General features: G+C 39.6%; 1 protein-coding gene and 2 long non-coding RNA genes across 4 annotated transcripts; 2 read left to right on the top strand and 1 right to left on the bottom strand.

Moving 5' to 3' along the window:
- The first annotated feature begins 22,936 nt into the window (after positions 1-22,936).
- Positions 22,937-48,990, top strand: LOC113596138 (uncharacterized). The gene is made up of 6 exons (XR_008291225.1): positions 22,937-23,274; positions 37,749-37,848; positions 42,374-42,445; positions 43,342-43,465; positions 45,653-45,704; positions 46,153-48,990. It is a non-coding gene; the product is annotated as an uncharacterized LOC113596138 (long non-coding RNA).
- LOC128312218 (uncharacterized) lies at positions 47,155-110,396 on the bottom strand. Of its 2 annotated transcripts, none has more exons than XM_053205219.1 (4): positions 109,908-110,396; positions 100,259-102,463; positions 98,949-99,063; positions 47,155-48,282 (listed from the first exon to the last, which is right to left on the bottom strand). In XM_053205219.1, the coding sequence occupies exons 2-4, from the start codon at positions 101,799-101,801 to the stop codon at positions 48,240-48,242; spliced, it is 1,701 nt and encodes a 566-aa protein (XP_053061194.1). In that variant the 5' UTR covers positions 101,802-102,463; positions 109,908-110,396; the 3' UTR covers positions 47,155-48,239. The 2 variants fall into 2 exon arrangements, with proteins under 2 accessions (XP_053061194.1, XP_053061193.1); XM_053205218.1 differs by lacking the exon at positions 47,155-48,282 and adding an exon at positions 91,915-92,197.
- Positions 110,063-143,121, top strand: LOC128312219 (uncharacterized). The gene is made up of 3 exons (XR_008291226.1): positions 110,063-110,361; positions 113,789-113,895; positions 142,728-143,121. It is a non-coding gene; the product is annotated as an uncharacterized LOC128312219 (long non-coding RNA).
- Positions 143,122-144,179: the final 1,058 nt, after the last annotated feature.

Raw genomic sequence — 144,179 nt, 5'->3', positions numbered from 1 at the left:
GAATTATTTTCAAGCATAGGGCTCTCTGCACAGAAAAGACAGGACGATGAATTGTGTGTGTTAACGATAAAAATGTGCATTTTTTCCCAGATGCATTATCATTATTATCATTATCATCATGTTAGTAATTCTCTTTTGAGGAGTGCTTAAGGTGTGTCAAATCTTGAGCTAGTCACTTCATATACACCAGCTCTAATCCTTGCAATGGTCCTACAAAATAGACATCAATACCCCCACTTTATAAGAAGGAAATTGTGCGCCTGGGAGTTAAATTGCTGAGGCTGCCCCTGAGTAAATGGAAAGCATACAGTCAAATCTAGAACTGATGGTCCCAAAGCCAGTATTTTTCCAAGGTACTTTCAGTGAAGAACTAAACTAGTAAGAGTCAGTCATCTGATGCAAGCACTGAGGCTCATTATTAATATAATTGGTAACTAAGAGAGACCTTGATAAATTAATGATATAAAACGGAATTAGTTGTAAGATTCTAAAATGAATGTCAAATTTAGGCTTAGTAGGTTCTGTTTTAGGTTATTATTAAAATAAAATGAGTTATGAAACACTAAGAAACTGAGGTGTTATGAAGGATCTGAATGCACCAGACAAGAAAATCAGATCTAACTTGTGATTAACTGCATTGTTTTCTGATTTTTCTGCTTATTTTAATCACTGTTCACTATGGTTTTTTCACCATAATGTTAATAGCTACTGAGCACTGTCTTAGTAGGAAGATTTTATTCATCTACCTAAAATTATTATCGTAAAAAGTAACTAATAATCACCTAATTGCAACTAGGATGGTGCTAGGCACTGAATGAACACAGACTCAGATTTTCCGTCTTATAATTTATAATAGGACAGGATCTTAGAAGCCCTGTCCCTTTATATACATATAGGTGTAGGCACCTACAGAGAAGGGGAAATCAACTCCTCAAGCCCTCATCCACCTTACATCTTTATCTGTCCATCTCTATGTCTTTACATAGATTTATATCTATCCATGTTCTGTCATCCATCCATTTATTTTTTATGTTTTATAATTATGCTATAAGAATTATTGCCTTTACCCCATATAGTCTGATTTAAGTGCACATTTACATTTATGCTCTCTTACATGAGTGAGTCTGAGCCCACTTTTCAAACCTTGAGCTCTGTCTGGACCACAAAGCCTATGGTTTCAAGAGCAAAGAGACCTGTCCTTCTTCCATGGTGACTCTCAAGTCCTTGCTGAAAAGCTTGGCATTTAGAGATCATAAAGGGTCTTTGACTTTCTGGGACATAAGAAGATAGAAAATCACAAGAGAGATCCTGTCTAGGATATCATGCTGTACTAAGTGATTTTCTCATACACTCAGGTGACCCACACTTTAAGAAAACCTTAAGTAAGAGAAAGTCAAACTTAAACAGTAGGCAAATTAGGCAGTACCTATTCATTTAAAAATAATTCCAGGCAAAGTTATTAAATAGAACAAGCCTTCCCTATGCATTCAAAATAAGACCTGACTCACAATATTTCAATCAACACATAATTTACTGTGATATAGCCTTCACAGCCTGGTCTCAGCCCAATCATTAAGTTAACACAAATTTACGTAGCACTGACTGTATTATAGCAACTGTGCCTTGTTCGTGATCAACACTCAGGGCCCCAAGACCTTTTGGGGCTGGGCTCCAAATCTGTGATCTTATATGGCTGTTTTAGTGCCAGAATCTATAGAATTCCCATTTGGTTATATAAATCAGAATGTCATAGAGGTGCTTTGTCCCATATTGTACTTAGATTAACTAAGGAGCCTCAAATACTATAGTGATACAGCATTTCTTAAACTAGGCTCACAATTTAAGTAATGGGCTCTGCCTATCTTATTCAGGATATCAAGTAATCCAACATGGCATACATAATGCTAATTTGGGAGCTCTTCATGTTAGAAGCGAATGCCAAACATGAAGTAAGATTAAGCTATTGTTACTGTGCGAGTTTGCTGTTTTGAGTAAAAAGAGACGAAGAATTTTGAGTTTGTGAAAAGACTTTCCCAAACATATCTAAATACATCATCAAGCAAGCTAAGAGCAGACTGTCGACTTTTCAGTGGAGAATGCTTTTCAAGGACATGACATTTTGATTAAAAGAAAAAGAAATGCAGTATTGTTCTTCTCTCATTACTTCATTCAGAGTGGTGTTCAAGGCAAGAACACTTCAGAGCTCAAGATGAGACTATAAAAGAGAAAACTGAGCACAAAAAAAAAATTTTAATTCAACTGCTTACAGCAGCTGACCCTTTCACTGGCTTCCAGTCAACCAGTACCAAAAAACACGAGGATGTTCTGAGCCAGAAGTACCATCCACTCAAAGTTCACAGAATTGCAGTTCATATTCAGTTTGTGAAGATCAGCCTGCCCCATGGTCATGTCACCTTTTGGCTCATCTGGTGTGGAGGGAAAAGTCAGCCTGCCTTGTCCTTCCACATACGGGTGGAAACCGGTGGATATGGGGTGGGGGGTGGGGGGGACAGCACACCTGGGTCCAGGCTTACTAGCTTTGTGACCTGAACCATATCTCTTTCAACCCTCAGAACTTCAATGACTCCATCTGATAATTGGGGGATAATGTTGCTTCTCCCACAGGGAGGATGGGATGCAAATGAAATAATACGTGTAACAAGTGCCTTGTACAGTTCCTGGAATATGGGAGGGGCTCAATAAATGATAGCTATTATCATTATCTCTTATTTGTTCAATAGTTTTATTGAATTACGGTAAATATTAGTTCAGTTGCAAAAGTGGTAAAAGATCCAGTTAATGGGTCGACTTTTAAATCTATCACCTGATCCATAACTATATAGCATTGTTTCCTTAGGGAGATCGTATTTGCTCCTCTAGTTTAAAGTATTTTGAGTGGAAAAATAATCCAATGTCCAAACCCTTTCTATCCAGGTACTATGGGATTCTTTGCCTTCTGTAAATGCACATTACTTCATGATGAGGCTGGAAAGCAACAGAAACATTATTAGTTTTGGGTTCTGGAAATGTAGGAATGTGGAGACCTCGTTAAAAGTCTGCAGACCAAGAAGTCTCACCATTTTGAGGCCAGCGACATTAAGTGCAGTTACTTCTCGTAAGTTCTCCAGGATCCTGACCAGGCAGGCCTCAGAAACCTTGGGGACTCTCCCGATGTTCAGGGTCCGCAGGTGTGGACATTGCACAGCCAGGGAACCTACACTCTTGGCAGTGAGAGCAAGGCAGCCAAATACTTCTATTTTGTGGAGACTAAGGAAGGAAAAAAAAATTAGCAAAATATATGGTGCTTCCTGATCCGCTGCACATGAGAAGATCCCTAAAGTCACCTGAGTGACATTTTTACTTTTTCATGGTGGAAGGAAGGCCTGTATTTTAATGTCATACTTGAGGCATAAACATATAGTGCTGATAACATGAAATGAGTTGGTAAATTTCATCAACAGACAAATAAAATTCACTAAGTGTGGTATTCTCAGCAAAGACAAGTCTTGATTCTCCTTATTCCTGATAGCTATGTTCTATAAAGCTGCTGCAAATACTGGATGAGTGAATACGTAACCATTGTTTCTAAGGGAAATACAAGGTTAGGTTCCCACAAGCCTTTGGTCTTAACATTTTTGTCAACTGATCGATACATAACCTTGTTTTATGTGTGTTCTTGCTTAAAGACACTTATTTTAATATATATTATTGATTCATTAGCATTGAACATGGCCAACACTGTAATTCCTGCCTAAATAAATTAAGGTGACACATGTAGACACTTTACAACCTTCTTGCCCTTAGGAATACTACACAGCACTTCAGTACAATGCTTGGGGGCCATTTTAAGCAGCAAAATCACCAACAAAAAAGCACAAAAATGTGAAAAACACAGCATTCAATAGACTGCATAAAAAATACTTTACACTATGAGAACTGAAACAAGAAGACAGAGCCTCGCCCTGTTGGATCTCAGCTAAGAATACGCACTTTGGGCAACTCAAATTTGTTACCGCTCTATGCATGTCCACAAATGGCCAGGAAAGCTCCTCGAGTGTTGATTTGGGGGTTACAGATAAATTTTAGTAAGTAGGCAAGTTCACAAATATGGAATCCACAAATAATGCGCATCTTCAATATCAGTACACTAAATTCAGCAATAGTATATACGATTAAAGGCAGCTTCTAAGAGGAAGAACAACCTTAGCTTATATTAGCGGCACCTGAATTACAGGGTAGCTGTGCTCACTGGCAGTGCAGGTTTATCAAAAATATTTTCACATTTCTTACAAATTGATATTACACGGGAAGATGGAACCATCCCTCACCTCAAACTAATTACAGGACTTGTAAAACCTGTCTGCTTTAAAGCACTGATAAGGCTTGCAAATCTGAAGTATCCTTTTTTTTTTTTAACTATTTTAATTTATTTATTGAGAGAGAAAGAGCAGGAGAGGGGCAGAGGAAGAGAGAGAGAATCCCAAGCAGGCTCCACTCTCAGCACAGAGCCTGACACAGGGCTTGATCCCACAACCGTGGGATCATGACCTGAGGCAAAATCAAAAGTTGGACGCCAGACCGACTGAGGCACCCAGGTGTCCCTGAGGTACCTATTCTTGTAGCTGGTGCCGTAGTGTATTTTTCACACATATTTGCCTGATCTGGGTTACTTCTTGCTGTGTTTTAGGAGCCTCCTCTTAGAGAATCTCCATTCAGAGTAGAAGCATGGGGAAGGATTAACGGTGTCTCCGTGGTATGAGGCTACAAGTTCAAGAGTCAGCTCTGAAGGAATCAGGAAGTTCCCACCAGCTCCTCCTGGTAGCAGCTCTCCAAATGTGCTTCCTGAACCAGTAGAACCTTGTTAGAAATGCAGATGGCTGGGGCCTCCCCAGATCTATGGTATCAGAAGCTCTGAGAGTGGAGCCCAACAATCTGTGGCTGAGCTGGCCTCAGGAATTTTCTTCATCCTATCCAGGTCACTTTAGTACTTAGCACAGGCACATGGGTCCTGGATCCATGTTTACATCTCGGATATGTAAGTTCACTAGTGCATAATGAAGCTTTAATTATTTCCCAGAACCAGTACAAAATAATAAGCTACCTTAAGTGATAGCCTGCTTTTAGGGCATGATTTCAAAATCAATCCATATGATAATTAATGAGTTATTGTTAAGTATTTTAACAGATAGCCTGTTAATTTATTGCCCCATCCATCTAGACAGGTTAATTTGAGTCAAGGAACTTCTTTAAAAGAGCAAAAGGAGAGTGAGTTTTCAGGTGTGGGGGTGTTTATGTTGTGTGTTAGTGGATGTTTGTGAGTACTTGTGCATACATAAGCAACAGTCAGAAAGAAAAATCTGGCATATTACAATAACAGAATTATAATGAAATATGACATAAATTGTTATTAGAACATTTTTTCACAAGAAAGTAATTTCCTGGGGTGCCTGTGTGGCTCGGTCAGTTGGGTTTCCGACTCTTGGTTTCAGTTCAGGTCATGATCTCACGGTTTATGGGGTTGAGCCCCACTTTCATTGTGGAGGCTGCTTCGGATTCTCTCTCTCCCTCTATCCTTCCCCTGCTTGCTTGTGTGTGCGTGCCCACATGTGCGTGTACTCTCTCTCTCTCTATCAATAACAAACTTAAAAAAAAAGGTCATTTCCCAGTTGTCTAAATAAATATTTATTATACTGATTGTGCTACGGCCAACTATAGTAGTCCACTAGAACTTGTGATTGTGAAACATGATCTATATTGAATAAAAGTCAGATTTTACTGAAAATTATCAGTGTAGTAAGAGAATATGTCCTTTAGTGTCAAAGACCTCTGCCTTTTTTGCAGCCTGTGTTCTTAGGACCAGTCCTTTACCTCTCTGAGGCTCGGTTTCCTCATCTGTAAAATGAGAATATTAGATTTAGAGAAGTCTATGGTGCCTGATCTGAGATTCTACCTAAGGTGGACACTGAACTGGATATGCAAGCATTAGCTTGAGAACTAGAGTCTCAGAGAAGAGGAAACACTTGAGGTAGAGTCAGGTACTGAAAGCCTCAGTTTCAGTCCTTCTCTGTTGACTATTATAAGATTGCATGGGATATGCAGCACCAACAGGAATGGTAGCCTGAGGGAAGAAATACGGGGGAGGCATCAACATCAAGTCCAAGGGAATGCTGCTTCCTAGTCTTCAGGGAATGTATCTGAGACAACATTCATACCTAAGAAAAATTATAATTGCCCCTGGAATTCAACCCACCTCGGGAAGCCAGCAAGGTAATGATTGCCTATTGCCACTCAATTATGATGTTGTTCACGTGCTATTTACCTCATTTTCTTTGTCCCCATTGCTCTTCTTTTATAGAGTTTGATCTCCAACCTGATTACCTGACCCTGGACCCTCAACCAGCTTCCAACTAAGCTTGTCTCACCTTAGAAAGGCCTTGATATTAGTCTCAAGAGATTTTACTCAGCTTTTACCATCTTGTTTTATTGTTTAATTTTTTTAATGTTTATTCATTTTTGAGAGAGACAGAGCATGAGCGGGGGGAGGGTCAGAGAGAGAGAGGAAGACACAGAATCCGAAGCAGGCTCCAGGCTCTGAGCTGTCAGCACAGGGCCTGACACGAGGCTCGAACCCACAAACTGTGAGATCATGACCGGAGCCGAAGTCAGACACTCAACTGACCAAGCCACCCAGGTGCCTCACCATCTTGTTTTTAAATGTAGGTTTTATTATTATCCAAGTATAGTGAGACCAACAGATCAACAGTTCCTAAGAGAAGGGGCATGCAACACAACAGTGTGCCACATGGGGAAGCAACAGAGGGAAGTGAAGGGAAAATATGGGCAAGAGTCTTTATTGTGCTTCCCATGGGAAGGAATGAGTGAGGCAGGGTAAGCAGGTTTAGGATTACTTGGTTTGAATAATTTTGATGGGCTTTAGGGCACAGGGGCTGTCGCTGGTTGTCTGGTACCTGGCCCTGTGGTGATTAGGACAGATAGATAGTGGCCTGGGGTATAACAGCTAGGTAAAGAAGGTGGTTAGGGGATATGGGCTTTGGATTGGTTGGCTTGCATATGAAAACCATACTTGCAAGTGAGTCCTTTACTCTCTCTAGGAACTGGAGCCCTGGGAACAGCAGTGTCTCCGACGTCAGCAAGGCCCCAGATGTCAAAACATCAGAATAAAAATGCTTAATACACATCTCCAATGACCACTTTCCTCTGGCTACCCTCAGCATCCTTTAGTTCATTCTCAGGTATCACAAGACTGAAAGAAGGGAGCCTCTGCACAAAACAGATGAAGTCAAATACTCAAAGAATAGCCTTTTATTTGATATGGTCATATATACTGCAAGTGCAAAACTTAGCTAAGTATTTGTAGGGGACCCAAGTTCAAAACCCACTGTCACTATTCAGTAGCCCCTGAAAATGTCATTAACAATCAAAACCTCTGGGTTTGTTTTTTTTTTTATATGCTAAATAGTAATAGAGTAATATATAACAAATGATTGTGATAACCTCATGAGATAAGGCACTTTAAAACTGTAAATCGCTATGTAGGTTTTAACATTTAGAATGATTTTAACATAAAATAGATTGACAGAGGCAAATACTGAAGTGTTTATGGGTAAAATAATATATCTGGGATTTGCTTTAAACACCTCCTTCCCCCCAAAACAAACAGAAAAGTAGAGGGGATTGATGACACAAGATTGACAAAATACTGGTACTTATTGAGACTGAATGATGGGTACATGGGAATTCTTCACACAATTTTGTGTATTTCTGAATATCTTCATAACAAAAATTAAAATTTTTTTTAATGTTTATTTATTTTGAGAGACAGAGCGTGAGCGGGGGAGGGGCAGAGAGAGGGGGAGACACAGAATCTGAAGCAGGCTGCCAGCACAGATCTGTCAGCACAGAGCCCGAGGCGGGGCTCCAACTCTGAAAGGTGAGATCATGATCTAAGCGGAAGTCAGATGCTCAACCGACTAAGCCACCCAGGAGCCCCTCATAACAAAAATTTTAAATACAAGTTGAGAGACATAGAGAAAAGAAGCATTAGACTTTACAATCTTTGGAAGTTTGCTATTCTATAAAAACGCAAACTCTACCATACAATATTTATTTTTGCCTACATGAATCAGAGGCCCTTCCTCTTTCCTTGGACTTCTGTATTGCTAAGGCGACTGGATCTTATCAATGGTTCCAAGTACCTCTAGGCTAAAATTGACGGAGGTTAATCAAATTCTTGTTATAATCCATTTGTGTTAAGCAACGGAATTCCTAATGGTAAAACTATAATCAACATGTTATGACTGGTTTATGATGAGAGGTCCTATCCAATTAGAAAATTTCCCTAATCAAAGGCTCTTCACTCTCAAGAGAGCTTCACTGAATAGTGGTGGAGGTTGCTTAATTAGTAAGGTTAAAACATCCTTCAGAAACAAGGTCAAGATGACATTTCTATCTGTGCCAAGTTGATGAAAGAATCCTCCAAAGACAGCACTGAGAAATCTTGATGTGAAAATTCCTAGAAGACTTAGCAAGAGAAGGAAACGTAAAATACATTGATATTAATAATATCAATGGACTTTTCTCTAAGCACATTCTAGGCAATGGATTTACATAAGCATTTCCTTAAGCTTTCCATAAAAGTGACCAACTTTTTGGCTTCAGAAAACTCTTTCCCCAAATGTATTATTATTGTTTTAAAAAATAAAAATCCTTAAAATAACAATAAGCCCTCAAAACCAGAAAACCATAAACCACAACTCTAACCCAATCAACAGAGGAAATTAAAAAAGAGGCAATTCTCAGAGAGTCTTCTTTTCATGATATCTATAAGGCCACTGAAAGAGATTGCAAGAATCACTGAGTCAGTCTGTGCAATAAAAGGAGAAGAATAACATAAGACTCTTTAATCAAAATGCTGTATGCAATGACAAAGAAGTTGATAATCAATGTCAACTAAACAAAAGCTCAGTGACAAATCCTGATTTTTTTTTTCTTCATCTGACCAGACAATTCTGCTTCCCAAACAATTACATTTTTGGTAGATGGCATCAGCTTTCAAACCCTCATTTAACTCCGTGTACTTTAATATAGCCTACAATGATATTAAAATGTTATCTGCTCTCTAAAAACATTTAGCTATTCAAATTAGTAACAGAACACCCAGATAGTATAAAATAAAACAGGTCCCATTATGTAACACTTGCTCACTATCAGGGCTGGCTTGCCTCAGACAGAAGACACCCTTTCTACACTTTCAAACTTCACTTTAGTGCCAAGTGTAGACACTAGTTCAGCTAAAAGGAAGAAATGAAAGTCTCACCTTTATGGAACAGTCTACCTTGTTCCAGGTAAATGAGTTTTATAACTTTCATTGTATTGGAAGGAAAATGGGGTTCGGGAGCAATTATGTAGCTGACTCAAGCTTGAGCATTTGTAAGAAGGTAAGTTTCTACACTTCATGCTTGTTTGTTTTTTTTGTTTGTTTGTTTGTTTGTTTTTGCTACTTCTGAGGCCAAACTGAGCTTTATATTACCAACCAAATATTCACAGTATCAGCTACTTCCCTCCCGATCGTGAAGAGTCACAAAGCTAAATGAAAGAATACAGACTCCTGCCCTGAGGACCATTATTTAAAAAGTGAAAAGGGGCGTCTGGGTGGCTCAGTCGGTTAATCCTTAATCGTCTGACTTTGGCTCAGGTCATGATCTCGTGGTTCATGAGTTCGAGCCCTGCGTCAGGCTCTGTGCTGACAGCTCAGAGCCTGCAGCCTGCTTCAGATTCTGTGTCTCCTCCTCTCTCTGCCCCTCCCATGCTCATGCTGTGTCTCTCTCTGCTCTCAATAATAAATAAATGTTAAAAAAAAAAAAAGAGTGAAAAAGAGTGGAAGCCATCATCAAGTCTGGGGAACAACCTGAAGACTCACCTGCTAAAATTAACTTCAATTTGACCATTCAGGGTCTCTGAAAACTGACAAGAGATATACCTCGTCTTTCACTCCTCAAGCTTATTTTTCAAATCTTAATCCCCTCAATGTGTTTTTTCATTTCCACATGAGAAAACAATTCATTTAACTGAAATTATTAACCCAATATAAAATTTTCTTTTCTCAGCCTGAGTTTTCCCATAATTGTGGATAAACCACAAGAGAAAAGCTTTGTGTTTATAAAAAGAAAATGCAAGGCATTATTTGGGATCATGTGCTTGAAAGTACCTTGAAAACTGGTTCCAAAGCCTGGAAATACTATGAAAGTATATGACTGCATGATTATAGATCCCAGCCAATTTATGGCAAACAAGTATGATGCCAGGATATAGCAGCTAACCTCATCATAGCCAGGAATTTTGATTACAAGACTGAATAACAGTAAAGGTTTTATACCATCTCATGCCTTAGCTGTAGGGTTGCAAGTGACTTGACCGAAGGCCAAGTGACTGCAGAAATTGCAGCTGCTGGGACCAGTATCATCTAAGAGAAATCATCTGGACATGGGCCCATTGCCCACTGTCCTCAAAAAGATTAGCTGAAAACCCACTATGCATTTTCACCAGGAATACCCAAAGTATGAGGCTCTGGCCATCCATTCTCTCCTCCACCCTCACCCCCTCTGTCATACTTCTGGGCCCTTGACCCAGCCCACCCCTCCCCTACCCCATCTAAACCCTTGAGCTCAGCTCTACGGAAATACCATTCCATACACTAAAATCTTATGAAGTTATCGGTTTCTTTGCTTAATCTCTCTACCTTTCCTTAAGGGAGTCCCCTCCTCCTCCATGCAGTTACTTTCCCACATCCCTCACAGTATCAACTGTTCATTCTCTCACTGTTATGTAGCTCAAAATCTTGATGGAGAGATTTTGTCCTCTGTGTTCCCCACCATCACTTGCCAGCAATTATCACCTCCTCTCACATCATGTGTGACCGACTGACCACCTCTCCCCTTCCTCTTAGCTGTCACCTGCCACCCTTGCGTACACATCAACTTCCCATACCCCTCAATCACTACCATTTCTAAAAGACTTGCCACGGGCACAGTCTTCCTTCCCACCCAACTCCTGCCAGTATCGTGGGCAACTTTAGTAGCCAAGTGGATGACCTGTCTGACACCTTGACCTTGGGTTCTTGACCTCCTTATCTCTTACAGTCTTCTCCTCTGCACACCATCAGCCACCCATTCCATCAGTATGGCCTTAGACGTCATCATACTGTGAAGTTACTAACTAGGGCATCCCTTATTTAGATCTTGACTTCTTTTCCTTCCAGCTAACAACTACTTTTCAAGCTACTATGGCCATTCTTCCACTTCATCAGGGTCTCCAAATAACTGTCCAGATGCAAGGGATTTTTCAAACATACACACTTTTCTTAAAAAGATAAAAGTAAGAAAGACTTTGTAATGGAAATGCTGTTTATGCGAGCATCTAAAAACAGAGTTCTGGAATTAGGGAGAAGGGTAGGAAGGGTATCATAGGAAAAAGTACAGTACAACCTGCTGCTACTAATTTAGTCTGTGCTCGTTACAAAATATGGGGTAATCAAACTCATTGTGTAAATGAAGTCCTTAAATGAACAATATGTGTGTGTTTGGGGGCTCAGTGGAGAGAGGTAACTCATGCACAAACATGAGCTGATGTGAACAGTAGTTCCTGAAGATGATCATGAGTCAGCTGAAGCAAAAGACTAAAATCAACAAAACCAGAAAACATCTGCCTGTTGTAGGAGGGTCTAAAAATGTTTCTGTAATAAAGTAAAACTTAACAAAGACAGCAGTGGAAGATGTGATGGACATGAGTCCATTTGAAGTTTATAAGCCCTAAATGTGTTAACAATCTAAAAGCATATGTTATGTCAATATTTAATACATAAAAGCAGAGATGGTCGGGTAGCCTCAAGAGAACAAATTAGGCAAATACCATGATATGGAGAACACAGGACTTCCTGGAGAAAAAATCCACAATAAAACCAATAGAGGAAGACAAAGCCACGTTCCCACCTTTAAAGTTTAAACATAGAAATAATGGAAAATAGATGTTGTTCCACCAGGAACCCAAATTCCTAAGTTCCTATGGCTGCAAAAGACTCAGGGTCAGAAGCAGTCCAGAGATGGACTACAATCTGGAGAGTTACCCAGAGCTAGCGCTGTTTGTCTAATTTCATAAAGTAGACCCCTGGGAATCACCCTTGGTATCTTCCATTCCTCCTGTACTATCCTAGTTTCTCAGCAACTTCTCTCCATTTTAACTTGTAAATATCCTACTTCTCTCTGAGTCTTCACTGCCACTGCCCTTGGATACCATTGTCTTTGGTCTAAACCACACCAATAATTGTTACTAGAGGAGAGCCCTGCTACTCAAACATGATTCTCATGCAGGTGGCATCAGCACTATGTGGGAACTTGCCAGATATGCAGATTCCCAGGCCATACCCCCTGAATTATAACCTGAATTATAATCTGCATTTTAACAAGACTTCCAGGTAATTCATATGCACATAAAAGTCTGAGAAGCACTGAACCAAAGGACATGAAACTTCCTCGCAATTTCATGAGCCAATGGTAGTATAACACCAATCTGGTTTCTACGTGGTCTTAATATGAGCCCTCACTTGTTAAGAACACACTTACGGGTGCCTGTGTGGCTTAGTCGGTTAAGTGTCTGACTTTGGCTTAGGTCATGATTTCAGGGTTCGTGGGTTCGAGCCCCCAGTCAAGCTCTGTGCTGACAGCTCAGAGCCTGGAACCTGCTTCGGATTCTGTGTCCCTCTCTCTCTCTGCCCTCCACACTCACTCTCTTTCTCTCTCTCTCTCTCAAAAATAAACATTAAATTTTTTTTTAAAGAATACATTTAAACCTTTAAATTCTTCAATGAGTAAAAAGCACTCAGTTCATGTTTCAATTTGTTGATGTTATTTGTAACTAAGAGTTCCTGAATTGCAATTTCTGTGTTTGTGATTTAACTCCAGGTGGTGGGAGGGTACAGACAGCAATTCTCCTGCATCGCCTTGTGGCCCCTAGTATAGCACTATAAACACCAAAAGGACCAACAAATTCCTGCAGGTTAAGCAACTGGGGTCTTCAGTAACAACAATATAAAGAACCAGGATATCTATAATAAAAATGTGTGTGTTCAAAAACACAGGTGAGCCTCAAAAACAAACATGCTGAGGGAAAGAAGTCATATACCCAAAAAATACACACTGCTCTATAATCTCATTTAAATGAAGTTCCCCCGGGTGGATTGGTGTCTCAGTTGGTTAAGCATCAACATCAGCTCAGGTCATGATCTCACAGTTCGTGGGTTCGAGCCCCACGTTGGGCTCTGTGCTGACAGCTCAGAGCTTGGAGCCTGCTTCAGATTCTGTCTCCATCTCTCTCTGTCCCTACCCTGCTTGTGTTCGTGCTCTTTCCCTCTCTCTCTCTCTCTCTCTCTCTCAAAAATGAATAAACATTTTAAAAATATTTTAAATGAAGTTCAAGAAAAGGTAAAACTAAGTAAACTAAGCTACAGTGATAGAAGAGTGAAGAATGATTACTTTCAGGGAGAGGGAGATTACAACTACAGAGGAACAATAGGGAACTTTCTGGAGTGATGAAAATAGTCTATATCTTGATGTGGGTGGTGGTTATACGGATGTATACACATGCAAAAATGCGTTAAGTTGTACTAAGATTTGATCATTTTACCCCACATAAATTATACTTCATGAAGACACAAAAAACAAAATAAATAAAATTCATATATTAAACATGATTTTCATAAAAGGGAAAACGTGGATATACTTACTTCAGCACAGTATTTTGAACATGAGTTCTTTTTGATTTTGTTAAATTTGTTTATTTTGAGAGTGCGAGCAGGGTAGGGGCAGAGAGAGAGCAAGAGAGAGAGAGAATCCCAAGCAGGTCCAGCACTGTCAGAGCAGAGCCAGATGCAGGGTTCGAACTCATGAACCCTGAGATCATGACTTGAGCCGAAATCAAGAGTTGGATGCTTAACTAACTAAGCAACCCAGGTGTCCCTCAGCATAGTATTTTGAAAGTTCATGCTACCAAATCATAGCCTAAGCCGGCCCACCATGTTTTTGTTTAAAAAAAAAAAATGTATTGGAACACAGCCACACCTATTTGTTTACAGAGACTATATGTTCTTCTAAACCTAAAATATTTACTATCTGGTAAATACTATCTGGTCTCAGTTTTAGCCAGTCCTGTATCAATCCATTTATTTTGTTCTCCTTCTAGGTGACAGTCTATATACTAATTAGCTTTAGAAGTTTTTCTGAAAATGTCTAGAGTTGGTACTGGGGTAGACCAAGAACACCAGAAGTGACGAGCTGGTGTCCTTAGCCTCAATACTAGAGAAGAGCACAAAGCAATAGCTTACAGAGAAGTGAGCGGTCTCACATCACATATGAAGAATACTGACATGTTTATTTAATAGACCAAGAAAATAGAGGAAGCAAAAGCACGGGGACCAAACAGTGGAGTATATGTGGATACTGTGAGCTCTTTCACAGCAGGGCTAGGCCCACGCATCTATTAGCCCCTGCAGCACCTTGCACGTTGTAAGAAACTAATAAGCAATAAAGAAATGGATAAATTAAACCAATTTATAAAAACAAAAGTCATTATTTTATTTAAGTGGTTCAGGCTTCCTGGGAGCAACATGATAGTTTGATTTATTTTGCATTACATAAAAAGACAATTATGAGTGGGGAACACTCCCTGTGTTTCTGTAATTCTGATTTCATATTAACGTGCTCACACAACATATATCAAAGGTCTAGTTGGTGGGAGGCCTGCCAACTTATTAGCACCATTTATTGTCCTGAAAGAAAGCACTCACAGAGTCATTTGAGGAGGACACGGCATGTTTGACCAATTCCTAAATAATTTAAAAAAAAGTTCACACAAAATAAAGACACCTCAGTCAGCATGATCTCTGATCTAATGCTAGTTGTACAATTTTCCATTACTGCCTTCCTAGCTGCTTTACAAACAGTGGGTGGCATTTTACAAAAGCTGATTAATGCTGGGATCTTAAATTGCCGAAAATTGAAGGAATGTGCCCATGCTGACAATTTGTTAACCAAAAAACTGTCATTTCTGTCATTGTGCAAGGCTTTAGCCCATCTTATTTTTTCTCAAATGCCATGTTACATATTCTCCCCTCGGTGAAACTGAATGCTTTTTTCCCCAACAGTAAAAAGGTTTTATGGGTTCATCAAAAGGTTAAATCTTTCTATTTCCAATGAATCAACTACCAAAGTGGAAGGAATATATTTCTGAGTATATTTGCAATTTTTTGTATCAGTTTGATAACAATTCACAGATCTGTGGTGACACTGACCTCTTATACGTTTATCAAAACAGCATTGTATTACTGATACAATTATATTTTTAAAGAAAGTGAAATGTGCATATTCAGTTGTAGTAGGTAGCATTGTTAAGTCCTCAGAGCAACTGGCCTACATCAGCCTATGCAAAGTGGCCATCTCAATGTAGACAAATGATGACCATCAGAAAAACCATATTTAGGAGCCAGAGTGAACTCAAAATAATATAAGCCACTAGTCCCTGTGGCTCCTGACCCACACTGTCCTAGTGGCTCTCACCATCCCTTCCCACTTGGCTTAAAGTCAAGGGGCACGTCCCTCTCTCATTAGAGTGTACTAATAACTTATTCCTCAAAATCCCTTTTCCAGCGCTTTAACCTTTACTTCTCATACAGGCTGAGACTAAGCATTTGCCAATCCTGCAGAACTAACAATACGTTCCGTTAGCATATCCTGTATGGGTGGTCTAGCATCTTGATTTACAATGAAAATGGGAATATTGTCTCAAACCTTGTATTTTAAGGGCACCACAGAAGACAGGATGTAAACACCCTAGGGTATGTAGGAAGAGGGGAGTCAGAAGAGAAATGTGCACACAGAGCCAGGATTCTTAAATGTCTCTACCTTCAGGAAATAATAAATTGTCCTCACCCTAGAAAAGGAGACACCGCAGAAATTGCCCATCTCCCTGAATATTTATAATCATATTTATATTTATGTTTATACTCACACTGCTTTGTGGCCTAAATTTGTACCACCTGTTTGGTCTGAAAAGCCCTAAGTCCAGAATTTCTTCTAAGGTGATTCTGATTTAGCAGGGTTGCAGAACCAGGAAGAAGAAAAGGCAAATGCTTACCAGAGAAATGTACATTTACCCTGTTCTTCTGCTGTTTCCAAAGGAGCTTGAAACACGAGCTGACATTAAAATCACAAGCCACAAGAGGAAACAAGGCACCATGAGCAACAATTGCCAGAAACAGGGGCGCCTGGGTGGCTCAATAGGTTAAGTGTCCAACTTGAGCTCAGGTCTTGATCTCGCAATCTGTGAGTTCAAGCCCCGTGTCGGGTTCTATGCTGTCAGCCTGGAGCCTGCTTTGGATTCTGTATCTCCCACTCTCTCTGCCCCTCTCCCACTCGCAGTCTGTCTCTCTCAAAAATGAACATTAAAAAAGTTTTAAAAAAAACGAATTGCCAGAAACAATAAGTGGCAAAGTCAGATGCACAGAACCTGAAGATATTGTAATTTTTAGATGCAGAATATAAAATAAGAATATGTACCATATCTAAAGAAATAACAGAAAGTATTGAAAGTACTGTATGTGCAATAACGAAAAACTATCAACTTCGTTAGGCTGATAAGAAGAAAGGAAGGAAGGATGGAAGGAAGGAAAAGAAAAGAAATCCACCAGTAAATATGTAATAATTAAAATTTAGAACTCAATTGATGGATTAAATGGCAAATTGCATGCAATGCAGGAATTAATGAGGTAGAAATCAAGCTAAAGATTCTATGCAGAATGCAAGTGTTTACAAACTTGACAAGATATCGATTCTTCCAAGATAACTTAAAGTTTAAAAAAAATTAATAAGAAAATTTTAGAGAGAATTTTTGAAGGAAATTGATAAAACATTTCTAAATATAGTCCAGAAAATGGAACAGGAGAGAATGGAGAATAAAATGTTTAAAAATAAAATGAAGAGCTTCTTTTATATATCAGAATATTTGATAAAAATATAATAGAAAAATGTGCTGTTAGCACAAGAATTGACAGACAAATTAATGTAATAGAATGGGTTGCCATTCTATATGTTCTGATGAGGAGGAAAGCTTACTATCTGTTAAAGAAAGCATTCTAAACCAATAAGATACTATTTAGAAATATTTCTATCTAGCAAATAGTATTAGGAGATTGGCCCAGCTTTCAGAACTTATGCCAAATCCTTACTTGACACTAAAATGAGTGAGAAGGGATCTTCAGGGTTGGAACTTTAACATTGACTCTCTTTTCCTAGTAGCCAATGGAATGAATGACCAAAACCTGAGAGAAGTGAAAACATTGCAAATTCTTCAATAACAACCCAGAAAAGACAAAGATCATTGAATGTGATAAACTTTAAAAAAACTTTTGAAAGGAAATAAATGGATTCTGAAGCTGAGAGGGATCAGTGTGAGTTGGCTCCCAGCCCCACGCACCCCAGAATTCATGCTAACAACAAAATACTGAGAATTCTCAGCAGTTCCTACAAATATGTAGAGCAAAATGATTTTGTGCACAATGAGTTTATAAATCATAAGTATATGACTTTTTCCTTGAAGAGATAAGAAAAAGGAAGACTGAAAAATATTTAAATATTAATAGCAGATAATGTGTTAAGAATACATATAATTACATTTTCTTGGTAACATTTTTAGTTTCCAAAGAATAACATCTTAAGAGTTAACTGAGGGGCACCTGGGTGGCTCAGTTGGTTAAGTATCCAACTTCAGCTTGGGTCATGATCTCACGGTTAGTGAGTCGAGCCCCGCATTGGGCTCTGTGCTGACAGCTCAGAGCCTGAAGCCTGCTTCAGATTCTGTATCCCCCTCTCTCTCTGCCCCTCCCCTGCTCGCTCTGTCTCTCTCACTTTCTCTCAAAAATAAATAAAACATTAAAAAAAATTTAAGAGTTAATTGAGAAAACATATTTTAAAATAGAAAAAGCAAATAATTAATTTCACAGGTTTCAAAGCCTTTTTTTAAACTAAACACAATGGAAGAAAACATAAAGGAGATTAATATAACTAAATAGTTCTTATAATTCTGAACATAGAAGTGTTTTTAAAATTTTTTTAAAATTTACATCCAAGTTAGTTAGCATATAGTGCAATAATGATTTCAGGAATAGAATCCAGTGATTCATCCCCTACATATAACACCCAATGCTCATCCCAAGTGTTCTCCTTAATGCCCCTTGCCCATTTAGCCCATTCCCCCACCTACAACCCCTCCAGCAACCCTCACTTTGTTCTCTGTATTTAAGAGTCTCTTATGTTTTGTCCCCCTCATTTTTATATTATTTTTGCTTCCCTTCCCTTATGTTCATCTGTTTTGCATCTTAAATTCCACATATGAGTGAAGTCATATGATATTTGCCTTTCTCTGACTGACTAATTTTGCTTAGCACAATACACTCTAATTCCCTCCACGTTGTTGCAAATGGCAAGATTTCATTATTTTTGATTGCCAAGTAATACTCCATCGTGTGTGTGTGTGTGTGTGTGTGTGTGTGTGTGTGTGTGTACCACATCTTCTTTATCCATTCATCAGTCAGTGGACATTTGGGCTCTTTTCATACTTTGGCTCTTGTAGATAGTGCTGCTATAAACATTGGGGGTGCATGTGTCCCTTTGAAACAGCATACCTGTATCCCTTGGAATACCTAGTAGTGCAATTAATTGCTGGGTCATAGGGTAGTTCTATTTTTAATTTTTTGAGGAAACTCCATACTGTTTTCCAGAGTGGCTATACCAGTTTGCATTCCCACCAGCAGTGTAAAAGGGCTCCTCTTTCTCTGCATCCTTGCCAACATATGTCATTGCCTGAATTGTCAATTTTAGCCATTCTGAAAGGTGTGAGATGGTATCTCATTGTGCTTTTGATTTGTATTTCCCTGATGATGAGTGATGTTGAGCATTTTTCATGTGTCTGTTAGCCATCTGGATGTCTTCTTTGGAGAAGTATCTATTCATGTCTTTTGCCCATTTCTTCACTGGGTTATTTGTTTTTTGAGTGTTGGGTTTGATAAATTCTTTATAGATTTTGGATACTAACCCTTTATCTAATATGTCATTTGTAGATATCTTCTCCCATTCCGTCAGTTGCCTTTTAGTTTTGCTGATTGTTTCCTTCACTGTCTTCATGAAGTCCCAGTAGTTCATTTTTGCTTTTGTTTCCCTTGCCTCTGGAGACGTGTTGAGTAAGAAGTTGCTGTGGCTGAGGTCAAAGAGGTTTTTGCCTGCTTTCTCCTCGAGGATTTTTGTGGCTTCCTGTGTTATGTTTAGGTCTTTCATCCATTTCCAGTTTATTTTTGGGTATGGGTAAGAAAGTGGCCCAGGTTCATTCTTCTGCATGTCACTGTCCAGTTTTCCCAGCACCATTTGCTGAAGAGACTGTCTTTATTCCATTGGATATTCTTTCCTGCTTTGTCAAAGATTAGTTGGTCATATGTTTGTGGGTCCATTTCTGGGTTCTCTATTCTGAACATAGAAGTTTTTAAATGTAAATGGAAAAATGCTTGCAATAGCTATGATAGAAGGTTAATATCCTCTATATTGAGAGTTCTTAAAAAAGAAATAAAACCTCTGGAATATAAACATATATTTCACAGAAGAATAGAAACAAATAATAAACTTCTGATAAATGTTCTTTTTTTGGGAAACAAATGTTCTATTAAATGTTCAACTCTGCTATCACAGAACAACAAAGTAAAATGATAAAGCATGACTTAATTATATAAAAGAAGCAAATATTTGTATTTAAAATTATAATAATGCTCAATGCCAGCAAAACAAGGTTAGAGCAACACTTCTACATTCTGCTGGAATATATACTATTACCACTTTCTGGAAAGCTATTTTGCAATACTTATGTTCAGTAATTTCATCTCTAAGTCTCCATCCTAAGATTTTTCATCATATCATATATAATAGCAAACATTCAGAAACCATTCAAATATGTTAGTGAATTTGTACATTAATTTTATGCAACCATCAAAAATTATTCTTTCAAAGGATATTTAATGAATTGAGAGTATTCTTTCAATGTAGTCAATGAAAATAAATAGTACAAAACTCTATCCTTGTGATCATGGTTTTGTGTAATTACTTTTTTAACAAACAGAAAAAAAGACTGAAAGAAATTGATCAGATGTGAACACCTCACTTGGTAGTAAAATTAAGGGCAATTTTTATTTTCTTCAATTCTGTATGTTTCAATTTAAGAAAAATGCTTTGTTTTTATATTTAAAAAACAACCATTGCATTTAAAATTCCCTATGGGTTTAAGAGTCAATTTTCAACAAATATATAAGAAATAAAAGAAAATATAGATATAATTAATATCTAGAGAGAAAAGAGCTCTGTTATCTTAAAAGAAATGGATATAATGTCTTTGTTACAAAAATCACTATGCTTTCCATAAAACTTGAATGGAAAATTTACAATTGAAGAAATGCATATAGCTAACATATGAATACAAAACCAAGCAAAGACAGGAGTATTAAAGTAAGCATGCAACATCTTTTTTTCCTTATTAAATCAGTGATGTTCACTTTGTCCCTGCCCCTCAATTCTACCCCACTCCAAGGAACAGTGACTGACAGGAGTATGATGAACAGGCATTCTATTCCACTGTTGATGGAGCATAAATTCAATCCTTGAAATCATCTGGATATGTGAATCAAGAATTTTTAAAAAATTTTTTAAGTTTATTTATTTTGAGAGAGAGAGAGAGAGAGAGAGCATGAGCAGAGGAGGGGGCAGTGAGAGGGGGAGAGAGAGAGGGAATCCCAAGCAGGCTCCATGACGTCAGCACAGAGGCAGATGTGGGGCTTGATCTCATGAACTGTGAGACCATGACCTGAGCCGAGATGAAGAGTGGGAAGAAGCTTAACTGACTGAGCTACCCAGGTGCCCTGTGAATCAAGACTTTAAGGTATTTTCATGCAGTTAGACCTAGAAATCTCCCTGTACATATTCTAGCCTAAATTCATAGTCATAAAAGAGCTGTAGGAATCTCCATGCAGAAAGATGTATCGTTAGAGCAGTATTTACTTTCAAATATTAGAAACCTTTAACTGCTCAACACTTCAGAGATGGCTAATAAATTTTGCAAACATTAAACTGATGTTAATCGCAAGTTTTCAATAATGTAAGAAAGTATTTGCTAAAATGTTAAAGACAAAAAAAGCTACAACTATTAAAAAACAATGTATTATGGGCGCCTGGGTGGTTCAGCTGGTTAGGCACCAACTTCAGCTCAGGCCATGATCTCACGGTTCGTGAATTCGAGCCCCGTGTCAGGCTCTGTGCTGACAGCTCAGAGCCTGGAGCTTGCTTCAGATTCTGTGTCTCCCTCTCTCTCTGCCCTTCCCCCCACTCATGCTCTCTCTCTCTCTCTCTCTCTCTCTCTCTCAAAAATAAATAAACATTAAAAAAAATTTAAAACAACTTATTAATAACACTTAAAAGCAAACGTATCCAAACAGTAATAGCTATAACAATGAAACAAGGACAATATACTGGAATTTTTCGAAACCAAATGATTAATATTCCAGAAGGAGCAAAGGTGCAATTTGAAACAACAGGGACCATTTTGGAATTCTCTGCCAAGACTTCATTTCTAGTTTTATCTTTCCATTTAATGTTGACTTCTGTCAAAATTGTACAAGGACAAGGATTCAAGAAACTTGAGATAATTCAGAGAAACCAGAGCCGGCTGCCAACTTATGTAAGAAATGCTGACCTTCTTAATTTACTCATACACTTTGCCAATCAGAATTCAATTTGATGAGGCTTTTTATTGGCCAGCTGCACTTTTTTTTTTTCAATCACAGGGGTCACGCTCCTTGGTGTGTTTTTCTACCAAATGAACTATTACACAATTCACAGGCTATTGACCTTGGGAGGATTCATGGTGTTTTCCCAAATTATTTGTGTAGTGTGTCAGATCCCACAGGTGCAAAATGTAGTCTTGCTTTAAAAGTTGCTTAAGGAGACAAGGTTATCATAGAAATATTGGGGAATAAACAGTCTATGATACAGGCATTCAGAGAAGTGGACAATCAATGTAGGCTGGAATAAAACAAAGTGGCATTTACGAAGGACATACTAAATACCAGTCACTGCGAGGTGGGTGTTTTTGTTTTGTTTTGTTTTTGTTTAGTAAACATTTCCTTAATTTTCATAGGAGCTCTCTCTGATAATCATTTGACCCATACTTTATAAATAAGGTAACTGGGACTCAGAAAGTGTATAACTTTCCTAAATTCACATAACTAATGAGCAGGCTTATATGATTCCATTTTTTCCCCTCCTACTCAAAGAATGATTCACAGAGAAGGTTTGAGAAAACAGTAAATAACATGTCAACAGGTTAAAGGATAGATATTCTGTAAACAAATTATAATCCATCCAATACTTTCTCTTCATAAAAAGTTGATCAGTGATTTGAAGCAGTTTCATAGAATATTTTTCTTCTTATAAAGTAGAAAGTCTAAGGTATCAAAAATAACCACAGTCTTAAGCAAATATCTAGAGCCTCTCAGTCTTTCCAAAAGCACAATATTAAACATATTCCTATGCCTCATGGTTTATAAAATTATGAAGAAGAGAGTTAAGCAGAGTGAGGATGTTTCAAACAGATTCTTGACAAAATATCAAACTCCCAATTCACATCAGATTCATCATTTGCCATGTTTTTAAAACATCATCACATCTAATGTACTACTTCATTAGACTTTCCAAGGCTGGTAACATTGGGAATTTTATTTAAAAAAAAAAACAAAAGTTGAAGAGAAGGTAGTAGCCTCTCTCCCCGGGGAGTGGCCGAGATAAAAGTTCTGTTTGTCCAGGAGCTGTTTATGCAGAGAGTCCCGTGCACCTTGGTCTCACACTGGGCTGGACTCCCCGGACTACTTTGGAATGTCCACAAATCAGAAGCAGACTCAAACCAGAGGAATAAAAATGTGTCATCCTCTGAATCATCTCACCCCAGAAATATGAAGAAGCCAGCCCTGCTATTCATGAAGCTTCTTTCTCAATGTTTCCTGTAGGTGTGGAAGCAGCAGCTGCCGCCCTGAGAGACCAGACACCTTATCTGAGGACTCCATGCACCCCTGCTTGGTGAGCCTTCATGTTACAGAAAGCAAACCTCATCCAGCCCTATCCTGTGAGTCTGCAGTGCCTTCGCACAATGCCATCTGCTCCTGGTCATCTTACTATAGTGGGTGGGCAACTCCTCCCCCAAAGTGTGGGGAAATGACAGCTGCTAAATTATAGTCATGTGATCTTTCCACAATGGTGGGGTAAATGCATGGTATTAACTCTTACAGTTCATCATTAAATCATGATGGGGAAAGTCTCTAGTTATTTGTGATTAGCCTTGAGGTTCTGAACAAGAGGAGAAGAAAATGTTTTCCAGATCTTTCCTTCAGTTGTTCCAGAACACAAAGAACACTCTGCTTGAAACTGGAAAGTCTAGCTTCTGTATCTTACTGTGTGCCAGTTAGCATGTCACTTAGTGGCCCTGGGCCTCAGTTTATTCAACTGACAAATAGGGAAAATGAGTGCTTGATGAAACACCAAATAACATAATACAAATAAGACAATAGAATGCTCTCTGTGTAATGATAGGTGATACATAAATGTAAGGTATATGTAAATGAGAAGCTTATCACTATTACCTGTTTCCATGTTTTTTCACTAAAGCTCTAATGGCTTTATCTGTAATCTGGCATCCATTAATGGACAGTTCTTGAAGGCTGGAAGTTTACAAAAAAAAAATTATGTCTCAATAATGCCTCTATTTAAAAAGAAGAATTTCATAGCAAAAGCTTGCAGTTGCACTTCTTTATTTATTCAAATAGCATCAAAATATCTGAAGAGGAAGGGCACCTGGTCGGTTAAGCCTCTAACTTCAGCACAGATCATGATGTCGTGGCTCATGGGTTCAAGCGCTGCTTTGGGCTCTGTGCTGACAGCTCAGAGCCTGGAGCCTGCTTCAGATTCTGTGTTTCCCTCTCTCTCTGCCCCTCCCCTACTTGTTCTTTCTTTCTCTCTCTCTCTCTCTCTCTCTCACACACACACACACACACACACACACACACACACACACACACATTTTCTCTCTCAAAAATAAACATTGAAAAAATAATTTTAAAAAATCTAAAGAGGAATTTTGCTTTGGTAAACAATGCACTTTAATTTTGGTTTATCAACTTGGGGAGGGCTCGATAAATCAGGCACAAATATTTATCTTTATTTCTTGGATTTCTTTTCTGTAACTTTGATTTTGCCTTTTTAGAAAATATATTTTCATTTCAAATTATTTTATCCAGCCTTTGGTTGTGTCCAAGGAACCTGGTTGTGGAAGGGCTATGGTATATTCCTGGGTGTAGTCATTTTAAGTATACTTTCCATCATCACCATCATGTTATTAAGTCAAGAATGGCTTTCTATAAATTAAAGAAAGCATACAATGACATCATGACCCTTATAAAGATTCTCTATGCTCAACAGCAGTCCAGGCTTCAACTAGAAATTAACAAAGAAATAAAATACACTGAGTCTTACATAGCCTTTAATTTTAGATTTACCACCATATATAATGGGACATAAAAGCAACCATGTTTTTTACATGACACATTCCTTCCCATTGGATGCACAAAATCAAAAAAGCTACAAAAGCATCTTACCTGACACCAGATTAGTTTAGCAGTATGGATTCTTTCTAAAAGCAAGGCTCAATATAAAATTCTTATCTTAGAACATCCTATAAGGAAAGTTTTCATGTTGAGAAGCCTGATGGAAGGAATATTAGTAAAGTCATATGTTACAGAAATGTGTATCTTACATTATGGCTGGAGCAAAGGAAGAATGCTAAGACAATAGCTCTGGAGATAGAGATTTCCCTCCCCATCAGGCATGCCATCCGCAATTTTGAAGCAGGCCATGAAGCAGTTGCAAGTTGGTCTATTCTCCTTACATAGGCAACTGGATGAAATTATTGATATTTCTCAGTGCAGCCATTTCCTGGTTTTCATCTGTTATATACTTGGGGACATCATCAACAGTGGATTCCTGTCTCACTTTCTCCTTTTGGGAAACCAGTAAAGACATTGATATCTTCAAAATGATACTAAAATACATTTCTTAAACTGTTCTTATGGACCCTGTGTGTAGAAATTACATTTGTGATGATTGACAATACATCTGGTTTTGCTACTTGGGGTGGAAAAGCCATTATGACTTCTGCATCTGACATATTGACATCAAAGATTCTATTAAAAATTCTGAAAGAAGCCTTGCGTACTGCTGGAAGAGTTATCAACTTCATCAGAGCTAGGGACTGGGTGGTTAAAGAGGCAGGTGGAAAACTAAAAACTACTTTGGCCATAATTCTACTCTAGAAGAATGGATTAGAAAAGGTCAATTATCATATCAGGATGGCTGTTCAAAATTGTCTGGCTTTCTCTTTCCTTCTAGAAATGTGCTCAGATTGCAATTCTACATTAGGTGGGGCTCACTGCTTTGACTATGAAATATAACCAGTGGCATTAGGATCTGGTGCACGCTTCACCACATTCTCTTTTCCTTCTTCTGTGACGTTTGCCAGGATTCCAGACAGTGCTTACTCTTCTAGCCTGGGCCCTGGTCTTAGCCGAGGGTAGCTGTGGACTGGAGCCTCCAACCCATCCAGGATGGACATGAGCAAGAAATAAACCTTTGTTGTTTTAAGCTCCTGATATCTGGAGGTTCTTGGTTACAACATAATCTAGCTTCTCCTGACTGATTCAAGGACTATGACAACTTTCGATCACCAGAGTACTTCTGCAAGTAGAACTCTGCAGATAATCAGAAACACTGCAGAACTCTTTTATGTGTTTCTTAAACTCAGGTGACCCTTAAAATGTAAATGTATATCTGTAATCCTTTTCTTGCTGCCATAAACAGCACCAATGATGAAAACCTTGCCACAGTGACCTCTTCCTTTAGGAACAAAGGAAGTAATGCAATATCATTTCAACTTAAGAGCCTCTGGGAAACCCAGAATGCCTTGATATCCATCAACCATTATCTGATAAAGAGACCTTCTAGAGTTCTGATTCTATTTATGTGCCTCTGCAAGTCAGGGCTGTCAGCTCTCAGCTTCTGTTACCATCAAAACAAAAAGTCACAACCATTAGGATGTTAAAGATGATATTTGCATTCAGGAACAGCCTTTATAGAGTTTCACTGGAGCAGATTTAATTTTTGCTTTATGCTTTAATTATGCAATTTGAACTTTTTCAGGTTGTCAGGGATGGAATTAACTTTTGCATGAAAGATATTTATGAGATAAGTTATTTGAAAAGATTATGTTCTGATTTTTCTGAAAAGAATCAATGTTCAAGGCAATATATTAGTAAGTGTAAATATATCATACCAATTAATATACACATATGTGTATCAGGTGACATATACCTACATATACTACAGACATACACATATTTATATATATTAATATACTTATCAACATATGTAAAAGGTTTTATGCACGTGTTTATGTGGCTCATTATGGGTAAGGAATCCATTACTTTCATCTGATTCTCAAAAAAGTCATACTCATAACACTGTAACTACTTCTCTCAACTAGGGGTCAACAAACTATGGCCCATGGCCCAAATGTCACCTGCCACCTGATTTTGAAAACAAAGTTTTACTGGAACATGACCAGGTTAATTTGCTTACATATTGTGTATGACTCCTACCAAGGCAGAGTTGAGTAGTTATGACAGACCGTATGGCCTGCAAAACCTAAAAATAAACTACCTGCTCTTTAGAGGTAAAGTGTTCTGATCCCTGCTCTGGACTCTGCTCCATCTAGAAATCTGACACTCCTGGCTGTGAACTTATATTAACAGGGCTGACTTTACAAAAATCATGGCTTGAGTACAGCCAAACATTAAATCCGTCCTCACTGTTTCTTTCTGCAGGAAACAGATATAAGGCAGAGGGTGATGAGACTCTAGGTTCCAATACAGACTCTACTACCTAACTCGATGTGTGAAGTTAGACTAGTTACTTGATCTCATTTGCCTAAGTTTTCTCCTCAGCAAATTGAAGAAAATAGCAAGAACCCCTACATCATAGGGGTTAATATAATTCATAAATAGAACTTAGAACAGTGGCTTGCAGGGAGCCTGGGTGGCTCAGTCAGTTAAGCGCCAACTCTTGATTTCGGCTGAGGTCATGATCTCAGGTCATGAGATTGAACCCCACATTGGGTTCTGAGCTGACAGTTCAAAGTCTGCTTAGGATTCTCTCTCTCTCTACGTCTCTCTCTGCCTCTCTTTCTCTCTATCTCTCAAAATAAATAAGTAGAACATTAAAAAAACACAGTGGCTTGGGGTGCCTACGTGGCTCAGTCAGTTGGGCATCCGACTTTGGCTCAGGTCATGATCTCACGGTTGACGAGTTCGAGCCCCACGTTGGGCTCTGTGCTGACCACTCAGAGCCTGGAGCCTGCTTCGGACTCTGTCTCTCCCTCTCTCTGCCCCTCTCAGCTCATGCTCTGTCTCTCTCTGTCTCAAAAATAAATCAACATTAAAAAATTAAAAAAAAACAAAACAGTGGCTTACATATAACAAGAGCAAGAAGTGTTATTTCCAAAAATGTGTTATCAGTGAATTAATTGGAGGCATGGCAGGGTAACTCTTGGTGCATTACCTTGAAGCTCCTTGTATGAGAGCCATCACACCCACATCTGTGGCTCCAGACCAACTCATGTCCACTGCTGTCAATCTGGTGCAAAGGGCCCCAGCATGGAGCAGGACCTTGTCTCCTGTAAGTCCAGGACCACTGCAGCTTGTCACATTCAGTTCCTGGGTGATTAAAACCAAGTGAGCATTCATTAGAAATGCTTCAGAATGCCTTCAGAACAGGGCATGAACAGAAGGAGATTTTAGTAACTAAGAAAGAGGATTAGAGAGTAAGAGAAATCACCATAGAAGCCAACAGCTGAGGTATAAACAGCTCAGCAAAGGGGGAAGAAGAACATGACTAGAGCAATCGAAATAGAATGTTCCTTTCTCAGCTGGCCTGTCTTCCAGCAGGCCTGTTTACTTCCTTCTGATGGCTGAAGATTACACTAGCGGAAAGAAGGAACTCAAGGGCCATTATAGGATTACAGGAGCTCATTCAAAGTGTCAACATTATGTAGCCATTCAAAGTTATTTTTATGAAGAGCTTTTAATGAGAAAATGTTTAAGTGAAAATGAAGACTACAGAATGTTTTATATATTTTATAATCCCCATTATGTTCTCTTTTTTTTTTGAAAGAGAGAAAGAGAGAGAGAGAGAGGGAGAGAGAGGGAGAGAGAGGGAGAGAGAGCACATGTGGGGGAGGGGCAGAGGAACAGAATCTTAAGCAGGCTCCATGCCCAGCGAAGAGCCAGACACTGGGGCTCAATGTCACAACTGTGAGATCATGACCTCAGCTGAAATCAACAGGCAATTGCTTAACCAACTGAGCTACCCAGGTGCCCCTCTATTATGTTCTTTATTATTATTATTATTTTTTTTTTTAGAGTGAAGAAAGAGTGTGAATGGGAAAGGGGAACAGAGGATCTAAAGCCAGTTCTGCAGGGACAGCAGACAGCTGGATGCAGGGCTCAAAATCACAAATCAAAAGATCATGATCTGAGCTGAAGTCAGACACTTAACCAACTGAGCCACCCAGCCACTGCCTCCCCCCATTATGTTCTTTACATGCTGTTTTAAGATGATCTTTAATTAATATGTATTAATTTTGTAGCCTAAAACATGTTATTGCAGCAAGGTAAAACTAATAGCTAGTGCACAACTCAGAACAGTGATTAGCTGTGGGGGCGGTGGCATGGGGACTAAGTGGGAAGGGGCTTGAGCCGGTGAGGTGGGGTGGAGTAATTCTATATCGGGATGGGGTAGGTTACACAGGTGTATGCCTTTGTCAAAACTCCAGAAATGGTACACTTAAAATATATGCCTTTCATCATATACAGATTTTACCTCAAAAAGAAAAACAAAAAGGAACTATAATGATATGCTTGCTGAAGTGTACCAGATGTCTATAACTCACTTTGAAATTAACTTTTTAAAAAATAAGGTGGGTTGATGGACAGGTAGAGGAATGGATATGTTTATAATAAAGTGAATATAAATATCAACTAATGGTAAGACCAAGGTGGTGAGCATAGGTGCTAACCATGCAATTCCTTCTAAGTATATTTTAAACTTTCATTTAAAAATGAGGGGTAGGGGCACCTGGGTGACTCAGCCGGTTACGCGTTCAAGTTCACCCCAGGTCATGCATGATCTTGCCGTTTGTGGGTTCGAGCCCCACATCACTTTCTATGCTGATAGCTCAGAGCCTGGAGCCTGCTTCAGATTCGGTGTCTCCTTTTTTCTCTGCCCCTCCCCTGCTTGTGCTCTCTCTTTCTCTCAAAAATAAGTAAACATGTAAAAAATTTTAAAAACTAAAATAAAAATGAGGGGTAAATCCAGCCAGAGCATACATCTGGTCTGGCCTTCAGTCCACATCAGAGCTTTATACCCTACACTTTAGAGCAGCATTAATGATACGGACTGGTTTGGTGGGAGAAGCTGGTTTGCCCATCTTTGGCAAACCCAATTTGTGAAAACTAAGAATTCTAAAACAGCTTATTGGATATAAGTGCAATTTATCTGGTCTGGGATGATAAAAGATACAAGATAAATTGTCTACTAGTAGAACCTAAAAGTTTTGAGAGGCTAAATTAAAAATGAATGATCTGAAATCATAATGACCTTGAAGAACCTTCCCATTCCTCAGATTCGGCTCTTGATTTCCCCCCATTCCTGCTTCCATAACGCTAAAGGCTGAAGCTGGTGCATTATACCTTTGGCTTCACACCTTCACACTTTCCCCAGGAGGATACCCAGCGGCTGCCTACTGCCCTTAGCTCTCCAGAATTCAAATAACCAACATCACCAAACATTTCCTGTTCATCATTAACACCAAAAGTGTCATGTGCAACATTATTCTAATTAAAGATTATAAAAATTAATTTTTAATGCCTCACGCCTTTTAAAAACCTGATAACTTGGTCTATCCTGGGACACCAAAGAAACAGGCTTGGATTTCCAGCCCTGACTATTTGTTTACAGAACAGTTTTAGCTCTTTTTGTGCCCTGCACTCCATTGACAGACTGATGGAGCCTATGAACCTGTGTCAGAATAATGGTTGTAAATGAATGAGACACAATATAGAAGATTGCAAAGAAAACCAATTGTATTGAAAAACAGTTACCACATTTTTTTAAATCTGTGAGATAGGTAATAATTTTGCCTCTTTATGAACATAATATATCATATGATCTAGCTGCTGGTCTAATTTTGAAGTAGTGACAGACATAAACCTCATTTGAGATTTTGCAGCAACCTTAATGTAAAATGAAAAGAAGTGTGTTTTCTGCTGACGCGCGGTGGATGATTAGTCACCAGTAGTCATACTAGAAGGAGAGGCTGAATTTCTACAGGGTAGAAGTGAAAATCCTTTTTCCAAGTTCACAAGCCCCTTGAATTTTACCCAAGGGCCCCAGGTTAAGAGCCCCTAGCTGAGACTTTCCCTAACCCTTTGTTAGGACAAGCTGGGAAAGAAAAAGTGGGAGGAGGGCGTGGGAGAAAGAAAAGAAACAGAGAGAGAGAGTAGAGATGGAGGGATTGATATTCCGAGTGGAACAATTCCAGCAAAGTGAATGAAAGTGCAGTGTGTGTCGGCAGTAACAGGGGAGAAACAAAAGGCAGGAACAAAAACGAAATGAGAGCCTGGAAGGAGAAAGTGAGCTTCATTTCCGAGACACCACAGGTGGCAGTTAGTTACAGGGGTGTCCAGATCCAGGAATGTCACCGCTTTCACAGGTGATCCTTTGTGAGCTGCCCTGAAACCAGATACCAGCAGCAAGGATGTGGCAAACCTGGCAAGTCACCAAAACGCACCCTCCCAGAGCCCGCGGTAGCCACTGACTCATGAAAACAAATTCAGAGATGATGGGTCTAATTTTTTGTGCATTTCAACAAGAATCGAACCTGCTGGTGATGGCAATATTTCCCACGATATTCCTTGGATGAGTTCATATTTGCTCCCATTTATTGATCTGACACCCAAGGAATGGAGTGCCTACTACCACAGAGAGGATTTTTCGCGAAAGCTAATGGAATTATTTCTGACACTTCCACTTCTCCTACTCTGTAATTTGTATAAAGACAATGTTTTCATTATGGAGCATCTCAGCAATTCTGAAACTCTAAAAATAATGATGGTGGCTTCAGTATAATAGTTTTTATTCCATATTACTTTGTTCTTTTAAGTCCATACTTCTAGTATCTGTCAATCACTCTTTCAGCAAAGAGTGTATTTCATGTTTATGACTATTCGGAGAAAATAGTTCAAATCAATGGATTTTCTCCCTGTACAGGTCAGTTATCTTTAAACAAAATCAAAGAGACAAAATCCAGTTATGTTCTATCTCACAGACTATATACTATTAACTCTTGTTGGATGACTTTCAAATAGTGCCTCTGAGACAAAGACATCTCTGTGATAAAATCAATAAAAATTCATCATTAGTGTGGGAATGAATTTTAAGTACCTTGATTTAAAGTCAATTAAAATTTAACAGCTAGTGCTTTAAATTCAAATATTTTGTTATTACTCTGGAGTATTTATTTCAAAGAGAAGAGGTGCCCTCTTCCCGTTTAAGCCAACAATTCACATAAGAGTGAGATATTAAGTGGAAGATCGTTCCTTATTTTTTAAATATGTGGCTCCTCCTTAGGCCAGGCTTAGCTTTACTGTCAGGAAGCCATCCAGTTTGATAAGGGCCCATCTTACTTGGAGAAGTAAGGCCCTTCCTTACGAGGGCCATCCTGGACTGCAATGGATCACTTCTGAACCTGCTCCAGTCTACATACGTGAATGCCAAGAGATTCTACACACTCTGATTCAGCTGTTGGCACTAATGTGGAAGGTTACAGCATTAGCCCTTTCTGAACCATAAAAATTAAACATCTAAGTGGGTACACCCTGGACTACAGAATTTAAAATAATAGTGCCTTTTAGTATCATTGTGCTAAATAATCTCTTTGTGAATTCCATATCTGGACATCTCCAGAATTTGCGAAGACACCTTTTTTGGCCAAGTCTGCCTGTTTACGTAGAAGCAACTCCGGTGATAACTGCCTAAAGCAACATTCACGAAGTATGTTTCGTGGAACCGACATTGAAGAGATTCCACGGAGAAAAGAGAGTCCTGTGGTAGAATGTATTTTCCAAAGATGGTAGCACAATATCTCCTCCTTGTCTCCATGCTCTTATGGAGCTCTGCCACTTTCTCATCAAGATGTAGAATTGAACTTCCCTGTTTTTGTAGTCCTGTGACTCACTTGCATGTAACAGGAGGCAGTGAAAATAATGCTGCCTTACTTCCAAGGTTATAAATCACTGTAGCTTTCACTTGTGGATTGAAATACTTTCATTTGAGGGGTGCCTGGGGGGCTCAGTTGGTTAAGCATCTGACTCTTGATTTCGGCTCAGGTCATGATCTCGCAGTCCGTGAGTTCGAGCCCCATGTCAGGCTCTGCGCTGATGGTGTGGGACCAGCTTGGGATTCTCTGCCTCTCTCTGTCTGTCTCTCTCTCTGTGTCTCTTTCTGTCTCTCTCTCTGTCTCTTTTTCTCTCTCTCTCAAAAGTAAATAAACATTAAGTAAAAAAAAAAAAATACTTTCATTGGAACCCTGAGCTACCATGTAACAGTCCTATTAGCCTGAGGCAGCCATGCTGTGAGGAAGGCCAATGTAGCCGACATGAGAGACCTCAAGGAGATACTCCAAGGTGACATAAAGAGAGAAAGATGCCCCAGCTGCTCCTGCCACCTGCTCTTCTAGCATCAGTCACCACCTGACTACACTGCATGAAAGACCCCAAGTCAGAGCCATCCTGGTGTGAGTCCTTCCCAAATTCCTGATCCACAGAAACTAGGAGATAATAAAATGTTTATTGTTTTAAGTCTCTAAGCTCTGGGGCAACTTGTTTCACAGTAATATGAGGAGGTTCCATAACAAAATTTGGTCAAAAGTGAGTTAAACAAAACTCCATAGATTTTTGTTTTCCCTGCAGGATTTTTCAGAGCTTCTGTATGCTAATGAGCATATGCATCTCCCAGACTGGCATTTAGTATGCAGCACTTCCCAACTTATTTCCCCAAGAAACCATTTCTATAGCTACTGTCAAGGGATAACTTTGGGAAATGCCAGGCTAAATGATGCTCTCTTCTCATGTGCGGGTTGCCCTCTTCCCCAGTGATCTGAACTACAGACAGTGAGCTTACTTCACTGTGATAATAAATTGAAGAACAAATGGTTATTGGCCAGCCCAGAAAGAGTCACCTCTTGGTGACTCCTGCGTGTGATGTAACTCATTCCAACAGTATCACAGAGCAAACAGCATAAACTCTGAATGTCACTCACTATTTGCTGTGCCAATAATAGCTCCAGGATGTGCTACTCTTCCAATGGGTTTGACAAACATTTCCATGCACTGAAATTTTCATTAACCCTCTGGCTCTTCCAGTATCTCACTTTCAAACTGAAAATCTCTAAAAAGTTGGTTAGAGAAAAAGGGGGATGGGATTTGGTCCCTAATGTCTTCAAGAGGAATAAAGGAATTGGGCAGAAAATTCTACTTTGTGGTATCAGTTCCCCACACGGCTCTAAAAACAGAGTGCTTCCCCTGTCCAGAAAAATTTAAAAGGCCAGGAATGAGGATTAAACTGCTACAGATTGTTGGGAAACTTTTGCCCACTTTGTTGAGTGTTAAATAATTAGAGGGACAATATTCAAAAAGTTAGAAAGAATGCGTTTTTCTAATCAAATATGTGAAATGGGAATTAAGGTTTACAAACCTTAGTAAATATATAACAAGGGAGTACCACTTTCTGATTTGATAAAAGGATAGGAGTTACTCCTATGATTCCCAATTAGTCACTAGATGACTATCAATGTATGACATCAAATGCTCTAATCCATGACTCAGTTTCTCCATGACTAAATTGCCACTCAGTTTTTAAGCCCTTTTACCTAAAAACTCTAAACATATTCAAAGTCAGAGCTGGGACAAGGATGAAGCCAAGGAGGCACTTCCCTTGGATGTAAAATTTAAGGGGGTGCCCTAAATCTCAGTTATCAAGATACATAATATTTAGTGTAGTTTTTTGAAAATCTGTATTAATGCAAATAAAATCTATAATGAACAAATGTCAAATTTTTCAATGAAAGCAGCATCAATATTACCAATTTTTCCTTTTGCCTCAAGCTCCACTATGGCAAAGTGTGGTACTATTACCAAGCTCTAAAAGTAAGATAAATTGAACTCCACCAATACATCACACATGATAATTATTACAGACAAGTAATCAATACCTACATTGTTTTGGGTTCCCTCAAGCAACTCAGAAACACTATCTTACATACCAATCATATTATTTACTTAAGCAAATTACTTTAGGACCCTGCACTAGTCAAAATTCTAATAGCCAATTTTAACAGATATAGTGATAGATACAGATATGGGTATAGAGATAGACTCACAGATACAGATATAGATATACAGCTCTATATGCCTGATGTACTGAAGTGGACTTTTCCCATCACACACAGGCTTCCTCATCCCTTTTCTCCCCTCCCTATTCTCGGCCCCGCAGCAGTACAGGTGGCTTTCCTGTACTTTCACAGTTGAGTGCAACAAGTTACACAGAGAAATCCTGCTCCTCTTCCAAACAGGTCTATCATTTTGGCCAAACTGATTGGGAGCAGATTCTTTATTCCAACAAATAATTGGTTTCTCTTTGATCCTAATAGCTTCTCTCTCTCTCTCTCTCTCTCTCTCTCTCTCTCTCTCTCAATAGACAGACCACAGTCTTTGTTAAATTTAAAGACAGAGATGGTACCCAAGGGGACTAAAAGCCCATTGCAAAGTGCCTATGGCCCACAGATTGGCAGTCACAGATTTTTTTAATAATTCTTTTTTTCTTATTATTAAAGTAATATATGCCCATTTTAGAAGAATAAGTGAGTGAAAGGAGAAAGTAAAAGCCGCCCTGCTGTGGGATTGTGAAACAGTCTAACTATTCTATTTCTAACTGCTTTAGAAAACAACTTTGGCAGCACCTCAAAATGTCCAATATATAGTTACCATGTGAACCAGCAATTTCCCTCCTAGGTGTGTAGACAAGAGAACTGAAAATAAATCTATGTTCACACAAAAGCTTGTACATGAATGCTCATGGCTGCATTGTTCATAGTAGCAAAAAAGTGGAAACAACCCAAATGTCCATGGATAAGCAAAGTGTGATATATCAATAAAATGAAAATTTTCAGCCACAAAACATGAAATAATGATGCATGCTATAATGTAGACGAACCTTGAAAACATGCCAAGTGAAAGAAGCCAGACACAAAAGGCACCTATAATTCCATTTATATGAAATATCCTGAATAGGGAAATCCATAGACAAAGAAAGTAGATTAGTGATTGCTTGAGCCTGGAGGAGGGGGAATGGGGATTGATTGCTAATAGGTATAGGATTTCTTTTGGGGGCAATGAGAGCATTCTAAAATTTCATAGTGATGGTTGTATAACTCAGTGAATATAGTAAAAATCACTGAACTGTACACTTTAAAAGTAGGAATTTTATGGTTTGGAAATCATATCTCAATAAACCAGTTATTCCTTTAAAAGTCAGTTGTAAGTCTAAGACCTAAAAATAAGTACAATTAATATTTTCAGTGTTGCTACTTATCCCCTGATGGGTATCCACCAGTCAGTTCGCTCCAAAATAATCCCATTTCTCAATGATGCAGACACAACCCAAATGCCTGGAAGCCGTGTTCTCCATAGGCAGGAAATATTACCTGCTTTGTATTTCACAGACATGTTAAGGTAGACAGTGTTAAGAATATTTCTTGCGAGCTTCCCCTCACCCCTTAGTTGAAACTGCATGGCCTATACTTTGCTCATTAGTGAGTATGTCAATGTCAGTAGAGAGTCTGTTGGTCAATAAGTAAATAGTACAGTTTCCCTGGGAGACCAACAGCTTCACTAGGTTCATGAGAATGTAAATTATATGTATGTATGTATTACAAATAGTAGCAATCACTTTATGCATTTTAATTAAAGCTACAGTATTAAAAATATGTAAAAGCAATAACAGGAAGACCATAAGTTCATTACCCTCATGAAATTGCTTTTATTTCTACCTGTATATATTTTGTCTAGTATGTGCTAACAGAACTTTTTATAGTTGCAATCATAATATAATAATAACATGCCTTATGTTTTTACTTAAACGTCTCCATACATCTTTAGAATTAATATTATTTGCATGGTTTCATAACATACCTTTGTGCAAAGTGTATATGCATAACCATATCCCTAATATTAATTGTGGTAAAGTTAGATTGAGTACCTTTAATGTAGAAATATACATGAATATGGAAATACTAAGTAGTTATATCTATTTAATATGCACATGTGACTCATTTAACCTTGGCTACTTCATTAAAATAAATTTCTGCATTGGTGGGTGGTTAGCTCTTATTACAAACTATCACATTTCCTTCCAAAAGGTAACCAATTTATAGAGCCGCTACTAGGAATGGGTACTGATTCTACTATAACATTGCTGATATTATATGGTATCATTTTAAAAAATATTTCAGTTGACATATTTTAGTTATCCAGGGTTGTTTATTTCATATATTTATTCCTGGAATGATGAGCTTTTAGAAATTGCTTTCTATTTGTTCTCCCTTACTCAATTATTCCTTCAATGTTTAATACACACGTATTAGGTGTGAAATATAAGGAAATATCCCTTTCCTTACAGAGTTTACAGTCTAGTGAAATATATTTGTATCCTCTTTATCCTTTAAAGTTTGGATGTCTCCTTTATAAATATGAATTGTTAAAAATATTATATATATGAGTGCCTTTGGGGTTTTTTAATAGTGTAGAAATTTTAAATACTGCAGAAGCTATTAATCATACCTTTATAATTTATTTTATTTCTTCAAAAATGAAGTTGTCCTCCTGTATATTGAATAAATGTTCTAGTCTTTGTTAATTTTTCTTATAAATTGATTTGATTTTTATATTTTTATTCCATATTGATTGATTTTGAAACATGATAAAGCAGGGACTCACCTTAATTTTACTGTAATGTTATCCTGTTTCTATAATACTCTCTATTAAACAATCCTTCCTTGGCCTTTAAAAAAATTTTTTTTCAACGTTTATTTATTTTTGGACAGAGAGAGACAGAGCATGAACGGGCGAGGGGCAGAGAGAGAGGGAGACACAGAATCGGAAACAAGCTCCAGGCTCTGAGCCATCAGCCCAGAGCCCGACGCGGGGCTCGAACTCACGGACCGCGAGATTGTGACCTGGCTGAAGTCGGACGCTTAACCGACTGCGCCACCCAGGCGCCCCAGCCTTTTTAAACACACACACAGTTTTGCATACATATATTAATATCTTATGTTGGTACTCTCTTAGTCTGTATTAATTGATATTCCTATTTTCATTGTAGCAAAATACTGTCTGGGGAATTGCGTGTTTATGGACTAAACCTGGATAGTACACATGATAAAAGAACATAGTCCCTGGATGCAAAATGAATAAGTAAGATAGTAAATATATAATGAAGATAATAATCATAAAATTGGAGCCAGTTGGAGTAGGGAGTTAAGTGTGGCAAAATATTTGTATTTAAAGGTTAATCTTGAAAAATGTTACTGCTAGGTCTATCTTAAAGTGACATTTCCTGTAACAGTGGGACATCATTCAGTAGACAGAAAACAGGACAATGGAGAATGTTGAGGAGGAAGGATTAAAGTGCTACAGGCAGCAAGACAGTACCGGACGGGTTCACGCTGGGAAGAAGAAAAACGGAGTGGTCCAGAGTTACTGAAAAGCTTGCTGACTGAAGTCAGAAGCTAGATCAGCTGGGGCAGGGGGCCAGTGCATGTCACTTGATTGGAACGATATGGAAAGGCATGAAAAGATTATTTAAGCACAGTTTGGAGCCAGGCAGAGTTAGAAGGCTGGAAATTCAGGAGGCAGCAGTGGAGCAGTCGCAAGAGATTTTTATGTATGAAGAGGCTGAAAAGGACAGGATGTAGAGCAGTAAATGCTAAGCAGCAGGGAGGGAGGGGCGGAGGGCGGGAGGAAGGGCCAGATGGATGGATGCAGGTTAAGCTGGCAACACGCTGTTACATTTCTTAAAAAGATAAAAGATACTTGAAAGACTGACTTTGGTGGAGGATAGACAAAACTTGAACATTAGCCTCAGAAGGAGCTGACCTATTTTAAGATATAAATGCAATTTAATTTTTTGTTACTTTACAAAGACTAAAATAGTATAAGGAATTAAATAATAACAGCAATGATTTGTCCAAAGCTACAGAACCTGTTTCAGTGGTACTTGTGTTAATCTGCTTTTCCAAACATCTAAGGCCCTGAAAACCTCCCCCCAGGGGAAAATTGTTTTCCTACCTGCATCCGTTGGCCAAATACTCCCAGTGGGCTAGTTTCAGATGGCACTATCAGTGAAAATGCCACCACTATCTGTCCTTTACGAAAGGTCTCAAGCTTACTTGCTATGCACTTACAGTTCTTAGCGACAGCGTAACCCATTAACCACCAATCACAAAGATAGTCCTCTAAGGAATTAATGTTTAGGTTTGACACCATGTACATGCCCAAATGGGCAAAGGATCTTCCAGATTGATGGGAGCTTTTGTTGTTATTAAATGTTAAAACATCAACAACTCAGCCCTTCTAGAGCAGAGCAAATCTTCACCCTGGCTCTCCTTCCCATAGTTCCACACACACCCTTGGCTATTTTACTAGGAAGACTGCATTCCTCCCCAAATCCCCTGTGGAGTAATGTGACCTCTTGCTCTAAACGTGACTCAAAGGACTGTCTGAATTGACCTGCCGTACAAGAAACCCTACTTGAAACTCTTAGAAGCTTTTTTTTTTTTTTTAAATAAAAATGTATTACTGGTGTCATGAAAATGATAAGACTTATCTCTGGTCGCCACCTCCCTCCTCCAATAGTCTCCACCCAGATAAAAAGGCCCTGAGTATTTAAATGTGAAATGGCACACAATTATTGACATAGCAATCACTTGGTGACAGTCTCTGTTTTGGGGGCAGGTCAGGGACACCAGGCCCTCGGTGGGTATGGAAATGGTGACATGTCAGAATTTTCCCTGTTTGCATCTTCCTGAATGGTCATCAAAATACAAGTGATTTGGGCTCCAAATCATGAGCATACCAGCTGCTCTAGCACCTTCCTGCTCATAACAGCAAAATTAACATCATTGGGGAGCTCATTAGAAAGGCAGAATCTGCATTTTACCAGGATCCCCAGGGGATTCAGATGCACATTAAAGTTTTAGAAGCACCATATATTAAAGATTCGCTGCCCCAGTGCACACTCCTCCAAGATATTTCTTTGTATATAAACTAGAGCAGAAAACATATAAACTAGAGCAGCAAATGTAGAGCATATGAATGGATTTGGGCTAAAAATCTTAAGGATCAGAGAAAAAAAAATTCCTCTTAACATGAAGACATCTCCTTACTTTAGCCAATATTAGGATATTTTTAGCATATGGTAGCAGGCTACTGGTTTCCTCTTCCTACTTTAAAATAACAACATATTGGGGAAATGACAACAGCAGTGGAAACTAGGGGTATAAATCAATAATATTTATGATGTTTTTCAATCACCAGGAGGAATTCATCCTACTGCAATGTAGGTTGGTCACACTGAGACATAATGGCCAGTGATTTCATATATGGGTTTCTTAAGAAAGCAAGACAGTTATAAAAATTCATCATTAGTGACAGACCTAACTCTTCAGAAGCTCTTCCTCCCTAAGGGAATTACTTCCTGGGAATTCTTCAGTGCATCATTGCTAGATTGACTATGGAGTCTATAACACCCAGTAATTTAACCTGGCCATGAGCTCATGGGTCCAACAATAGTGAGTTGCACCCTGTGTTGTCAACTCAGGAGTAAGTGGGGGTATAAAAGGAAGCAGTCCATCTTGGAGACCGGACTTACCCATGCTGTACCTCTCACAAAGCACGAGCTACATGCTGATTCGAATTTTTCGGTAGTAAATACACTAGCTCATAGTAGAAAACTAGGTAATATGAACAAAAGTGGACCTGCCTCAACAAAGTAATATTGAGCAGGATAAATGTCTTCTGGACACTAAAAACTTAAATGCTAGGGGTATGTGCCTGTTTGGCCTCCCAGCTTACCTCCTGAAAGATCTGACTGTATGTTGGTAGACAGTGAGAGAATCCATATGGAATATGTGGACAACTATCAGATGGCAAACATCAGGCTGGGATCCATCTTCCTTGTTCAAAATTCAGTAATCAGAAAAAAATTTATATATAATATGAAATTTTTGAAGATCAAAGAAAGATATAATTGCCCCACATAGGGAAAATTATTCTTTTTTTTAACAGAAGAATTTAATTCTTTTAATGTTTATTTATTTATTTTGAGAGAGATATAGAGCATGAGGGGGGGAGGGGCACTGAGAGAGAGAGAGAGAGAGAGAGAGAGAGAGAGAGAGAGAATCCCAAGCAGGCTCCACACTGTCAGCACAGAGGCCAATGCAGGGCTTGAACCCATGAACTGTGAGAATCATGACTGGGGCCAAAATCAAGAGTTGGATGCCTAACCAACTGAGCCACCCAGGCACCCCAGGGAAAATTATTATTATTAGCAATGAGGAGTCAGATAAAAATTTTAGAAAGCATTTCTATTTTCAAAAACACAGAATAACTTAAAAAAAAAAAAAGAAAGAAAGAAATGACGGAGAAAGAACTCATTGAGGCACAAGGGCTGATATAAAAAGGTAAACAGCAAGGACACGTAAGAAATGTACAGAAACAAATGTGGCCAGAGCCAGCTAAAGGGCATCTCAACGGCAGTGCAGAGCAGAAGGTGCCTTGCAGAAAACAGAACAAGTGTGATGAGGTGAACTAGAAACCAGAATCAGTGTGATCAAAGACCAACTAGTAAACCCAGAAGGAAAAAGATGAAGATAAGATAAAAAGCGAGCAACAGATCACAGAGCAAAGCGAGCAAAGATCCAAAATCAGGTCCAAATCAGATCCAGATCAGGTGGACAACTGTAAACAATAATTTATCCACAAAGTATTTGTGCTTAAACAGTAGCTAAACTTCAAGAAGGAACAGTGGGAGTCTGAGACATTCTTGGACCGGCAGCTCCAATCACTTCCCCGCTTCTTCCAGCTCTGTAAGCATGGGGCTCTGCCAGGACAGGGGGCAGGCTATGCTTCCAGGGAAGGTGGTTCAGTCCCTTTGGGGTGGCGGTAACACCCATGCCCAATGGGATTGTTGATGGAAGTGATGAAGGAGGTGATGGAGAGAAATGGGGAGGGGACAGTAGCTCTTCTGCCTGAGGTTGATGTCCTGACTGAGGCACGCACATTTCCAGCTCAGCATTGGCTAGGGCTGGGGAGTGGGAGCAAGGATTAACTGCATGTGAGCACACAGGAATTTTCTGGGATCATGAAAATGTTCTAAGACCGAAAATCACTGAACTGTAAACGTAGCATGCATACATTTTATATGACATTTATTCACCAATAAAACTTTTCAAAGACTATGTACAAAAAGAAAAACTTTCTAGGGCAAAAAAAAAAAAAGTCTGAGTCTACAGCTCTAATGAGCCCACCGTGTCCTTGCAAAAATTAATTTAATATTGCTCAGTCTTCAGCTTGTCTTGGCAACAGTTTTATTTTCATGATGAAAATTGTATAAGTGATATGATCTTATCCATGTAGGAAAAGGAAGCCAGACAAACAGATTACTTGCAGAAGAAAGATAATCACTGAACCCAAGCTTCTCCCATGCAAAAGTAAATGTCATAGTAATAAAAAGAAGAAATTTCTGTACAATTCTAACAGGACAAGTTGAGCTCTCAAAATTATATGCCAAGCTAAGATGTAGCTCTTTGTTAGGGCAAAAGGATTATAATCAAGTGTGCGTATTTGATGTACAAAAGAATTCTTTTATAGTTACAGTGGGTTTCTCTGAATAGCAAATTGCATACATTTCAGATGAAGTTTGATTTGGAAACAATATTTTTCCCAGAGTACCTCACAGAAGCACAGCTATTGCAAATCTGGAGCCTCAAGTTTAATTGCCTTGAACTTGAACAGTGACAGGTAAGTAACATGAACAAGGGGAGAAAGCCAAATGTATTACCATGGTATGCTAGAGTCATTTTGTTGGAGTTTTAGCACTGATTTAACACTTAGGTTCTGCATCAGGGAAACTACAGGGACTGGTGAGGACTGTGGCAAACTGCAGAGCGTTCCAGCAGATTGACACTTTTCAAGAATGGGAACCCATAGGTGTGCCTGGGTGGTTTAGTCAGTTGAGTGTGTTTGACTCTTGATTTTGGAGTTCAGGAGACTGAGCCCCAAGTTGGGCTTTGTGCTGACAGCAAGGAGCCTGCTTTGGATTCTCTCTCTCACTTTCTCTGCCCTTGCCCTGCTCGCATTCTCTCTCTCTCCCTCTCTCTCTCTCTCTCTCTCTCTCCATATATATATATATATATATATGTATATATATATATATATACATATATATATATATAATATAATATATATATATATATAAATAAAGAATGGGAACCCGTATTGCTGAGTCTTTTCATTTCACAGAGAAATTAGATATCTAGATTTTTATATTTAAAAAATCTTCAGTTTATGCATCTAAAAACAAAGGGCTTTGTTCAGAGTCAGTGGCTTTCATGCTATTTTATGCTACAGAAGTCTTTCTTCAAATTAAATTCTCCATAGAACACAAGACTTTGAAACAGAGAGAACTAGATTATATTTCCAATCCCTGTGATTTTAAAGGACCCCAAATATCAGTTGGCCGAGTTTGGACCTGTCATCTAGCTGGTCAGCATATTTAATGCCAATTTAACTCATTAGGTTAGCTCAATTTAACATGCGTTAAGTGACTGCTATGGATGGACACTGTGTCCGAGTCATGATCTGTGCCTTCGTGGAGATGTGATCACACAGTTGACAGTCACACCTATTTCTTTCAGAGCAAGAAAGGTAAAACACCATAGAGGTTGCAGAATATCCTGCTTGAAGAGGAAGAAGAAGGGGAAGATGTCAGCCAAGGGGACATTTCTGCTGTGCCTTGAAGGACGGACTGAATTTTTCCAGGTAGAGATGGGACTGGTAGTGTGGATCTGGAACAGCATGAAAAAACACACATGGTTAAGAAAGGACACAGCACATGCAGAGAAAATGAGACACCTGGTACACGAAAGGAAACAGCACCCAGAAATTAAGCATTAACTTATTTACTGGAGAGCAGTTGAGTTACACTAATCAGTTACTTTCTTAGAGTTTCCTGCATGGAGGGATGAGAAAAACCAGGGCTCAGAGTGGCATGGATGCACATCCTAGCCTACATGTATAAATCACTCATTCAATTATGCACTTTTTTTAAGTTTTCTTTTAAAAATTTTTTTTAAAAATCCAAGTTAGTTAACATATAGTGTAATAATGGCTTCAGGAGTAGAATTTAGTGATTCATTATTTATGAATAACATCCAGTGCTCAACCAAATAAGTGCCCTCCTTAGTCCCCATCACCCATCACCCATTTAGCCTATCCCCCCACCCACCTCCCCTCCAGCCACCCTGTTCTCTGTATTTAAGTCTTTTATGGTTTACCTCCTTCTCTGTTTTTATCTTATATTTCCTTTCCTGCTCCTGTGTTCACCTGTTTTGTTTCTTAAATTCCACATATGAGTGAAATCATATGGTATTTGGAATTATGCACTTTAAATTAGATAATTTTACTTTAATAATCCAAATTTCTCTTAAATTTTATAAATACTTAAAACACAAACATGCACAGATTTTTGTACAAAATATTAGTAATATCGGCTTGATTCTCATCAACATTTCTAGTCTTCATTTCTAGGATTACAATCTGGTAATTCATCAAGAAGACAATTTAAATCATCCCCAGCAATTCTGAGGCTACTTTTCCAAGCAATCTTTGGAGCTGCATCCTCAGTTTGCTAAACATCCTTAACCACCAGAATGATTGGTGGAATGTAGACCAAATTCTTGTTCAAAACCCAGGTGACACAGAGCCCTAATTTACGCCTTTAACGAGGACTATAAAACTTAGAGAAGGAGTTAATCAAACATTCCACATTTCTGGGGTGACGTCACAACATGACATAGTTTTCAAGGCATGTTTGAGCTTATAAATCCTATCCAGGGTTACTCTACCACTAGAGAGAGTTCTGGGTTAATTTCACTCCCTATATTATATTTTTAAGACATACTGTATTTTTTAATATGTGTTAAATATGATCTTTATTTCCCATTTAGCTGAAGAGACCTTAGAACTCGAGAGAAACTTGAATTCTTTTCATATTATTCCTACTTGGCAGGGCCCCAAAGTTTTATTCATTTTTTTCCCCAAAGTTTTATTCAATATTAAAAAGGCAGCTAATTGGATTCTCTATCTTTTAAGACTGTCTCATCACACCTGCTGAGGTGGGTCTGTTGACATTGCCTGGCATATTTTGTAGTGCAATAAATAATAGATCCGAAGAAGATTGTGAAGCATAATATTGAAAAGGATCTTGTGTAATTTCAAAATACCCACGGTCGATAAGATTAAACATAAGAAATGGAGAAAAAAGGAAGAAACAGAAAAAAAAGGCATGAAAAATAAAATGAGACCAAAGTTTAGGTTAGCTTAGAAGATATAAGTCATAACATGCTATGTCCTACTAAGATGTCTAATTTTACAAATTTGAATCTAGATTTCTTAGCAGCCATGGCAAAGCAGAAAGCATAGTCATACCTTCCATAAAGTAAATACAAATAAGTTACTCAGAAGAATGACAAATATCCCTAAGTCCAAGTTTTTTGAGAAATTTATTTCATGGGTCCCCATAACGAGTTCAATGGAGACTACTATAGCGGTAAAGAATGCTCTGAGCTGAAGTTTAATAATCCATGATATGTGAAGAGGACGAAGGAAGTGCTAAAAAGGCAAAAAAACCAAAAGATTTCTTGAAGGTGAAGGCTCCTCAGGGAGCCTTAAGTTAAGTCCTCAAAGACATTTGTATACAAATGCAAAACCAACTGTTTTTTTTTTTTTTTATAAGATCCCTCAAAGTAGGCCAAGTATATGAGTAATCGCCAGAACTCAGTTCATCTCTGTGGACCTCAATATGATTAATTTGAAAAGGAGAAGATGACAGGCAGGTGGAAAGGCCTAGATAATCCCTGAGGGTCCTTTTAGCTCTGGAATAACGTTTGTGATTTTCCATTATTATTATTGAAGTGTAATTGAGGTGCAGTGTTATATTTGTTGCAGGTGTACAACGTAGTGATTCAACAATTGTATACATTACTCAATGCTCACCATGGTAAGTATAGTCACCGTCTGTCACCATATAACATTATTGAAATATTATTGACAATATTCCCTATGCTAGTTTTCATCTCTGTGACTTTTTTGCTTTATGACTGGAAGTTTGTAGCCCTTCGTCCCCTTCATGTATTTCACCCATCCCCCCACCTCCCCTTTGGCAATCACCAATTCCCTGTAAAGAATCCATTTGTTTGTTTTGGTTTTTAGAATCCACATATAAGAGAAATAATGTGGCTTTTGTCTTTGACTTATTTCACTTAGCATAATACCTTCTAGGCTCATTTATGTCACTGCAAATGGCAAGGTTTCATTCTTTTTGTGACTGAGTAATGTGACTCTTTTTATTAAATTTTTTAAAAAATATTTATTTATTTTGGGGAGAGCCCAAGGTGGGATGCAGAGAGAGGGGGACAGAGGATCTGAGGCAGGCTTTGCACTTACAGGCTGACAGCAGCGAGCCCAATGTGGAGCTTGAACTCATGAACCGCAAGATCATGACCTGAGCTGAAGTTAGACGCTCAACCAACTGAGCCACCCAGGTGCCCCTTTTTTATTAAATTTTTACTGAGCCCCTATTATGTGCTGTTTCCCTGGATTCAAAAGAATTCTACACACACACACACACACACACACACACACCCATGCACCCCTTTGAGTATCTCATAATTTTGCCTTTCTGGAGAGTAGATGTGTTGCTATTTGCCTGTTATTATAGCAAGAAAGAATCCAATATTTGCACACCAGTTGATCCATGAATGTCAACATAGCGCAGGCACCTTCTGTCCTCCTAAATTGTTAATCTGTGAACTCAGATGAAGGTTAGAAACTCTCACTAAATGTTTAAAATTCCTTTTGGATGCTTCTGTCAGACTGAAATTTTCAAATATGTGAATGGTACATATGCTAAATGAGGCACTCGACACCCCCACTCTTTTAGTAAAGTCCTCGTATTCAAAATCCCAGGAATATTTCCCACCATTAAAAACCCATAAGTGAGGATACAACTAAACTGTTGGGCTTTTGAAAACTTGGGGACACAGCTGTGCAGAAAAGACAGAGCCCCTTAGGAACTGGATGAAAACAGAAGTGAGACCAACAACAATTAGCGATCTTAAGAGGAATTTTAAGAGGTAATGGTAAATCTTCAAGGTGTTTTATAGTATCATTATGCTTCAAATCTCCCAGATGCCACAAATATTTAACTTTACACATATATCACTTAGGTATCATATGTATGTGTGTGTGCCCCATAATATTTATGGAAATATTTGGGGAATATCTGTAAATCTGGCTTAGAACATTTTGCAACCCCATTTTTCTCTGCCTCAAAAGAAGAAAACTATGTAACAAAATGAAAAGCATATTCCAGATCATTTTTACAGTTGCAGGAGCTCGACATTTTTCTGTAAACATAGAGTGCTTTCCATGCGTTGTCTTGGTGATCCAATGTTACACCTGGTGTTGCTATTAATGACATGCTATTTCCAAAACCATGAGCAACTCTTGGTAAATTTCCAAACAAAACAGCATACTTTTTCCTCAATAAGCCTGGTAGTTGCATTTCTGAGAAATTCAACACATATTAAAACTGTGCAAAAATTACTTTGTATATGTAAAATAGTGTTGTTCTATGCTCAGATAATTATAAAGTGTTTTTTCACCTGTATGCATGTCCAATCTGACATTAAAATATCATGTGGGATATGTGTTATGGGTTGAAGTGTGAGTCCCAAAACTTCACATTTTGAAGTCACATCCCCAAGGGCCTCAGAACGTGACCTTATTTGGGAATAGGTTCATTGTAGATGTAATTAGTTAAAATGAGGTCAGACTGGTATAAGGAGGGCCCCTAATGCAATATGACTGGTGTCTTTCTAAGAAGGGGATATTTGGACACAGACAAATGCACACATCATTCATATGCCGTGTGAAGATGAAGGCAGAGGTGGGTGGTGCTTTACAAGCCAAGGAACGTCAAGGATTTCCGGCAAACTAGCAGAACGTAGGAAAGAGGCATGGGACAGATCCTCCCTCATGGCCCTCAGAACGATCCAACCCTGATGACACCTTGCTTTCAGACTTCTAGACTCCAGAAGTACAAGACAATAAATTTCTGTGCTTTAAACCATTTAGTCTGTGGTACTCTGTTATGACAGCCCTCACCAACTGATACAACTGGATGAGTGAGGTACCTCAGAGGATATCTTTTCTTACTATTTTCACTTTTTAAACTACGTGAAATGTGGTGCCCATTTAATAGACTGCATTTTTTGTGCAATCCCATACAAAAGAGATTTTGTTTTATGGGGAGTGAGGAGAAAGGTAGGGAGAAAGCCATTAGAACCTGATCCATATAATTCCCCTTGGGGGAAAAAGCATCATGTATGTGGCCAGTACTGATACCTGAAGAACATCCCCGCAGTGCTGGAAAAGTCGCTTCAGCCCTTGGTCCGTCACGGCCTGGCCAGCATGGCGGCAGCGATGCAGAGACAGAGAGCGGGGCTGGTGGCCAGCCAGAGCCACCAGCCAGTCATCCTCCAGGACGTGGCAGTCTGTGATCTGGACCTGCTTCCCTGGGAGTTAAAAAAATAATGATAATAAATAAAACCAAGGATCTTAAGGAGCTCCCCTTCGACAACACCCTCCAGATAAGGCCCATTCCAGGGTGTTTTCTCTTATGCCACAAATGTTACTGAGCACTAACATGTGCTAAGCACTGAGGTGACAGTGGAGATGTAACCACACAGACAGGGTACCTGTTCTCGAGCTGCTCAGCAGCTGCATGGGGGAGCTCCTTGTGTTTAAGGGTCATATGCACAAGGTAATTAGCAACCTTGAAAAGTGCTCAAGTACAAGATGCTGGAAGATTATATGAGGGGTAACACCGGAGTTAGAGAAGCCTTACCCAGGAAGGGACATTTGCACTGATACGGGAATCCACATGGCAAAGGGGGAAGGGAAGGAGCTTAGCACACGAAAGTGAAGAAGGGCAGGTGTGACTGGCAGCTACACAGTTGGGGCATAGGGTGACCCAAGATGAGGTGGCAAGGAATCACACTGCATATGACCTTGTGCCCCAGCATGAAGGTTGGGAGTCAGTGACTTTTTTTTTTTTTTTTGAGATTTTAAAGTAATCTCTACACCCAACATGGGGCTTGAACTCACAACCCTGAGATCAAGAGTCAGACACTCCATGGACCCAACCAGCCAGGCACCCCTGGAACTCAGTGATTTTAAGTAAGGATCAGTCTTGGGTTGTTTTTTTGTTTTGTTTTGTTTTGTTTTGTTTTGTTTTGTTTTGTTTGTTTAAAACAGGTCACTCTGGCTACCTTGTTGAAATGTGGTAGCTCATTCTTTTTAATTATTTATTTATTTATATATTTATTTATTTTTGAGAAAGAGAGAGAGAGCATGGGGGAGGGGCAGAGAGAGAAGAAGACAGAGGATCTGAAGCAGGCTCTGCGCTGACAGCAGAGAGCCTGATGCGGGGCTTGAACTCACAAACCATGAGATCATGACGTGAGCTGAAGTCGAACAATTAACCAACTGAGTCACCAGGCAGGTCATTTTTAACACTCGCCCTTCTCCATAGGGCCAGATTGTTTCCAATAACTTATTTGTTTTCTGGAATTGTTTAGGTTTAGTGCAATACCTTTACAAGACATTTTAAATTTTAGACATTTAAATGGAAAGACATTTCCATTTTAAAGACATTATTTAAATTCAGTAAATCACTTTACGTATGAACAAAAAAGTGCACATATCAAAGTTTTGCTGTTGAAAACATTAAACATATCAAGTCTCTACGTGGTCACGTGGAATAATTGAAGTAACTCAAGTTCTGTTTCTTTATCTTTATAATCACTGTGCTATCATCATGTAATTTGGATCTGCTGTTTAAATGCTTAAATGTAAAGCTACAGAAGGATTAGAGACAAAAACCATAATGAAAATGAGCTCCTCTGATTCAGAACCATCACAAACTTAACTTTCAAAAGACCAACAAGTCCATGCATGTCAGGGGCCCACTGTGTTACTTAGAGCTCAGAGTCCATTTCCACATAGAATACAATGTTTGTTAAAGGGCAAGTATTCAGATGGACTCATTTAAAGCTCATATATTAATTATTAAAATTCCACAGGAACTGCAGCAATTGTATAGAACTTAGATCATCAAAAAAGATTTTTTTCAGGGATTAGTTTTTTACTGCTGAAATCCTTTAGAATTGCCCATGCATGGTGATAGTAAAAAATGGACTGACTTTTAAAGGTTTTATTATTGCTTTTAAATTCTTTATAGTCAATGCACCCCTTTCCTAACTGCACCCAGGGCACATCTGCCCCCCTTTCCCTACCCCAGCCCTCAGGATACCACTGGTGCGGAGAATGCATCAAAAGAGAACAAGGGATTTGGAGGAGGCCAGTAAGAGGGAAGCCCATGGCAGAGAAAATGGAGGCTTGCTGGGACTTTGTGCCTGATTAGACATTTAGGTGGGGACAGGAATGAGGCCATGTTATCTCCCAGCGTTCTGCTGGGGTGCCCAAGGGGATGGACTTCTTGGTATGTAGATGGGACTGATGCCACAAGAATGGTTGCAATTGCCTGGGGAGAGAGCATTGTGCAATGGTTCTAAACCTTGATGAACTCTAACATGTAAAATGGAATATGCTGGCAACATATTAGTTCCATTTTGCAACTGGGAAACCAAGGCACTGAGTGATTATATCACTTTTCCAAAAGCAAGTTAGGAGAGATACCAGTGTTGATTTTTGTCCTCATCGTGTGTACCCAGTCACTTGATCAAACTGTGATTTAAGAAAGAACCATCTTTGGGAGATATTGAAAAGAAACACAGGTCCTATCATTCTTCCATCCTGGGAAAGAAATGCTGATGGATGTTATCAGTCTCTGGGACAGGTGGAACTTAGACCTAATGAGTACGTGGTATGAAGGGAGCAACGTGGACTTTCATTTCTCTGGGAATAGATGTGTTTTACTTGAAACATGGTTTCAGGAAGTCCAGAAAGGCTGCCAGAGATGTGGAAGAAAGCCCGAAGAGCATGGCATCACCAAAACCAAGACGGAAGGACATTTCAAGGAGAGAGATCTTTTCTGATATCCCTAGTGCCGAAGCATGGGCTCTCACATGCGGTAGGTGCTCAATACTTGCAAGATGGTGGGAAATCGGATAGACTAGAAGTCACACTAGGCTAGGGATCATTTACCTGAATATAGACCCAGCTCTGGGAAAACTAAACATGTACTCTTAATCAAGTAATTGAACTGCTCAGATTGGTCCAAAAGCTTTCTTTCAACTCTAAGATTCTACATAAAGGATGACCACTCCCAAAATAATTAATAGTTTGCTCTCCATTCATCCGAATGATTCAAAAAGCAGAGCTGGAAGGGACCTTAGAGACCATCTCCCTTCTTTCAGCCCCTCAGTCTAAGGAAGCCCAGGCTAAGAAAAAGCCTATACTTTGATAAAGGTGCATCAGCATTCAATCCCACATCTTCTCCCTTCTGGGTCACTGTTCCATCTTGTAGCTCCATTGTCTTTCTTCATGTGTAGAACTAAAACAAAAATGTTGCATAAGGTTTTCTTCCCCAGTATTCTCTCTTTAGAAGTGCCATTATGGTTAACTCCTGGGCATTCCACATTCTTGTGCTAACAAACTGAAAATGATCAACGAAGGCCAGTTGATTCTCTGAAGATGTATGTGTACACACGCACACACAATGAGAATTGTAACCGAGGCCTAACTTACCTATTTTTCCCCATCAATCTCACCAACCTCTCTTATACACTATTGATAGTGCCAGCTATAACAAAGAGATAAATAAAACCTCAGGCACTATTGACAAGACTAAATCTTGCTAACCACATACAGCCCTTGTATAGCAGTGAGTGACACTGCACTCAGAAGAAAATAAGCACATCAATGGAGAATTTGGAAGACCAATGTTTTCTACTCTAGCCTAATGAAATATTCTGTGCTGCTTGATTTTGCCATAAAGAACACCTTCGGAAAACTGTTTTTACAGACATCTCTGTATTATATAAAATTTACAGTTGACCCCTGAATAACACGGGTTTGAACGACATGGGTCCACTTCCATGCAGACTTTTTTTTATCTAAGTATAATACACTACTGTGTATTTTCCCTTCCTTATGATTTTCTTAATAACATTTTTTCTCTAGATTGCTTTATTGTAAGAATATAGTAGATAATACATATAATATACAAAACATGTGTTAATCAACTGTTTATGTTATCAGTAAGGCTTTCAGTCACCAGTAGGCTACTAGTAGTTTTGGAGAGATTTTTTTACCGCACGGGGGGTCAGCACTCCTCACCCCACATTGTTCCAGGGTCAACTGTAGTCGAAATTAGAAGTAAGAGTGATCAATTCCAACTTAACTGCTATGACTTTAGTTAAGACTTAGCTCAGCAGGTCTTGTCAGTTCTCTCTCCTGAGTGACATATTATCACTAACATCGCCATTTCCCCTTATGCACCATGTATGTATCTCCTCCCCCAATACCTACTGCTCTTCCCATGACAACACATTTATTAAATGCTACCTACCTTATTGAAGACGTTTTCTTTTTTTTAATGACCTTTTTTAAGTAACATTTTTCAACATTTATTATTTTTGAGAGAGAAAGAGAGAGAGAGTTGGGAGGGGCAGAGAGAGAGAGGGAGACACAGAATCTGAAGCAGGATCCAGGCTCTAGGCTCTGAACTGTCAGCACAGAGCCCAACACGGGGCTTGAACTCACAAACCATGAGATCATGACCTGAGCTGAAGTCTGACGCTCAACCAACTGAGCCACCCGGGAACCCTGACATTTTCTTTTTATTTTAATATGTTACTGCTTATAAGAAATGTGCTGTCCCCTGCACATTCAAGGGAACCCACTATTTACCTTAAATGTTCCAAGGCACTACAAAAATGTCCCTGACTTTAAGAAGACCATCTCTAATGCTATGGAAACTTCAGGGAAGGTTTATATCAATTGCAAGTTACTTGGGGTGCTTTTGTTTTGTTTCTCCATCCTGGGCTATACTTTCCCTGGAGTGACAGTGGTCTTTCTTCTCCAACCTAGTAATTCAGCTGCCCATCTAAAGCTCTCAAATTCCATCCCATGCCATAGAGTTCTCATACCAGACCCATTGTATAAGGCTTTTTGATGATATTTCTTTTTCTTTTTGTATTCTCTTGTAGTCCTCAGCACCAGGGGGCCTTAAGGGAAATAAAAAGATAAAACTTCAAAAGCAGCACCTAACAATATAGTGAAAACTGTGTGGCACATTCCGACCCAGGTGCGTCACCCACTGTCATGGAATGCCATTTTGCTGAGGCCAGGGCTTTGCCCTAGCACCTACTTAGTACCCAGCAATTGTCAAATCACCTTTCCATGAATCCTTAGTGAGGCTGCATGGAATAGTGGAGAGTGCATAGGAGATAGAGTCAGAGTGCCCAGATTAAAGTCCTGGCTCTCTTATTTACTGCTGTGTGACCTTTTAAGAGTCGTTTAATCTCTCTGGGCTTCAGCACATATGGGCCCTGGATAGCTTGGTGGGAAAAGAGTAGGCAAGATAACAGCCCACATCCTAGTCTACATTCCACCCCTTGACAGTTCTCAGTCAATATGGCCTCATATGCCTTAGTTATAAAACAAAGATAATAATATCTTCCCTGTTTGCACAGAGTTGCTGTTACAAGGAAAGGAGAGGATGTGGAAAGCCCTGTGAACTATACAGTCTTCAAAGACTGAGTGAACACTCACCCTCCTTGGGCCTCCTTACGTTATCCATTTGCCTATAAAATCTCATTTAAAAATTCAAACCTTTTCTCCCCAGCACTGAAAGTGTCATCCACAGTCATATTTTCAGTTGCATAATTTCAGATGGGCCGGGAACTCCAGAACACCGGGTCTCTGTCTGTCTTAGAGACACAGTGAGAAAACTCACAGCTGGGCAGAAAGCTGTTCTCCTCCCCTTTCCCTGCCCTCACACTGTGTCCTCACTCCCTGGGTACACACAATTGCCTTTGAAACACTAAAAATTCAGGAACAAAATTCAGCACAAAAAGTTGGAGCATGATTTCTACAAGTTCTTGATTATGGCTAGCCATCTCTCTTTCTACCCCATGGCAATTCCCTCGCTCACCATCTGATTTTTTTTTTAAGCCTTCCTTTTCCTTTTGCCACACAAGCACACTCCGCATTCTTCTTTCCTCCTGCTTGTTTTTAAAATAAGAATCTTTACGTCCACAGAGTTAATAAAGTGTTCTCACAAAGGTGAAATGACCAATACTTTATTTTAGGCTCTCAGGTGTTTAAGGAAGTAATGGCAGAAGGTGTTTTTATCCCAATGTTGGAATTTCAAAAATAAAAAGGCAAGAGTCAGAAAGGCTGGTCGATGTGCTCAAACACCACATAGAGAGTATGTGGCCAAGCCCGGCCCTACACACCAGCCTGCTGACCCAAGGTCAATGTTCTAACCACTACCTCTTGTGGGTTCCAAAGGAAATATAAGAGGTACAGCCAAGAAGGAGCATTCTAGCCACCTATAATGAACAGACAGGTTGAATTCAGGAGTAAGCCAGAAAGGAAAAAAGTTAAAGGTCAATGACTCCAAGAACAATGGGCAGAATTTTGGGGTCATTCGGTCTCCCAGTCATGTTAAGGGGAACACACTTATATGACCTTAGGATTCCTGGATACCTCTGTGACTTTTCTTCTATCTGTGGTGCCTGCATTCCATATGTTTTCTTAAGATATGGAACTTCCAGTTAAAAATATACACAAGTGACTCCATTTTCCTTTTTAAATGAGTATGGAGTAAGGGTAGAAATATTTTATTTATTTGTTTATTTATTTGTTTGTTTGTTTATTTATTTATTTGAAATATTTCATTGATTTTTTGAGAGAGACAGAGTGAGAGTAGGGGAGGGGCAGAGAGAGATAGAGGGAGTCACAGAATCTGAAGCAGGCTCTAGGCTCTGAGCTGTTAGCACAGTGTCTAACATGGGGCTCAAATACACAAATCATGAGATCATGACCTGAACTGAAGTCAGATGCTTAACTGAAAGAGCCACCCAGGTGCCCCTAGAAATATTTAAAAGTACCAATGAGAATATGCTAGAAGAAAAAAAATATATCATGTTCTCCACTTTTTGCATTTGCTTCAACAGACGTATAGACAGACCCAGCTTGGTGCTTAGATTTATCAGTCAGCTTCCAGCAAGATTTGGTTTTAGAAATTCTAGGGTAGCAGTTTGGTGCAGTGAAAAGAACCCCAACTCTGCAGCCAGCAGACTTGAGTTTACATCCCAGAATCTGCCACTTAATAGCTATGGGGCCCTCGGATGCATTTATCCTGCCTGGGAACATAGGAATATCTTTTGAAAAGTTAATATAGCAAGTATCACAAACTTATGACCCAAGGGTTTTATCTGGTCCACAGACACAATTTCCTTGGCTCCCCCAATTTATGAAATGTACTTTATAAATTCCTTTATAAGAGGCCTGCCTTCTCCTGTTTGGCACACCCTTTATTCTTCCCTCTGGTCTTATAATGACCTACATTATGGTTTGTGTTCTGTGCCCAGACCCGTGGACCGCTTCTTCAGGAGTCCCATGAGAGTGTAAAAGCTCCTAGCATATAGCAAACACTGAGTGAATACTCTGAGCACTCTTTGCAACTGGGTAAGTGATTCTACAATCTGAGTTTCAGCTTTCAGTCTCTGTTGCTGGCCCCTCCTCTTGTCTCCCTTTCCCATGATGGAGTGCCCAGGGCATAGTCTGTGGACCTCTCCCCTTCCCTATGCCACTTATCCCCACTGGTGACCTCATCCAATCTCCTGGCTTCAAATATGATATTTACATACTTATGATTCCCAAATGTGTAGATTCCCAAATGTGTGCGAGAACAGACACGTCTCAGGAACTCCAGGCTCATTTATCTAACTGTATGCATGACTATCTCCACATGACTAGCTAATAGTGGAGTAATCATATATTTGTTTCTCCAGAACCTTCTTGGTTTGCATAGAACAGCCCTGGATTGTGCCTGTGGTCTCAGCAGTATCCCATCTGACCTAGCATGTGTCCTAGATTTTTCTTTTCTTTTTTTTAATTTTTAAATGTTTATTTATTTTTGAGAGAGACGGAGACAGAGTGCAAGCAGGGGAGGGGCAGAGAGAGAGGGAGACACAGAATCTGAAGCAGGCTCCAGGCTCCTAGGTGTCAGCACAGAGCCTGACGCAGGGCTGGAACCCAGGAACCGTGAGATCATGACCTGAGCTGAAGTTGGACACTTAACCGACTGAGCCACCCAGGCGCCCCCTAGATTTTTCATTCTTAATGAAATATCATTATCATTTTAATTACAATGAGCTGGGATGGTTTGTTAGGTCTCTGCTTTGTACTTCCAGCTCCTGCCCTGGTCTTATCTAGTAATGTGGAAGATGCTTGGCCAGTAAACAGAGTTTTCACATTAACACGTGGTTACATTTAAAATAACCTCTCTAGGGGCACCTGGGTGGCTCAGTCGGTTGAGTGTCTGACTTCGGCTCAGGTCATGATCTCGCAGTTTGTGAGTTTGAGCCCCGCATCGGGCTCTGTGCTGACAGCTCAGAGCCTGGAGCCTGCTTCGGATTCTGTGTCTTCCTTTCTGCCCCTCCCCTGTTTGTGCTCTGTTTCTCAAAAACTAAATAAAGGTTAAAAAAAAAATTTTTTTTTAAGTCTTAAAATAACCTCTCTTTTCCCAATCATTTCCAGATGAAGCCTAATGCCTCCCTCTCAAATTTAGCACTGAGGACACTTACTGCTTTAAAAAAAAAAAAAAAAGTCTGGATAGAAGAGATGGTATTGGGTGGTGATAGGAAAATATTGGAGGCTCCTGTTGCAGTCAGACACTTGGTGTATCAACCATGGCCTGCAAAACACATGAAGATACAGGTTGCCAGTCAGTGAGGTCAGTGGGAAACACAGGAATTACAGGTCAGGTGGACATAAAAAATATTCAAGATAAAGATTAGTCTTAGTAGTTTAGTGAACTTTGTTACAAGGGTCTTGTCATTCACGGCCTCCTATTAATCTATAACTACTTATTTATTTTATTGTTTGAGAATATAGCTTTTATTTTTGCAATAAATCTTTTCAGCAGCAGTGAGCTGAAAAAGAAATGAAAGTGAATGTTCAGTGAAAACTTAAGCAGATGAATTTACCTGCCAAAAAATAATTGATAATCAAAGTGTAATTTATACAAAATTTTGACCCTTACAGGCTGTGGTGACATCAGTGACCACGTGAAAACCAGATACACATCTACTGGCAAACTTCAGCACTGAATTCAAAATTGATTCAGTAGTGATTAGAAGAAAGCTGTGCCCAGAGATGATTTAGCAGAGGCAATTACAAAAGGTACATTTAAATATTGTTCTGGGAAACATGAATTTTTGCATCCATTAAACGACTCTCTTCAAAATTAATTTAGTTTATTTTTGACTCCAAGTTTTCTTGTCCATGTAGGAAAATTGAAGTGATAATAGTTAATGATGATGCCAGTTTTATCTCAGTATAATCAGATACTAAAAATAAGCAATCATTTAAGGTAATTTAGATTTTTAAGATAACTTACACTTTTTTTACCCAATTAATGGAATCAAAACAAAGCGTTTAGAAAAGTAGTCTGCCTAAAATGAAATAGCTAACATTTTGCGAATGTCATTGTAAATGAACTTAAAGGTCAAAATTGAAGGTAAAATAGTGTGCAGTGATAATATAAATGCAAATTTTGGTAAAGCATAGTGTTGTGGTAAAAAAAAAAAAAGTTTTGGGGCGCCTGGGTGGCGCAGTCGGTTAGGCGTCCGACTTCAGCCAGGTCACGATCTTGCGGTCCGTGAGTTCGAGCCCCGCGTCAGGCTCTGGGCTGATGGCTCAGAGCCTGGAGCCTGTTTCCGATTCTGTGTCTCCCTCTCTCTCTGCCCCTCCCCCGTTCATGTTCTGTCTCTCTCTGTCCCAAAAATAAATAAACGTTGAAAAAAAAAATTAAAAAAAAAAAAGTTTTCTTACTGAGCTGAGAATCTCATGAGGCAGAAATGTACTAGGAAGTGGTTGTGGTACACATGTTAGAAACAATCTGTGACATCTTCTAATCAAAACAGACACTCCAGCTGTCAACACTTAGAACTACTATATACATATTTTTTAATAGTTATAAATACATATATTAAATGTAAACTGTTAGAAATATTTACGAGTATATCTAATATTTGTAAGATATATATAAAAATTACAAAACTGCATGTGAAGCAGATATTGAAATTTATACGCAAGACAAAGATATGCTTTCTCTCTTTAATGCATAGTTTTAAGCAAATTTTAGAAAAGTTTGAGCAGTTTAAAAACTGCTTTGTGAATTAACCTTGAATATTCTACACCTACGTAGAACATTTTATAAATAAATCCTCTAAATTTGTATTCCTTTTGTTCTGCATCATTTGAAAAGCTTTAGTGAAATATCCAACGAATGGAGTACCAAAAATTTCACCTTTTGCAATTTGCTTTTAAAAGTTCCAGTGAGGGGTGCCTGGGTGGCTTAGTCGGTTAAGTGTCTGACTTCAGCTCAGGTCATGATCTCATGGTTTGTGAGTTTGAGTCCTGCATCAGACTCTGTGCTGACAGCTCAGAGCCTGGAGGCTGCTTCAGATTTTGTGTCTCCCTTTCTCTCTCTGCCCCTCCCCAGCTCATGCTCTGTCTCTCTCTCTCTCTCTCTCTCTCTCTCTCTCTCTCTCTCTCAAAAATAAATAAACATGAAAAAATAAATAAGAATAAAAGTTCCAATGATACATGAAAAGATGCTCAACATCAATCATCGGAGAAATACAAATCAAACCCACAGTAGATACCACCTCACACCTGTCAGAATGGCTGACATTAACAACTTGGGCAACAACAGATGTTGGCATCGATGTGGAGAAAAAGGAACCCTTTTGCACCGCTGGTGGGAATGCAAACTGGTGCAATCACTCTGGAAAACAGTATGGAAGTTTCTCAAAAAATTAAAAATAGTACTACCCTAAGACCCAGCAATTGCACTACTAGGTATTTATCCAATTGATACAAAAACACTGATTCAAAGGGGCACATGCACCCCAATGTTTATAGAAGATCTATTGACAATAGGCAAAGTATGGAAGGAGCCCAAATGTCCATCAACTGATGACTGGATAAAGAAGATGTGGTGTACATATACAATGGGCTATTACTTGGCAATCAAAAAGAATGAGACATTGCCATTTGCAACAATGTGGATGGAACTAGAGTGTATTGTGCTAAGCAACATAAGTCAGTCAGAGAAAGACAAATATTATATGATTTCACTCATATGTGGAATTTAAGAAACAAATCAGATAAACATAGGGGAAGGGAAGCAAAAATAAGAAAAAAACAGAGAGGGAGAAAACCCTAAGAGACTCTTAAATACAGAGAACAAACTGAGGGTTGCTGGTGGGGAGCTGGGTGGGGGGATGGGTTAAATGGGCAAGAGGCATCAAGGAGGACACTTGTTGGGATGAGCACTGGGTGTTATATGTGAGTGATGAATCACTAAATTCTATTCCTGAAATCATTATTATACTATGTTAACTTGTATTTAAATAAAAAGTACATTAACATAAAAAATAAATAAAATGAAATAAAAGTTTCACTGATAAAAACAAAACTTAAAAGCAGAAATTTACTGAAATAAATTCTATAAAAGCAAGGGAGGAATGAAAAAATTAAATAATCAGAATTCCTATGGTAAACAATATTTTGCTTTGAAATTCTCTGTGCTTTTGGATATCCTGAGGTATAGGAATGCTCCTTTGATGGCATTCCTATTTTTAATTGGATAATTTAATATTCTACATTGAAATGGAATAGAATTGAGAAAATATACAAATTTTCACCATTTAGATTTGGAAAAACATCCAAAATAATCATAAACAACTTATTTGATGAATTTTATCAATATTTGTTGAATAAACATAAAATTTATGAAAGTATTTGTTGAATAAACATAAAATTTATGAAAGTATTATGGCTGCTATATTTACAAATTTCAGAATTCAGCCGTGGTTCACTACAGAGGATTTCCTGTGAGCTTTCTAGATATCTAAACACCTATCAAGAGCACAGTATATCAGTTTAAAATATGATGGCCTATAGATGAAAATCCATTGAAAGTATCCATAATTTCAAATTTGTAACTATATAATGCAACCACTTTCTCAGACAAACAAAAACTAAGGAAGTTTGTTGCCAGAAGATTTGCCTTGCCAGAAATGTGAAAAGGTCTTTAATTTTTTTAAATGTTTATTTATTTTTGACAGAGAGAGAGAGAGAGAGAGAGAGAGAGAAAGAGATATCAAGAGAGAGCAAGAGCAGGGGAAGGGCAGAGAGAGAGGGAGACACAGAATCTGAAGCAGGCTCCAGGCTCTGAGCTGTCAGCACAGAGTCCAACTCGGGCTTGAACTCATGAACTGTGAGATCATGACCTGAGCTGAAGTTGGAGGCTTAACTGACTGAACCACCCAGATGCCGCTGAAAAGAAGTTCTTTAGAGAGAAGAAAAATTATATAGCTCAGAAACTCAGATTTATATAAAGAAAAGAAGAGCATCAGAGAAGGAATATATAAGAGTAAAATAAAACTTTTATTTTTATTTTTAATTGTTCTAATCCATTACAGTTTGTTCAAAACAATAAGAGAAACAATGTACTTGATTAGGCATATGTATATGAAATGAATGACAGCAATGATAAATGGGACAGGAAGGAAGAATTAGAGTTACTACGTTATTATAATGTACTATAATGAACTCACACTACCTGTGAAGCAGTATAGTGTTATTTGAATGTGGACTTGGATTAGTTGTAAATGTATATTGCAAACCCTGATGCAACCTCTAACTAAAGTTTTGGGTTCTTTTAAGTATAACTAATATGCGAAGAAAGGAGAAAAATGAAATCATATAAAATACCCCACAAAACCCACAAAAGGCAGAAAAAAGAGTGAAAGACAAAAATATGGCTGTAGGTGATAAGAGTGGGGGTGACCTCTCATTGGCTGTGGGTGATGTGGTGGCCTCTCATTGGCTGCAGGTGACGGGCGTGGCGGTGGCTTCTCATTGGCTGTGGGTGAGGGCAGCTTGCTGTTGCCTGGCTGAGAGGAAATCTTCCTCCTTCCTGCCTGGCTGTGCAAGCTGCCACAAGTGGTGAGTGGTTATGTGGTGAGAGCCCTCCTTTCATGGTTTCCGGACTCCAATTTTGGATTAGGTTTCCTGAACACATTTTCACACTTCTCACTTAGATGATTAACTCCTCCTTTACCTGCTCCCAAGCTATCTCAAGCCAGAGTGAAATTGTGAAAATAATAATAATAATAATCCTTATTATTTAGGGGCACCTGGGTGGCTCAGTCGGTTAAGTGTCTGACTCTTGATTTTGGCCTAAGTCATGATCTCAGGGTTCATGGGCTTGAGCCCCGCTCTGCACTGAGAGCCTAGAGTCTGCTTGGGATTCTCCCTCTCCCTGCCCTTCCCCTGCTCTCTCTCTTTCTCTGTCTGTCTCTCTCTCTCATATAAACAAACTTTAAAAAAAACAGAATTTTGTAACACCTAATGGACTAATAAACATAAGCACTGAATATCAACAGCTGCTAACATCACACAAAAAAAGCAACAACTAGACATTCTACTTCCTCATGGAAGAACACACCACCACCTAAAAAGTTACCTGACAAAAATAAAATCTGAATCTAGGTAGACCTGTAAGTCTAATTAATGATGTAGAGGGAATACTGGGGCACAGAGACATGTAGTGCACCAAAAGATACCATCAGCAAAACCAGAATGTGGAAATCTCCACAACTCTAGTAACAGCAATCTGGATTTTTCTAAAAATAATCTAAACAGTTAAAAAAAATAAAATAAGGGTAGGGAGAGAACTTATAGATTAAAAAAGACTGTTGTATCAACCAATTGCAAGGTGTGTCCCTTATTTAGATCCTGATTTAAAAAAAAAACTAAAAATATGACATTTGTGGGAGAATTAGAAGTATAAATATTGCTTGGGTATGTGATGATATTAACACATTGTTAATTGTGTGGTACATAATGGTATTGTAATTGTATTGTAATGTCTGCTCAATGAACTCCAATGCCTTCTCATTTCCTTTGGAATAAAATGCTACAGCTCTTACAATGACATTATAAAACTTACATAAACTGGCCACTTTACCTGTCACTTTATCTCTTATTATTCTTCCTCTTAGCTAATAGGTAATTAAGAGAGAGAGAAGATTTAGTGGGTATGGAAGCTGTAATACTAAACAGTATAAACCAGAACATACTAAAAGTCATGTAAAACAGAATCATCCTTGGGGCACCTGGGTGGCTTAGTTGGTTAAGCGTCTGACTCCTGATTTCAGCTCAGGTCGTGATCTCACCGTTCATGAGTTCGAACCCCGCATCAGGCTCTGCGCTGACAGTGTGGAGTCTGCTTGGGATTCTCTGCAGAGAGAGAAAGAGATTCTCTGCTCCTACCCCTCTTGCATTCAATCTCTCTCTTTCTCTCTCTCAAAATAAACTTAAAAAACAAAACAAAGCAAAAAACTGAATTGTCCTTTTATCCTACCAACATTTCTAAGCTACTCTTCAACTTTCAGCACAAAAGCATTTATAAACTTTTTTCCTAAAATAAAATCACAATTTAGATTTAAGTTGTATTCCAATCAATCAAGCAATCAATCAATAAAGAGTAAATAGGACATCAAGAGGAAGACACACTCGGGTATATTAAAAGGAGAAAAAATTGCAGAAGTTCCAGATTATAAAGAAACGAAGGCTTGTCTCTCTGGAAGGATGCTTTTAAAGGTACGGTCATTAATCCTCCCCACAGCTACGCACTGCACCCTGAATAAAGTGAACAGCCCTTGATTTAACCACCATGTGAGCAAAATGCATGATGGCCCCCGGTGCAGATGGCCTTGTCTTCCCAAGTGAGCTCCAGGAAAACAAACATTCCTCCACTCCAGCATTAAAGCTGCCTGTTGAACTCTTCGAATGTCTCAACATAATTGTGAAATGAAGCAACGTGGCCCTTGTCCACAAAGCAAATACAAGAGTGACTGGGCATCCCCGGAGGTAGCCAGGTACAGACCCTGCTGGGAAAGGCAGCCTGTGTGACCTGGTAAGAACTCTTAATTACACTCGACACACACAGTTGCAAATAGGGACGGGAAAAAGACAAGGAAAGCACTGTCACACTCGTAAGCCTTCTCTAAACAACCAACCAGAAAGACAAGTCCAGGAACTAGCTGTGGACTCCCATTGACGCAGAACCCTGAGAGCCCTGGTGTAAAATAACATGCAACCCTGTGGCCAAGTTAGCGGTAAGACACTGAGGATTGTGATACTGCCATCGGCACAGTGCGTGTGTGTGTGTGTGTGTGTGTGTGTGTGTGTGCGCGCGCGCGTGTGTGGGGGGCGTGGGCGGGGGCAGAGGGGAGGCGGGGTGAGTGAGTGGGTATGTGCACTGAGTCTTTTTGAATCTCACAGCTCTTGTTCAGGATCCCTCTTGAGTGGTGTTAGGTTTCCAGGTGGGTTTTTATAAGACTGAGGACATAGACTCTGCAGCTCCTCCTCTACCCTGCCTACCCCACCCCCACTCCAGCCGGATCACCTGATAGATGGAGGATGAGTTTACTTACTGCCAAGCAAGGACTGCTCCCAGCTGAGCCCTGGACCTGGAGATCATCAATTCCCTGATACCATTCACCTGAGGCTCTAGTGTCAGGAACCCAGAACCACCGACACCCTCAGGTAGAACCCCAGTGTCAGATCTCAGCACGACCACACAGATACAGCAGCCTCTCTTCATCTTTCTGCACTTGAGGCTGAGGTCCAAGACACCAGCATTCAAGGGAGAGAAGCGCTGTGCCAAGTGCAGAGACTCCCTGGGTTCGAATCCTAGCTTTGCCACTTAGCAACTGCATGATCAGGGAAAGTTTTATCCATGCTTCTATTTCCTAATCTGCCAATGGGGTCAAAGTAGCACGTTCTTCAGAGGGTTGCAGTAATGATTTAATTAGTTAATATACTTGAAGGGCTTAGAACAGTGTCTGGCACAAAGACTTATTTATGATTCCCTACATAAGGCAATTGAAGTAAAATAAGTAAGGAGTAAGCAGATAACCTTGGGAAAAAAAAAACCCTTGTGTAATGGAAATAACACTGGAATTGGCCTCAGGGGTGGGGGCTGGCATCTCCTTGCCCTACCACAAACTAGCCAATATCTTAGGTAAATCACTTAAAGTCTTTTGGCCTTATTCTCTGACAATACAAATCTCTTTCCAGGATTGCTATGAACGCCCGTAAGATGTTAAGGACAGCAACACTTGGTAAATTAAGTATTCTACAAATGTTGGGGATATGCCTTTTGTATTTCCTTCCTCTTGCAACAGCTTTATTGACACATAATTCATATTCCATACAGCTCACCCACTTAAAGTGTGCAGTTCAGAGGTTTTTCGTATTTTCACAGTTTTGCAACCATCGCTATAATCAACTTTAGAACATTTTTAACATCCGCCAAAAGATATCCCACATGCTTTAGCAGGGACCATCCCATTACTCACTGCCCCCTCCCCCAAAGCTAGGTAAATTCCAGTCTACTTTATGTCTATATAAATCTGCCCAGTATGGACATTTCATATAAATTGAATAATATAAGGTACAGTTTTTGTGATACTGTTCTTTGACTTAGCATGATGTTTTCAAGGTTCATCCAAGTGGTGTCAGTACTTTATTCCTTTACATTACTGAATAATATTCCATTGCATAGATATACCACATTTTACTATCCACACAGTTGATGAGCATTTGGGTTGCTTCTACATTTTGGCTATTATGAGTAATGCTGTTTTGAACATTCATGTATGACTATTTGTGTGGACATATGTTTTCAGTTCTCTTTGGTATATACCTACAAGTGAAACTGTTGGGTTATATGGTTGATTTCATACTTAACTTTTTGAGGCGCTGCCAAAATGTTTTCCAAAGAGCCTGCTCTCGCAGGCCCGCCAATTTCTGCATGTCCCTGTCAATGCCTGTTCTTATGTCTTTTTTATTATAGCCATCCTAGTGGGTAAGAACTGGTATCTCACCATGGTTTTGACCTGCATTTCCCTGAGGGCTAATGATGTCAAGCATCTTATAATGTGCTTATTGGCCACTTGTATATCTTCTTTGGAGAAATGTATATTCAGATCCTTTACTCTTTTTTTACTTGGGTTATTTGTCTTCAAACTATCAAGTGGTTGGAGTTCTTTATATATTCCAGATGCAAATCTCTTACTCCAATATAGCTTTACTACCACCACCTCCTTTGTGCTGTTACTGGCAAACATATTACATTTCTATATGTGATAGATCCACACTACAATTAAATACGTATTGCTTTGTATGTCTGCTTTTATTTTTTTTAAGTTTATTTATTTATTTTGAGAGGGAGGGAGAGCATGAGTAGGGGAGAGACAGAAAGAGATGGAGAGAGGGAGAGGGAGAGGGAGAGAATTCCAAGCAGGCTCCAAGCTCCATGCTGAGCCTAACATGGGGCTTGATCTCACAGACAGTGAGATCAGGACCTGAGCAGAAATCAAGAATCCCACGCTTAACCAACTGGCCACCCAGGCACCCTTGTATTGTTGGTTTTTAAATCCATTAAAACAAGAAAGGAGAAGGCTACACACCCAGCATGGAGGCCCACGTGGTGCTGAATCTCACGAACCACGAGATCATGACCTGAGCTGAAATCAAGAGTCAGACACTTAACTGACTGAGCCACCTAGGTGCCCCAGGGTTCTGTTTGTGTGTGTGTGGATTTAAATTACTATCTAAATAGTTACTTGCTTTCAGTCTGAAGAACTTCTGTTAGTATTTCTTGTCAGGTGGGTTGGCTAGCAACAAATTATTTTTGTTTATCTGGGAATACCTGTATGTCACTTTCACTTTTGAAAGATGGTTTTGCTAAATATAAAATTCTTGGTTGACAGGTTTTCTTGTTTGCTTATTTTTCAAATTTTGAAAAGGACATTCTACTGCCTTCTGGCCTACATTATTTCTGGTGAAGTTTCAGGTGAGATGTTAACTGTATTCCTTTGTCTGTGCTATGTCATTTTTTTCTTGCTGCTTTCAAGATTTTTCTTTATCTTTGACTTTCAATACTTTTACCATAATGTATCCTTGTGTGGATCACTTTGCATAAAAGTGATTTTAAAGGGGTTTGTTGAGCTTCTTGGATGTGTACATTAACATTTTCTCATCAATTGTCTTTCTCTCCTCTCCTTCTGGTACTTTCGTTATGTGTGTGCTAGTGTACTTACTGGTTTTCTTCATTCTTTCCTTTTTGTCTCTGTTCTTTGGGTTACAGAACCTCTGTCTTCAAACCTGTTAATTTGTTCTTCTGCCAGTTCAAATCTACTGTTGAGCCCCTGTAGTGACAATTTCCAGAGGTTTTAAATGGCTGTTTTTAAATGCTCCTCATGAGTTATGGTTGTTTCATTGTGGGGCAGGGTGTGTGTGTGTGTGTGAGTTTCAGAGCTCCTCACACTGTCATTCCAGAAGTGGAAGTCCCTCCTTTATTGCTGCCTCCTCAGGGACATTAAAGGTGAAAATCTTTTTCTCTCCTTTAGCCGACTTTACTATAAAAACACCATATTTGCAATGAAGTACCACTCAAGCACTTGCTAATTGACAAATCTTATGGGCAGTTCTTGCCTTGTCCTCCTGACACCATTATGTACTCCCTCCTGGAGATTTTCTTCTCCCCTGGTTTCTCTATTCAGGTCACTCCTAACCATAAAATGGCTCTCCTGAAGAGGGTTCTTTCCTTCTGTCTACTTTTAAATGCTGGTGCACCCAACAGAGGTGTCTGTTATACTGTCTCTCCTTGGTACATGAATGCCCAGGCAGCCTCATCCATGCCCATGGCTTACAGTCTCACTCATACCTTCTAACCACCAGTTCATGTCTCCAGCCAAAACCTCCCTCTGAGCCCCTGCACCAAGCTGCCTAACGGACATTTCTGTTGTGACCCATAGACACCTCAAATTTAATAAACACATCTGAGATCAGACTCCCCCCTTTTTTCCAAAGCTTGTTTGTTTCTCTTCTTATATTTCATATTCTGGTTAATTATATCCAACTGTCTAGTCACCTAAACCAGGAATCTTGGAGCTTTCCTTGGGTCCTCCTCTCTTCCTACATTATATTATCCTGAGAGCTGGGATTTTTCCACAAAGTCTCTGCCTTAACTCAAGTTTTTATTGTTTGCCAACCAGCCTAGCATCATCTTCCATCCTTCCCCACTATCAGTCCATTCTCTACATGGCAACCAAGGTGATTTTTTTAAATCACAAATCTGATTACTGATTCCTTGTCAAAACCTTCTTATTACCAGCACTATCGTCTACAACTATGTTCCCTAATTTCAGTCATTTGAATACTACTACCGTCACGATTTTTGCCCTATCATCATCATCATCATACATTTATTTGCATAGGACCTTTAGCATTATTTGCTTACTTAGATTTATTTCAAAAGGAAATTTTATCTTTGTATTTGAAAAATCAGTCTCACTGACCATAAGGGAGGTAACTAGAAAAATAGCTATTAAAACAAAAAAACAATATTTGTCTGGGTACCATCTGAACCATCCTGCTTCATAACATTAGTACACTTACCACTGAGAAACATAGTCCTAGAAAAAAATCATTGTCATGATATAGAAAGAAAAGGCTTTTGAATGTTCGATAAGGGTAAAATGTTGGATAAGATGGCTTATGTCAAGGGATAAATATTATTTTGGTTTTTGTTTCTTCAGTATCTATAGTGCCAACCCAGTCCAATGAGAAAGGGTAACAACATTAGATCAAGTTGCATCAAGGCAAGGACCAATGTCTTTTTCATTTGCCACCTGTCACTCACACTAGCCAGAGTGTGGTAGGTGCTTACTGAATACTTGATGAATAAATGTATCTAAAAAACACATTGTAATTGCAAAGAGATTTCTGTGATAAGTTCATATTATATTAAAAACCCAAGTAACTTGATATCTTGCTTTAAGGAAGGCATAGTGTGAATAATATGTTACCATATGCATAACACACACACACACACACACACACACACACACACACACACATGAATGACCACAATGACCACCTGTTAAAGGATAGGGTTGACTGCGACTAGAAGAACTGAAAAATGGAGAGAGAATGAAAACTTTTTTCACTATATTCCACTTGGTAGCACTTGAATTTTATACCATATGTACATGTATTACTTTAAGAAAATGTTTGTAAGCCAAGTGCAAAATATAAGAGTCCAAACCAAAAGGAAAATTCTTTTAAGTCATACAATGTGTACCTACGTATTAAGATGGTTAAAATTATACTAACCTGCATCTTGCAATGAAAAAAAAAAATGAAGAGCAAGCATGATTAAAGATGAAATTTCAGCCTATGAGAAGTAAGCACATAGTAAATAGTAGCCAGCCACCTTAAACTCAACAAGTCTTGAGGTCTGAAAAATCACATAATTTTACAGAAGTCAGTATCTTTGCCAATTGTGAATAAGAAAACAAGATATAGACAAATGGTCAAATGTTACTCTTGTTTTCAAAACATGGCAAAAGGAAACTTAAAAAATCTGATCAATAAATAGGACACCAATCTCAGTCAAACTTCCAGAACACATTGATAAATGCATCCAGGGCAATCATTAGATCCAAGAAAAAGAAGAGAACTAGTATTTATTGTGTTGCTGTGCTGGACACTGTGGTGAGTATTTTACCTAATGTCCTTTTCAGCTTAAACTAATCACTATAGGGGTGGTTAGGGAGAAACGTTGCTTTAATTGGCCAGATCTGGGTCATGCGTGCTCCTTGGAAACCATGATGAACCCAACTGAAGGAAGAATGCTTCCTGAGAGGAAAATTGGGAAGCAATTACCAAAATGGAAATGGAGGCTAGAAATTCAAGAGGAACACTCACCTACAACAAAATGTAGCCTGTAGCTGCATTAGAAGAAGTAAAGCACTCAGATCTCAGGAAATAGGAATGCATGTGTAGCTGTGCCAGTCGGAATTCATCCACTTAGTCTTTATGACGCATTTTAAGTGAGACTTTGGTAAGAAGACCATATGTCTTGGTTTTCCCTGGACAGTCCTTATTTACACTTTTTTGTCTCACCGTAATTATTAGGTACCCCTTTTATTCTCAAATGTGTCCCAATAATGGGGAAGTAAATTATAAGATGATGCTAGATCTTGACAAACAAGAGAGTATCAGAAGGGGTGTATGTTCAAAATGGTGAAAGCCTGAACTTCAAAAAAAAAAAAAAAAAAAAGGAAAGTGCTGGAGAAACCAGGGATGTTTATCCAACAGAAAGCTATCATAAGGCACGAGAGTTGTCTTCAAATATGTGAAGAAGAGCCACTTAAAGAGAAGGGCTACAATAGAACTGTTTTTGTGTGATTCCAGAAGACAACCAGCTACCAGGGAGTAGCTTTCATCTTTATATAAGAAAGAAATTTCTGAGCACTGTCTGGATGGAAGAACCAGAATGGGAGACAGGTTCAGATTCCTGAGAAGAGTTGTGCTCGAGAATCAGATAGATGTAATAATGTTATTCCCATCAGACCACAGACCTTCAGGAGCAAACATGGCCAGACTTAAAACAGTATTTAGAATAAAGCAGTGGAGGAAGAAAAGATATGGATTTTTGTTTAATTGCAAGACTGGAGGAGGCAGTCCCTGTAGCTAAACATGTTTCTGAGGCTGAACCCTGTGATCCAGCCCGGGATGCTGGTGTCACGGAGGAGTCGGCAGTTAGACAACTTCCTTAAGGTGACAGCAGCATGGTAATCAGTGGTCATTCCTTCGTGTAAGATAATTTCCTGAACACAGTCATTTCCTGGTCAGGAAGGAGATGTGACCATGAGCAACGACATGCCTCCAAACCATTTCAGATTAGAACACCATTATTGCTGCCCAAACACCACCAATTAAAAAGCCGTTTAATCCAGGGGCACCTGGGTGGCTAAGTTGGTTAAATGTCTGACTTCGGCTCGGGTCATGATCTCGCAGTTTGTGAGCTTGAGCCCTGCATCAGGCTCTGTGCTGACAGCTCAGAGCCTGGAACCTGCTTCAGATTCTGTGTCTCCCTCTCTCTCTCTGCCCCTCCCCTGCTCATGCTCTGTCTGTCTCTCTCTCTCTCAAAAATAAACAAACATTAAAAGAAATTTTTTTAAAGCTATTTAATCCAAAGCATGATAAAACTGATGTTCACACGTTCCTCTCATTGTTTGACTAAATGTAACATGACCCAATATTCCTGCTGACCTTTCTTCATCACTATCATATTATAAAACACAGTTAACAAACAAAGGCAAACACTGGTTGCTGTTGACTAGAAATTAAACATCAATTCATTTCACTTGCTTAGACACATCCGTGTTTGTGGTCTTGGTCTGAGGAACTTGTGCATAGGCAAATGAAGGACTCACATGTCCAATAAAACAGCGAGAAGCCATGTGGGGCTATTTAAATAAATTCATTAAAATTAAAAACATAGTTCATTAGTCACTTTTCAGTGTTTTTTGCTTATATCCATCTGTGGCTAGTGGCTGCCATATTAGCACAGACACAGAGCATTTCCATGATGATACTGTACTGTAGTCTAAATTGAGTTTCTATACATGTGTTTTTCTTTTATAAATGGAATCATTCAGTATATACACTTATGTGTCTCTGCTCTTCTGTCCAATATTATGTTTGAGCTCCATGTATGTTTTTGTTTATAGGAGTACTACAATCCTTTCCATTTTAGTAATGAATTGTGTCAATGGATCACAATTTATCCATTCTACTCTTCTTTTTTTAATTTGAGAGAGTGTGAGTGGGGGAGAGGAGGGGGGGAGAAAGAAAGAGAGAGAGAGAGAGAGAGAGAGAGAGAGAGAGAAAAGGGATCCCAAGCAGGCTCTACACTCAGCCGGAAGTATAACTCAGGGGCTCACGACCTGAGCCGAAATTAAGAGTCAGAGGCTCAACCAGCTGAACTACCCAGGGGACCCTATTTATCCATTATACTCTTGATGGACATTTAGATTATATCCAGTTTGGACTATTACAAATAATGCCACTATAAAAATTCTTTTGGTGCATATATGTATGTGATTTTGTTGAGTAGATACCTAGTAGTGGAATTGCTCAACCCGTTTTTCACTGAAATAGCAAATGAAGCAGAATGGAGCTGGATGGAATGAAACAGAACAAAACATAATAACGTAGAAATAAGAACCTACCACATGCAGTAAGGTTAAGTACCATTTTTCACAAACTTATGTTCAGTCTTACATGTATGCTGAGTAATGAGATAAAATGTATTTCTGCAGATCACAATCAATAAAATTTGTGAGCACCAGATAGATGATCTCTAGAGTCTGTGTTTCTAGACCAAAGTGGGCAATAAACAAAACTTGGCACGGTGCCGGGAGTTTTTTCTTTGGGGAGAAGAGCAGGGATAGCTAAAATGAGGGGAAAGGGAAATCCGTGCTTCGTGGTACCTGTGAACGCAGTGGCTCAAGGTGAGCATTTCCTAGAAGGGGTATGGGGACAGGACTCCCTTCCAAAAATGAACTAAACACACGTGTACCAGTATACCAAAGCTTTCACTGCATAATTCTAGAAAGATTTTCAATTGAACGCCCCTGGGAGAAGTAACACACCAACACATAATAGTTCCATGGCAGGTAAGAAAGATTTTCCTGAGGGTATTTTGAGAAAGTGAAAGAGGTAAAAGAGGGTATAAGGGTGTATCTGGCAAACTTGCTCCGCTTCACAGTCTTGCCGGACCCTACGGAATGGGACTCGTGGACACTGGGACTTCCACTGCTGGGCTGATGTTAACTAGCACATCCCCAGCTTCACTCCCTAGCACCTGGGACTAAGCACTTAGAATTCTGAGATCAGGCAATTCAAACACCTAGGCGCCTTTGTCTTAGTTCTTTGTAATTCAACCTAACTTGGGTCCACCTGGCTGCATATCTGCAGAGACAACAGTTCTTGTCACTGACAACTGGGACTGCCAGTGTATTAATCACACTTATGTGCTTTTTGCTCGTCCTGGTGGTCCCTTTGCCTAGAAAGCCTCTCTCCTTCCTCTTTGGCTGGTAAACTCATAGATGTTGCTAAGGCCAGATCAGCCAGCCTGCTTCTTAGAACTTCAAGTTAAATCAGCTCCCCCGTGCCCTGGGCATTATACTTAAAATCTTTAAGTGGCATTATAACTTAAAATCTTTCTCCTAGCTAGCAACTAGCTTTTCCTCATGGGTGATACATGGTGTTTTTTGTACCTCTTAGCACCAAGCAATACTAGGCACATAAAGGCACTTAATAAATAGATGATATGGGGCACCTGGGTGGCTCAGTTGGTTAAGTGTCCAACTTTAGCTCAGGTCATGATCTCACAGTTGGTGGGTTCAAGCAGATGGCATGGAGCCTGCTTTGGATCCTCTGTCTCCCTCTTTCTGCCCCACACCCCACTTGCTCACACAAGCGCATGCTCTCTCTCAAAAATAAACATTAAAAATAAGTAAATAGCTGACTAACAATATGGATTAGAGACAACGTCTGTGAAACCGGCTGCTGGATGTATTCATTACATATGAGAAACCATTTATTTACAAAACACAGAACCTTAGGGGCGCCTGGGTGGCTCAGTCAGTTAAGCGGCCGACTTCAGCTCAGGTCATGATCGAGGTCCGTGAGTTCGAGCCCCGCGTCGGGCTCTGTGCTGACAGCTCAGAGCCTGGAGCCTGTTTCAGATTCTGTGTCTCCCTCTCTCTGACCCTCCCCTGTTCATGCTCTGTCTCTCCTTGTTTCAAAAATAAATAAAACGTTAAAAAAAAATTCAAAACACAGAACCTTAAAACGGCATCAAGAAAAGTAACATAGTAACATCACTGCCCTAAAAAAACCACCACTGAAGTACTGAAGTGTCTCTCCTAGGAAGAACTTGCTTCTGTGAAAAGCCTTTTCTCCGAGCAAGTGGCTTGCTTTTCTTTTCTGAGCAACGAGAATTCTGTGATTCATCATGCTCACCTCTTTCTCTAGGCCCAGGAAATTTCAGAGTCAATTGTGCAGTGACTTTATAATTATGAAAGGATGAAAGAAGCACCCAATTCTATGTATTTATTTCCCCTTGTCTGTATTTTTCGACCTGACCCTTAGTTTTCTTTTGCCCTAAGGTCATTGTTTTCTAAAATTAAACATATATATTTTTTATTTATACACATTTTTCTAAATACCTCAAAATCTTTTAGTAATAAGTAGGGGGTACAGAAATAAATGATAACATATGAAAAATGTCTTCAAGTATTTATAAAACTACTTTCTTACATAATTTGGTCAACAAAAAGGAAAATTCTATGGTAACATTGTGCAAACTTTTTTCTCTATACTCATCCACTCCTGGAAACAAAAAGCACAACCAATTGAGGTTATTCCCCAGAGTAAGTGTCCACTCTTATTCACGGCTAGTTGGATGCCATTTCAGACGAAGGAGACTGGTGTGGCTCAAAGATATCTGCACATCGCCCTTGGCTGCCCTCTAACCATGCAACTGCTCAAAACATTTGGCCTCAGTTGCAGGATCCCAGCCCAGGAGTCCTGTTCACTATAAACATGCCTGATGTCTAAAACACTGATGTGCTGTGTCTGAGATACAAGAGTGCTGTTTCCAGACATTCAGTCTTGTTCAACACAGCCAGTTAATATTAGCTTTAAATTTTACTGTGAGAATGTCACAGAAGCCAAAAATCTCTGACTAGCAGCAGGTGAAAATCAGACCAATCAACAGATATTGGCACCTCTTCAAATATATTTTTTTACAGCCTTAAGGCTCCCTTTGACTGGATCATGAAAAGTGGGAGTTTCCTACACATATACCATGACAGTCACTGGACAACCAAAAATTTATACTATCCATCAAAGGGAATCTGTGACTCAACTTTTAAAATTCCAACTGAAGTAGAATTTCTTTGAATCACCTTCAATAAGGCTATTTAATTTGAAAGCAATTATAAAAAATTACATCACCAGGATTAGTGTAAACACTTAGGCAAACACACTCATATTTTGGTTTTAATCAACCAATTACATTGTCATTAGCAGAATGGTCAGATTGACCAATGGAATAGAATATAAACATCCAGAAAAAGATAAATACATGTAATGATTTAGGTGACTTACCATTTGGGAAAAAAAAGTTACATTCCCAAATTTGCCAAATAATAGATTGATTAAATATTTAAATGTAGGAGCAGAATTCATAAAAGTAGCAGAAGAAAATTTAGGCAAATATTTAAACAACCTTTGAAGTTTAAATGTGTGTTTTTTTAAAAAAAGAACACAAAGTTAGAAAGCATAAAAAGATTTCATTACATTATAATTTAACACTGGTACATCAAAACAAGACCATAGAAAATCAAAAGGCAGGTGACAAACTGGGAAAACATTTGTAAAATATATACTAGGACATTGAAACTTCAGCATCCAAGGCAATATGTGCCAATTACCTGCATTCTAAATGTTTAGAAAGGGAGTTTGTGAAAACTAATTTTGCAGCCCTAGGCCACTCATCTACTTTGACAGGATCAAAAGGTTTAAGTTGGAGAGGCTAGAAATTGGAGTTGAGAGAATTTCTTTAGGAACCACTGTTGATGTGCTAAGGGTAACAGCCATGAGTGGGTAGTACTTGGTCCTTTTCTCAAGCCTAGAGACACACAATTTAAGACTTCTCAAGGAACTTGGTGTGCACTTCCTGAAGTGTACAGGGCAGGATGGATTGGTAACTGACTCAATTCCAAATTTTAAAAAAATGCACCACAAGTGGGAGGCAGGGTGAGGCAAGTGTATTAACAAACCAGAGAATTAAGTTTGGGAAATAACTCCTCTCCCCCAAATAGCAGGTCAGAATACATAATCTGGGAACAGATGTGGAATCCACCAGGTGAATATCAAGTAAGGATCATTTTTAAAGGGATCAAGGAGGTATTATCAGGGCATCTGTTTCAGGACACTCAAACCAAATCTCCCACTGAGGACAACTTAAAAAGCTAAGGAAAAGTTACTTTTAAAGTCATCTTGAAAATACTAAAAAGCTAACTAAATGGTAAGGAACTACCTACCTAAAATCCTGGAAAAGCTGTAACCCAATATGGTGGGTCTACTATTTGAAAGCCCCATTTCTCTAGGGCATGTACCTATCTAGCAAAGATAGCATAGTTTTCATAGGCTCTTGGGGATTGAGGGAATCAAAAGAAAGAATCCAGGCCCTGAAAGACAAAGACCCAAGGCAACCACCAATGGGTTTGATCTGAACCATAGGAGCAAGAGTGAACTAAGAGTAAATCAGTTCTGGGACTTGTACTCTTCTAGGGGATCAAGAAAACCTCAAGCACTAAAATTAGATAAAGTTGATACCATGTTAGTAGTGCCCCCAGGGGCCAAGTAGAATCAAATAAAAGCACCTGCTAGAGGAATATAAAACCATCTTAGGGCTCAAATTTTCCCACAAATAATTTTTCAAAACCAATGTTCCATATATAATCAAAGCAAACAAGGCTCATAAGGACATAAACAACATGAACAAAACCCAGTACAAATAAGAAACAACAGGAAAGGACCCAGAGGGCTACAAATTACCAGACATGGGCTATAAAACAAGTATGGTCACTATAGTCCAGAAAATAAAATCTTGGAATGAATCTGCAAACTTTAAAAAGTGATTCACAAATTTAATAAAGAAACCAAAATTCAAGAACTGAAAGATGAGAAGAAAAAATTTAAGAACTCAACAGATAGGATATCACACGATGATGTGCTTGAGTTTAATATTCAAATGAAGGATTGGTTTAATATTCCAAAATCAATCAATGTAATTCATCATATTAACAGAATAAAGGAGAAAAATTGTATCATTTTACTAAATGAATAAAAACATGTGATCAAAAGCAGTATCAATTCATGACAAAAACTCTGAGCAAACCAGGAGTAGAAAATTTCCACAATCTGATAAATGTCATCAATTTAAAACCAACAACCAACATCAATCTCAATGATGAAATATTAAACTATTTCCCCCTAAGACTGGGGGAAAAGCAGGAATGATTGCTCCACCATTTCTGTTTAACATTATCCTGAAGATCCAGAAGACAAAAGGCAAAAATATTGCAAAGGAAGATGTAAAACTGTCTCTATATTCAGGTAACATTATTATCTCTATCTGCATAAATCTAGAAACAAACATTAAATATAAGAAATGAACTTAGCAAGGTAAGGGGATACGATGTTGATATATAAAAACAATTGTATATTTTGCACTGAGGGCAAAGAAAAATAAAATTTTAAAAAGTCCACTTACAGTAGCATCAAAAAACAGAAAACACTTAAGAATAAACTTAACAAAAGATATACAAGCCTCTATAATAAATGCCTAAGTCATAGCTAATAAACATTATTTTTATAAGTTAAATAAATGGAAATATAGACCATGTTTATGTATTGGAAGACAGCATAATATTAGCATAAGGATAAAGATAGATCAATGGGACAGAATAGAGAGTATGGAAAAGACCTGCATTATATGGTCAGTTGAAGATTTATAAAGGTGTCAAGGCTATTCAGTAGGAAAAGGATAATCTTTTCAACAAATGATGCTAGAAGAATTGGAGATCCATATGGGAAAAGAATAAACATCACTCAAAACTTAATTCAAAATGAATAAACAACCTAAATCTAAAAGCTAAAACTATAAAAATTCACTAAGAAAACATAAAAAATTTTTGTGACCTAGTGGTAGGTAACAATTTCTTAGATAGGATATAAAAAGCACGTAGAAAAAAGATTGTTAAGGTGGACTTTATCACAATGAAAAAGTTTTCTGTTTGAAAGACACCATTAAGAAAGTGAAAAGACAAGCCACAGACATAAAGGACTTATATCCCAAATATATAAGGAACTTTCACAATTTAATAAGAAAAACAACTTTAAAAAAAGGCAAACTATTTGAACACGCTACAAAAGAAAATATACAAATGACCAATAAGCACATAAAAAGTTGTTCAAATACAAATTCAATACCCAATGAGGTATCACTACACATACATCAGAGTGACCAAAAATAAGACCGATGATACCAATTGTTGGCAAGGATGGAGAACCACCATACGTCTTATACACTGATGGTAGGAACCTAAAATTGTACAACTATTTTGGAAACTGGCAGTTTTTTAAAAAAATGTTAACACTTTTACATGTAGCACATGACCCATCCATTCTTTGTTGGGCAAGATAAGTAAAAATACATGTTTGTACAAAGGCCTGTACATGAATGCTCACTGCAGAATTATTTGCAATCACCAAAAGCTCAAACGTCCACCAAGTAAACCAACAAATGTGGCAAATCCAAATGTGAAAAGGAATGCAACAACATGGATGAATCTCAAAATCCTTGTGCTGAGTTCAAGAAGCCAAGTACATATCATATGATTCTATTTATATCGAATACTAATTCATCCATAGTAACAAAAAGTTGCCTGAGACAGGGGCCAAGGGTGGGATAGACTGCAAAGACATACAAGGGAAATTTGAAAGATAATGGAAATATCTTTCTATATCTTGACTGTGGTGGTAATTTCATGAGTGTAACTGTCAAAACTCATCAAATTGTATACTTTAATTGGATGAAGTTTTTTATTATGAATTGTAGCTCAATAAAGTTAAAAAAGAAAAAAAACTAATAAAAGGAACATCACTTAGACCTCTTAGATATATTTAGACTTATATACATATGCATGAATTTGTGTCTGCATGGAAAAAGCATTCTTACATACTCTATATACAGGGCCAATCAGTTACAATTTCACTGGACAATAAGCAATAAATTGCAAATCCTTGAATGTTGCAGTGTTTCTAGATAGGATTCCTCATTATTTTTTCAATTCTTCCAATGAGAAAGAATATATTCTAGAAAAAGAAATATAGAAATAAAAAGAATTTATTCTAGAATATATTCTAGAAAATCTTCTGATGCCTTGCTTAATCTGTGCATTAGATTAAGCAAGGCATTAGAAGATTTTAAGTATGAATATAGTTTACTTTAAATGGACATAATTTTTTTTAAAAATGAATTTAATCAGTAGGGTTTTTCTTCCTACTGTTAGATAGCTTGACTTCTATTAAATCATTGTTATTATCCAATTTGTTACAGCACTCTAAAGCATTCATTATCTATGGTTGAATTATAATCATTTAAAAAAGCAGTCAGGGCATTTGTACTACATAATAAAGTCAGTGAAATGTTAAACTTATGGAGAAAACATTCTCATTTTGTTTCTAAAGCAAACTGCTGAGGAAATTAAAACTGTTCATCTTAAAAGAAATGCAAACTCTCAATGCTTAAAATGGACTGTTAGTAATTAGAGAGTGGGGATTTCATCCGGGAGGAAACAGACTTCTGGGAGAGCTCTGGGGCCACTTGCCAATAAGTAGCTTTCCTCACGGAGCAGTATTTCTCAGAATCACCTGGCGGGCTTATGACAACTTAGATTGCTGGACCCACCCCCAAGGCTTCCCATTTGGGTCTGGGGTGGGGTTGGAATATTGGCATTTCCAACTCCTTGGGTAAGAGGACCACACTTTGAGAACAGGGATCATCACAGAGACGAACAGGGAAACTAGAGATGAGAGATGATGAGTAAGACTTGGACACAAGTAAGTGGGGGAAGGAATGATACCCTCATCAATTTAACCTATTCACTAATCAATAAAATAGAATTTGGGGAGGAACCAAAGACATTTTAAATGAGTCATTGGTGGCATTTGAGCTGTGCCATGTGGGACTGGTAGAGATAGGAGAAAAGTAGATGTTGGGTACAGATATCAGGGGCAAAGGATCAGGAACAGCCTTGGAAAGTATAGAAAGCCCTCCTGGAACAGTGTGGGATCTAATCAAATGGGAAAGTAGACGATGAGACAGGAGGGTGGAGCCAGCTGGTGGGGAATGTCCTCTTCCATGGCCAAGGGAGGCACACTGCTCTGTGGAGTCAGTGCCATCTGTGTACAGGGACTTTTCCAACTCTGGCCCTCTGCCCATGCTGATGGGCCCTTTATTGCCCCACATCCTTTATTCCACCATTAACCTCTATTCTCAATTCAAAGACCAGCTCAAGCCCTATTTCACCCTGTGCTCTTTCCTAAAGACCCAAATCCACATTGAATTGTCCCACCCCGATCTACACTTGACTAGACCTTTTCTCCAATATATATGCAGTCTTCATCTCTGCAGCCAATGAGAAAATTCCTTCAGGACAAGGACCAGCATCCCACAATGCCTAGTGCATCCCACAATGCACTCAGGTGCCAACTGCACAATAAGAATTAAAACAAAATAAAACCCTCACTGCTTGATTGGCAGATTGCTAATAAATAATCAACATTAATTGTTTTTATTGTTTGTTTTCTTCATGACAGTGGCACTCAAAAGATGGTTCCTGGCCCAGCATCAACACCTGAGAATGTGTTAGAAATACACAGACTTCAGCCCTGCCCAGAGCCACCGAATCACAGACCATGGGGGTAAGGCAGTCATCTGTATTTTAATAAAACTTTCAGCTGATTCCCAGGCTTGTGTAAGTTTAAGAACCACTGGTTTCTACAAAGCCTGTACCCCAAAACAAGTTCAGCCAGCTTATAAAGGCTTGTAGACAGTACAGTATATAATTTAAAAATAGTATTTAAAGGGGCACCTGGGTAGCTCAGTCAGTTAAGCCTCTAGCTCCTTTTTTTTTTTAAGTTTATTTATTGAGAGAGAGAGAGAGAGAGAGAGAGAGAGGCAGGGAGGGGCAGAGAGAGAGAAGCCCACGCAGACTACACACTGTCAGTGCAGAGCCTGATGTTGGGCTCAAACTCACAAACCATGAGATCATGATCTGAGCCAAAATCAAGAGCTGGACATTTAACTAACTGAGCCACCCAGGTGCCCCAAGCCTCTAACTCTTGATCTCAGAGTTCAAGCCCCACATTGGGCTCCATGCTGGGTGTGAACCCTACTTAAAATAGTATTTTCAATTATAAAATTCTATTTTATCATTATACTTTATATAAGAAAGATATACACTATTTTTATTTAATATATGTTATTAGATAATATATACTAAGATGTGTAATTATATTTTGTACTATAAAATTATATTTTAAATTATAAAGATAATTTAAACAGGAACAAAAAATGATATAAAAAGAGAAAACAAGGATAGGAAAACTTACTGGCACCAGCCCTGTTCTTGCTCAACAAAATAAATACCGGCACACTTCTCTGCACGTGTGCAATGGGCCACCAACGTGGCTTTAAGCTTTCTAAAGCAGCACAATTACACAATTCGGTGCCATGAGATGAAAGAAGAGAGTCATTTAGGAGAAGCACAACTATTTCCGTTAGCAAGGCCTCCCCGTGGGTGCCACAGGGAGATGGCTGTGTAATGTAGAATATGATATTCTCAACACGCTTCCAGAAAGCACAGTGAGTCTCCCAGGGCTGTTTCTCAGCAGAAGCTGCCGGTGGCCACAGGCCAGATGACTTTCTGCTGAGGTGACAGTGCAAAGCTGGGAGACTAGCTCCTCTCGGAGGTCTGAATTTATTTATTTGTTTATTTATTTGTTATTCATTTTATTTGTTTTTTATTATTTATTTAAAAAAATTTTTTTAATGTTTTAATTATTTTTGAGACAGAGAGAGACAGAGCATGAGCAGGGGAGGGGCAGAGAGAGAGGGAGACACAGAATCCGAAGCAGGCTCCAGGCTCTGAGCTGTCAGCACAGAGCTCGATGCGGGGCTCAAACCCACAAACTGTGAGATCATGACCTGAACCGAAGTCGGATGCTCAACCGACTGAGCCACCCAGGCGTCCCTTTATTTGTTTTTTAATATTAAATATAATTTATTGTCAAATTGGTTTCCATACAACACCCAGCGCTCATCCCAACAGGTGCCCTCCTCCATGCCCATCACCCACTTTCCTCTCTCCCCCACTGCCCATCCACCTTCAGTTTGTTCTCAGTATTTAAGAGTCTCTTATGGAAGGAGGCAAACCATCAGAGGTCTGAATTTAAAACAGGGACCGACGGCAGAGTACCTAGAAGAAAAGATGCACGGGAAGCCTCAGCCACTCCTCCATAAACACCTCCCCTCAACTGGGCTTCTGACACACTCCAAATGGCAGCAACATGGAGGCCCCGGCCCATTGGGGTGTCCCCAGCAGTCCCCCCGGGGTGTCTTATTTAGTCCTAAATTTTCCCCTCCCAATTTAGTGAATGCAAAGCCACAGTGGTCATTAGAGGGGCTGCCTTCACAGCCTTTTGCAGAATGAATGTCTCCTGAAAGAATCCTTCTCTCACCCCACAGAAGTGCTATTCCGCCTGTTTCCACCCTCCACTGAAACATTTGTCCCAGTGTTGAAATGCATGACACCTAAAACCATAATCTTAAAATGACCTTTTTTTTTTAATGTGTATTTTATTTTTGAGAGAGAGACAGAGAGTGAGCGGGGGAGGGGCAGAGAGAGACGGAGACAGAATCCAAAGCAGGCTCCAGGCTCCCAGCTGTCAGCACACAGTCCAATGCGGGGCTTGAACCCACAAACCGTGAGATCATAACCTGAGCTGAAGTGGGCCATTTAACCGACTGAGCCACGCAGGCGCCCCTTAAAATGACTTTTAATTAAGATTAGCCACAAATAATTAAGAGGTTTGATTTTATCATTTGCTCTACTGGAGGAAAATTTAAATTTGAGGACTTGGTATTCACACTTGAGATCACAAGGACAATAAAAAAAGCCCAATCAGGGGCTCATAACTAATTTCTAGTATTTTTCTATGGCCACGTGATTTACATCACCCAGGAGAGTAGGCAAATTGAATACAATTTTATTTTGTTTTAGTGTTTATTTTTTTTAATTGTTTTTCAAGAAAGTTTAAACATTATAAAAAAAGTACTGCTTAAGCCCCTACATCTCAGACCCAAAAGCAAAGAGGTCCATAGTTTTCTCTCTCCACAGAAATTATCCCGGAAAAAGAGGAATCTGGTGGAATCTAATTTTTAGGCAGGAACCAGAAAACTTTTTCTTTAAAATTGTTAAAGAAATGGGGCGCCTGGGTGGCTCAGTTGGTTAAGCATCCGACTCTTGATTTCAGCTCAGGTTGTGATTTCACGGTTCATGGGTTCGAGCCCCATGTCAGGCTCTCTGCACTGACAGCATGGAGCCTGCTTGGGATCCTCTCTCTCCCCCTCTGTCGGTCCCTCCCCTGCTCGCACTCTCTCTTTCTCAAAAATAAACAAACATTAAAAAAATAAAATAAATAAAAGTTTGAAAGAAACTAAGTAGTAAATACGTTAGGTTTTGCAGGTCATAAGGTGTTTGTGACAGCTACTCAATGTCAGCCCGGCCGTCATAGCAAGGAAGCTGAGTTACAGGCAGTGTGTGAACAATCAGGCATGGCTGCCTTCCCAAATAACTGTATTTACAAAAGCATGTGGCCAAGGTTTAGGAATCTGTGGCTTGGAGAATCCTAGAACTTTTCTGATACCTAGCAGGAAATATTACCACAAACACAAAGGAGTAAGTTATCCAACAAAGCCAAGTGACCCAAATTAGGAACCCCCTTGTTCACTAATCCCCTTGCGCCCTGTGAGAAACTCATCCCTGCCTTTGAAACAGTACAGCAAGACTGCGGGGATCTGTTCTCAACAGATGATTAAGCACTGTCTACCGACAAAATGAAGCCAGAATAAGACAGAGCATTCCCCGTCTCTCAGACCAGAACCTTCAGTCATGGTGGACACACAAGCCCCCACCTCCAAACAGCTACCCTCAGATGGCAGAACAAAAATAAAGAAGGCTACCTGGCTTCTTGATGACATCACAGAGCAATCCAATCAGTCCTGGACAACCTATCTATGGATTTCACGTCACTCAAGAGAAACTAAAACCCTTTCTGAAAGTTTAAGCCACTGTTATTTTGGGTCTCTGTAACTAGTCGTCAAACATAATCCCTAACCAATGCAATGCCTTTTTGCTTTCTTCTTGCTATTCCCTCTTTTTCAGAACGCCCTTCTTCCCTCTACCTTCTATTTCTCCACCCTTCAAAGTACCACTCATTTTTCAAAACTTGGCGCAAATGCAACCGTCTCCTATATTACTCTCTCATTTCACAGCTCCCCAGTCCTTGGCTCTCTCCCTGTACTGGAGTTGCACGGGAGGCTTTGCCATCTGCGAGCCATGAGATTGTAAGCCTGTTATTTAACCTTTCCAAGACGGACTTCTTTCATCTGCAAGACGGGGTGGAGAGAGTTCTCGTTTATATTATTATTGGGAGAAATAGATGACATAGAGTACATGAAACAGTATACTGTCTGACACATAGAAAATACTCAATAAGTGATTTAAATGACCATCATTATTATTATAATTAGTTGGGTCTCAGTTGGCTATAGGTCAGTCTCCCTAACAGCATCAAAGTGCTCTGAGGGTGGGGCCAAAATCTCATTCTTCTCATTATCCCCACAGCACCTAATTTATAGGTCTGATGGATAGATGGACAGATGATAAAATGGCAGCATTGTACCAATCAACGTGATAATGGCCAGCAGAGTGTAAATGTACTTTCTAAAGGACTTCCCTTAGAGAATGGAGAAATTAGAAAGCAGATTTGATGAAGTCACATGGACATTTTCTTCCCAATTATGGCCCATTCATTTCAAACACAGTTTTGTCTGCTTACAGAGACTTCCAACACTTGCAAGCCGGTAGAGGTGGCAACACACTTGTGCAACCTGAGCGAGCTCCTTGTGTGAAAGAAAGGAAAATGTACAAATCCATACTTCATCAGGCAGCAGTAGCCACTGTGAGAAATCAGCAGCTCCCTTGTGCTCCTGGAATGGAACAAGAGACAAAGCTAGTCCAGAGACGAAAGGTCACACATCTCCAAAATAAAATGCACCGCATTTGCACAAAGCACATATACTGCACAAGAGACCAGGTATCTCTTTTCTTTCTTTTCTTTATCTACCTCACTCCAGCTCGCCCACAACACAGAGCCCACATGCCAAAGTTTGGGAACCAAAATGAAAAACATCAATGAAGAAACCCAATAGAATATTTTTAAACCCTTCTGGGTTCCCTACCACGCATTGTCTTACTGGCATTGGCACTGGCTAACCACAGTTCAGCATCTTCTACTTCAGTCTGTGGCGTGGAGCTGTCCTCAAATCTCCCGGTGTCTGGCAGGGAGGAGCCCTGACCTCTGTGGTTCCCCGATTGACAGCAAATCCCCCACACCATCGGTCCACATTACGGAGTGAGGCCTTAGCTGCTGCTGCTGGAAAGGAGCTTTGAACTGCCCCTTCCATGGATGATTCCAGTTTCTTGAGAAATTGGGTTTCTATTGAGGTTAAATGAAAATCCATTTCCCAGATGAGATTTTTATTTGTAAGTGATTCAGATGTTTTTCATTTTGGAGATTCTTCATAGTATCAGAGAGGACCAGGTCTCTATCTGGAACATCTAGTTTGAACCACATCTTAAACTCTGAAAAGTTGTAATCCCAATTTCAACAGTGGTGCCCTAAGAACAATCATATTTCATGTCTTATTGCTCACTCTGCAATCTTATCTATACATTCCACAGGTAAGGCACACATGATACATTTGCACTGCTGTCTCAATTATTGTATAAATCTGAGACGCTCACCTGGAATCCAGAATCCTAGTTGTTAATAACCGCAAAAATGTAATTATGTCTCTTCTGGAGCCTGTCCCTGTGTGCCTCATTCAAATAAGCATCAGTGTAACCATCAAAAGCAAGAAGCAATTCAAATATTTACTAGTCTTTCTAAAAATATCAAAGGAGACTCCATTCCAATAAAGTGTCTTAAACCCCCCACTTCCTTGTTTATTTGTTTACTCCTTGTTTAAACTCCTGATTCTTTCAAACTTCCTCACACTCTGGAGTGGCCCCAGGACTGTACTTCCTGCTCTCTCTCTAAGCTCCTCCCCACCCAGTCCACTCCCATCCCCCTGCCTTTCTGGATTTATTTCCTACTTTCCCTAGTTTTATTCCTTTCCAGTATAACATCTCAGCAGCCAACCTGGCCTCCTGCAATTCTGGAGCACTTTTCTCACAATATTCCCATCATCAACACAAATTTCTAGGATTCGAGAAGCCCAAAGGACCATAAATAGTTCTCTACATGCAATTTGTTGTCCCTGTTACATGAAGTATTTGCATCTGAATTACATGCATAATGTAATAAGCCCCATGGAAAACATACTTTTTAAAACAGTGTGAAAACTAATGTATTATTAAATGTACATTTAATTATTGTATTATTAACACTGCATTATTAAATGACTAAACTATGTTAAAAAATATACTTGTGAATCATAAAAATGAACTGTAAGTTACCCATTGAATTCTAATGGGTCAATGGGCATCTACCTAAACACACAAACACAAAAGACAAACACCTGTTCTTTGATGAGCTGGCCTTTCATTTATGTGATACATCAGGTCTTTGAGGATTCAGCTTTATACTCTTAGCTTTTCATTTTACTTATGATTATGGATTTCACAGCCCTCAATATTTTTATTCTGTGAATGCTGCACTTTTTATCTTGTGCTTAATGACAACAGCTTTTGCATATTGGGGGGAAAAAAGATGCCTTAATAAGAGAAGAGGAACACCTGGAAAGGCATGGCTCCTGGCCAAGGTTCCCACCTGCATTAAACCCTTCGTTAATATACATAATTACCGATCCAAATTAAAGGCATTTTTACTCTGATTGTCACAACTCTGATCATTGAAAAAAGCCTGAAATCCTCACCTGGCTTTAGGAAAAACCATAATTCAGAGACTCATCAGTCTTTCCCATCTACCATGTTCCATGCCCATCTGATCACCAAATGACCAAGGTTTTTTGCATTTGGGGCTTTTCAAAATTAAGTGACAATGAGACTAGCATATTCATTATTTATACAGTGCATGGGCTAGCTACCTCATTTTCTGTCTCCACATCTTGAAGTACATTCTTACAAAAGAGTTTTTCAACAGGTTCTAGAAAAAGAAAAAAAATTAGTACATAAGACCCATCGGAGGAAACCAGACAGTGACATGGTCTTCTAGTGATATGGTCTTCTAGTCACATGAGCAAATACCCCCACAGCCTCCAGGAGGCTGTAAGTAATCACACTCAACTCACAGAAAGGGAAGTCTGGTCTGGGAAGTTGTGATAAATCTGTGGGTTTTGAACTTTCAATCACCAGGAAAACCAATCTGCTAACAAAGGCTCCAGAAAAGACAAGGGCCTTTCCCCAGACAGAGGGCATCTTAGTTTAATTACATTTTCCAATTACAGAGAGATGAACTGGCAGGTAACAATTATAATCCTACTGCTGAAACAGCCCCTTCCACTTCACAGCTGCCCCTTTATTACTTTTTGACAGACTAAGACTAAAAGAATATCAGGTGATGAAAACAGGAAGGCCACCAGCTGTACTCAATCATGTCATCTGAACAATTTTCATCCATGATTTTTAAAACACTTGGAATCTACGGAAAAGAACCATGTGGTCAGTGATTGTATCACACCCTTAACACGTTATCCACTGGAGCTTCCATTGGAAGCCCACAATACTGAGTCATTTTTTTTTTTTTGAGGAATTACTGACTTCCAAATTTCAAGCCTTTATCCGCTTCCTCCCACTCTACTCACCCCAATCAAAAAAAAAGTTTTCTTTGTCAATGACTTGGATTAAAACATTATTTGGTGATATTAACATTAGAGAAAGTTGGATGAATGGTATATGGGAACTCCCTGTACTTTGTAACTTTTCTGGAAATATAAAATTATTCCAAAACAAAAATCTTTTTTTTTAAGAGAGAGAGAGAGAGAGAGAGCGCGAGCATAAGCGGGGATGGGGGGAGAATCTTAAGCAGGTTCCATGCTCAGTGCAGATCCTGATGTGGGCTCCATCTCATGACCTTGGGATCATGACATGAGCTAAAACCAAGAGTTGGATGCTCAACTGACTGAGCCACCCAGGTGACCCAAAACAAAAACTTTTTAAAAAAGGAATGGGTTAGATAATGACAACAGTAGTAAGGACCACTGGCCACAGCCAGAGCAAGTAAAGCCAATTGTCCCAGGTTAACTGAAGCAATGAAGAGTGAAATTTTATCACCAAGAAAGAGAAAATAGTAACATCATGTTGAAATGCAAACTGTTGCATTATGATTTCTTATGTAAATGTCTCTACTGTTGAAAACCCGTAAGAATATGTGTTGGATAATGTGCCCAGGATCCTAGGAAGAGACAGGTTATAACATCCAGAAGTTAAATGAATGCATCCACACCATGCAAGGCCTTTTTGAGGTTTCGAGTACAGAATAAGGAATGTGTTTGCTGTGCAGAGATGCTGGTACCTTTGCTGCAGGAGGAGTGGGCAACACTGCAAAATGGGATAAAAAGGAGTTGCCAAAACCCATGTGCGTGCCCATCCCACCTCCCTGGGAGCAGCCCTCGTGCCCAGTCCCCACCCTGCCTGCCCCCATGTGCCTTACTCAGGTTCACACTGCACAGCCAGACCTGCAGGAAGGCAATACAGAAACCCATCCCCGTGCTAAAAGATGAGAGAGAATGAAGAGTGGTTTTATTCCCCATGTAAAGCAGAACTTCCTACAGGTATGTAAGATCAGAGAAAATCCAAGTACTGTGGACACTCACCCTATAGAATATCTTTCTTCATCCTCACTATGATGAATAGAATTTTATGCACAAAATCAGTATGCTAGTAATTCTAAGCACTTCAATGAGCCCTAGAGAGAAAAATCCATTCTTGGGGTGGGCAGAACTCAACCCCCCCCCCCATATTACTGCAAATGAATGAAACAGCACCTAACACAGTGCTTGGTACATAGGAACCATACAATAAATGGTAGTTTCCTCCCTCTAAATGGTCTCATACATGTGGAATTATAGATCAAAATCAAAATAGATATTTATTTATGGTAGTAAATGTGATAACTGAGACCAGGAGGACACATCTAAAATCAAAAATAAAGAGAATGTAGGGGCACCTGAGTGGTTCAGTTGGTTAAGCCACCAACTCGGTTTCGGCTCAGGTCATGATCTTGCGATTTGTGAGTTCCAGCCCCACAATGGGCTCCACACTGGCAGTGCGGAGCCTGCTTGGGATCTCTCTCTCTGCTCCTTCTCTGCTCACTGTCTCTCTCAAAATAAATAAAACTTAAAAATTTCTTTTAAAAATAAAGAGAATGTAAATTAGGCAGTAGGTGGCTGAAGAACAACCAGCAGGGTCTAAGGGATAGCATATTTGCGTAAACAGGTAAAACAGTTATATTGAAACCTGATGACATAAAAAGCATTTTGCATTTGGGCCTCTTCCATCATACCCAATGAAGCCCCTCCAAGCATCCAGGAGGACCAGATTCTAGGCTGCATGGGCTTGGGTGGACTGCAAGTAGAAATGCTTACTAATTCTCCATTGCTTTTTACACAAACTGCATTTTAGAATAGTTGTAGATGTAGAGAAAAGCCACAAAGGCAATACAGAGTGTTCTATATACTCCTCACTTTGTTTTGCCTATTAACACCTTACATTACCATGGAATATTTGTCGCTCCTAAGAAGTCAACACCAGTAAATTACTGTTAAATAAACTCCACACTTTATTCTTATTTTGATAGCTTTTCCACTAATGTTCTTTTTCTGTTCCAAGATCCATCCAGGATACCACGTTACATTCAGTCATCACGTCTCCTTAGGCTCCTCTCGCAATAGTTTCTCGGACTTACCTTATTGTCCATGACCTTGATAGTTTTAAGGAGTACTGTATTTAAGGTATTTTGTAGAATATGCATTGATTTGGGTTTGTCTGATGTTTTTCTCATAGTTAGTCTGAGTTTCTGGATTTTGGGGAAGAAGACCACAGAGGTGTAGTGCCCTTCTTATACATCATAGGCCACCTGTTATCAACACGACTTATCACTGATGATGTTCACCTTGACCACCTGGCCAACATAGTCCGTCTCCACTTTAAGGTTACTTTTTTCTCCCTTTTCATATCCTTAAATCACTAAGGATAGCCCAGACTTGAATTAGGGGAGGGGAGTTTAAGCTCCAGCCCCTTATTATATAAGTTACTAATACATAAATTATTTGGAATTCTTCTATAAGGAAGATTTCATCTCTTCTCCCCTGCTGACTTATTCATTCATTTATATCAGCATGGACTCATGGGTATTTTACACGTTCAGTTCTAACACTAGGTTATTTTCTTGTACTCCTTTGACATGCCCACCCTTTGTTTCTTGAACAATTCCTTACTTTCTGGTACTACAAGGTATTCCTGACTCATCTTGTATACTCCCTTCTATGTCCCAGCCCTAGAAGCAGACATTTGCCCAGGGAGACTTGCTTGCTTTAATTAGAGAATGGTATTAGAAAGGAAGAACCATGCACTGGGTATTCCCCATTGGTTTGGTACCTGGAGATCACACCGCAACTGTCTATGATGGGCTGGGCCTTCCTGGGAAGCCTACCCTGGAGCCTGCACTTGGTCCACCAGCACCTTCTTAATGAATTATGGTTGTCCCATGTCAGGATGTCACACTTCTGTGTGGTGGGACTTCAATTTGAGGAATTTTTCTGCCATGGACATGAATAACAGCCAAGGCATATGGGTTCAACTGGACACAGAACAATTCATTCTACCATTCAGAGACAGAATAAATTATTTGGTGATTTTGAAAGAGGGAGCTAAGTTTTCTCAACCCCTTTGAGGTTCTCTCTCTTCAGCTCCTTCAGGGCTCTCTCTTTCCAATGAGTCTGGTAGAAGAGCTGGAGCAGTTGTCACTGTCTGATGTCATCAAGAGGTCTGGGGTTGGGGCACTTGGTCTCACTTAGGGGTGTGGCCATGCTGCTAAGTCACGTCAGTCAATCAACCATCCATGCATTTGTTTGTTCCTTAGGTGACAAATATGTACTTACCTCATATACAAACTAGGCTCCATTCTAGGACTGGTGATACAGCAGTGGAAAAAAAGACAAAAACCAGACATCCTGCCCTCATGGAGCTAATACACTTGCAGGGGAATAAAGAGAACAATCAGAAACCAACATGTAAAGGTCAGAGGGCTATCAGTGCTATAAAGAGGCAGAGCAGGCTAGGTAGAGAGAGCCAGTGAGGAGGAAGGGAGTCCAGGAGAGGACAACAGAGACTCTGAGTGAGGTTGAGGTCATCAGTTGGCTTTGAACACAGGAATAGTTCCTATCCTTTCTCTTTTGTTAGTGACCACTCTGTTATGCTTGAAGTTGCCCATTGATAGGAGTGTTGGCCAGTAGGAAGGCAAAGGACAAAGTAGGAAGGCCAGCCACGTGGCTCTCATAGTCACCTAGGCCAGGGATGACAGTGGCCTGGGATGGGATGGTGGCAGTAGCTGTGGCACATGGAAGAGAGAAAGAGCCATGGATTATTCCAAAGTGTTTGGTCTGTGCCACTGGCATGTAGAGTTGAGCTTGACCGAGATGGAGAAGGATGCGGGATTAGGTTGGGGTGGAGAGGATCAGGAGTTTGATCAGACACATGATAAATTAGTAATTGTGAGGAAAGTATTAATGTCAGTGCCATAACTGACCAGGTCCCCCTCAGAACTACCTTAGAAGCAGCAGTTAAGATAAATGGGACTATCATCCCCACTCAAGTGACTCTGTGCCTGGACTGGAACGTCAGCCTGGGCCTGCACAACTAGAATGATATAGACCATTCATAGGAAGTGGAGCTATGGCTTCTGTGTGTCCAGGCGAGCCCATGTACCTTGCTCTCACTAACGTCCATGTCAGCCTTACACAACTCATGTGGGAGACAGGGCAGAAATGAGCTGTCCGCAACTTGCTGCTGACCTCTTGACATCATGAGGATGCTCTGCCTGCTGTACCTTCCATTTTGTATCGTCCTGTAAAGCCCCCTAAACTTAACATGAGATTAAAACCTATTTGTGCCTTGTGAGGCGTTTACCCATAACCACAGCTGTGCTGCTGCATAATAAAGATGATATTTAAATCTCTCTCTGTCTACTCTTGTCCTCCCATAATTGGGAAGGGAACAAAGCAGTATTAATTATTGCCTCCCTGATTCTCTGACATCCCAGTGGGAGTTTCCTTTAGGTGGTGATACGTGCTAATCAGTCTTTATGGTAACTCAGAGGGCAAAAAGCTAACTGCAGACCTAGAAATCTAACCCTGTTACATCAATCAAATCTTTACCAATTCTTGGAATGACAGAAATTCCCAAGTACTGTTCCTTAAATGAAGAATGGATAGAGCCCCAGACTGGAAGATGTGAGCTGGTCTTCGATCAAGGCTGTCACTGAAAACTCTGAGCAAAATGGTCCCACTCTACCTCTGGAAGGCTGTGCTGTCACAGGGGACAGAACAGTGAGCAGTCCCAGAAGCTGTTTTACCTCTTCGTGAAGCATCTACTGATACTGCATAAATGTAGCCCATGGGAACCACAGAAAGACCAGCCTGGAGAGAGGTCTTTGCTGATGGGCACACAGAGCAGCTGGACTGAGCCTGTCGCTTCTTCCCTCTACTGGTGGCAAGAGGAAAACAAGTGACAGCACAGTATCACAAGTTATGTTGGTGGCATTCAATCATGATTCCCTAATAAGGAACTTTTGAAGAAAAGTTTTAAAAATTATTTTTGAGGGGCACCTGGGTGGCTCAGTCAGTTAAGCATCCAACTCTTGATTTTGGCTCAGGTCATGATCTCATGGCTCATGGGTTCAAGCCCCATGTCAGCTCTCTCTGTGCTGGCAGTGCAGAGCCTGCTTAGGATTTTCTCTCTCTCTTTCTCTCTCTCTGTCTCTCTCTCTGCCCCTCCCTGCTTGCTCTCTCACTCTCTCTCAAAATAAATAAACATTAAAAAATTATTTTTGAGACCACAGATTTTATGAATGCTTCTCTGAAAGCGATGCTAACATGCTAGCAGTTTGAGAGTCATGGATCCAGGTTTCCTTTCTTCACCCCCTGCTTATCAGCTCCCTCAGTTTTTAAATTTTAACTGGGTTCAGCACATGCAACCTCTCTCTTTATTTCCATCTGACAGATTTGACCACTTGGCATATTAATAACTTGGCCACCTACCAAGAGTATAAGCACTGGGATCAGTCCTGGGGGAGACACCCTTCTCTGCTCCAGCTGAACTTGGTCTCCCAATGCTTTTAGATCTATGGTAACAAAAGCACAGGGAGACAATTCAACTATTGGATGGTGGCACTGCTTTGTTCCTGTACATCAGAGAGAACCGTATCTTGGAAGTTCATGGGTACACCTCCTGGAGGTCATCGCAGTCATTGCCACCTCACAAAATTTCTCTCTGGTCTAAGAGATGGCCCCAGAACGAAATGACTTCTATGACCAATTTATTTACTATAATTACGTGACCACAGTTCATCATTCCTTTAATATGTAATGTCAGGAATCTCCAAATAATGTATTCTTTGCTAAATTACTCAAAGGTATATAGTTTGGAAATAAGGAGCCACCTGAAATCTATGACTACCTAACACTGATGTTCAAAGGAAACAGACAACCTAACACATGATTTCAGTAAAGACAATGCAACAGACATCACCCTCTCCTCTCCACTGCCAGGCCAACAGTTCCCTTTTATTGTGCAAAAGGAAACCTCATTCCTTTTGCATAATTCGCAGCTTTTCACTTCCACTCCGGTCATGTTCTTACTCGGGATGAACCCCTTGCAGCCGCCCTCCTGGCAGACCCCAGAGAGTGGCCCATTTCATTAACCCATTGGACTGCCTAATGTGGCACCACATGGAGATAAGGACGCCAATTACTGGACCTCAGGTGCCTCCCAGCTCTTACCACCCACCCTTCACCTCAGTCCAATGTCTCAGGCAGAATAAGCTTGCTTAATGGGCCTTAAAAATAAAGCTGTGTCCCCTCAGCATGTCACTCACTGAACACGTTTTAGTTACATGCGCTTGGAACACCGCAGCCTCCTGCACCGGTAGGGACAGAGGAAACGTAGCCCAAAAGGATGAGAAAAGGCAGATGGAGGAGTTTTCTGTTCCTATACAATTTTGAAAACTACGAATAGGGAAAAGGGATAAACATAGAGAAAACACTTTACTATAGAAAGAACCACCTAAAAGACAATGAAAGAAGCAAAGATGGCGGCCACAAAAGCCACCTCTGCACACAGAGAAGTGTATACAGAATGTTACAAACGCCAAACAACTGTTCCCAGCACGGGGATGCTTTCATCTCATATTACTCTGGTTGCTAATTGCCTAGCTATTTCCAAGACCTTTGCAAGAGAAAAAAAGATCCAACCCTCTACCAAAGTTTGGCAGGAGTTTAGGTCAGGAAATGAACTAGGTTACACTTTTGCAAGTTGGAGGCTGAGAAGTTATCATCCCTGCCCTCTCCTTCCCCGCTACACCCTGGTAAATTTTGGAGGCCCGTGAATGGATCAAAATAAACAAACAAACAACCCTGAAACAAACAAACAAAACCCCAGCCCTTGACCTCTGAAAACATATTAACACAAAGTCAGTTTTATTTTCCGGTTAGAGATTTGCTATAGAGTTACGTCCTTTTAGCAAAATCATGTGTCTATGCAGCTATTGACTCGATTGTGTTGTGGCGGCCTGTTTGTAGCAGGGATTGCTAACCAATGTGGCCAGCCTGCATGCTGAAATAGCATCATCCACTAGAGGCCAGAATGAGACTGTCATGTTCAGTGCTGTTGAGGCCCCTTCAGACAAGTACAGGCTTACGGAGAAATGAAGCACGAGATATCAGTGAGTGACACCAGAACCATTGGTGACATGCCAGCACAATGCATTTCTGAATCCTCTTACTGAGAGTATCCTTCCACATCTAACTTAGATAGCAAAGGAGGCATTGACAGGACAACATCCGTCAGCAAGAGCTGACAGTGAGAACTCAGAAAAGCACGAAAATAGACACGCCTTTCCTGAGCTGAAGGTCAGAAGGCAGGAAAAGCACAGGTAGGACACTGGAGTTGGCAAGAGAGAGGCCAAGATACAGCCAAGTGGCCAATACAGGTGGCAGTAAAGGGGAGCAGAGAAATGGCAGGGAAAATGCCTCTCGAGTTCTCAGACCTGGGGATGGACTGGACTTCTAGGACAGCCTAGAACATTCGTGGGGAACTGGTTAACTGCACATGACACATGAACAATGGATGTAGAACATGATACAGCCACCAAAGAATGAGGCAGGCATGTCTCTTGGCATGGAAAGACCTCTAAGACATGCTTAAATAAGAAAATACCAGCAGTATGCTCTTTAATGATGGCACTGGTGTACATCTGTTAGTGTTAGGTTGCACACGGACACATATATACCCACACATGCATGAAAGACTTCCAAAAAGATTCACGCACACACAACCAAACAGGCAGCTTCCAATTAGGGCCTTTGCATGTGTTGCCCCCATTCAGATCTGTCCCCAGAGCCTCCTCTCAGCTCTTGGGTCAATTACAATCTCAGTAGGATACCCATGGCTGCCACATTTAAAATCCCAATCCCTCCAGCACTCTCTATCCCCCTTTGTTTCTTTATTTTCCTACCAAACACCTATTGCCAGCTGCCACATTTCATGGTTTACTTATTTATGTGTTATATTTTGTCTCATTGTCTGGATTGTAATTTCCATGAGGGGAGGGATATTTTTGTCTGTTTTGCTCACTGCTGGGTTCCCCAGTGCCTAGGGCAGTGTCTGTTCCTAAACAGGTGCTCAATAAGTTTTTACACGAATTAGTCAAGTCAAGATGTTTCCTTTGTTGATGTTCCCTGAAGTGTGAAGAGCCAGAAGTTACTTAAGGTTACCAAGGCAATCCAACTGAGCTGAAGCTGCTGCCCGGGGCATCATCTCTAGTTGACTTCACTCCAGAATGGGTCCAAGGAATCAATCAGTTCTGTTGGTCCTTAGCCTCTGGGACTTTGTACTTAAAGGCTTTCATTCTCTGGAAGATGTTTGAGGCAAACTTCTAACAGCTACTCTTAGACTTTGGACAGAAGGGTGGCCCTCCTTTTCCCAGAAAGGTCATCTACTTCAGCCAATGACACAGGTTTGGGAGAATCCTGGAGAAGCTGGGGATGAAGGACATCTGCCTGGCAAGTTGAACCAACCTACTGCACCGTGGCTTTGAAGGGATGGCAACTGCCATGGTGTCCCTGTCTGGAATGAAGTTCTTGTCCACATAGCCTACTTCATTCAGCTTCACACTGCACCAAAAAGATGCAGCAGAATGTCAAGAAACGGCTCATCCAAGATTCTCAGCAGGGAAGTAAGTGTCTGCCTATCATCATATCTTGCTGAAATAACTGAATTGTCAGAGCTTGGATATTATCTTTGCAGAGGTCTTGCTAATGGAGATACCTCCAAATACTAATCGGATTCTGGGGGGGGGCAGGAAGGGGGGCAATTCCTTAAGCAGTCTAGCCCCATTTCACAATTTTTAAAAAATTGAACCGTGAGAAATGTTTTTGGAATAAAAGGTGTGTTGTCACGTGGGCCAGTATAGAGCCGTTGGGCTAACTGTAAATATTAATGGGATGCTTTTTCTACTTCCTCATTCCTAACTGCAAATTAGTTACCTCCTAAAGATCTAGCTCTACTTAGCATGTAGATAGGGAAAATTACTTGGTGCAATTTCATGCTTGGTTTGTATTCTCTTCAGTTCTATTTATCAAGTGGTTTGCATTCTATTTTAAATGGTTTAGCTCCTAACTGCATGAATAAATATGGTAATATCTCTCTTCCCAGATTATCAGACCTGGGACTATTTCAAGTTTCCAAAAGTCAGCCCAGGACAGAGATGAACGCAGCTAAAATAACTGCATCATAGAACCATGCACTTTGCTCCTAGGCTTTCATGGAAAGCTTTATTAACTCTTATTTAACAAACAAGCTTAATAAGTATGTTTAATTAATTCCTAGATCTAAAGCAGATTGGAAGGAAAATAAGGCTAGGAAAAAGACCTAATAATAAGGCAGCTCAAATGACACAGAGATGAAAGGATGATAATAATAAAAGGGCAAACAAACCATAGGTAATGAATATTCATAATGAAGATCAATTGTCAAGACAATATTTAACTATGACCAGCATACACTGAAATGTCAGGGAGCTTTCTAATTTTTTTAGAAAAATTTTAAACAGAAATAGCTTTAGGGGAGCCTGGGTGGCTCAGTTGGTTAAGCATCCAACTCTTGGTTTCAGCTCAGGTCATGATCTCATAGTTCGCAAGATCAAGCCCTGCATTGGCTCTCTGCTCACAGCACAGAGCCTGCTGCTTGATTCTCTTTCTTCCTCTCTCTCTGCCCCTCTCCCATGTGCTCTCTCTTTCTCTCAAAATAAATAAACTTAAAAAAGAAATTGCTTTAAAAGAGAGCAGTGCTTAAGATCTTGATTATTTCTTCAGTAATTTTCTTCAACTTCTTCAACTCTTAATTCTTTAAGCTAGCCAAATGGAAATGATGATTATATGTATAGACTATATAATATTCATATGTGTACATTACATATATAGTATACAGGTATATCAGAGATGATAGATCACAGAAATCCACTACAGATGAGGATAGCTGTCCACAAACTACATTTATTCACTCATTTATTCAATAATCTTATTAAGTGCTAAGCACAGTGCTAGTTCCAAGAGAACTGGACAGACTTGACCCTGCCCTCGTAGACCCTCCTTACATTCTATTTCATTACATTTTAGATAAGCTCCCAGAAAGATGAAAACTGGGTGCCTCGAGAGCATATAGATGAATAGACCAGATCTAGTCTGAAGGTGGTGACGTCCCTTTGAGCTTTAAGCTCAGATCTGGAGGGCTCATCACTTAAGTAGGTAAGGAGCTGGTGATGGGGAGGCACTCCTGGCAGGGGAAAGCTTTTGAGTGCTTTTGATACATTTGATTTCAGAAATTAAACCACTTGCACTTTCCAAAGACATTGGATGAAACAAGAAAAATGGATTCCATGTCATAAAGCTCAAATAAAACATGTAAATATATAATCTAATAGTCGACAGTGGCTGTAACTTCACATAAGGTTGCATCAACATCGCACAGCATACAGATGTCTTCATAGCAAAACATATTCAACCACAAGTTCACAGTCATGTTCTAGGGGTAGCAATCAGAACAACTGGAAATCCAAACAGATTACCCTAGACTCCTTCATATAGAAGTTTACAGCTATGGTATCATGGGCATAGACATGAACTAGTTCAGAAATGTGGTGTTAATGACCTATAGGGCTCTAGAAAATGAGTCTGCAGAGAAAGTGGAGTGCAGGGGCTCAAAGCAAGAGTTCTCAGATGGGTTTGGACATCAGCTCTGCCACTTACTAACCAGGTGACCTTGGACAAGATCCTAACCTCTCTAAGTTCAGTGGTCTCTTTTCTAAAATGGACTGCTGGAAGGAATAAATGAGATACTGCATGAAACATGCTTAGCACATACAAATAAGTACTTCACTATTTTGAGGAAGAGGAGAAGGACTATTAAAATAGTCATGGGACTGTTTTATAAAAGGAGTATAAACAAAAAGATCAGACAGTTCCAGAAGTTGGGATGTATCAAATAGATATATTATTAATATTACTTTTAATTTTTTTAATGTTTATTTATTTTTGAGAGACAGACAGACAGAGCGTGAGCAGAGGAGGGGCAGAGAGAGAGGGAAACACAGAAGCGGAAGCAGGCTTCCAGGCTCCTAGCTGACAGCACAGAGAACCGACGCAGGGTTCAGACTCACAAACCATGCGATCATGACCCGAGCCGAAGTCAGACACCTAACTGACTGAGCCACCCAGGTGCCCCTTACTTTTTTTTATTTAAAAATTTTAATGTTTATTTATTTTTGAAAGAATTATTAATATTACTTTTACTAATCATATCTTACATGTACTAATCGTGTCTTACATGGAGCAGTCTGCTTTAGGAGCTGCCTCTACAGATTTTGCCCTGTAGCCAAATGTAATATAAAAGATGGATGAGGGTCCTTGTCATCTTGGAAGCAAAGCCAAAAAATGGAAAGAGGTTGAATGCTGACGTCATTGTGTTGAATTGCTATTTGAAACCATAATAAATCTTCAAATAAGAAAACTAACACCTTTGTTTTTTTGTTACCCAACTATTTTGAGGAATGTTTCCGTCACTTGCAACCAAAATAATCCCAATATATCCAATACATTAGAAATATATAATTTAAATTTAATATAAATTGGATAAAATATAATCCAGCATATCCATTGCTCCTTCAAAACAATCTAAGTATCTCACCTCTGCAACTGTACTCATTCCATTTCCAACTGGTTTTTCTTTTCCTAAGTGTTGAACTCTTTTCCATCCTTCAAAGCCTCTCTTACCATCAACTAAATGAAGCCTTTTCTGATTCCAGCAGCATAATAACTTCTTCTTTTGCACTCCAAGAATTTTATTTTCACTTCTTTTAAAGAATTTCATACTCTGGAGTAACTGCCTCTTCTTCCCTTTTGTGTCCATTATAGCACCCTGTATCTTGCAATGATGGACCAAATACATAATTGATTTTACCACATTGTATAAACTAGACTATTAACTAGTTTCTCAGAAGACTGCCGATGTTGATCTTAGCTAAAATGTTAATATTGGGGCACCGGGTTGGCTCAGTTGGTTAAGCATCTGACTTCAGCTCAGGTCATGATCTCATGGTTTGTGAGTTCGAGCCCTACATCAGACTTTCTTTCCACTGTCAGTGCGAAGGCTGCTTTGGATCTTCTGTCCCCCTCTCTTTTTGCCCCTCCCCTACTCACTCACGCACTCTCTCTCAAAAAAATAAGTGAACTTAAAAAAATAAATAAAATCCTTTGGTCATTAAGAGAAGATTTAAGAAAAATAAAATGTCAACATTATGTGAAAAAGAGAAGTCAAACCTTGGCTTCACATCTCCATGTTTATGGCATGAACCGGCAGCATCAGGCATTTTCTGATATCCCCCATCGCTGGTCATTCTGGATGCCATTTTTGGGGTAGCAGAACATAACCTCCCTAAAAGTATAAAATGAAAGGTTACAAATCCATTGCATTTCATATTAAGCACATAGACTGTATTTTACAGATGTACTTTGTAATCTGCACTACCAGAAGTCAGGACACTCAGCTTCCCAGATCTTGTAAGAATATTTGCAGCATACTTTAATAACATGTATATTCTACCATTTCAGCTGTATCTCAAAACATCTTTGGAGTGTTATATTTTACTATTTATAATCAATCATATAACCCAGTTTCAAGAAACAAAACAAAGAATGAATTCAAATAAGAATTTTTTTGCATAAAGATCTAGCAAGGTGTTGTGAATTCCTAATCTGAGCTTATTCTATGAAATGAAAATGCATTAGTCATTTTCTATCTACACAGCACTCAAATGGGAGAGGCAGATTCTATTTTCTAATGCTTGGTTATTAAAATGTATTTTAGATGAAAGGCATAAAATGCTTATTTCCACACAAACTACTAGATAGCAGAATGAATAGAGTCATCATGCTCATGAAAATTGCAAGCACCTGAGAGAGATATCTATTCAGCCAAAAGAATGCTATAGCATTTATCTTTCAGAATAACTATTTTCTAAGATTATTTTTAATTAGCTAATGGCTTTGGTTTGCCAAAATAAAGCGAATATTTGCATAATATCTTAACAGTTTATACTTTGATAATTATCCCTGGCATGGACTGAATGCTTGTGTCTTCCCAAAATTCATTTGTTGAAACCACCCCCCCCCCAACCCATGTGATGGCATTAGGAGATGGGTCTTTGAGAGGTCATTAGGGTTAGATGAGGTCATGGGTTTGAAGCCCTCATGATGAGACTGGCATCCTGAGATGAGTCACAAGAGAGCTGTGTGATGTTGAAGACACAGCAAGGAGATAGGAAGCAGGCCCTCACTAGACACTGGATATGCTGGTACCTTGATCTTGGACTTCTCAGCCTCCAGCACTGTGAGAGATAAATGTTTGTTGTTTAAGCTACCCAGTCTATGGATGTTTGGCTACAGCAGCCCTGAGGGACTAAGGCAATCCCCATTTTATATTTATGGAAAATGAAGCTAAGAGGTAATACATCAAGCACATGATGAAGCCAAAAGCCTGTGTCTCATCCCCAATGGCCACATGACATGTTATACAAGTGTCAATAAATTTGCTGCTCATGAAACTCTTTTCCCCAGCTTTTATTTCATACCATAGATACCTTGAGGTTTCCAAAAGCTGGTCTTTTCTGGAGCTGCTTGCTTGGCACAGCCTTGTCCTTGGGGATGGGTACCCCTCTCACTTTCCATAGCTGCAATGCTGTCCCCACCATCTCTCCACTGCTTGGTCTTTCTGTCCAGGCTGTCCACTTTGGACCTACCCTTCCCTTCTGGAGATGTGACTATGGACTCTGATCTGCACATTCCAGGCTCCCAGAAAAGCAAAGAAGAGTTCCTCTCTTCTGAAGAGAGACTCCTGCTCTTGTTCAACATGTGTAAATAATAGAAATACGTCTCCAGCACACTGGCCCCTCGCTCTGGTTTATGTGGTTGCTCATCACTCCAGGAGAGGGTATCACCACCATCTTGGAGTGGGAAGGATCCTTTCAAACCAGTTTTGGAAACATCTCTGGAAATGGGGTGAGTTGAAGGGAATGTCTTTTCCATTTGCTCATGACTTGCTTGTCTGGTGACTACTTGGGGTGCCTGTACTGATCCACTGTCCATCTTAGTAGATGGCAATTGGTCAAACCAAGCACTGCCATGTGCACCATGTGCATTTGCAGTGGGCCCATGGAAGACATTGGCACCCAAACTTCCATGAAACGCAGCATTGTCCAAGGGGCCCTCTGACACATCCAAATAACTCTCAGGATGTGTGAGGTCAAATTGTTTCCGAGTGATCATAGGAAGGCTGCTTTTAGTAGAGGTCTGCATGCTTCTGTTTGGCTCACCTCTTGGCACTCTCCCTGTGAGAGTCCCCTCTACTCTCTCCATGATGGCATGTTCCCATTCATTTTTGTGTTTAATATCAGTTTGGAGGGACCCCAAAGCGAACCTCACATTATCTGATTCCTTCCTCCTTCCATTGGAGCTGTGACTGGGGGATATACTTGGACCCCCAGGCAGTCTCTTGATGGAGTTTTCACCTCTGGAGCTGCCAGCCTTGAATTTTACTGTGAGACCTTTGGGGCTCCTCAGATGGGACTCCTCTGGTCCTCTGCACTCCTTCCTGACTTCAGCCTGCAGAGGTACCTCCCCAGGGGAGGGAACACCACTTAGCACCATGGTTCTTGACGCTAGTGTGCTGTCACTTGTGAGAGACAAAGCAATTCCTGAAAACCCTCTACAGTTCCTGCCTAGAACACACTTTCTATGTGTTCTATTACTTTCTCCAGCTTCATCCAAATGTTCCTCCTCTGAGCTATCAGTGAGCAGAGTCCAGAAGTAACTATTTCTGGGTGAGCTCTGCCTGGTTCCCTCTAAAATCTTACTTTCTTCAGAAGTGCAGCTGAGTGGTGGCTGGGGCCCCAGCCTCTCAGGAAATGCCTCATCCTCACTGGGAATGTGAATACTATTTCCTGATCTGGAATACTTTTGTTGAGCAGAATCTTCCCACTGAAGACTGTTAGGAGGGCACTCGGCAGCTCTTCCATCCCCCTCGTTCCTGACTGTAGTTTCTTGGCACTCACAAGACTCACTGCCAGGAAAATCCTCCCTCAAGAAGGAACTTAGAAATTCTGAAGACAAGTCCATTTCTGACCAGTTATTTGGGGGGCTTAAAGAGAATATCTGAATGTTTGTGCACTAGACTCGTCTGCTCTGAGCAGGAGTGGGCAATCAGGTGACTTCAGATGAGCATTCTTTTTATTTCTTAGAGCTTCTGAACTTTGGTATGGGTTAGACCAAGGGAATCCTAGAGAAGCTGTGGGACCCTTCAACCCATCCTCTTTTGGAGGTTTGGGCAAGAACTTCTGAGCCCAATTTATAACATGTCATAGCTTCTCTGTCTTGGGGACCAAGGCATCAGCCAGCAGCTTGAGATCCAGCACTGTTGGGTGTCTCTCTCTCCTGGGCCCCTCCCGGACCCTCTGGTCCTGATCCTGTTCTGCTTCTCCAGGTACCACTTTGGACACTTCCTGGAGCAGAGGTTTCTTTTCAATTGCCAAACAACCCAATGACATTTGTAGGCCTCTCAGCCCAAAGGCTTGATTTTCTGAGGGATTCACTCTGGTGTCTTGGGAAGCTGTCCACACTGGTTGGCTGCTATTTCTGGAAGCATCACCTTTGATGATCCCAATGCTTTCATAGTAAGCCACACGCTTGGCTCATAAGTGCTCTAGGTCATGGGTCCGAGGAGTGTCTGCCTCATTCCATGGAGGAGAATGTGCAGTCAGTATAGGGAGTAAGGGATCCATCTGCAAATAAAAAGAGACAATTCAAAAACTAAAAGAAATTCATCAATGACTCTTCTGTCTACAGTGTGGTCCTACCATAGTCATTAACATCCTACAACCCAACTAACATTTTTATAAGAACTTGAGGGCAGTTTTCTAATTACAAGAGCAAGACAACTAACATGATGAGAAACTAATGTGGTGTGAGAAGAAAAATTTCACCACTAGTATTTTATCATATCCAGTCACGCGTTGGGTCTTAGTTACTGAATGAGAAAGGTTTTGTCTTTTGAGGGGATACATGCTAATTTAGTGAATATAAAATAGAAGATGATTTTTAAAATAAAGGTAGCCTGGTAGATTTCACTGTTTTTCTACTGCTTAACTTTTTTTTTTTTTACCAAATATATAAGTTCTTTTTCATATTTATAAATAGCATACGAATTTAAAAAGAACAAAAGGCAAAAGTCTAAGAAGCGGGGGCGAGGGGGAAGAGGACAAGACAGGTAAAGAACATTTATTCAGACCCACTCGGTATAACCATTTCATAGAAATTTATCCTTCCTCCATACCTGGCCAACCCAGGCCAGGACAGAGAGAGACAGGATGGTAAAGACAGAAAGGCTCTAGAGCAAGCGAAAAAAAAAAAAAAAAAGCCAGAAAGTCACCTCAAAGTCACCTACCAACTGAATAGGCTACTCACCAAAACTGGACTCCTGACAAACCCCCACTTAAGAAAAAATTAAATCATTAGAGTCCTTTATTCCTAATGTAAGGCAAATTTCGTAAAACAAAACTTCTCCTTTCTTCATCTCTTCTCCGCCTAATTTGCCAGTCTCCCTTGAGGGAGCTCCAGCAATTTGAAAATTACTGACATAAAAAAATACCCTTCACAAAAATACTATGCGTGGGGTTCTTCGGCATCTTTGCCATACATGGTCAGCCCCAGGAAATTTCTGCTTGGATAAAGCGATGAATGCAAGCACAACAGACACTAATAATTTAGAGATTTACAGCTTGAATGCATGGCCACGCTCCACACAGTCTCTCCTTTGATCTCCACAGTGATCCTGAGAGCGCTTCAGGTGCGGTAAGTGATGTTCAAGGGTGTCAGTCATTTATTTAGACACAGACTCACACCTGCCAAGCAAAGACCAACAGTCACATCTGTTCCATCCAAGGTGCTCAGTGTTAATAACTCCTCACTCTGAACATAGGACCACCCTTCTTGCAAGAGTTCGATGAGAACTGGAACATTTTGAAGGGGCTCTTGATGTTCAAAAAAACCCAAAAACTCACTTTTTCTCTGAATTTCTCACCATCCCTGCTTCCAGGCTGGACATGGCTCTGAATTGATGAAAAAGTGTCTGTCCCAGACATTAGTTGATTAAAAACAAAATGACAGAGAGAGAGACTGTAAGCAGGGGAGGGGCAGAGAGTGGGAGACACAGAATCCCAAGCAGGCTCCAGGCTCTGAACTGTCAGCACGGAGCCCCACGCGGGGCTCAAACTCATGAACGGGGAGATCATGACCTGAGCCGAAGTCAGACGTTTAACCAACTGAGCCACCCAGATGCCCTGACATTGTGAATTTTCTTAATCATTATACTAAAAGTATAAGGACTCTCATGTTGTTTTTGGAGGAAGAAATTTCCGTTGGAACTGGACTTCTATTCAAAAATACCTTGACTTCACCTCGACCACTCTCTGCCCAATAGGAAATCAATCTCATAAATAAATGCATTCCTAGGTGTTACTAAATGACAATAAATTGTAATGTCATACAAATGATGCTGACACTAAATAGTACTAAGAGGACACTCTTAAACATGTATTTACACACTTTGACAAATAATTTCTGAAGACACCATGTCTGTCCTGGAAGGTACAGATATTTGAATCAATGAATTTTTTAGAAGAAAGGGCCCCATCTATCTTACGAGGCAAGGTAACTTCCACTGTTTTCCATGGTAACTGCACAATTTTACATCCCCACCCCAGTGCACAAAGGTTCTCTTTTCTTCACACCTTCCCCAACACGTGTCTTTTGCTTTTTAATAACAGGCATCCTAACAGATGTGAGATATCTCATTGTCGTTTTGATTTGCATTTCCCTGATGATTAGTGGTGCTGAGCATCTTTTCATATACCTATTGACCACTGTATGTTTTCTTTGAAGAAACATCTATTCAGATCTTCTGCCCATTTTTAATCAGGTTATTTTTGTTTTATTTTTTTTTGCTATCGACTTGTAGGAGTTTGTTACATATTTTAGATATTAATTCCAATCAGGTAAATGGTCTGCAAATATTTTCTCCCACCCCAAAGGTTGCCTTTTTTTTCTTTTCCTCTCAAAAAAATAAAAATAAAAATAGAACTACCATAGATTCCAGTAATTCCACTTCTGGGTATATATCATCAAGAAATAAAATCAATGTCTTGAAAAAAATATCCACACTCTCATGTTCATTGCAGTATTGTTCACAATAGCCAAGAAATGGAAATAGCCTAAGTGTCAACAGATAAGTGGTAAGAAATATGATACATATGTGAATATTATTCAGTCATAAAAAGAAGGTAATCCTGCCATTTGCAACTTGGATGAACTTGGAGGACATGATGTTGAATGAAATAAGCCACACACAGAAAGACAAATACCACATGATATCACTTATGCATGGAATCTAAAAAAGTCAAATTCATAGAAACAGTACGATGGTGGTTGCCAAGGGCTGGGAGATGGGAAAATGGAGAGATGTTGGTCAAGGGGTAGAAACTTCCAGTTATAAGATGAATAAGTTCTGGAGCTCTAATGTACAGCATGGTGACTATAGTTAATGATACTGTATTATATACTTGAAATTTGCTAAGAAAGTATGTCTTGAGTATTCTTACTACACACATACACACAAAATAGCAACCACGTGAAGTGGAAAAAAGAAGGTGATTATAAATAATAAAGAATTATTTTCCAGCCCGTGCCTTACACTCTGCAGGATTCCAGGCTTGCAAGGAGGATCAGAGTGCGATATAGATTTTTATATAGTGGGTTTGGGTGAGGCCAAGGGGACAGCAGGACTGCAAACCCTTGGTTCACTTCAACTAGAGCAGTTCCATTCCATCTGGGGCCAGACTGAGACCACAGGGCGCAGGCTCCACTGCACACCAGGTGGAGCCCTCAGACTCCCACTAGCGCTCATGGGGTGCCATCGCCCACCTCTGACCATTCCAGCTTACCGTGATCACTTCTACCAGGGACACCACTTACTGTCTGTACTACTGCTCGGAAACTAATCATGTACTGCTTCTTGAACCAGGCTTGTATGGGTCGCTTGACTTACTACTATTTGAATTATCTTACTTTTTACCAAAACATTTATTTGGAAACAACTGGAACTTACGGAACAGTTACTGGTACAGTAGGAACAGAGTGACCAATCACCCCCGTTTGCCTGGGACAGAGATGGTTCCCAAACATACAAGTGTCAATGCTAAAACTGGGACCATCCCAAGCACACCAGAGCGGTTCAAAGAAATTTTTTCCCGAACAGTAAGCTGCTAACCTGATACTCCACCACCTCTGACCGCTGAATACGTTAGTGTAGATTTTATAGGAGCTAGAACATTTTCTTTCATAACGTAACAAAATAAGGAAAATAACATTGATACATTATGACTTATTCTCAGATCCCACTCATGTTTAGCAATTGTCCCAACAATGTCCTTTCTAACAAAAAGATTCACTTCTGACTCATGCTTTGCATTTAGTTGTGTTTTCTTGGTCTCCTTTAATTTAGAACAGTTCCTCAGTCTTTCCTTGACTTCAATGACATTTTACGGTAGCCACACCAGGTTTCTCTGATCAGCCAGGGTCCAAGTTCCTTTGGGCTCATGTTGGTTGATCAGTTATTTCTGGAGCATCTTCTACAAGACGATAGTGTGCTCTACAGCACACTGGGCCAACAGTGCCTGTCACTTGTTAGAGATGGACTCTGATCCAGAGAGAGTAGGACCACAGCTATGCCCACAGGCAATAGTGGTCAAGTTTCAAGGGAACTTGAAAGTGAATTCTGGAAGCCCAGTGCTCTTGCCACAGCTTTCTGACTGTAAACAATGATGGCATAAAGACCACTGTCAGGACGTTGTATGCCAATGGCCTCAGAAATCCAGAATCCAGTAACTTAAAAGGGGAGTGGGAAACCCCGTGTGTGTATAATATCTATCTATATCTAAAAATTTTTTTAATGTTTATTTTTTTTGAGAGAGAGCACAAGCAGCGGAGGGGCAGAGAGAGAGGGAGACACAAAATCCAAAGTAGGCTCCAGGCTCTGAGCTGTCAGCACAGAGCCCAATGTGGGGCTTGAACTCATAAACCGTGAGATCATGACCTGAGCCAAAGTCAGACGCTCAACTGACTGAGCCACCCAGGCGCCCCAATATGTCTATATCTATATCATGGTCCAGTCCAGGGTATCTATGGAGAACCATGTAATCACAATAACACAATAATTACTAACACGTGGCTTTGAAAACAGAGGCACAGAGCCACTAAGTAACTTGCCCAGGGTCACACGGCTCATAGGTGGGAGGGCCAGAGTTCTTGCTCTTAACTCTTGTATATACTACCTCCCACTTAATTATTTAGTTGGCTCTGCATTGACATAACCAATGAATAGCCCAAGTTGACAGGTGACTAATTCAAATACAAACAGATTGGCTTGCCCATTGGAAAAGAAAACACCTGAAGCTAAACAGAAAAAAAAAATGTTTCAAAGTCATTGGCTGGCAAGGACTTAAGAGCATGGTGCAGAACTGGCAGTGGCAGTATATGCAGATAACAGATGCCTCCTTAATAGGTCTGTGTCTCATTCCCTGGTAAATGCCAAGATTTCTTTCTAGACCTCAGTGCTTCCTTGTTTCAATACTGTTTTCTTGCAATCTACTGAAATCTTCAAAGAATTCAGCCCTACCTCCCAGCCCCTCCTCAGACTGCGGTCTGCACATGCCACCTACAGGCATAACAGGATGCTGGTTTTCTCCAGAGCAGCCAACAGGATTGCTTAACTCACTGCCATCCCTAAAGACCCTAGAAGGCAGAGCAGAAGTCGAGGTAGAGGCACAAAAACTAGCGACACTGGGAGACCCATCACAGGTGAATAAAGGAATTGTCAACCCAATGGGAGAGAAGAAAACAAAAGGGTCAACCACATTAAATTAACGGCTGAGAAAGTAGGAGAGTTTATCGGTTACAACCTGGAAGCGGAGCGTGGCTTTTACCTAAAGCCAGATCACAGGTGCTCTGGTAAATGGTTAGAGTGCAAAAGAGAACCTTCTAGGAAAATAAACCTAGAAACACGACACAAACAAGACCCTACATATTCCACAGCAAACCTTTTCCCCACAAATCCATCAGCCCCCACTACTGATTCCGGTGCTTACACAATACCTTCTTAGTTTAAAATAAAATAACCTGCAATTCCATCATAGCTTGCCTGAGGAAAAAGCTGATAGATAAAAACACTTCCAGTTTTCCCAGCCCCTATTTTCACGTAGAAGCTTCAGTAATCTCTAAGCCGAGACCCAAGTGAAACAAGTCTGCCAATGAGGAGCTTTCTCGGGCTTAAGCACTTTGCCATTATTTATAGGCTTTCTCTCTCCCATCATGCTTGTTGACTGACTAAAGAATAATATATCCACAATCATGTTTTCACTTTTCATTTTTCACTTAGAAAAAAACATTTACCTTCCCTTTGACCACTACTACACCATTCCAGATGCTCCAGCAGGTAGTGTGGTATGTTGGAAAATTGCGGATTTTGGATTCTGGCAAACAATCCTGAGTTTAAATCCTAGCTCCATAAGTGATCAGTGTCTCTTGACCCTAGTTCCCTCATTCATTAAAAATAAAAAAATAAATAAATTAAAAAGAGGGATAGGGCACCTGGGTAGCTCACTTGGCCAAGCAACCAATTCCTGATTTCAGCTCAGGTTGTGATCTCATGGTATGTGAGTTCGAGCCCCACATTGGGATCTCTGCACTGACAGTGGGATTCTCTCTCTCTCTCCAAATAAACTTAAAAAAAAAAAAAGAGGGAGATAAAGTGAGGCTTACAGTACTTCCCTGTCTCAGCGTACAGAAATAAGTGGGGGATTATATACCCTAGGTGCCCAGCCCAGAAAAGGCAATCATAAATCTCCATTATGTTTCCTGCTCCTCCTAATTTATACGACAAATGCAAAAACTCTGAAGCACTCATTCTCACTGTTCTTTATTCATTTGCCAAGCTTTCCTGGGAGTCTTCTGTATGCCAGATACAGCCCTTACCATATGGATGCCACCATCTCTGTCCCTGTGGAACTACGATCAAGGGAAGGGGGTGGGGGCAGAAATAAAACAGCTCGCTGATAAATTAATGAGGGGGTGGGGCTTGAGTAAAAGCTCTATTAGGGCAAAAGAGAATGAACCTAAATTCAGGGTACTGCATGTGACCGTGTAAGCCAGACCCCGAGTGGGTTTAATTCTGAACTCCACCACTGAGCAAGTCCCTGAAATTCTCTGTGCCTCCCCATCGTCTTTGGTAAACTAGAGATAATCATAACTCCCCACTGGGTTACTGAGAAAAGTGAACGCTAACACCCCTTCCTAGAGCTCCCCGCTTCTCTGCGGCACTCACTGTGCAAATCCACAGGCTTCCTCAGAGGCCTAGATTTCCATTAAGCCTCCAGGCATCTTGAACTTACCCCAAGGAAACACTTCAGAGGTAGTCCAGTGGTCATTACCAAACAAACAAACAAAACCACTGACATTCCTTGACCCAGGGTAGGACCTGACTAGCTGACAGATGCAGACCCAGCTACCTATGGGCAGCTCTTGAGGCGTATGCTCAAAACCAAGGGCTGACAACAGCAAACCCAGCACTTCTTAAAGCTATGGCTCTCTCCTAAGGGAGGTTGAGTGGAAACAGCTGGGGCTCATTGATTAGAATTACCAGTTTCAACCCAGATGTATCTGCTTCACAGTTTTCACACCCACACGGGCGCCTTATAAACCTGACCTCCTCCATCTTGGTTCAGCTGAGGCTGCAGCCCCTTTGGAGAGAAAGGCGGGACTGAAAGGGACAGGAAGTCCACGGTCTGGGAATCCTCTCCCTGTGGCGGGTTACCAGCACAACTGCATAAGCCACGCACCTGAATGTCCTGGTGGATCACAGCAGGACAGTGCAAAGGTAAATAGCTGAGGCAAGTAAGAAATCGCGGTGTCTTGTAGCCAAGGGGTCGGTCTGTCCCAAGGATTTGAATTGACCATGAAATGTTACGTAAAGGTACTAGAAAAGTATGTGTGCCTCTTCTCCCACCTCCACCCCTAACAAAACCAAAACCAAAACAAACAAAAAAAACTCTTAAATCTTATTTTAAATAATGGGCACAAGAAATACTCAAATCTATAATAATAGTAATAAGTTACTTCTTAGTCTGCCTGTTCTGGACCAGAATCCTCTTCTCGGCAGGGCGGTGGGCGCAGGAACAGACAGGTGGAACCTGACACAGTCCTAAGGAAGCAGCACGCAGTGCGTGGCCTGGGTCACCAAGGAAACCGCGGCCGGCGGTGGCGGCCCGCAGGGCGGATCCGCGGCGGGTGGGAGGGGTCGGCCAGTGGCTGCCCCCGGGACGCAGTGGGAGCAAAGCTGCTGACTCTGGGTTCCATTGACCTGCGAGAGCTGGACCTCTCCCTGGGATCCGGAAACAGAAAGTTGCTTCCCAACTCAGAATGTCCAGATCTGCTAGGGGATCAGAATCACCTGATTAGAGACCAGAATCTGATTTAGAAACCCAGACCCCAGGTATCCACTTCTGGCCTGCTAAATCAAAATCTGCGCAGCGAGGACCCAGAATCTGGATTTAACCAGATGTTATAGAAGGTAGGGAGGTTGGGAGGCACTGGGTTCGCCTATTATTCTTTCTCGACACTCCCTCCCCCTCTCCCCCACCACCTCCTAATAGTAAAAGAATCTGCACCCAATTTCCTCCCCAGCGGCTCACAAGGTTGGAGGGGAGGGCTTCCAGCTGGAAATGCAGAGCACATTCAGTTCCTTGAACTAAAACGTAAGCTGATTGAAAGCGTCGCTGCTTTGTGGGTTTCCCACTTGGGGGCAGCCTAGTCCTTTGCTTCCGTTCATTCCGCAAAACAGTGGCCCACGTGTTTATTCCAGTTTATTTCTGCTGCAGTTTTAATATAAACTGCTCTAGAAAGCCGAGTTTAGATGCAGAGAGAAAGGGGCGGGGTCTCCTTAGGAGGAATGGGGCAGTAGCAGAGCCTGGGGCTGTAAATATATGAAGCTTTAGCTTCAATTCCTGGTTTACATTTAGGGTTCAGAACAAAGAATCTGTGCTTCTAAAGCAACGTTCTTCTTAAGAATAATGCATGTGCACTGAATGACAAATTCTCAATTCTTTGAGCCCTATCCTTTATTGGACAGTTGGATGGGACCTCAGGATTGATGGATGATGAAGTTTTGGGGGTGATGGTGGGGTTCATGGGATGCGGAGCCCATGGCCAAGAAAGAAATCTTGAAGACGTCTTTGGTGCAAAAATGGTGATTTTATTAAAGCACGGGGAGAGGATCTGTGGGTAGGAAGAGCTGCCCTGGGACCGTAAGGAGAGATTGGTTATATACTACGGAGTTGAGGGAGGTAAAGTCCAGGGGAAGTTTCCAATGGGATTTTCACAGCTAAAGAAGACTCAGGACACTGGAGGCCTAGCTATTGTCAAGCTAAGGTTGTTTTCCCTCTAGCAAAGCATTAACATTAAGACCATAGGGATTTCCTGGAGAAACTGTGCCTGCTTCAAGTATGTGCCAAAGGGCTGCAGGTTATAAGGAAACTTAATTGTGGGCTGCAGGTTATAAGGAAACTTAATTGTATCTGCCATTTCCTTCTGCCTTTGTTGCCCACATCGTTGCAGACTGATGAGGGAGTGTGGGGTAAGCGGGCAAAATACAGGCTAACGGCACCCCCCCCCCCAAGATGGAATATGTGTAATATTCCTTGGACACTCCTGACTACCCAAGAACAAAGGAAAGGGCTTTAAGTGCTTGCCATGGTAATGTGGGAAACTAAGGCAAGTGAGAAATTAAATTCCTTTACTGCCTATAGCCCATTGACAAGTCCTTGAAACCAACAGTGACCTCCCTCTAGGAGCTCAGCTGCCTGGTTGATGACCCTTTGCTAGAGGCAAGAGAGAATCTTAGTTTAACATCCCAACCTCGAGGAGCCTATAAATCTACTTCCTTTATCTCCACAGCCCCAAGATATATGCTGGCAATCATACTTATGCCCCCTCCATATACGTTTGAAGGGTCTCATGACTGAGGTTTTATTAAACAGTAATAAATGGTGTTTCCCTAGCAACAGCTAGCCCCTCAAGGTCCTAGAAACCTTGCTTCCAAAATACCTTAGAGACTTTATCCCTGACCGTCTCCCAACCTGAGGATATATAATGAATTACCGTCATGACCCCAGTGCAGATCTTCCTGCCCACGGGTCCCGTCCCCATGCTTTAATAAAAGCACCTTTTTGTACCAAAAGCATGTTAAAGAATTCTTTCTTGGCTATCAGCTCCAGATCACCCCACCATCACCCCACAACTTCATCACAGACAACCAGCCCTGGTTGCACCTGAAACCTGGGCAACCATGTGCCTCACCTGCCTTCAGGAAGCAGCAGGGTAGTGAAATGGGCGAGGGGCTCGCTTCTGCACTAATGGGGATCCCCAGAGCAAAGTCAGCCCCCTCTGATGGCAAAAACGGGCACTGTAATATTTGCAGAAGCCTGGGGAGGCTCATCTCAATGGAATGGGATAATCTATGGACCTCTAGTACCCTATGCATTTACCATGCCTTATTATGATAACCTGTTTATAGGTCTGATTTCTGTGTTGCATGCATGGCATATAAAGGCAGCTTGTCCTAAATATTAGCTTAGAACGTACTTCCTCCAATTCAAATTTCCAAATCTGAATTATTGCTAAATGAGTATGAGGGGGCTGGGATGATTAAGGCCAATTAAGAAGACCACAATATGTCTCTTGAGGTAATAAAACATCTTTTACACAAGAAAGGGGCTTTCCTGAGCTAATGGGTTAGCCATTGTGATTTCTCAAGATAAAGCTACAACAATGTAGCATTTATTTCCCATGGCACCTTTTTTCTAAGAGTGACTTAGAGAAACTATGCTGCAGAACATGCTTTGGGAAACTAAACTAGAGGAGCAGTGTGACCTCCCTGCAAAGTTTGTGGAAGGTAGGGTGGCACTGAGCTGTTGGACACTTCTGGTTTTTCAGCATGCAATGGCAAAATAGATTAGGGCTGCCTTCTTCAGGAGAGGGGTGGGATCAATCGTTTGAGAAAGAGAGGATAAAGAATTAACTTGCTGGGTGGGGGGCACCTGGGTGGCTCATTCAGCTAAAGGTCAGACTTTGGCTCAGGTCATGATCTCGCAGTTCCTGAGTTCGAGCCCCACATCCGGCTCTCAGCGCAGAGCCTGCTTGGGATCCTCTGTCTCACTCTTTCTCTCTCAAAAATAAATGAACATTAATAAAAAAAAATTGCTGGGGAACATGCTAATGTGTATGTTTCAGACGCTTGATATTTTGTATTCTTGCAATCACTCTCTGAGATATTGGTTTATCCCCATTTTAGAGACCAAGAAACTGACATAAATTATTCCAATACTGTGTCCAACCTTATGTAGGCAGGAAGTGATATGGTTGGTATTCGGAGCCAGATATTTCTTAGTACATGGCAGGACCCCGGCGTAGCACTAGGGTAGCCAGCAGGGCTTGGGGAGAACAACAGGTTTTATTTTCATCATCAGCTGAGTAATTAATGGTGAAAAACAAAGTAGAGTGCAATCAGCTCTCAATTAGTGAGCAGAAGAAAGCCCCCAATGCCAGCTTTTGATGGTGGGCAGGGGGCAATCCTTCTTCAAACTACATATGGTTAGCGGAAAAAATTACAAAATTCATTGGAATAGTACAGAGCAGTGACTTCATGACCAACAAAATTTTCATAGAGTTAGGGTGGAGAGCAAGCTTGACTTTGAATTTCCTGGTTTCATTGAGTGGGAGAAGGTAATGCCATTAGTCAGGCTTAGCAACAGAAGGAGAACAAGGATCTTTTTATTATAAATTTTTATTTTGATTTGCTTTTTCAATCTTGTTTTGGTGGAAAGAGAATGAGCTTCAGATAGAATGAACCCAAACCCAAAGACCCTGTGAGCTATTTACATGGACCAAACACAAGTGTGAAATTGGGTCTCAATGCTGGATTATACTAATTTGGATTCCAGGTGCTACTTAAAATCATCGGCATGATAGGATTGGCTGCAGAGAAAATGGTTTGTAGAGTAAAGAGGACAGACGTTTTTCGGGATACCTGCGGAGAAAGATTTTGAAGGTAACATAGACCGGCCTTTGAATTTTTTCTGGTTTCCAATCTTTTTGCCATTCTCTACATGGCAAAGCTATTTTACCTGCAACATAGAGAATCCAAATGGAAGAAGTACAGAGGGATGTCTTCGTGCTAAGACTCCGTTTCTGGAGGGGCGCCTGGGTGGCTCAGTCGGTTAAGCGTCCGACTCTTGATTTCAGCTCCAGTCATGATGATGAGGTTTTGGGGGGATGATAGTGGACTTCATGGGGTCCGGAGCTGACGGCCAAGAAAGAATTCTTGGTGTGAAAAGGTGATTTTATTAAAGCATGGGGACAGGATCCGTGGGCAGGAAGAGCTGCCCCGGGACCGTGAGGAGAGACTGGTTATATACTATGGAATTGGGAGAGGTAAAGTCCACGGGAAGTTTCCAGTGAGATTTTCATGTGCTAAAGAAGACTCCCAGGATAGTGGAGGCCTAGCTAGTGTCAAGGGAAGGTGGTTTTCCCTCTAGTAAAGCAGTAGCTTAAGACAGTGGGGAGTTCCTGCAGAAACGTTTCACTCTGCCTGCCTCAAGTATTTGTCAGTGGGCTGCAGGTTACAAGGAAGTTTAGTTCTATCTGCCATTTCCTTCTGCCTTTGTTTCCCACATCACTATGGAGGGGTGATGTTGGGGCTCCAGGAAACGGAGTCTATAGGTTTCTGGAGATTAGGCTATTGATAAGAATGCCTTTTTCTTATGATTTACTAAGATAATTGTAAATAGATGGAGACTTAGGTCCTGCAGGACTGTGCTCTCTCTCAGTTAACCATTTGTTTTTCCCCTTTCCTTTGTTCTTGGGCAGCCAGGAGGGCCCAGGAATATCCTATCCCACCTGGGGGTGGGGGGTGTTTGCAGCCTGTCAGCTTGCCTTATGCTCCCTCATCAATGATGCTTAACTAAGCATCCGATTCTTGATTTCAACTCCTATCACAATCTCGCGGTTTGTGGGTTCGAGCCCTGCAAAGGGCTCTGTACTGACAGCTGCAGAGCCTGCTTGGGATTCTGTCTCCTTCTCTCTCTCTCTCTCTCTCTCTCTCCCTCTGCCCCTCCCCTGTTTGTGTTTCTCTCTCTCAAAAATAAACACTGAAAAAAAATAGACTCCGTTTCTGGAAAGCATTATGACATTTTAGAAGCCTAAGAAACTTGTTTCTCTCATGTTTTAGGTTCACTGTCAAAGGCTGAATCCCTGAAGTGAATGAATCAAAAGTTAAAAATAACATGTGCGTCGAGACTGCTCTTAAATGTCTGCTATCACGTGTACTCCCGTAGGGCTCATATGGAAGGCCCATTTAAGCACAACAGAGATGCTTTCTGGAACTGGGGAGGCTGCTGGGTCAGCTGGTGTAGGGTTCCTGATGGAGGGCTCCTCCCCCTACGGTCAGCCACATCCAGAATATCTTTCAGTCTTCAGAGTTAGCCAGACTCAAAGCACATGTGTCCGGGGGAGAGAGAGAGAGAGAGAGAGAGAGTGTTAGCCAACAGTCAGTGTCACTGTGGGAAACTGAGTAAGACGTACAGTTGGAACAGGAGGATCAAAGATTAGAAGCCGGCCAAGGCTTGCACACACAGCTGCTGAAAGAAAACGCCTGGGGCCCTCAGCTTTCATGTGTGCTTACAATGATTAACTTGCAGGTGTCAGAAAATACCTGACAGCTCTCGGGTTTCAATACTCTTTGATAACAGGCATACGCAACGTTCAAAAAAGTTGATTCCCAAAGTCATCTGTATGTCAGCTGTTTGAACCTGGAAATGCTTGCTTCTCAGGACGGAGCCTCTCAATTCTTTACCCTTGTAGGCATTCGTTCATTCTGTGGTCACCAGCGCATGTTTAATAAGCACCTACTGCATGACATGAGTGTGAATCGTGTAGCAGTGAACAAGCAGACAAAAATCCTAGCTACCATGGAGCATATAGTCAAATGGGAGGGGACAGACTGAATAAGGAATATATATGGAAAGCATGTCATAGGGGCACCTAGGTGGCTCAGTCGGTTAAGTGTCTAACTCTTGATTTCGGCTCAGGTCATGATCTCACAGTTGTGGGATCAAGCCCCACTCTCAGCATGGAGCCTGCTTGGGATTCTCTCTCTCCCTCCCTCCCTCCCTCCCTCGCTGCCCCTTTCCTGCTTGATTGCGCATGCTCTATTTCTCTCTCTCAATAAACGTTAAACAAATAGAAAAGCATGTTATATATTAAATAGTGACAAAACAAAATAGAAAAGGCATGCAAGAATAGACGGGGCGGGGGAGGGAAGTGCTGGGGCATGTGGCCTCATTGGAAAGGAGACATTCAAGAATTGGAGTTGTGCAGGTGTGTGGAGAACTGGCATGCAGGGGTGAAGGGAAAGCAAATGCAAAGACTGAAGGGGGAGCCTGACCTCATGCTGAAGAGCAGAAAGGAGGCAACGTGGCTGGAGCTGACTGAGCAGGTAAGAGAGCCCTAGGAGGTGAGGTCAGAGAAGCAGTGGAGAGCCAGGTTCTACAGAGCTTTCTATTCCTTTGACTTGTTTCTCCGACCTATGAGGCTGCTGGAGGGTTTTGAGAAGAATAGTATGATCTGACATCTTCAAATACATATAATTCACATACCATTACATTCACCCATTCAAAATATACAGTTGAGTGATTTTTAGTCCATTCAGAATTGTACAACCATCGCACTCTATAATTCCAAGACCTTTTCATCCTCCCCAAAGAAGCTCTGTGCCCATTCCTCATTCTCCCATCCCCCAAGTCCCTGGAAATGACTATTTTCATCTCTGTTGACTTGCCAGTTCTGGACATTTCACAAAATTAAGTCATATACCGTGTAGCCTTTGCATTGGGTCTCTCTGTCACCTGGCATATTTTCAGGATTCATTCATGTCGTGCCATGCATCAGTACCTTATTCTTTTTCATGGATGAATGATATTTTTAATTTACATGGGTATACCACATTTGTTTATCCATTCATCAGATGATGTCATTTAGGTACTTTTCCACTTTAGGGCTGTTACAAATAATGCTATTATAAATATGTGCAGATGTACTGACTTTTTGTGTGTGAACATGTGTTTCTGGTTCTCTCAGGTATGTACCTAGGAGTGCAATTGTTGGGTTGTATGGTAACTGTGTTTAACTTTTTGAGGAACTTGCCAAGCTTTTTTTTAGAACAGTTTACCTCGGCAATGCATAAAGGTTCTAATTTCTCCATATCCTCGCCACCTTTTTTTTTGTAGCCATCCTAGTGAGTGTGAGGTGGTATTTCATTGTGTTTTTTATTTGCATTTCCTAAAGACAAATGATGCTGAGCATCTTTTTATGTGCTCATTAGATATGTGTATATCTTCTTTGGAGAACTATTCGTATCTGTTATTTTAAAATTGGGTTGTGTTTTTATTGAGTTGAAAGCTTCTTCGTATATTTTAGATACTAGATTCTTCTCAGATGTCTGATTTGGAAATATTTTCTCCAGTTCTGTGGATTGTTTTTTTTATGTTCTTGACTGCCCTGTGAAGCATAAAAGTGTTTAATTTTGGTGAGTTCCCATTTATCCACTTTTTATTTTGTCGATAATGCATTTAGTGTTATATTTAAAAACCAATACCTAATTCAAGGTCACTAAGATTTATGCGTATGTTTTCTTTTAAGAGTTTTATGGTTTTGGCTCTTACATTTTGATCCATTTTGAGTTGACTTTTTTTTTTTTTTTTTTTTTTTACATTCTGTGAGGAATGCATCCAACTTCATTATTTTGTATGTGGATATCCAGTTGTCCTAGGGCTAATTGTCGAAGACTGTTCTTTACCCCTTTGAATTATCTGGGTACCCTTGTGGAAAATAATTGTCCATAAATGTATGGGTTTACCTTTGGAGCCTCAGTTATGTTCCATTAGATCAATCTATCTTTATGCCAGTGCCACAAGACTGTCTTGATTACTGTAGCATTTTGTATTAAGTTTTGAAATCCAGAAGTGTGAGAATCCAACTTTGTTCTTCATTTTCAAGATTGTTTAGGCTATTCCGAGTCACTTGCATTTTCATATGAAATTTTAGGATCACTTGCCAATTTCTGTAAAATAGGCAGCTGAGATTTTGATAAAGATTGCCTTAAATCCGGAAATCAATTTGGGGAGTATTGCCATCTTAATACTAAATCTTCTAATCCAAGAACATATGATGTCTTTCCATTTATTTAGGTTGTCCTTAATTTCTTTCAATGATGTTTTGTTATTTACAGCATACAAGACTTCTACTTTTGTTAAATTTATTACTGGCTATTTTACTCTTGTGCTATTGAAGTAGAGCTGTTTTCTTGATTTCAGTTTTGGATTGTTCATTGCTAGTATGTAGAAATACAATGAATTATTTGTATATTGATCCTGTATCCTGCAACATTCTTGAATTTGTTTATTAGCTCTAATAGTTTTTTGTGTAATCTGTAGGATTTTCTATATACAAGATCATATCAGATGAAAATGGAGATAGCTTTAGTTCTTTCTTTCCCATTTACATACCTATTGTTTTATTTCCTTGCTCAATTGCCCTGGCTAGAATCTCCAGTAAAGTGTTGAATAGAAATGGCAAGAGAGGGCGCCTGGGTGGCTTAGTCGCTTAAGCATCCCACTTCGGCTCAAGTCCTGATCTCTCAGTTCAAGCCCTGCATCCGGCTCTGTGCTGACAGCTCAGAGCCTAGAGCCTGCTTTGGATTCTGTGTCTCCCTCTCTTGCTACCCCTTCTGGGCTTGTGCTCTCTCTCTCTCAAAAATAAATAAACATTAAAATTAAAAAAAAAAGTAACATTGCTGATTAAGTATGATGTTAACTGTGGGTTTTTCTTAGATGCTTTTGACAGGGAAAAAAAATTTCTTTTCCTAGTGATTGTGTGTTCCGGTCATAATAAGATGTTGGATTTTGTCAAATACTTTATTAGAATGATCACGTGGACAGGAGTTCCTATATTTTATTAATATGTTGTATTACATTGATTTTTTCATATTTTAAAAATATTTTGCGAGCCATTGCCCTTCTTTTTAAATTTTTTTAATGTATATTTATTTTAGAGAGACAGAGGGTGAGTGGGGGACGGGCAGAGAGAGAGGGAGACACAGAATCCAAAGCAGGCTCCAGGCTCTGAACTGTCAGCACAGAGCCTGATGCGGGGCTCCAACCCACAAGCTGCGAGATCATGACCTGAGCTGAAGTCAGACGCTTAACCGACTGAGCCACCCAGGCACCCCTGATTTTTCATATGTTAAATCAACATTGCATTTCTGGGATAAGTCCTACTTGGTCATAGTGTATATTCCTTATTATATGTTACTGGATTCAGTTTGTTTATATTGAAGATCTTTGCATCTATATTCATAAGTGATTTTGATCTATAGTTTTCTTGTGATATCTTTATCTGTTTTGGTATCAGGGTAATGATTTGGGAAATGTGCCTCATATTTTTTACAAGAGTTTTTTAAGGATTGGTGTTAGTACTCTTTTTTTTTGTTTTTGTTTTAAATACTGTTTGAAGCCATCTGGGTCTAGACTTTTCATTGTGGGAAATTTTTGATTACTAATACAATATCTTTGTTTGTCATAGGCCTTGATTCACATATTCTATTCTTGATTCACTTTTGGTACTTTGTGTCTTTCTAGAAATGTATCCATTTCATCTACATTATCTAATCTGATGGCATATAATTTTTTTTATTTTTTTTGTTTTTAAGGTTCAAAGTAGTTTTCTTTCATATTTCATTTCAGTAATTTGAGTTTTGGGTTTTTTTTTATCATGTCTAGCTAAAAACTTGTCACTTTTATCTTTTCAAAGGACCAAATTTTGGTGTCATTAGTTTTCTCTATTATTTATCTTCTATTTCATTTATTTCTGCTCTAATATTTATTATATCCTCAATTCTGCCTGCTTTGGGTTTAGTTCTACTAGTTAAGGTGGAAGATTAGGTTATTGATTTAAGATCTTTTTTTTAAGTTTATTTATTTTTGAGAGACAGTGAGCACAAGTGCGGTGGAGGCAGAGAGAGAGGGAGAAAGAGAATCCCAAGAAGGCCTTATGCTGTCAGTGGAGAGCGCTACATGGGGCTCAAACTCAGAAACTGTGAGATCGTGACCTGAGCCAAAATCAAGAGTCAGATGCTTAACCGACTGAGTCACCCAGGCGCCCCAAGATCTTTTTTAATATAGATTTATGACTCAAAATTTTTCTCTGAGCACCACTTTTGGTGCATCCAAATGCTTTGGTATGTTGTAGTTTTATATACATTCATCCCAATATACTTTCTCATTCTCCCCTCCCCCCTCTTTTTTTTTTTTAACATAACAGAACCATTGCTAGCATATTTAGAATTTCAGACTAGTTGGTTTCATTTGTGTGTATTTTTCCAGAGTTTTAATATCAACGTACATATCTATTATTATGATAATGTCCCAAATTAAAAATGTAAAACCTCCTAAAAAGATTTTAATGAAATGAAGATAAGTGACTTGCCAATAAAGAATGCAAAATAATGACTGTTAACATCCTCACCAAGCTCAGGAGAAGAATGGATGAACATAGTGGGAAGTTGTGAATCTAATTTTCTAACTATTTGGAATAACTTAAAGAGAAATGCCTGTCCCTCTTTCCACATTGAATAGCACCAGAGCAATGGCAAGGTGTGTGTTCACCTGCTCATTTTCTAGGTATCCTACTCCACTATTCATAGCAGAATGCAGTCCCACCAGGGTCTTGCACGAAGCCAGGGCGGGGAAAATGAATTGGTTTAGGCAACAATCTCATGCTTTATATCCACTGAAAGTGCCTTAACTACGAAGATCACAATTTTAAGTAATCTCATTTATCAGCAATCCAAAGAAGAAAGAAAATTGCTGAAATGTACACCATTTTTTGAATGTAGGATTGTGTGTGTAATTTGTGTATTTGAATTTAAAGTGTGTTCCCTGGAGACAGCATATAGTTGGGTCATTGTGCCAGTATCTGCCTTTTAAACAAAATTTAAGTTTTATTTTACAAGTTTACTGTTCTATTTTTTTTCTTTAAATTCCAAGTGGTTAACATACAATGTAATATTAGTTTCAGGTGTAGAATTTAGTGATTCAACACTTATATGCAACACTCAGTGCTCATCACAAATGCAGTCCTTAATCCCCATCACCTTTTTAACCCATCCCCCCCACCCGCTTCCCCTCTGGTAACTATCAGTTTGTTCTCTGTAATTAAGAGTTTGTTTCTTGGTTTGCGTCTTTCTCCCTTTGCCCATTTGTTTCTTAAATTCCACATATGAGTGAAATCATATGGTCTTTCTCTCACTGACTTATTTCACTTTGCATTAATAATACTCTAGCTCCATCCATGTCATTCCAAATGGCAAGATTTCATTCTTTTTATGGCCAAGTCACACCACATTTTCTTGATCCATTTATCAGTTGATGGACATTTGGGCTCTTTCCATAATTTGGCTGTTGTAGATAATTCTGCTATAAACATCAGAATGCATATCCCTTCAAATTAGTATTTTTGTACTCTGTGTAAATAGTAGTGCAATTGCTGGGTCATAGGGTGGTTCTATTTTTAACTTTTTGAGGAACCTCCGCACTGTTTTCCAGAGTGGCTGCACCAGTTTGAATTCCCACCAGTAGGTAAGAGGGATCCCCTTTCTCCACATCTTCACCAACACGTGTTGTTGTTTCTTGTGTTGTTAATTTTAGCCATTCTGACAGGTGTGAGGTGATATCTCATTGGAGTTTTGATTTGGATTTCCCTGATGGTGAGTGATGTTGACCATCTTTTTCATGTGTCTGTTGGCCATCTGTATGCCTTCTTTGGAAAAATATCTATTCATGTCGTCTGCCCATTTTCAACTGGATTATTCATTTTTGGGTGTTAAGTTTTATAAGTTCTTTATTTTGCATACCAACCTTTTATCGGATATATCACTTGTAAATATCTTCTCCCATTCCATAGGTTGTCTTCTAGTTTTGTTGTTTCCTTTGCTGTGCAGAAGCTTTTTATTTTGATGATGTCCCACTAGTTTATTTTTGCTTTTGTTTCCCTTGCCTCAGGAGACCTATCTAGTTGTCACAGCTGATGTCAAAGAGGTTACTGCCTGTGTGGTCATCTCCTCTAGGATTTTAATGTTTTCCTGTCTTACTTTTAGCTCTTTAATCCATCTTGAATTTTCTTTTGTGTATGGTGTAAGAGAGTGGTCTAGTTTCATTCTTTTGCATGTTGCTGTCCGGTTTTCCCAATGCCATTTGTTGAAGAGACTGTCTTTTTCCCATTGGATATTCTTCCCTGCTTTGTCAAAGATTAATTGACCATACAGTTGTGGGTTTATTTCTGGGTTTTCTATTGTGTTTCATTTATGTGTCTATTTTTGTGTCAGTACCATACTATTTTGATCACTACAGCTTTGTGATATAACTTGAAGTCTGAAATTGTGATGCCTCCAGCTTTGCTTTTCTTTTTTGAGGTTGCTTTAGCTGCTCAGGATCTTTTGTGGTTCCATACAACTTTTATGACTATTAGTTTTAGTTCTGTGAAAAATGCTGTTGGTATTTTGATAAGGATTGCATTCAATGTGTAGATTGCTTTTGGGTAGCCTAAACGTTTTAACAATATTTGTTCTTCCAATCCACAAGCATAGAGTGTCTTTCCATTTCTTTGTGTGTTCTTCAATTTCTTTGATCAGCATTCTATAGTTTTCAGAGCACAGGTCTTTTACCTCTTTGGTTAGATTTGTTCCTAGGTATCTTAGGGTTTTTGGTGCAGTCGTAAATGGGCTTGATTCCTTGATTTCTCTTTCTTCTACTTCTTTATTGGTGTATAGAAATGCAACAGATTTCTGTACATTGATTTTTGTATCCTGTGACTTCACTGAATTGTTGGTCAGTTCTTGCAGTTTTTTGGTAGAGTCTTTTGAGTTTTCTATATAGAATGTTATGTCATCTGTGAAGAGTGAAAGCTTGACTTCTTCCTTGCTGATTTGGATGCCTTTTATTTCTTTTTGTTGTCTGATCAGGCTAGGACTTCCAGTTCTATGTTAAATAACAGTGGTGAGAGTGGACATCCTGCCTTGTTCCTGACCACAGGGGAAAAGCTGTCAGGTTTTCCCAATTGAGGATGATATTAGCAGTGGGTTTTTTGTATATGGCCTTTATTGCGTTGAATACTCCCTCTAACTGTACTTTTTTGAGGGTTTTTTTTCATGAATAGATGTTATACTTTGGCAAATGCTTTTTCTGCATCTATTGAAATGATCATCTGGTTCTTATCCTTTTATTAATGTGGTATATCATGTTGATTTGCAAATATTGAACCACACTTGCAACATAAGAATAAAGCCCACTTGATTGTGGTGCATGATTCTTTTAACCTACTGTTGGTTTCGGTTTACTAGTATTTCATTGAGAATTTTTGCATCCAGGTTCCTCAGGGATATTGGCCTATGGTTTCCTTTTTTAGTAGAGTTTATCTGGTTCTGGTATCAGGGAAATGTTGACCTCATAGAATGAATTTGGAAGTTTTCTTTCCTTTTCTATTTTTTTTGGAATAGTTTGAGAAGAATACATATATTTTTTAAAAATTTTCTTAATGTTTATTTTTGAGACACACACACACAGTACAGGTAGGGGAAGGGCAGAGAGAAAGGGAGACAGAATCTGAAGCAGGCACCAGGCTTTAAATTGTCATCACAGAGCCTGATGCGGAGCTCGAACTCACAGACCAAGAGATCATGACCTGAGCCGAAGTCGGATGCTTAACCGACTGAGCCACCCAAGCACCCTGAGAAAAATATGTATTCACTCTTCTTTAAATGTTTGGAAAAAATTGCCTGTGAAGCCATCTGGCCATGGACTTGTTGGGGGACTTTTTATTACTGATTCAATGTCTGCTGCTTCTTGGTCTTAAGTTTTCCGTTTCTTCCTATTTGTTTTGGTCATTTCTATGTTTCTAGGAATTTATCTGTTTCTTCTAGGTTGTCCAATATGTTGGCATGTAGTTTTTCATGATATTCTCTTACAGTTCTATTTCTGTACTGTTGGTTATTATTTTTCCTGTCTCATTTGTGATTTTATTTGTGTCCTTTCTCTTTTCTTTTGGATAAGTCTTGCTAGGGGTTTATCAATTCAATTAACTTTTTTGAAGAACTAGCTCCTGGTTTCATTGATCTGTTCTATTTATTGTTTTTTAGTTCCTGTAGCATTTATTTCTGCTGTAATCTTTATTTCTTTCCTTCTGCTAGTTTTAGGCTTCATTTGTTGCTCTTTTGCTAGCTCCTTTAGTTGTAAGATTACTAACCTATTTTCTATTCACTGAAGTCTAGTTGACATCCAATATTAGTTTTGGATGTACAGTTTAATGATTCAGTAGTTAAATATATCTGGAAGTGATCATGATAAACCAAGCTACCTTCTATCATCGAACAAAAATAGTTACATATTATTAACTATATTCCCTGTGCTGTACATTTTTTTCTCATGTTTTATTTATTTTGTAACTGGAAGGTTGTACCTTTTAATCCCCTTCATCTATTTCACCCATTGCCCCACCATGTTTCCTGCTGGCAGCCACCAGATTGTTCTGTGTATCTATGAGTCTATTTCTCTTTTGTTTTTTCATTTGTTTTGTTTTTTAGATTACACATATAAGTAAAATCATATGGTATTTGTCTTTCTCTGTCTGACTCATTTCACCTAGCATAATACTGTCTGTTGTTGCAAATGGCAAGATTTTATTCTTTTTTATGTCTGAGTAATATTCCAGTGTGTGTGGGATGGGAATCTTCTTTATTCATTCATCAAATGATGGACACTTAATAGTTTCTATATCTTGGCTATTGTAACTAATGCTGTAACTGTACACAGTAGTAAATATATCTTTTCAACCTAGTGTTTTTATTTTGTTCAGATAAATACCCAGAGAAGGAATCATGGTATCATATGGTAATTCTAGTTTTAATTTTTTGAGGAATCTCCATACTGTTTCGATAATGGCTGTACCATTTTGCATTCCGATCTACCCCGCATGATGATTCCCTTTTCTCCATCCTCACGAACACTTGTTATTTACTGCCTTTTTGATACTGGCTATCCCAACTGCTGGGAGGTGATATCTCATTGTGGTTTTGATTTGCATTTCCCTAATGTTTAGTGATACGGAGCATCTTTACATGTGTCTGCTGGCTATCTGGATGTCTTTTTTGGAAAATGTCTGTTCAGGTCCTCTGCCTATTTTCTTATTGGACTTATTTTAAGTTGTATGAATTCTTTATTTTAGACATTAACCCCTTGTCAGTTATATTATTTGTAAATATTTTCTCCCATTCCATACATTGTCTTTTCCTTTCCTTTTGTTAATGGTTTTCTTCAGTGTTAAAAAAAACTGTTTCATTTGACGTGGTCCCATTGTTTATTTTCCTTTAGTTGCCCTTGCCTGAAGAGACAGATTAAAAAAAAAAAAAATACTGCTAAGACCAATATCCAAGAGCTTACTATCTATGTTTTCTTCTAGGAGTTTTATGGTTTACAGTCTTTAAGTACCTAATCCATTTTGGGTTTATTTCTGTATATGGTGTAAGAAAGTGGTCCAGTTTCATTCTTCTGCATATAGTTACCCAGTTTTCCTAATACTATTTGTTGAAAAGACTGTCTTTTCCCCATTACATGTTCCTGCCTCCTTGTGAAAGATTAACTGAACATACAAGTGTGGTTTTATTGCTAGAATTCATTCTGTTCCATTGATCTATATGGGTTTTTTTTTGTTTTTTTGTTTTTTTGGTTTTTTTTGGCCAATTTCATACTCTTCTGATTTACTATACCTTATAGTTTGAAACCAGGAAGCATGATACCTCAAGCTTTGCTTTTCTCAAGATTGCTTTGGCTAATTGGGTTTTGTTTGTTTGTGGTTCCATACAAATTTCAGGGTTTTTGGTTCTACTTCTGTGAAAAATGACATAGGGATTACATTGTATCCATAGATTGCTTTGGGTAGTATGGGTATTTTAATAGTGTTAAAACTTCCAATCTGTGAGCACAGTATATCTTCACATTAATTTGCATTATCTCTAATTTCTTTCATCAATGATGTGTACTTTTCAGAGTACTGATCTTTCACCACCTTGGTTAAATTTATTCCTAGGTATTCTTTTTGATGCCTTTTCTTTTTTTTCTTTTCTCTTTTTCTTTTTTCTTTGTTTGAGATCTGATTGCTGTGCCTAGGACCTCCAGCACTGTGTAAATTGGTGAGAGTGGGCCTTGTCTTGTTCCTGATCTTAGAAAAGCTTTGAGCTTTTCATTATTGAGTATGATGTTTGCTATGGGTTTGTCATTGTGGCTTTTATTGAGATATGTTCCCTCTATACCTCATGCTGAGAGTTTTTATCATAAATTGATATCAGAATTTATCAAATGATTTTTCTGCATCTATTGAGATGATCATATTATTTTCATCCTTATTTTTGTTACTGTGATAGATCATGTTGATTGATTTGTGGATATTGAACTCTTGCATCCCTGGAATAAATCCCACTTAGTCATGGTGTCTGATCCTTTTAATGTAATGCTGAATAAGGTTTGCTAATATTTTATTTACTTTTGCATCAGTGTTCATCAGGGATATTTTTCTGTAATATTGTTTTTTTTTTGTAGTGTCTGTGTCTATTTTTGGTATCAGGATAATGCTAGCCTCATAGAATGAATTTGGAAGCATTCCTTCCTCTGCAATTTCTGGAATAGTTTCAGAAGGATAGCTATTAACTCCTCTTTAAATGTTTGGTAGAATTTATCTGTGTAGCCATCTGCTTCTGGGCTTTTATTTGAGAGTTTTTTGATTACTGGCTCAATTTCATCACTGGTAATTGGTATATTCTATTTTCTATTTCTTTTTCATTCAGTCCTGAAAGATTGTATGTTTCCAGTTATTTTTCCATTTCTTCTAAGTGGTCCTATTTATTGGCATGTATTTGTTCCTAGTAGTCTCAGATCTTTTGAACTTATGGGTTATCAACTGTAACTTCTCTTTCATTTCTGATTTTTTTTGGGGGGGGGCCTCTCTTTCTCTTAATGAGCCTAGATAAACCAAATACCACCTCTTAGTTTCATTGATTTTTTTTTCCCATTGTTTTTTAGATTTTATTTTATTTATTTCCACTCTCATCTTTATTATTTCCTTCCTTCTACTAACTTTGGGCTTGATTTGGTCTTTTTTTTTTTTCTGTTAGGTATAAACTTAGATTTTTTTTTTTAAATATATTTTTGCTTGTTGAGGTGGGTCTATATCACCATAAACTTCTTAGAACTGCTTTTGCTGCATCCATTATGTATTGGAATGTTTGTTTTCCCTTAAATTTGTCTAACGGTATTTTTTATTTGCTATGTTTTCACCATTAACTCATTAGTTGTTTAGTAGCATGTAGTTTGTATTTTTTCCAGTTATAGTTCTTGTAACTGATTTCTAATTTCATACCATAAAAGATATGATTTCAATCTTCATAAATTTATTGAGACTTATTTTGTGGCCTAATATGGTATTTAACCTGGAGAATGTTGTATGTGCATTTGAAAAGAATGTGTATTCTGTTATTTTTGGATAAAATGTTCTGTATATATCTATTAAGTCCATGTGGTTCAATGTGTCACTTAATGTCTATGATTCCATGTTGGGTTTCTGCCTGCATGATCTATCCAGTGACATAAGTATGGTGTTAAAATCTGATACTATTGTATTACTGTCAATCTCTCTCCTCCTGTCAATATTAACTCTGTCTTTAGGTGCCTCTATGTTGGGTACATAGATATTTAGAAGTATTATATCATCTTGTTGGATTGATCCTTTTATTGTTAGGTAATGTCCATCTTTGTCTCTTGTTACAACCTTCTTTGTCTCTTGTTACAACCTTTGTTTTGTAGTATAGTTGAAACAGTGTTACGTGAGTTTCACGTGTACATTATAATGATTCAGCTCTACATTATGCTATGTTCACGGCAAGTGTGGCTACCATCTGTCACCATACAACACTAGTATAGTAACATTGACTATATTCCCTATGCTGTACCTTTAATACCCATGACTTATTCCATAACTGGAAGCCTAGACTTCCCATTCCCTTTCATTCATTTTACACCCCCACCCCAGGGTAGGTAAACACAGGAACCATATGTTCTCTGTATTTATGGCTTTGTTTCTGCTTCTTTGTTTCTTCCTCTGTTCGACTTATCTCACTTAGCGTAATACCTCTAGGGCCATCCATACTGTCTCAAATGGTAAGACCTCATCTTTTTTTATGGCCAAGTAATAGTCCATTGTGTGTGTGTGTGTGTGTGTGTGTGTGTGTGTGTGTGTGTGTGAGAGAGAGAGAGAGACATCCTTTATTCACCTATTTATGGACACATGGGTTGCTTCCGTATCTTGGCTATCATAAATAATGCTGCAATGAATACAGGAGGGCATATGTCTGTTTAGTGTTTTAGGGAGCACCTCGGTGGCTCAGTCAGTCAAGCACCTGACTTCAGCTCAGGTCATAGTCTCACGGTTCGTGGGTTCAAGCCCCACATCGGGCTGTATGCTGACAACTCAGAGCCTGGAGCCTGCTTCAAATTCTGTGTCTTCCTTTCTCTCTGCCCACCCCTTACTCACTCTCTTTCTCTCTCAAAAATAAACATTAAAAAAATTTTTAAAGAAATAAATTAGTGTTTTCATTTTTTTGGAGTAAATACCTAGTAGTGGAATACTGGATTGTGTGGTATTTATAGTTTTAATTTTTTGAGGAACCTCCACACTGTTTTCCACAGTGGCTGCACTAATTTATATTTCTACTGACAAGGCATAAATGTTCCTTTTTCTCCACATCCTTATCAACACTTGTTGTTTCTTATTTTGATACTAGTCATTCTGACAAGTATGAGGTGATATCTCATTGTAGTTTTGAATTGCATTTCCTTGTTGATTAGTGATATCGAGCATCTTTTTTTATCTGTTGGTCATCTGTATGTCTTTGGAAAAATGTCTATTCAGGTCCTCGGCCCATATTTAATCAGATTATTTAGGGTTTTTTTTGGGGGGGGGTGTTGAGTTGTAGAAGTTGTTTACATATTTTGGATACTAATCCTTTCTATATACCATTTGAAAATATTTTTTCCAATTCAGTAGCTTGCCTTTTTGTTATTTTGATTGTTTGATGTGCAAAAGGCTTTTAATTTTGTGTAATACAAATGGTTTATTTTTTTCTTCTGTTTCCCTTGCCTGAAAAGTCATGTCTAGAAAAATCTTGATAAGGCCAATGTCAAAAAGATTATTGCCTATGTTTTCTTCTAAGCTTTTTATGGTTTCATGTCTCACATTTGGGTGTTTAACCTATTTTGAGTTTATTTTTGTGTATGGTGTGAGAAAGTGGTCCAATTTCATTTCTGCATGTAGCTGCACAGTTTTCACACAATTTATTGAAGAAACTATTTTCCCCATTGTATATTCTTGCCTCTTTTATCACAGATTAATTGACTATATAAGCATGGGTTCATTTCTGGTCTCTGTATTTTGTTTTATTGACCTGTGTGTCTGTTTTTATGTCAGTACCATATTGTTCTGATTGCTATAGCTTTGTAGCATATCTTGAAATCTGGGAGTGAGATATCTCCAGCTTTGTTCCTCTTTCTTAAGATTACTTTGGCTATTCGAGGTCTTTTGTGGTCCCATACAAAGTTTAGGATTAATTGTTATAGTTCTGTGAAAAATACTGTTGATAGTCTGCTAGGGATTACATTGAATCCGTAGATTGCTTTGGAATATGGACATTTTAACAATATTCTTTCTGTCCATGAGCAAAGTACATATTATATTCCCATTTTTTTGCATTGCTTTCAATTTATTTCATCAGTGCTTTATAATTTTCAAAGTATAGCTCTTTTCTCTCAAGTTTATTCCTAGGTATTTTATTCTTTGGGTGCAGTTGTAAATGGACGTATTTTTTAAATTTCACTTTCTGCTACTTAGTTATTAGTGTGTAGAAACACAGCTGATTTCTTTGTATTAATAGTGTATCCTGCAACTTTACCTAATTCGTTTATTCTAATTTTGTTGGGAGTCTTTATGGTTTTCTATATACAGTATCATGTCATCTGCAAATAGTGGCAGTTTAACTTCTTCCATTTCAATATGTATGATTTTTATTTCTCTTGTGTGATTACCATGGCTAGGATTTCCAGTACCATACTGAAGAAAAATGGTGTGGACATCCTTGTCTCATTCCTAATCTTTTTAAAAAAAAATTTTTTTTAACGTTTATTTATTTTTGAGACAGAGACAGAGCATGAATGGGGGAGGGTCAGAGAGAGGGAGACACAGAATCTGAAACAGGCTCCGGGCTCTGAGCTGTCAGCACAGGGGCCCGATATGGGGCTCGAACTCACAGACCGCGAGATCATGACCTGAGCCAAAGTTGGCGCTCAACCGACTGAGCCACCCAGGCACCCCTCTCATTCCTAATCTTAAAGCAAATCTCCAATATTCATCATTAGCTGTGGATTTTTCATATGTAGACTTTATTATATTTAGGTGTATTACCTCTAAACCCACTTTGTTGAGAGTTTTTATCATGAATGAGTGTTGAATTTTGTCAAATGCTTTTTCTGTACCTATTGAGATGATCATATGATTTTTACTTTTCATTCTGCTAATGTGATGTTTTCCTTTGATTTGGGGTTATCGAACCATATTTGCATCCTCAGAATCAATCCCACTTGATGATGGTAAATGATGCTTTTTATGTGTTGTTCCATGTGACTGGTTTGCTAATAATGTCATTGAGGATTTTTGCATCTATGTTCACCTGGGATATTGACCTGTTCTTTTTTTGTAGTGTCTTTATTCAGTTTTGGTATCAGGGTGATGCTGGCCTCTGAATATATGAAAGATTTCCTCCCTCTTTTATTTTTTGGAATAGTCTGAGGAGAAAAGGTGTTAATTCTTTTTTAAATGTTTGGCAGAATTCACTCGTGTAGCCGTCTGCTCTTGGACTTTTATTTTTTGGGAGTTTTTTTTTTTTTAATTACCAATTCAATTTCATTACTTGTAATCAGTCTTTCATATCTATTTCTTTATGATTCAGTTTTAGAAGATTGTATGATTCTAGGAATTTATTTCTTCTAGGTTGTCCAGTTTGTTGGCATATTACTTTTTTTTTAGTAGTCTCTATAAACATTTGTATTTCTGAAGTGTCAGTTGTTACTTCTCTTTCATTTCTGATTTCATTTATCTGGGTGCTTTCTCTTTTTTCTTGATGAGTTTGGCTAAATATTTGTTAAATTGGTTTATCTTTTCAAAGAACCAGCTCTTGGTTTCATTGATATTTTTTTGTTGTTGTTTCTTTTTTGTGCATTTCCACTCTTTATTATTTCCTTCTTTCTACTAACTTTCGGCTTTGTTTTTCTTTTTATCATTCTTCTGGTGTCTGGTTAGATTATCTGAGACTTTTATTTTGTCTTGCGGTAAGCTTGTATCACTATGAATTTCCCTCTTAAAATTGCTTTTGCTGCATCCTAAAGATTTTGAACCTGTGTGTTTTCATTTTCATTTGCCTCAAGGTATTTTTTTGTTCTTTTATTTTCTTGTCGTTGTTGTTGACTCATTGGTTTTTTTAGTAGCATGTTGTTTAGCCTCCAGGTGTTGTGTTTTTCTTGTAATTGAGTTCTAGTCTTATATTGTTGTGGTCAGAAAAGATGCAAAATAGGATTCCAGTCTTTTAAAATATATTGATACTGGGTTTTTGGCCTAACATGGTATTGATCCTGGAGATGTTCCATATGCACTTAAAAAAGAGTGTGTAATCTGTTGCTTTTGATAATGTATCTAAGCCTATGTGGTCTAATGTGTTGTTCAAATACACTCTTTCCTTATTGATTTTTCTGAGTGGATCTATCCATTGAGTATGTGGGGTATTAAAGTTCCTGACTATTATTATATTACTGTCAGTATTATCTTTGTTAATATTTGTTTTATGTATTTATGTGCTCCGATGTTGTTTGCATCCATGTTTACACTTGTTATATCCCCTTACTTGGGCATTACATAATGGTAAAAAGGATCTTTTCTTTTGTTATAATCTTTGCTTTAAAGTCTCTTTTGTCAATAAGTACCGCTACCTCAGCCTTTTTTTCCCCCCACCTTTCCCCCATGGATTAATTTTTCCATCCTTTCACTTTCAGGCTGTGTATATGTATCTTTAGGTCTGAACTGAGTTCTTATAGGCAGCATAGAGATGGGTTGTTGTTTTTTAAATCCATTTTATCACCCTATGTCTTTTGATTAAAGCATTTACACCATTTACATTTAAAGTAATTATTGATAGCTATGTTCTTGTCATTTTGTTAATTATATTTGGTTGCTTTTGTCATTGTTCGTTCTTATTTTGCTCTTTTTCCTTGCGATTGATGATTTTCTTTAGGTGTTCTGATTATCTTTTCATTTTTTCTGTATTATAGGTTTTTAGTTTATGGTTACATGAGGTTCATGTATAATATTCTAAATATATAGTAGTGTAAATTAAGTTGATGGTCACTTAAGTTTAACACATTCTGAAAAATATATATTTTACTGCCTCCCCCCATTTTATGAATATGTTGTCATATTTTACATCTTTTTGTGAGTCCTTTTAATTTTTTAGATAGAATTGATTTTACTACTTTTGACTTTTATCCTTCGTTACTAGCTTTATAAGTATTTGATCTACTACCTTTACTGTATGTTTCCCTTTACTCATGAAATTTTTCTTTCATTGGTTTATCTTCATTGTAACCATTTCTTTTCCAGCTAAAGAAGTTCCTTTCACATTTCTTGTAAGGCCAGTTTAGTGGCGATTAGCTCCTTTAACATTTGTTTAGAGAACTGTTTATCTCTTTTTCTGTCCTGAATGATAAACTTATTGGATAGAGTATTCTTGGTTGTAGATTTTTTTCCTTTCAACACTTTGAATATGTCATACCCCTTCCTTGTGGCCTGCCAAGTTTATGCCAAAAAAATCAACTGATAGCTTTATGGGGTTTTCCTTGTTTGCAAATAGACCCTTCCCTCTTGCTGCTTTTAAAATTCTGTCTTTATCTTTAATCTTTGACATTTTAATTATTATTATGTGTAAGGGTGTGGGCCTCATTAGGTTGATTTTGTTTGGACCTCTGCTTTCTGAACCTGGATGCCTGTTTCCTTCCCTAGGTTAGGGAAGTTTTCAACTATTATTTCTTCAAATACATTTTCTGCCCCTTTCTCATTTTTCCTTTTGGGACACTGTAATGTGATTGATTGCTTGATGTTGTCCAAGAAGTTCCTTAAACCTATCTTCATTTTTTAAAAATGGTTTTTTCTTTTTGCTGTTCAGCTTTAGAGCTTTCCATTATCCATTACCCTATCTTCTAGATCACTAATCCATTCTTCTGCATCTTCCAATCTACTGATGATTCCCTCTGGTGTATTTTTCATTTATTCTTCAACTTTGGTTCTTTTTTTCTATTTTCTTTTTGAGTTCTCACTGAGTTGATCCACACTTCCCACCATGCCAGTGAGCATCTCTTTGTTACTTTAAGCTTTTTATCAGGCAAGTTGTTTATCTCTGTTTTATTTAGTTCTTTTTATGAGTTTTTGTCTTATTCTTTGGAGAATATTCCTCTGTCTCCTCATTTTGCTTGACTTTCTGTGTTTCTGTGAATTAGGTGGAACAGCTAATTCTCCTAAACTTGAAGGGATGGTCCTATGTATGGCCATCCCCTGTGTACACTCTGTGTGTCTGGTGATTTTGTCTGGCTAGCTGGAGTTATGGCTGTTGTGGGCTGATTTTTCCTTGGCACTTCATGCTGGAGCCATCTTGGTGGTTGGCCAGAGCTGAAATGGGCAGTTCCAGGGCTTGCTGTGCAGAGGGCACCCTGGCAGGGCAGCTGAAGCAAAAGTGGGCATGAGCGGGAGTGATACTGGCTCCCTGTACTCTGGAAGGATAACTGAAGCTTTATTGTGCGCAACTTGGGCAGCCCTAGGGCTCTCTGTGCAGAGGCTATCCTGGCAGGATGGCTGAGGCTGAAGTGGGAGCTCCCACAAACTCCACACATGGGCACCCTGGCAGGTCAGCTAGAACAGAGGCTGGCATGGACCAGGGGGTTCTAGGGAAGTTTGCACAGGACATGCTCTTGTAGGGCAGCTAGAGCCAAGGCATACAGAGCCCAGTGCAGTGGTTTGAGGTGTTCTGCAGAAGGGGGCACCCTCATGCGGTGGCTGGACCCAAGGCAGGTGCAGTCCAGGGTGTTCTGGGGCACTCTGCACAGGGAACATCCTGGCAGTACAGCCTTTGTTTTGATGTCTCTATTGTTTGATGTAAGTATTACTACCACAACTTTCTTTTAATTTCCATTTGCATGGATTATCTTTTCCACCCCTTTGCTTTCACTGTGTATGTGTTTAGATCTGAATTGAGTTTCTTGTAGGAAGCATATATATGAGTCTTGGGTTGTTGGGTTTTTGTATCCAGTCAGACACCTAATGTCTTTTGACTGGAGCATTTAGTCCATTTACATGTAATATAATTATTGATCTATACTTATTGCCCTTGTAATTTGGTGACTCTCCTTAGTGTTATGTTTATATACCTTTATTTTTTGTATATCTATTACGTGTATTTGTTTGGTGGTACCATGAAGTTCATATGCAATGTCCTGTGTATACAGTGATCTCTTTTATGTTGATGATTACTTAAGTTCAAGTAGAAGCACTAAGTTCTAAAAGCACTACCTTTTTACTCCCTGCCACCCCTTTTTAAGTTTTTGATGTCATATTTTATAATTTATTATTTTGTGTATCCCTTGACTAATTATTCTAGATCTAGAAGGTTTTTACCACTTTTGTCTTTTAACCTTTATACTAGCTATAGTATAAGGTATATAGGTGGTATAAGGTATAAGTATATAGGTAGTTTATCCGCTACCTTTACTATATGTTTACCTTTTCCAGGCTTTTTCTAATTTTCTTATCTCTAATGGTCTTTTCTCTTCCATTTAAAGAAGTTCTTTTAACATTTCTTGTAAGGCTGGTCTGGTGTTGATGAACTTCTTTAGCTTTTGCCTGTCAGGGAAACTCCTCCTCTCTCCTTGAGTTCTGAGTGATAACCTTGCCAGTAGAGCATCCTTGGTTGTAAGTTTTTTTCCTTTTAGTACTTTGAATGTATTGTGCCATTCCCTTCTGGCATGTAAAGATTCTGCTGAAAAATCAGCTGGTAGTCTTGTGGATATTTCCTTGTATGGAGCTAGTTGTTTTCCTCTTGCTATTCTTTTCCCTCTCTGACTATTGACACTTCGTTTATAATGTGTCTTGGTATGGGTCTCTTGGTTCATCTTATTTGGGACTCCTTGTGTTATTCCTGGACTTGGATGTCTGTTTCCTTTGCCAGTTTAGGGAAGATTTCAGCCATTATTCCTTCAAATAGGTTTTTTGTTCCTTTCTCTCTTTTCCTTCTGGAACCCCTACAATGTGAATGTTAGTACACTTATGTTGTCCCAGAGGTCTTTAAACTATCCTCATTTGTTAATTCTTTATTCTTTTTGTTATTCTGATTCACTGATTTCCACTACCTTGTCTTCCAGATTGCTGATCTGTCCTCTGCATCACCAAACTACTATTCATTCCCTCTAGTGTATTTTTTATTTCAGTTATTGTATTCTTCAGCTCTAATGATTCTCTTTCATGATTTCTGTCTCTTTGTTGAAATTCTCATTGTGTCATCCATTTTTCTCCCAAATGAGCATTTTTATGACCATTACCTTGAACTTCTTATTGGTAGATTTCTTATCTCTGTTTCACTTCATTTTTTTCCTTGAGGTTTGTCTTGTTCTTTAGTTTGGAGCATATTCTTCTGTCTCCTCATTTTTCATACATCTCTTTTTCTAGGTACTGGATAGATTAGTTAGGTCTCCCTGTCTTGAAGGAGTGGTTTTATGCAGGTGTCCTGTGGGGCCTAGTACCCCAAACCCCCTTGTCCCTAGAGCCAGGTGCTGCAGGGATGATGCCTGTGTGAACTGTATGGGCAGTGTCATGATTGGTGTGGAGTTGCTGCTGTGCAGGACTGCCTCCTTGTGTGGCTGTGTGCCAGGTTTGGCTACAATTGCCAAGGGCATGCCAGTTCTTGTCCCCTAGTTTGTCCAGCTAGTTGTGACAGCTTGGGTATGCTGGTGGGTAGGGCAAGCCTTAGGCGCAGCTTGCTGCAAGGTCTAGCTACAACTGTTGTAGGTGGTCTAGTGTGCCAGGGTGGCCCCCTTGGTGAGGGCAATTGGAAGAGACTCCCACCCTAGCCATGGGCACTTTCCAAGAGTGGCCAAGCAGGGAGCCACTTGGGAAGGTCTCTGGTGTTGGTTGAGGGTACTCACTGAGGACATCCACCAGGTGTGGCATTGCTGGAAGCCACTTGTGAGGGACTCCAGCTGGGTAGACAGGATGGGTGAGGTGAATCCACAGGGGAATGCTGGGGCAGGGTGAGAGGTAGTAGCATGGTAGATGGAGAGTATCAGGAATGTTGCTCACCAGTGCTGGGCCACCTAGGTGGGCCAGGAAAGGGAAGAGAAGGGGGAAAATAGTGAGGAAAAAATGGTGCCCACTACTGCCTCTACCCCAGGAGACCATTCCAACAGATCCCTACCCCTATAGCACATGCCCTAAAATTGGTCAGTGGATCTCCTTCACATGTAACCTAGGGGTTTGTCAAACTGCTGCCTTTGCACCAAGACTCAGAGCAAATGAGATAATGCATACACATTTTAAGAATGGAGTCTCAGTTTCCTACTGCTTTCTGACTGTCCTATACCAAATCCCCTTTGGTTTTCAAAGCCAGATGTTATGGAGCTCATCTTGCCAGTGCAAGGCCCCTTGGCTTGTGTAGCCCAACACATGGAGCTTGGTACCCTTATTCATCAGGGAGGGTCTCTACAGTTATGATATCCCTCCCTTGTGTGTGTCACTGCTCCCAAGGGTGTGAGTCTTGAGTATACCACATTTCCACCCCTCCTGTCTGTTTGGATGTGGCTTTCTCTTCATATCCTTAGTTGTGTATGATCTTTTCTGCTACCCTTGAGTTCACTCTCAGAGATAGTTCTTGTATATGTAGTTGTAGATTTTGTATATCTGTGGGAGGAGGTGAGCCCAGGATCTTCCTACTCTGCCATCTTGATCCTGCCTCCATCTACCTTTTAAGTAAAGTGTCTTAGTCCTCTTACACTTAATATAATTACTAATAATACTCCTGTCTGCTACTTTCTTGTTTCTTTCTGTCTTCTATAGCTTTCGTTGTTCTCTTCCTCCTTTATTGCCATATGTTGTCCTATATAGTTTCTAGTGTACCATTTTAGTTTTCTTGTAATTTCTTTTCCTATATGTCTTTTGGATTATTTTCTTAGTGGGTGCTGAGGGTGTTACAATTAACATCTCAGTTTATAACCATCTGGTTCACATTGATAGAAAGATATGAATAAACAGTATATTTATATTTAATATTTACCTATTTATGATTATTAGTTTCCTTAGGTACATTGGAGTAACCACATGGTGTATTTTCATTTCAATATCAGGGACTCCTTTTAATATTTTTTTCAGGCCTGTTTTGTTGGTAGCAAATTCTCTTTGGGAATGACTTAATTTCTTCATTTTTGATAGTTGTTTTGATGAATATAGAATTCTTGGTTGATAGACTTTTTATTTCAGTACTCTGAATATGTCATCCCACTGCATTCTGGCTTTCATGTTTTCTAATGGAAATAAGCTATTAATCTTTTTAAGTATCCCTGAACATGATGAGTCACTTCCTCTTGTTGCCTTTAAGATTGTCTTTCTGTCTTTATCTTTCATGTTTTTGATTATGATGTATCTAAATATGGATTTGAGTTTACCCTACTTGGATTTGGTGGAAATTTTTGGATGATTGATGTTTCTCATCAAATTTAGGATGTTTTCAGTCATTTCCTTAAGTATTCTTTCTGCCTTTTTTTCTCTCCTTTCCTTCTGGGACTCCCATTATGTTTATGTTGATACACTTGATGGTGTCTTATAGATCTCTTCCACTGTGTTCATGATTCTTCATTCTTTCTTCTCTTCTTCAGACTGGATAATCTCAATCAACCTATCTTCAAGTTTTCTGTTTCTTGCTGCTAGTTTAGATCTGTTGTTGAGTCCTTCTAGTGAATTTTTCATTTCTGTTACTGTACTTTTTGAATCCAAATTCTCTATTTTTTATAATTTATAACTTGTATTATTTGTTTGATGAGACAGCATTCCTATACTTCTATTTTTTTAGACCTGATTTACACACTTAAAATCGTTGATTTAAAGTCTGTATCTAGCAGGTCTAATATCTGGCTTCCCTTGCAGCCAGCTTTTATTTATTCCTTTTCCCCCTTGTTTATGGGCCGTATTTCTTTCTTTGTGCTTATGATGTTTTGTTGAAAACTTTACATTTCAAATAATATATTGTGGAATCTCTGGAATTCAGTTTCTCCTCCCTTGGGGTTTATTTTTGTTGCTTTTTGTTTCTTTAGTGACTTTTCTGAACTAATTATGTTGTTTGTATTCTTTATCACGTGTAACTACTGAAATCTTTGCTTCCTTATGTTAGTGCTCAGCAAATGTTTGGGCAGAGATTTCTGTAACTTTTGGGTAACCAAAGTTCCCCAATTTTTGCCAGTGGGTGGGGCGTGTGTGCACGTGTGTATATGTGTGTGCATTGAGGCATGTAGTGAACATTTAGCCAGGCAGTTGAAAACACTGCATGAGTGTTTGCTTCTTGCTTTCCAAGAGCCTAAGGCAAGAGGTTAGGGCCTTCTCGGGTCTTTCTAGGACATGGGCACAGCCCTGTGTTTGCTTGTGGCTTTCTAGATTACTAGCAATTTGTTAGAGCTTTTTTGAAGGCCCTTGGGGCATCTCATTCCCCAGATTTTCATTTTAAGCTTTTTAATAAGTCTATTTCTTGCCACAGCAGTTATCCACTGCTTTGGGCAAACTTGAAATTAAACAGTTGAGTCTAAATGTGTTAGACAAATGTCCCTGGAGAAGCAGCTGTTCTCACTTAGGGAAAACTTAGAGTCAGTTCCAATCAAAACAGCATTTCAAGTGGAGTCTTCCAGAGAACTATTAGATGGGTCACATAATGACAGTTCTTTGAGAATAAGGCTTGGAAGAAGCTCTATCCATGTGTTTCTAGGTGGCTGGTTTTCATCATAATTTAAAGCTGTTTCAAGGCTACCATAGAGACGGAGAAAGAAGGATGGGATGAGGGGAAGTGAAAATGCCACAGAGCTTCTTATTCTCACCTAGATTCAACTGTTTCTATTGAGTGAATGCTCCCCAAATTGCTGTAAGTCTTTAGCTCCTTTCCAGAGTTCTGACAGTTGATTCTGACCACTTTTGCCACATTTTTTTTGTTGGTTTTATGGAGGAAAGAATTTTAAGAGGTCACTATTCCACCATTTTCATCTGACCATTTAGAAGTTTCTTTTTAGTTTTTCTTTGAAGAATGGACAGCAATTGAGCAAAAGTGGAAGTGGGAAGACCAGTTAGGTTATTGCAACAACTCAGATTATGTAGTGGTTTGGGTTAGTGTGGCCACAGTGCAGATGGTTAGTAGTGATTGGACTCTAGACATATTTGAAGATAGCAGGTTTTGCTGATGAATTTGAATATGGCCTATGAGAGGTAGACTCTGAACAGAGTCTGAACAACTAGAAGGATGGACTGCCAAATAGGGAAGACTTGAGAGGAACAGTATTTTCCTGAAGCTGTTGGTGTATATTGATAATTAGAAAACTTGACAATGTTGCATTTTCAGGAAATCATAATCTGAATTACCACTTTGAAGGCAAGGAGCTCACCTGTCTCAATGGAAGCAGAACCAAGGTCTCCTTTAGCTCCAGTCTGTCCAAATTAGCCCTCCTAGGGTGAGGGCCAACTCAGATGGTGTGTAGAGTTGTGGATAGAAAACAATGAATGGATTCTCAAGTAGCTGCTCAGGTGACGCAGGTAACCTGAAGCAGTCAGACCAAAGGTAGAGCCAGGGCTGAAGTCCTTGAGGGGGAATCAGGAGCCCAAACAAACAAACAAACAAACCCACACACACTCACAGAAGAGGGCTGGAGCCAGATTTGTAAGTAAGTGCGAACCAGTCAGTAAGCAGGATTGAAATGGTATAGGTGGGAAACAGGATATAAGCTTTTTGATGATGGCTTCTCTGATGGTCTCACCCCTGTATATGTGGGATGTGGGCATGTTCCCCCAGTAATATGGGGTCAGGAGAAGTATAAGCTACTTGATGACTTTTTCTTTCATAACACTACAGGGTAGTGTCCTTACTACTTTCCTTATCTGTGTTCTCAAGCAGACTGTGGGCTTTTGAGGGGAGACACTAGTCTTCTCTATGTCCCCAAAGCTTGGTAGAATGCCTTGAACATAGTCAGACTAATAAATGTTTGTCAAATAATTTAATGGTGGCTGTCCTGTGTTTTAGAATGGAGGCTACGGAGAGCATGAGAAACAGGCAGAAATCTGAGGGTTTGGGTGAAGGTTCAGGAGAAGGTGAGGGAAACAAGGACCATTTGGTGAGGTCTCTTCCTTGAGTGTGTCAACACCTTGATTTTCTTTGGTAGCCCCAAGCCCCTGTCAACTTGGAAACAACCCGCCACTAGTTGTTCCTGCCCACATTATCACATCCTTGGTTCACAGGGAGTCAGAACAACCAGATCTTCATAGCTTTACTCTTCCTACCACTTTCCAAAAAAGATACCACATTTGGGGGTTTTCTCAGAGTGCTACTTTTGGAAACCAACAGAAATAAAGGGTTTTTTTTTCCTTTCCCTTTCCTTTTTTTTTTTTTTTATCCACTTTGATTCTATTTAAATACTAATGAAGCATCTTGGTACACATAGGGGTGAACAAAACTCAAATTTCTGAGAAAAAAATAGAGACCCAGAATTTTCTGGGTTGGATTTGGTAGAGGGATATGGAGTGAAGAGCAGGATGGAGCTACAGCAGGGACAGGAAGGAGATGGGTGGTGTGTGGGAAGCTGCAATAGCTGGTTAGGCCTTCCAGTTACAGACTGAGGGGCAGGTGTGTGGGTGGAGTGTACGTGTCGGGGGAGAGTTTCAGAGTACTCTTTGAGCCATCCATTTTTTAAATTTATCCCCTGAGCCACAGCTACAGACCATAAGTTGCTTCTGGCCCTAGAACTGAGGAGCAGAGAACAGGTAGAGTCAGGATAGCAGAGCCATCTGAAGGAGGGGAGGAAGGCCCAAGTGAGGGCAACAACATAGGGCAAGGACATTCCAGTGGCCTCTATTCCAGTGACCACCATGCTGCTGAGAGCATGACCAGAATTGTTCTTGGAAGGCTAATGCTGGTCCCAGATATATAGTCAACAGTGGATTCTAAAAGAGACACTGCATAAAGGTCTCTCTGCCTTCAACAAGGAGCCTGGTAAAAGATATTCTTGACAAAAGGAAGTAGCATATAAGGAGCTATAGAGAAGGAGGGAATTTCGGGAGATTGAAAACTATATAGTCAAACTTAGCTTCTGTATCTTGATTGTGTGAATTGGTTCCCATGAGTTGGATAAATTACTAGAAAATCATAGGAAGTGTAGCTGTTGCCACCGTTTAAGTATTTCTCCCTATATGCACTTTGAAGAGGGACTAGCTAGCCCTGAAACTTCCTTTCTCTTCCTTGGGGTAGTTTCTTTGGGCTGTGCTAAGTCTTCCCAAAGCAGAATATTCTTTGCTTCCCTGTTTTCTATCTTTATAAAAAGAAAAGTCCAGGGATTTCTATAACTTGTTCTCTAAAGTTCACTTTTTTTGGGTCTTTTATTACAAAAGACATTGTAAAATGTCTTTAAATGTCCAATTAAAATTGTTGATTAGGAAAAGAATCTCACCCCATGACAGTAAGCTTGAAAAAGAAAGTAATAAAGAACAAAATTGAAATTACCCATATTTTTACTCAAAAAACAAAATAACCCTATGACACAGGAAAATCCAATATTAACTTGAGATTTTTATTTTTTCAGAGTTGGAATCCTGAGCAGAGGTTCTTTCAGAGTGTTCTACTTTATGGTTTCTCACAATAAAAATATACCCATCTGCCTTTATCCTAGGCTTTCTCCTCTGTTATCTGCCCACCCCCACCCTTACCCATGGCAGCACTGGGCTCTCATTTGGGGATATCCTACTTTCCCTGACGTTATGACTTGTCTCCCTTCTATTCTTATATACCTCCTAATTGGCTCCAAATATCCAATTCTTCTGATACGCAGCCTTCCATGTGGTGCTCTCTCTGGCCAGCTGTTGGCCATCCTGGAGGCCGTTTGGCATAGTCCATTGCTTTGGCCCAACAACATTAAATGTCAGTCTTCTTTTCAACCACATTCCTTTTGGGCTTCTTTAAACAGCGTGGCTATTAGATCTCTGGGCTCCAGTCCACAGGTCCTACCAGAGGATTAAGTTTCCAGAAGTTTGGCCTGTAATATCCAGATCAAATTTAAATTGGGTGCAAACTGCTCCCTTTGCTGGCTTCCTCATGGGCTGCCCCTGCTTCCCCCACAAGAGTAGATTTCTAACCGTGGCTTAAATATTTTTGCAGACAACCTAATTCTGGCTTGAAGGAAAGAGTCTGTGTTATTCTGGGGAGAATTCCATAAATAGTGCCATCTCCAAAGACCAGAGGAAGGCATGTGTTCTATACTCTTCTTAGACATTCCTTTCCATATTAGCACGACTGGGATTCCTTTGATATCTGCCTCTTTGCTTGACTAAGGTTTCCCTTTATTTGCAGTTCAGCTGATAGCAAAAGGAATATCCCAGTTTTTCCTGAGCACATATCTTTTGAAGAAAGATTATCTCCTGCCTACTATCAGAAGCTGACACTACAGGCTTTCTTCTGCTATTTGATGGCTGGTTGTTCTCTACTCCCACTTTCCACCATTAATTACTTCGATGATCATAAAAAAGAAACCTGTTGTTCTCCTTGCTGGCTGTCCTGGTGCTGGGTCTGGGTCTGCCATGCGCTGAGGATGATCTGGCTCCAGATATCAACACTATCACTTCCTGCTTAGACACGATATTTGACTAATTTGTGTGTTTCAGCTTCTTTGGTTTATAATACAAAACCGAATACCAGAAAGGACAGAACTTTATAGAAGGAGAAATCTGGAGATCTGTAGAAGGTCCTTCTCAAGTTTTCAGCAGAGTAATGATCAACACATGTACATGAGGAAGCTACTTGATAACCAAGAAAGATTTACCAAAGTGATTAGAAGAAATAGTGTCTTGCACTTACAGAGAGTAGGGAATAGTGCCTGTTGCCCTCAACAATGCTGAAAAGCTCATAATTCATAGGGCTTTCATTAGAATACATAGAAGATTCTTGCCTCAGAAGCAGGGAATTATGAGCCCTACAGTAAATTCTGCTCCCCTTTTTTCTAACAAATCTTAAAAGCAAGACCCAAAGGCTCACACTGTTTCTAAGAATACTAGATGTATCTCAGAACAAGCAAAAGAATATTCATAGGAATACAAAAGTCTCTAGCACTCAACGAAGTAAAATTCACAATGTTTGGCATCCGATTAAAGATTACCTTTAAAAAAGTTACCGTATATACAAAGAAGCAGGAAAATATGACACATAACAAAATAAACCCAGAACTGGCAAAGATGTTGTAATTAAAAGCTAAGAACATTAAATATGTGTCCTATACGTTCAAAAGGTTAAGTAGGGGCATCTGGGTGGCTCGCTTAAGTATCCAACTCTTGATTTTTGGCTCCGGTCATGATCTCATGGTTCTTGGGTTCAAGCCCTGCGTCGGGCCCTGTGCTGACAGTGCGGAGCTTGCATGGTATTCTCTGCCTCCCTCTCTCTCTGCCCCTCTCCAGCTTGCTTACTCACTTGCTCTCTCAAAAATAAACATTTTTTTAAAAGTTTAAGTAGAGACATGAAAGATAAATTAACTTTTTTTCTAGAGATGAAAACTACACGGTGTGAGACTTAAAGTACACACACACACACACACACACACACACACACACACACTCTTGATAGGGTTAACAGCACATCATACATCAAAGAAGTAAAAATTAGTGAATTTGAAGACCTAACAATAGAAACTCTCCAAAATGAAGCACAGAATAAAAGACTCTACTAAAAGTGAAAAGAGCGTGAGTGAACCTACTATATTTGCAACTGGAGTCCCCAAGAAGAGAAAAGAGGAAAAATGTAAAACCCAAAATTGTAAA

This window comes from Acinonyx jubatus, chromosome D4 (assembly GCF_027475565.1).
Source record: "Acinonyx jubatus isolate Ajub_Pintada_27869175 chromosome D4, VMU_Ajub_asm_v1.0, whole genome shotgun sequence".
Classification (NCBI taxonomy): Eukaryota; Metazoa; Chordata; class Mammalia; order Carnivora; family Felidae; genus Acinonyx; species Acinonyx jubatus.
This window is presented reverse-complemented; position numbering and strand designations above follow the sequence as displayed.

Bases quoted from the DNA above. Each gene is read 5' to 3' on its own strand.
- LOC128312218 (XM_053205218.1), bottom strand. From the start codon at position 101,801: ATGGACTTGTCTTCAGAATTTCTAAGTTCCTTCTTGAGGGAGGATTTT. The intron at 99,064-100,258 runs GTATGAAATAAA...TTATACTTTTAG, and splicing joins GAAACCTCAAGGTATCTATG to GGAGGTTATGTTCTGCTACC. The intron at 92,198-98,948 runs GTTTGACTTCTC...TTGTTACCATAG, and splicing joins CATGGAGATGTGAAGCCAAG to ATCTAAAAGCATTGGGAGAC.